Below are 144179 nucleotides of genomic sequence, written 5' to 3'. Positions count from 1 at the left end.
TAGTTAAAGAAATAGGAATGGACTCACTCAAGTAAAGCTACACACGCATAATTTGAACATTGTAGAACAGTAATATGAGCATTAAAATCCTGGACTCACCTTTAATTTTTCAGATTCTGGGTTTTTCCACAGCACTGTCATACGCTCCATGCTAATCCTACGGGAGAAGAAGAAACACTGCCTCAGGCGGTCTTCGACCAATAGGAAAATGATGCCGCGTTGTCGCAACTCTGAAAACTACGTTTTCATATAGGGACTCTAGTTTGGACTAACTATCATTTTTTGCGGGAGGAACACTAACACATATCCTACACGTAGTGCTTTATTGAAACGTTTGCTAGTAAAGAGTTGTCATTCGAACTCTCCAGTTTTCCTGGCTTAGATTCGAGGATATTTTCAACTTTAGCGCTTTTGTTATTATTAAATATGGATTCTGGAGATGATGGCTGCGATGGCGGTGACCGTGCTGGTGCTCAGAAACGACGTAGTGGAACTCTGATTTCGTACTTTGCAAAAAACCACGAAACAATGCTAAGGAAAAGGAATTTGTTACATGCTCAGATGCTACGACATCAAATGTTGCTACCAGCCGGCAACAGGCAACAACTGATGGTTGCAGTTTTTCGTCAACTACTGGAACTGGGGTACAAGCAACTACATCTTTATGTAACAATGCTGGTATTGACGGTAACTGTACAGATATTGGCTTAATCAACGAAAGTACACTCAACGATTTTCAAAAACATGAACTGTTGACTAACCATTGGAAACCTCCTATCAAATTTCAGTTTCCATATTCAGAGCACAAAAAGAATGGTCGGGTAGAGAAGAGGTATGCAAGTGCAAAGTATCTCGAACAATACGACTGGCTGGTATTTTCTCCTTCACAAAAGGGCTATTTTTGTAAGGCCTGTGCCCTCTTTGCTGTTTGTGGAGGATTTAAGAAAACTGTTCCGTTATCTAAACTCGTGAAGAAACCTCTGAAGAGTTTCTCAAAATTGACAGGAAAGGATGGAGACCTCACAGTCCATGCCTGCAATATCTACCATAAGGAAGCGTTGGAGGTCGCTGCTAATTTTTTACAGACATATGAGAACCCTGCATCTGAGACAGTGAATCAACTGCTGACGCACAGACAGGAGCAAATGGACCAGAACAAGAAAGCTTTGGTATTAATAGCGGAAACAGTTCTTTTGTGCGGCCGCCAGAATATAGCTTTTCGTGGTCATCGTGACGACGGGGTGCTAGTGCAAGAGCCTGTGACAGAAAATGAAGGAAATTTTAGGGCGTTACTCCGGTTCCGAGTTTCGACAGGCGATGAAAATTTGGAGCGACACTTGCGCACATCTTCTTCCCGCAATTCCTACATCAGTAAAACTACCCAAAATGAACTGATCGAATGTTGTGGCAAAGAAATTCAGAGGACAATTCTTGAACGAGTGAAGAAATCAATATACTACAGTATCATTTTTGACGAAACAACGGATGTTAGTCATTCATCCCAGTTGTCCCTTGTGCTCCGGTACACATTCAAAGAAACTGACAACGTGGAGGTGCGGGAGGACTTTTTTTCCTTTGTGAATTTATATGAGTCAATGGAAAAAAGTGATGAACAGAGCGAACTTCGACTGACCGGAGAGGAATTGGGAAAGCAGGTGGTGAAGCTGCTGAAGGAGAATGGCCTTCCACTAGAAAACTGCATTGGTATATCAACAGACACCTGTAGCGTTATGGTATCCGAACAACGCGGTGCAGTAAAACAAAGTCAGAAGACAGCATCAACCGCTGTTCACAGCCCATGTTACAATCACAAACTAAACCTTTCTTTTTCTAAATCAAGTTCCGTTGCTTCAATTAGGAACGCGATTGGTGTAATTAAACAAGTTGCGTCATTTTTTAACGGCTCAGCGAAGCGGACCGAAGTCATTCGGCGGAAATTAGGGAGCCAGCTCATGTCACTCGTAGAAACAAGATGGGCTGAGCGGCACGACAGTGTCATGAAGTTTCGCGAGGACTTTGCTGAAATTGTAGATGCGTTGGAAGAAATATCAAATTGGCAGGACTTAAGTACTTCCACAAAAGCGAAAACGCTAACCCTGTCGCTGTGCAACACAGAATTCATTGTTTCTTTGCTCAGCTTATCAAAAGTATTAAGCTTAACCGTTGCGCTAAGCCGGTACCTCCAGCAAGAAGATTTAGACATAGCAACTGCTACTGGAGCCGTGGAGGATGTTATGGAGGTGTTGACCAAGCTCCGGGAAAATGCTGATGAAGAGTTTAGCAGTATTTTTCAAAAGGTAATAGAAATTTGTGAGACTATAGGTCTAGAAGTAAAAATACCGCGCATTACAGTCAAGCAAACGCAGCGGGGGAATGTTCCGGCTGAGAACGCAGAGATGTATTATCGGCGAAACGTATTCCTGACTTTACTTGACTGTATTTGTCAAGACATACAGTCTCGCTTCAGTGCCGCAAATTTGGAAGCCTTGGAGCTGAAATATCTTCTCCCAAAGCACCTAATAAGGAAGGATGTTAAATCAAGTACCATTAATAATCTGAGTAGTCGATACTGGAAGTTGGCTAAAGCCAGCAGTGAGCACGAGATGAGAAGAGTTCTGGCTGCCGAAGTCACTCTCTGGCAAGCTAAGTTGCGAAGGATGGCCAGAAATGAAAGCAGAACACCAACAGTAGCTGAAGCTTTTGATGAGTGCGACAACAGTGTTTTTCCGATGATTAAATTCCTGTATCAACTTCTGTTGACACTACCAATAAGTGTCGCAAGTGCTGAGCGTAGTTTTTCGGCCCTGAAACGCCTTAAGACTTGGCTAAGAAATTCTATGTCTCAAGAAAGATTAGTGGGCTTGGCACTTCTCCATGTTCACCAGGACATTGAGCTGAAGGCTGTAAATGTCGCGGAAAGATTTATGAAAACGAAGAATCGTAGACTGCAAATAGGAGAATAGAGACAGTTTATTTTCCCACCTCAAGAGCAGCATCCAATCCCTGCCTTCCACACAATTTTCATATTTCTCCAAATTGTTGGAAATTATGTCTTTAGCTATTAAGAGTATTTATTTTACAAACCAGTTTTAAAAAGTAATTCTGATATTGTATTTAAAATTTCTTTTATTTGCCGTTTTTAAACATTTAATGCCTCTCATTCTGAAAAAGGCAATTTCTTTGCATCCGATATGGGAATAGGATTTTTCTGTCTTGTTTACTGCATTTTATAAAGAGACATATTTTTTTTATTATTAAAACTAATTTAAACATTTTAAAATGAAGCTGCGTGCCTTTTGAGAGTGTCAAATGTCATTAAATGCTGAAATGCTGACTTAATTTTATTTTTGAATCAATTGTTTTAAATTTTGTAGTTTATATACATAACATTTCCAGCTAATATCTTACTTCTGCATAAATAAGTAAATGAAATATTAAACTAAGTGAAAACTAAAAATTAGTTGTGAGCGTTTTGATTTTACCTTAAAAAATAAATCCATTACTGCTGCAAAGTGTAAATGAAGTATGTATCTTTTGTATATTAATTTTAAATTTTTTATTTATTCATTTACTGTGTTTTTTATTTTGATGGTTTTATTTTTAAAACTGAAATATCTTCGAATGCGCTATGCAATCGAACTTTTCTCAGCTTTCAATTTCGTATGTTATAAAAGGTAAACAAAAGCAAACATTATTTTTATTTTTGTTTAAATCATGAATTGAAATATTTTGAACGAAATTCTAGGCTCAAATGATAGAAGTTAAATGCTGTATTACTATTTTAATTTTTTTTCAAAACTGTTTTAATTTTTGAAATATATACGTATTATTTTTACTTTTCAAGTCTGTGTTTATAAATACGTGAAATCTCAGAATCAACTCATATTGTATAGATTAAGAAATTTGCATTTTCTAACATTTAAATTATTTTCTATATTCAGTCATAAAGTGAATTTTCATTAATTTCAAAATATTTCCTTTTCGACAGAAAACTCTCTTTGCAGAATTTGATATTTGAAATTAAAGTAAATATTTTTTTCAATCTTTAAAACATAAAAATTTTTGAATAAATATTGAATAAAACAAATTCTATTAGTAAACTTTGGTTTGTTTTCATTTTTTCTGCAATCATTAGACATTATTTTTATTCAAAAATGTATTACCGAGGAGATTCATAGAAATGCCTCATAAATCCATGTCATATCGATCTCTGAAAATCCCACGTTACATTAGAATGGTATTTTTTTTCATTCCATAATAGGATGAGAGAAAATATATAAAAAATGGCGATATAAGGGAATGTATTTCCTTTATTTGTAAGACTCAATTTAAAAGCTCATGAATGATCTTCGCAACGAAATAGCTTTTGTGCGTCCGATACTTTTGAGCGCATGTGAGAACGGATGGGATGGAATCATAGGCGGCTCGTGGGGGCAACTGCCCCTCCTTTTCAAAAACAAAGGGGCACTGCCCCTCAGTTTTTCTAACTTCAAAGTTATAGATCGACTGTAAAATGCTGGTGCTGATCGATTCACGTGTTTAAAGAAAGAAGAATTGACTTAATAAGGGTACTTTAAATATTTGTCACGTTTTTTGATGAAGATTAAATTGGAGCTTTGAATCGAAAGAAGGAAGTCTACTGCTGATATTTGTCTCGAGATTTCAGGTCGTGTCCCTAGTTTTTTTTTTTTTTTTTTGAGACGATCATTTAACCAACAACAAAAATACCATAGCCCAATTTTATAAAATTTAAAATAAAATAATAAATAAGTAAATAAAGGCGCTGCCTACATCCCCCTCCCGTGACTTCTCTGCCCCCCCCCCCAATTTTTTGTGGACCAATCGCCCATGGATAAAATCGCCCCCCCCCCCCCAAAACAGGCTTCTGGATCCGCCACTGGTGATACCCCTCCCCCCCCCCCAAGAACGAAACCAAAATACCTGAAAAGAAAATTTTAATGGCAGCGCAGTTCTGTCCCATGAACCCCCCCCCCCCCCAACACATACAACCATGCTCGCCCTTTTCCCCTGGATTTTTGAAATGTTTCTGAAATTGGGCATTTTTGTACAAATTTGGTGGGTTCTTTTTTTTTAATTAAATGCATTGCGCACAATCTGACTGATTCGAGCACTTATAATGTAAGTTTCTAGAATGGAGGGGGGGGGGACATTATCCCCCTCCCTCCATTCCAGAATATTTGAAATGGCGGGCCTTTGGGACAAAAGACATGAGACACACTGCTACAAACTTACATAATAAAGTGCTCGAATCAGTCAGTGCATGCATAAATCAAGGGCGGATCCAACCTCTGCTTTTAGAGGGGGTTATTCAGAAAAGGGGGGGGGGTCGTGTCACATATTGCTCTTCTTGAGCTCAAATGGGGGGCACCCGTCCCCACCTGGAGCCGTTCCTTAATAAAATTTGCAATGGATAGCAAATTTGCGCATTCTATACTTTGTTTAATATAAATTTCTCATTTCAGTACAAAGATAAATTTTTTGTTTTAATCAGATCAGTTTTTTTTTTTTTTTTTTTGGTGCATTTATTTCTTTGTTTTTTCGCAGCCCAATGCAAATGAAATGCTAGAAAAAATTTTCGTCAGTAAACTCCTAAAAGTCCATAGTTAAAAAAAAGAAAAAAAAATCGCAAAACAAAATTTTGAACAGCATCTCGTTTACAGGACCAATCTATGAGCTCAGGGCCAAATTGCAACTGTTATTCCCTCCCCCGCGCCCCTCCTCGACTGCCTGCATACATAGACATTTGTATGTGTAATTTTACGGAGTAACTAAGAAAATATTTCCATTTTAAATTAGTAATAAAAAAGAAAGCTTTATTATGAAAGGGAGTTTAGGCTGGGCAGCTCATTAATTTTAAATATGGTCAAATTTTGCCCAATATTTACTAACGAAAATAATTTCAGGTATATAAATTAGTATCAAAGTCTCAAAAATCATATTCATCATACCAACATAAAGGTAATGTTTGTTGAAAAAATTTCATCATTCTCTTCAAATTTTCTAACTTTCTGGTTTTGTCTCCACTTATTTAACAGATGCTCTTAACATGTGAAATCTACATTTTTAAATTAAAATTTAGCTTTTTTTTTTTTTTTTTTTCATATATTCAAAACTAGGGAATAGAAACGCGGACCATCGTTTTCCGAAAAGTTTCACTTTTGGTTTCGATTCTATCCCATAGCGCAGGTGTTCCCAAACTTTTTCGATTCGCGGCAGCCTTAGAAGAAATATAATTTTTCGAGGCATCCCAGTCTTTATTTATCATATATGTGTACGAATGTTACCGTGGGCACTTCGTGGCATCTTTTCGCGGATTAATCGGTAAAAATCGGCTGAAAAAGAAAAATTGTTAAAGTGGCCGCTGACCGATATGCTAATGCATTGTCGCATCTCTACTCCGCACCAGGAAAAAAAAATGACGTTGACATTCCGTTTAAATTCTTGAGTCACTAGAAAAAAAAATAATAATAAATAAATAAAAACTTATATTTAAAATTTTTTCTCTCCATAAGGGAGAAAATGAATAGAATACACGACATTTAAATCCCCGAAATGGGGGAGGAAATCAATAAAATATTTGTAAACTAATTAGTCTCTTTCATTTCTGTTTAACTATATTATATTTTATCATTTATTGTGCGGCCTCTTGACAGAATGTACTAGGTACTACACCGATCCTTTCCATTTTGGTGGAACTTAGAAATATCAATCATGAATTTTAATCTCTTTTTGATATTTTCAATTTGGCCCAGGTTCCATAGTTGTGGTACCCCCTTTGTTAGCGCAGCCATAAAAATATATTACTTTTTTCAATTTTTCAGAAAATTTGAAGTGATAAACAAATGTTACACAACAGTTCTTACTTTTAATCTATACATTGTCTTTATCAATAAAAGTATTAATTGGAAATTAAACCTTGCCAATGGTTGGAAAATGAACAAGATCTGGAAAACTAAGAAATTACAACAGAGAAAGCGAAAATGAGTGAGTTCTATTTACAATTCGTGGATTGATGTTAAAAAAATAACAGTTTAAAAAACTAAAAAAACACGCTTTCGTAGCAAATGAACTAAAAAGTGAAAAATAATCTTTGGATGATAGTAGTTGACCAATCACTTAATTTTAATGTAATACAAAAAAGCGGGGGGTGCTGTCTATTTACATTTTTGCTTGGACAACAAATGGAAGAAATTCAAGACAACTGATAAGAAGCCCCCCACGCTTTTTTGTATTACATTAAAATTAAGTTGATTGGTCAACTACTATCATCCAGATTATTTTCCACTTTTTAGTTCATTTGCTACGAAAGCGTGTTTTTTTAGTTTTTTAAACTGTTGTTTTATTTTTCTGTTTTTTAGTCTTATGTTAGAGAATTGTCAGGCGACGAAATCATTTATAAAACGAGTGCGAGTTAATATCTTAAAGTTAAGACAAGGGCACCCTGATGGGAAGCTACTGTGAGTCATCGATGTATGTTTGTGGAAATCATATTTATATTATCTTGAAAATTCGAGATGCATTTGAATAAAAGTTTTGTTCAACAATGGTCTGATCAGCAATGAATTTCCAATTGAAGGCTCACCTTAATTTTGGCATGAAATTAGTTAAAAACAATTATATTTCATGTTCTAATTACCTTGGAACATTGAAACAAATTTTGTCTGATGCAGAAAAATGAAAGGTTTTTGTAGATATTTTTAAATAATTTTTGTGAGCATTTTTTAATGTTTTTTTTTAATTTTTCTTTTTTCACATTGTTGGATTTATGCCAAAATGTTGATAAAAATCGGAGGAAACTAACAATTAAAAGAGTTAATTAATTAATTTGATTATAGAATATTGCATTGTCATCGGGTCTGAGGTCACGTGCCAAATTTCAAAAGAATCCGATCGCAGGAAGTGGGCGAAATTTGAGCTGCAAGATTCCGTTACGAGATACATACATACAGGTGAAGCTAATAAAAGCGTGTTAATAAAAAGGAAAAGCACATCCTCTCTAATATATAAATAAGCATGTCCTTGATGAACATTGCCTAACTGAGACAATTTCTCCCACTCATCAATTAGTCAGAAACTAATGCTTAGTTTCTCTAATTACTATTTCATTATACCTTTTATTAGTGTTCATTTCAAAAGAGAAACATATCCTCTGTAATATATAAGTATACAAACAATTGATGAACTGTATGTCTGAGACAATTTCTTCTACTCATATTTAATCAAACATAACTGAACTAATGCTTATCTGCTACATTAGCAACCAGATTTCCTGATTAAAATGCCCCCTCCCCTTTCTGGCTTCTTCCTTATGGCAAAAATCAAGTTTATAAATTGATGTAACTTTATCACACTTGTAAGATATCACACAGAAGTAGCAAATTTGAGGGTTTGCAAAAATATAACTATTTAGTAGAAAAAACTAAAAAATATACAGACACATAGACTTGGATATAAGAATTTTATTTATAGCTACAAAAAATATAGGCGCTATTTCAAAATATGTAATCTTTACTTTGTGATTAATGAAACAGAAATGTGATACATGGTTATAAACAAAACTCTTTTAATAAAGTTGATTTAATCTTGCTAAGCAGGTGGTGCAGTTGATGCCATTATTTTTTTCAAAAGCATCTTTACTTTTAACATGAAGCCTTAGGATAATCATATAGCAATACAAAAATCTTCGGTTTTCCCTTTGGCCCAGATCAGGGATTATGTGGGTTAATGACATCAGCTTTGATTACTAGACTACATGGAATGCAGCTGAGTCCCTGACCCTAGAGGCACCCTTGGGTAAGATATCTGGACATGTAAAAAATAGCAATGAGGTATCAAGGAAAAGTGATTACTTGTGACGATGACTCACTGAGCAAAGCATGGGATGTTTAAAGAAGCTCCCACACCTGGAGTAAAATTGCTTTATACATTTCTATATAGGTTGTGTAAAGTGAGAGAGAGAGGTTTTTAAAGAAGTGATATGAGAAAAAAAAAACCCTTATTTATATATATAAAAAAAAAAAAACCACACAAGTTTAGTTGTGCCAGTCATTGGAAATTACGGGGTTCAATGACACTAATTCCCCACACTTTTGGTTACACTTCATTATGTTTAGTCAAAATATATAATACATTCAAATCTCTGACTGGTTCAAACTTCAAGTTATGGGAAGTTACAACAGCCCCTCAAGGAATATTCGAGATATTAAGAGTTGATTGTATAACACAAATAAAAAAAAAATGTGTTCCGGGATTTATTCCAGACGATTGAAGACCTCAGTGATCGTTAGTGGTGACCAGGGCTTGTTAAATATATCCATGGTTAAAGTACAAGTTCCCATGCCAAACTGATACTTTTGGGACTGCTGGATCAGGGGTTGCTTGGCTCCTGGTCTGAATCAAAAAACCTGAACTGTCTTCAAGGCCTCATCCAACTGGTTAATCTCCATGTTGTAGTAAGTATGGGGACCCTGGAATGTTGAGAGAGAGAGAGAATCCCAGTCTTCAGTTGATTCAGTAGCTACTCTTCAGGCTCGGAAAAAACCGAAAAGCACAAGCAGAGTTAATGGCAGCAAATGAAGCCAATTCCCTCTACAATGTGCCATTCAGTCGGGAATTTCCAGCCTCTGCAACTGGACACCTGAAATAGTTCTTGGACTCTGGGAAGAAAAAACAATTTAATTTAAAAGCAACAATATTATACAATGCCAATGGACACAATACTGTTTTTCATCCTGTTCAGAAAAATAATATATTTTATTTCTCAACATGTTTGTAATTAAAATATTTTGTCAATAGGTACAATAGTAAAATAGCTGTTATCAATAGCTTATTTGCTATTACTTTTTTTGTCATCTGTTACACCAAGGTGTAACCATATATTATATAAAAAATTTACTTAGCTATGATTGCTTCATAATAGAGATTATATCAAGAATAGAAGCAAGACACATTCATACGAAAGATTATTCAAGAATTAAATGCATTGCCTGTGTATTACAAGAAAATTCTCTAAATATAGTATGGCACAAAACCAATTCAAGTTGAGAATCAAGTTTTATAACAGTCTGGGAGTAACCCAAGTTTCCAATTACACAGATTAACAATAGAGAATAGCATCCATAAGAAAGTAACAATTTTAAAGATCAAACATACCCACACTTCCGTTGATTCAGTAATTACTCTTCAAGCTCGGAAAAAACCGAAAAGCATAAGCAGAGGAAACGGCAGCAAATGAAACCAATTCCCTCTACTATGTGCCATTCAGTCAGGAATTTTCAGCCTCTGCAACTGGACACCAGAAACAGTTTTTAGACTCTGGGGAGGAAAAACTTAATTTAAAATTTGAATGCAACACTATAACAATGCTAATGGAATGGCATACAATAGTTCTAAATAGGTATCCATCCTATTCAGAAAATAATTAGTATATTTTGCTTCTCAACATGTTATTAATTAAAATATTCTTCAACAGGTACAATAGTAAACTAGCTGTTATCAATAGCTTATTCTCTTTAACTCTTTTTTTTATTGTCTATTACACTAAGGTGTGACCATCTATTATAAAAAAAAAGGAACAAATCTGATATACCCCCCTCTTGGCGACTTTTTCCTGTTGGCGCCAAAAAAGCGTCGCCAAGAAAACTATGTATGACGTCATATGTCATACATCGTTCTTAGCGATGCTTTTTTAGCGCCAACAGGAAAAATTCAAATTATGTCATTAATTATTTAATGAAATTAATGCATTAATTTTTTTCCGTTGTTTCTCCGGGATACGAGCCCTCGGTCTCATAGTACTTTCGTAATGAGACCTCGGCTCGCCGGCCCTGCCTCGGTCTCATTACGAAAGTACTATGAGACCTCGGGCTCGCCAGGACCTCGCTGCCGCTCGGTCCGTTATCCCTCCGACTTTTAATATACATCACAGTCGGATATAAGTCACAGATCTCCTCCGTTCAGTATACAATAAAGTCACAGATTTTATGTGAAATTAACACCATTTTTGTGCTACAAAAATGCCAACCAGACCAAAATACAAACTACCAGAAACACACTAAAAACACAATAATTCAAAATATGTTCACTTACCTTTTTTACTTTTCTTTTACTTCCTCACGTGAGGCAGTGCACATATGTTCCGCTCTTAGGGAAATTATCCCATTTTTTATTATCATTACTTTACAAAAATATTTAAATTATGTTTGTTTTGACAAAAAAAATTCCAAAAAAAACAACCTTATTTTACTTGTATTTTGTACTCCACCCAATTAATTTCGCGAATTATTTCCAAAAACTTTACAAACATATCCTCATTTTTGTATTCACAATTTTTTTTTTGTATAAATAATAAGCTAAATAAAATTTAAAATCCCCTAATCTATTATATGTTGGTAGAGTACTTTTAACGTGTCTCCATGTGGATTCAAACATGACATTTCATTCTTAAGTAAACCAATTTCCCTTAAAAATTCTAAAAAAACCTCTTTATTTTCAATTAGTTTAAATATAAAAAATCTATTTAGGACTCCGGTACGTCCAAACGTTGGACGACCTGACGAAAAAGAAAAAGAAGATTCATTCAAAAATTTCAATTGATACATTTGGACAACATCACAAACCGAACTCATAATTAAAATAGAAAATTCAACTAAATTAACATTAAAAAACAACAAGAAAAAGAATACTCTAAAATAAAGTTTGAATTGAAACTTTATTTTAGAGTATTCAACTTAAAATCTCCCTAAGAGCGGAACATATGAGCACCTACCTCCTACCACACAGACACGTGCTAAAAGACGGACTTCGAGAAATTACTTTCCAGCGTTCAAGTTGCAAAACCAGGGTTGCCAAGTTATCGCCTTATTGGCGATTTTCGTATCGAGTGAAAAATTAAAATCTCGCCAAGCGGGGGGCATATCAGAGGAGAGCCAAAAAAAATACTTCAGCTATGATTGCTTCATAATATTACATCAAGAATAGAAGTAAGACAAATTCATAAAAAGTATTATTCGAGAATTGAATTCACGACCTGCTTATTACAGGAAAATTCTCAAATTATAGTATGATACAAAACCAATTCAAGTTGAGGATCAAGTTTCATAACAGCCTAGGAATAATTGCACAGATAAACAATATAGAATAGTTTCAAAAAGTAGAACTGTAATAAATTAAAATAGATTGGACATCTTTCTGCGAATGGAGAAAAAATCTCAAGAATAAAAACAAATACCAAGCAGTAAAAATCCTCAACATATAAGCACTTTAACCTGGAGCGTTTGTTGCTGCTCACAGCTACTGCACCCCACATGATACTTTGATTTAAATACTTCAGTATTTATCCTTAAGCATGTGACAATATCTGGAACTGGCAAGAAAATCAAATCTGCATGTTATTTTTCTGAAAGTCATGAAGCAATTCAGCAATAAAAGCATGATTGACAGATCTTTTAAAGGATGATGAGTGAATTATTTAATTTGAGATTTCCGATACACAGAATTCTATTAAATAGCAGAAGCTAGAAGGAAAAAAATGATTGTTTGATAACTGTTTTATAATTCAAAAAGGTAAGAATCTGCATCAGATGAATATACTCCTGTTTAAAAACATAATTTGGTCAATAGGTACCTGCATTTTGAAAAAGAAAAATGCATAAATTATTTTTCTTCTCGAAAATACCTTATTTTGCTCCTGTCTGTAACTTTGCAATTTTACTCAAATGAAATAGATACACTATATAGGAAGCTAAATATAATAACTATTGCAGAAATAGTTATTAGTCAACACAGAAATCACATTTCGTCTAACGAGCAAAGTATTAAGTCCATAGCAAGAAATTATTGAAATCAAATCCTTATTTACTTCATATCCATAATAACGACGTTCATCATTGAGCGAAACCGTTTTGTAAGATACTATTAAGATGCATTTCTTTAGAAATTAGTTGATTTAATATGAAATCTACACTGAATTACAAGCCGTTATCTAAGTTTACTTATGCTTCAAATTAAAATATGAATAAAATTGTACCATTGTTTGTTTCCTTTATGAATCAAAGCAAAATCCTCTTTGTTCTCATGTTCACGAGCGTCAAACCATTACGAGATCACTTTGAAGAAAGAGAAATACATAAATTAATCATTTCATCTCAATAGCTCAATATTAAATACATTGTAACCTGTTATTGACATCAAATCACATTTATGACATGTAAGATCGAGCGAAACCATTTTGCAAGACATTAGGCAGTTTTTGAATAAATATTCGTTGAAATAACAAATGAAACTTGGAACATTACTAATTTCAAGAGTTAATTTGTGTTTTTGTGAAACATAAATTCAAATTAATCATTAAAACGTACCTCACAATCACCTAAATCCTCAGGCCCCCTCGTGTATCTACCGTTTGTTCGCGCGCCAAACCATTGCGTCGCCAAATGTCAAGGTTGCCCGGTTGCCGTAAATTTCCCTGTAAAAATCGCCAGGATTTTGCTGTAATTAATGTCCACCGACTGACCGTGGTTATATTTCGTATCTTATGAAAATACAAATCATAAGCATAGGCCATAGTAAATGAATTAATCAGTTCCTTATTTTGCTGTTAAAATGCTTTTTAGATTCTACGTAACATTTGATTTTGCAGTATTTTTGTGAGCACCAAACAGAAGGCAACAAGGTAACGATTGCATTTTTTGGCAGAATTGCCTCTGTTGCATTTATATTATTTATGAAATAGGTATGTTTTAAGTGGAATGTGTACTATCATTCAAAAAGTTGCTCCTATATAATATTCAAATTAAAATGAAAATCTTTTTCCACAAAATTTGCAATTAGTGTTATTCAAGCATTCAGAGAGTCGTTACGTGAATTAATATCGTAAGTAAAACTCAATTTATGCTCAAGATGAGCACGTTTTGTGCAATTACTGCATCATTTTTATGCATATAGATTATAGATGCAATCATGCCAAGTTTTTTAAAGCTTGGCATGATTGCATCGTCTCTTTCGAGTGACAGATGAGAAGCGTGATATAGTGGAGTCTGGAGTGAGGCATATAACAAGGGGTGATCTAAGAAGGTGTTATTTTATCAAAAAATAAATAAAATCTTTGTCAAATAACTTTTAAAAATTACACTGATTTCTAAATTTTGATTATGGAATATTGAAATATAGCAGATAACATAGAAGAAATTTAGATTTAAAATACGAGCATTATAAACTGGACAAAAATACTCCATTTCCTTACCACACATAGGTTGTCTTTTTATTCTTGGGATATACAGTATGCAACTTATTTGCATTTGTAAAAATATAGTGAATATTTCTCCTGTTTTTTGCAAACTATGCTTTTTTAATTTTCTGGAACCAAGAAATGATGGCATCAATAGCTCATCACATGGATTCAAAAGCAAGTAAAGCCAAGCAGACTGTTCCTAATAAAGAAGTTGCTCTTTTGCCAGCTTTACAAACAAAATACTTCAATTCCATAGAATCTTATGCATTTAAAACCGGGGTAAAAATTCCACAAGCTGCAGTTTACTGTGTGGTGAGTTTATTCATGATGCAGAGTGAAACTTTATGATTAACAAACATGGTTGGTTTAACTAGACATTTTTGCATGAATATGCATTTTGTTTACCAGTTGTTATGCCTGATTATTTTCTTCTAACATAATGCATTATAGAAAAATTCTACACATGTTGTTGTTTCTAACTCTTATTAGCTAAATTTAGCTATTATAACCCCAGCATAATTTTAATGCATGATAAGATGAATATTGTGAAGTTTTATTTTGTAAAATTTGCTGCCTCTCAGCTTGAGAAATGATGTTCTGTAAACATGTCTGTTCTCTTTATGAAGTCATTTTTGTACACTAAAAGTATAATAATTCATAAGAGGAAGTTTTTATCTTTTCCGCTTAATCAGCTTCCTTTCCCCCCCCCCCCCAAAAAAAAAGAAAAAAAGATTTAAGACTCATAAATGATGTCAATTTTTTGAGCAATCACGATTGCTTATTGTTCTCATTTGACTGTTTTGATGTCCTATCTTTTTATTTTCCCACCGCCACCCTCCACAGCATCACGGTCGACCGGGTCCTCACGATGCTGCTCCTATAGTGAAAGTCGTCTCCAGGTTGCATCATGTCCTACACACACGCGCATCCATACACAACTATGCACGCACGCACACACACACACATACACACAACTGCCTACACATTCATGCCTGCACACAGACACAAACACATATGCCTACACACACATACACATACCCCTACACACAAACACACATACCCCCCACACACAAACACACACTTGTGATTGCGAAAAACATAATTTGAATTCAAGATGTCAAAATTCAAATTAATTTTTTATTTTTATTTCTTTCCTTTCTTTACCTACAAAGTTTGTAAGTAAAGAATGTTGTAAGATGAGTTTGTAATACAAACTCATCTTTCGCCATATCCTCTACCCCCATTCTCACAAGTCACTAAAATTCCATAAATATTCTTGCAGTTCATAAACAAAGCACAATGTTGTACATCATGTTTCAAATTATATATATATATGTACGTAGAGAGAGTTCAATTTATAAAATGTTATTAAGTAATTTTTAATGACATATTTGCTGCTCCCAACAATATCAATTTCTGTCTCCACATTTGTGTGCATGCTTCTGATCACATCAAACCAGGAATGAGAGAAAGTTAGAGATTAAGTATTTTGTTTCAGTAGTATTACCTTATTGCTTTTATCTTCTTTTTTAAGATTGTTCAAATTCGTTTGATAATGATCTGTGTTATTTTATCTGACAGGTGTGAATAACCTAAATTTCCTTTTAAATTAAAATTTCAAACTATTTAAACTTTAATCTTGCTTTTCCTTGCAAAATGTAAGAATAAGAAGCAAATGCTCCAAAAGTAAAAAACATTTTTATCTTTTAAAAAATTTATGCAAGATGAAAAAAGAAAAAGATAAATAATGTTTTACTTCAACTGAAATCAGTCATGTCACACTTTTTGTTATTTCCTCCCTCCTCTTGTCACAAAACTGTTACGATTTCACAATCCTCATCCCCCCACCCCCAAAGCGGTACGTCATTTAAGGACTAATTTCTGTTATATTCCGTTGCATTCATGTTTCAAGGATTCAATTTGTCTTTTCTTCTTTAACTGTTTACAGAGTCAAATGTGATTTTACAATATATTTTAAACAAGTCTATGAATTATATGCATATTATCTTGCTTTAAAGTTAAATTTAATGAATCAAAATTTATAATTTTACAGGATGTGGATTCTAGGGACAACACATTGCATTCTGATGAAAGAAAACTTCAAGATAGGTATATATGCTTTTGTTTGAACACGTGTTCCTAATTTATGATGTTTTGTTTATCTTTGCACTAGTAACCTTTTCTTCTATTTGAACTTTCTGCACATTACTTTAGGTTGAAAAATGATGCTTCTAAGAAAAGTTCCATTCATATTAATGCTGTTTTGAAAACAACTGCTCAAAATAATTCTTTGCTGAAATCATCAATTCCAAGTATGAGTCAAAATTTGCCTAGCAGAGTAAGAAGATATTTTCCCCCCTTCTTCTTCTTGTTACTGAAATCAATCATCAATATTTCTAGGACGAGCAAAAATTAAAGTGATAACTAAGTAGTAATTATAAAAATAAATAATTTAATTTAAAAATATTCTAATTTTAAAACATATTAAAAATCTGTTGGCATTTTACATGATCTTTTTGTGTTTTCTTTGCTTTTTCAAGAAATATTGCTGCAATGATAATTATCAGCTTTTATTTTCAGGTTTAAGTTAAATATTGAAAAAAAAAAAAAAAAAAATCAAGCAATTTTTTCTCTTTGTAACTAATTGTATTGTTCAAACTACATTTCAAAGAGAGTAGAGCTTTAAATATTCGTTCTGATATCTTTTGTATAATCTTTGTGATCTTTGGTGAGAAAGAAGAAAATTAGGTTTTATTTACTTTTTATTTGTAGCTTGTTTAAAATGAGAATGCTTAAAGCTTGCACACCCAATGTTTCCTAAATCCAACAATATTTTGTTGGCTATTTGTATCTAATCAATTTTGAAGTAAAGAAAAAGTTTTATATTGTGACAACCAGCAACATGCTGTAAGTCAGTGCTAGTTGCTTGGCTGCTCTTACAAGGTGACCTTACGATCTCAGAAATGCAGATCGCAATGAAATTCAGCAGATTAGTAGTACCCCTTGAGAGTATCCACACAGTAAAGTAATAAGACGCACTAGCCAGAATATTCCGAAAAAGAAGTTTTACGCTCGCGCTCATATACTAGTAGAGATTTTTCGCCAGCAACAGCTCGTTGGCTGTGTGGTCAGCATGCTGCATTCCTGTGCTGTCAGTCCGGATTCAATACCTCTCAAAGATTTTTTTTATATAAATTTATAAAGCAACTGTTACAGCTTATTGAAATTTGAATTGAAGGTAATACTTTATTTTTAAATATGTAATGTGTTTTTAATAGAGAAAATAAAGATAAATTCAATCAATTATAAATTATCATTTAAGATGTCATGGCATCAAATTTAGGGTAGGACTTGTTAATTTACATATTAAATTTAACAATATAGTTTTATTTATCAATTATTTATATACATACACTAGAATGTTGATAATTATCATAAAAATATGGAGAACAAAAACTGTTTTGACATCTTGCACAATATATAAAGGAAGATTGTTTACAGGAGCAACCTTTCTGCAAAAGATTCGTGGGGAAACATACTTCATTAACATTCATGAAAATTTCTTTTTTGTCAGAAAGTTTGGAAGCATACCAAGCATATCAGATCATTTTATTGAAAATTGGTAGTGACAGTTAATGATGAACTATTGATTGTATTGCACAACTTTGTATATGCTATATTAGATTCTTTACCTGCCTATAGAAATAGGTGTAGCAAGGTTGAACAAGTGAGGTACATGGATTGCATCGGAATTCAGTAGGCTGACCACTTAGCCACCGAGCTGCTGTTTGTCCAACTAATGTCATTTTAACAAATTTTTGTTTTCTGTGCAAATAAAACCCATAGTCATTGCTCGTACTTATATAAAATCAAATATGACTTGCAACTTTCTTGAGGAAAGAGAAATTGTTTAATTTCCAGCATCCTGTTCTTACTTTCCTTAAGTCTTCTTAATCTTGAGACAGTGTTTTGTCCTATTTTTAAACTGTATAAACATGCATCACTCTATAAATTGTTAACAGTTTTTGTGAATTGTTAACAAGTTTGAGCAAGCATTATCATTTTTGAAAATCGAGTCTTTTCTTCGTGACATTATTTTAAGATTTCTGAAAAATGTAACTAATACTAGTACTAATAATTGGTCAATACAAATAATTTTATGCTTTCAGATTCCTGTGCTGAAAAAAAAATTAAATCAGAAACATAAACAGAATGATAGCATTCAGACTGATATAATGACAGCTGCTGATAGGTATTTTTTCTCTAAATACAATTTCTTAGTGCTCCAGAATTTAACTTAAGAGTGAATGTTATTCAATAAAACTTTTTTATGCTTTTTAAGAATATACTATGTTGTTCATTATTGAGGCAGTTGATATTCATGTGAAAGCTGAGTATTTCATAACCGAGTAACTCTCTTTTGGTTTTTCCCAATCTTTTATACTAACAAATAGGGTGGTTCTGTTTGTTATGATTTTTGCTATTCTTTCTCATTATTTCAGTTTGCTAAATAATTATTATTCACTGTAGATGGTAAACAAGCAAGCAAAAAACATGGAAATTTCCTGAAACTAAGCAAAACTGAGGTTAAACTGCCGGTATGACACTACAAAAATTTAATTAATGAGAGAAATTATAAAATTGCACAAAAATTGAAAAATTATAAAAGAGCATACAATGCTTACCTTTCAGCTCATTCTTTGTGGATCTTTTGGCTCCTGTGTTGAGTGGTGTAGTCAGAAGAACAAAAAGAAAAAGAGAAGGGATATGGTTAAATTTCAGAGAGGGATATTTTTTGTTTCAGTCCTTTCTATGGTCAAAAAAAGAAAATTTCTATTATGATGGGGGAGGGGGGGGGACCTAAACCATTAAATTCCATCCCCTGGGTATGCTACTGCCTGTGTTCATACCTACCAACCCTTCCGGATTTCCCGGAAGTTTTACGGATTTTTATGTCCTTTTCCGTTTTTCCGGTTATGAGCAAAATCTTCCGGATTTTTCACGTTTTGTAGGAAAAATAATTATCTCGCCAATTTTGGCGCTAACGATACTTTTGTGGAACGCGGCACCGCGTTTTAGGACAAGTAGCCAAGGAAAGGTTGCCGTAAGAGAATAGCACGAGAAGAAGTGGGGCAAGATTATGACGTCACTGAGTGATACAGCGCATGACTTCATCGGGATCCAATCAAAGCAAGCGTCGCGGCGGGCAACTAGGGGCACAATTTCGGCGTCAATTATCTTCTCATTCTCTCAATTCGAGCTGTTTTTGCTTCGTTCTTTTTTTAAGATGAGTAACAAATGTTATTTCCAAACTTTTAAAGAAAGCAATAAAAGTAATATTTACTAAACGAAAGTAATTTCAATTGATATGAAATTCATAACTAATATATTGTTAAATGTAAAGAGGGTAGGTGTCCTGTTTGATTTTATTTTGCGTTAAAATCTTGTGGATAAAAATAAAAAAATCTTCCGGATTTTTTTTCTCGGAGGTTGGCAGGTATGCTGTGTTTCTCTTAATTAGATTTTCCTTTAAAAGTGTCAACTACTAGTGCAGTGCCAACTACTGGTGGTTTTACCTTATTTAATTTTAGTTCTCTAATAGCAACAATCTATAAGTTGTATTGAAAAATCAGCAGGGAAAATTCTAATGCTTTTTTCCTTACACTAGATTGAAACTATACTTTTTGAAAATATTTTCCTGTTTATTAGATATGTTTTGCTTGCTCCAGAATGCAACATGTATCACTCTCTTTTAAATGCTGGATTTATCTTTATAAAAAAGAGCTAACTGCAGTCTATGGTATTGCAGTGATGATGATCTGTGTACTACTTTAGCAGAAACAAACCCGACATTTCAAATTTTTCCAGGGAGAGGGGAAGGCAAAGGGTACATATTCAATATAGATTAAATCAAAAAAAGCAAAAACCATGCCTGTCTACATGTAAATACATAAATTTTTCACGGGCGGGGGGTTGGGGGTTCCCCTCACCCCTAACCACCTAAATGATGGGTTGACCAAACACATTTCTTAGCTCAAGTTAGTGAGGCACAAATCATTTTTTCTTATTCATCACTTTTTTTTTTGCAGCTTGTCACTCATTTTGACTAGTCAAGTTGTCATTTGAAGCTTTAGCTTTCTTTCAAGCTCTACTGACATTAGTTATGCTTTTTTTCTCATATAAAAGTTGTATAATTGGTATAATATCTTTTTATAATTGAATTCTATTCATATATTTCAGTACTTTAAGAATTCTACTACACGTAAAAAAATTATATGTTTATGAAAATATCTTATGAAAATGCATTATGAATTACAAATTGACCAAAATTGTTCACAAGTTAGGCTAAGCATCACGGTATTAAAATGCTGATGTATAAGTAATAATCATTTAAAAGAATGCATGAATTCTATAATAGGATTCCTTGTTTTGCACTTCTTTTTCCAGAGCAAAATGTAATGCCTGCCAAAAAGTGGCCAGTGCCCATCCTCAAATGTGGTGATGTATCAAAGGGGGGTGATGTATCATCAATGTGATGTTTATCAATATCAAAGCCATCAATGTTTCAAAACATTGATGGCTTTGATACATCAAAAGAAAAAAATAAAATAAAAAAAATCATGTTTTGAAACAACAAACTTTTCAATATATATACCTGATACCTGTAAAACTTTCTGTTTTGAGAAAAGTGAATTCAATTGGCAGCCTATGTATTTATTGATTTATAACCATGCTCAATCCATTTGGTCTTGAGTGTCATTCTTGCACATACATCTGCATGTTATTCTGGGATTTTTGAGCTTTGGGTTTTAATTTCTATATATTTGAATATGACAGACTTGGTAGTTGTCATGATATTCTTGATTTAAAAAAAAAAAAAAAAAAAACTTATTATATTGGATTTTTTCCATGCAGTTGTGCCAAATCTGTGCCAAAAATAATTTATTTTGCCAAATAGAGGATTCTCACTGAGCTTGTAAAGAATGAATGAATGCTTCACCGAAAATTGCAATGCTGTGTTTGAGATTTCGATTCTTTAGATTCTCCAAATGTTTCAAGTATTTTGGAAATTGGAAGTTATTTTAACATATGCTTTCCTATATCACCTTATTTTATTTGTTATTTTAATATGTTATTCATATTGTTTACAAATTTGAGCAATTTTCAAACTATTGATAATTAATAGCTTTGTATGCTAAACTTTAAAGGAATGAGCATTTAATTGTTTATTTTTTCATTTATTTTTAATATAAAATATTATTGTAAAGGTTTTATTTTCACCATATTCTTACATAATTTTGATGTGTACTAAAGTTTGCGCTGCAGTAATATATGGTACAAAACTGAAGGGGGAGGGGCACCTATATGCTTGTGAATTCCAACAGGATTTTTTTTTTATTTTAAAGAAATACATAACCTGGTTGCAGTTGTGTATCACATCTTCTTTTTATATGTGTGTATTGGGAAGGGGGACACAATTATACATGTAAATTTGTAAATTGATTCAGCAATGAATGAAATGCAAATTTTGACTCAAAAGAAACACATAATTTTGTCTCAGTTGCATATTAATTTTTTTTACCTCTTTTTTTTTTTTTTTTTTTTTTGCATTTTGCAAATTGAGTCATTGTATTGATAATATTGCTCTGTGGATTAAAAACTACCAATCTTGGGTATTTAGCAAAGTGTATTGGTGCCTTTCTCAAGTTAATGCAATTTTTTGCTTTCAAAAAAGAAAAAAAAATATGAAGCAGTAAACTTGATTACAGTGGTGTATTTTCTAAGTGTTATGTAGTTTTAGTTGCTTTTCCTCAAAAGAGTGTAATAGAACTATAAAACATTTTCAGTGTATGTGAGTAAGTCTTGTAGAGATGTTACAACTTTTTAAAATGACTTTCAAACTTTTTTAAATGAACAAAGATGTTCAAATGAAGTTCTTTGATGAACAGATCATTAAAAAAAAGGGCATTGCTTATTTCTACAAATTATCAACATGTGAGTAAGATTTTTTTTTTTTTAAATATTCAAAGTTAAAATGCTACTATTTTGTTCTCATTTTTAACTCCACCTGCTCATTCTTTGATACTTAATTTTTTTTTACAATAACTTGTAGGATCTTTTAAATTAGAAGCTGCCCTGTAATTCTATATACATATGCTAAGTGTGTAGATACAATATTTAGCATATTTCTGTGTGAAGGGGGGGGGGGGAGTGTTGCTTAATCTTATTCAACTACTGGATAAATTTGACAGTAAGCCACCAAATCAATTCCAATCATTTTAAACTTAGAATTAATGTGTTGCACCTTTATTAAGTTTTTCTGTAAATTAGTATAATTTTTCCTGCCAACAAATATATGCTGTCAGAGATGCATAAATTCAAAATACATTCATACATAAACAAGCATGGTTAACTTCACACCTAAGCATGAAATTATGAAGTTTATAATTTCAAGTACTTATAAGTGTGATACAATTTGTTCTTCTTTATTGATTATGATTCTGAATAAAAATGTAAAAATATCTTTCTGTATTTATGTTAAACGACTACTTTTTTTATGTCTGAAGCATTCAATAAATATATGAATTTATGCAATAGAAATTCCTATTTTTAATCTATTACAAAATTTTGGTATGCTACTGTACTTGAATGATGACATTTTATTATTATTTTCAAAGCTATAGTATGTATTATTGCAGGAGGCAAAAATTTCATCAGAGTCGTCTTGGTGTTGCTCCTGAAAATGTTTATTCCACTTCCACTTATCATTCCCCAGGAAAGCAAAATGTGCCATTCACAAATATGATGCCATATTATGCAGTAAACTATAATGCTCAAATTCAGAGACCTTGTCCAGTTGTATTCAACATTTCGCCTAAAACTCTACTCCCATATATTAAGGGGACAGCAACTACCAACATAACATCTGCCAGTGTTCATCATATGAAAAGAAAGTGTATGTACATAGTTATTCATTCCCTGTTTTAGTGCTTTCCCTCTAATTAATAGTATGTTTTCTCTCTAAACTGCAGGAGATGTGACAATTAAATAACCTGACTTGTCTTGGAAATAGCTTTGTTAAAAGTATTATGCTTATACCTTTTAATCCCCTAAAACATATTCACTTCCATGTCAATACATCACTGCATAAGAGCTTTTTCCTATTAAAAGGAATGGTGTAGGTCATTTGGTGTTACCTTCTTCAGTAAGCGTCTGCCATTTTTGTCTTCATCTCTTCAACAGACTGAAAATGTGTTCCCTGCAATGCACTTTTCAGTTTTGGGAACAGGTAAAAGTTGCATGGTGGGAGACGTGGTGAGTAAAAATTGATGCTCAAGAATTGTATTGCCTTTTTCCACCTAGAGCTGTTTCAGAAAGAGCTCAATGTACACTAATAATGGCAATTTTTTTAGTAGTAATTGTGTGCAAAATTTCTCTTTATGCGAATCTTGGATCAATTTTTTTCTTACTGTCTCTCTATTAATGTTTATGATATCTGACATCATCTGAACACTCTAACCTTTCTCTTTATGTGTGATTGCACTATTTTTCAAAAAGGTTTTAATCAGTTGTTGTCCCAGGTCAGCCGAAAACTCATCATCTTCAACAACCTCTCTACATTCCAAAAATTGTTTGTACTTTTCAAAAATTAGACTATGTGATATACCATAGACCTCTTAAGAATTTAAAATGTTCAGGTGGAGATTTAGTTTAAAGAGGTATTTCAAATTTATGCTCATCTTGATTTTTAAGCTTTTCATGATTGCAGCACTTCAACACAAAGTCTTATTCAAGCAAGGCTGAAAGACAAAGTAAACAAGATAGAGGGATGGAATACATGCCCACTCAAAGTGTCAACAGTGACTGCATTCCATTTTCACTCCTCTACACCAAGCCTAATGGCTAGGTCATGCACAATCCCTTTATTTTGTTGTCACAACTCTTATACAGTGAAACCTCTCTGAGCAGCCACCCCTCCGTTCATAAAATTTGGGCCGTTCAGAGGGGGTGGCCGCTTTAAAGGGTTTTCATTACTGTGGCAATATAATTGATACGTAATACATAATACAAGCAAGTAAAGCACATAAAACAAAGTTTGAGATTTTTCTAAATAAGAAATTCAATTTATTATACATATTTTAAACAAAAAGTACAATTTGTGACTTAAGTTATTACTCTTCTTTGCAACAATCGTTTTCAAATTTGTTTTTCAGTTCAAAATGTAAATCTCTAATGAATTTATTTATGATTGCATCCGAATTTCCGATAACTTTATCTATTATCCCCAATACCACTTCAGTTGAAAATTTAGCTTCCTGACGATAACAAAACGTATTAGAAAATTGATAGTCAAAATCCGAATTAGCACCTGAAAGGCACAAAAAGTTATTTATTCTAAAAACGTTTATGATGCAGACAGCAATCTTAATAGTCAATTAAAATCAATCACAAAAAAATTTTAGATTTAATTAAAAAACCCTAATTTTTGGCAGACTGCTTAACCAGAAGACATTTCTCTGAGTCGGCACTGTAAATATCAAGGCACTCCATTGCTGTTCCATGCATGGAAAAGAACTCGAAATTGTGCTCTATTATCGCCAGGTATCTGCGATTGTATTGCTCAGAACTTCAACATGTTGCTCGAGTTTTATAAAAGTATTCTTCAATATTGCTGTTTGTAACCCAGATCAATCACGCATACACAGACTGACTAACTAATACTATAAGGGTGAGTGACATGTTTACTCCAAACTTATCGGAATTAGTTAACAGCCAATAACACTTCCCCTCCTTGAACTGAAAGGCTGTATATTAGAAACAGGAAGTGAATACATTTTTCTGAAAAATGGAATAGGCGCACTCACTCGACAGACGTTAAGAAGGGTCGGGTGGCCATTGCTGGGGTGTTTTTAACATTAAGTCTATGGGCCAAAAAATCTGTGCAGCAAAAAATTGGCCGTTAAGAGGGGTGGTCGCTTAAGAGAGGTGGCCACTCGAAGAGGTTGCACTCTAGTATGAGTGCAGATTTTTAAAAGTTTATTTTCAGTTGATATTAAAATTTTAGTATTTGCTAATGAAATTATTAGCAATTCACAAATGTTTATTTTTTAAAATAAATTATGAGAATTTCTGAAAAATACAGAAGCTTAGTTTCCCCCCAAAAGTTTTACTACAGTTAGGTGATTCTTAGGACAATTTGGACTAATTTTTTTTGTAATTTCATACATGTATACAAATTAATAAGGGCTGAAAGATAAAGTTTGGTAACCTAGGGAAAGAAGTTGACTCCTGTGATTTGTTAAGTCAAACTTTTTTTTTTGGAAAATCTGTTCAATAAATTAGTTTAAAAAAAAAAGAAATGCATTACTTTCGGAATGAACCCTGTCTATCAAAACTGTGTAGTATTAAATTCAATCAGTGTTATAATAATCACAAATTTTTGCACTGTATAATTAGAGCTTCCAACCCCACTCCAAATTCAGTTCCGCGGGATCCCGCAATCGATTTTATTCTTCTAAAAATTTAATTTTAATGTTAAATGGAATAAGTTGTTCTTTTCAGAAAAGACTACTTTTGTTACTTGAATTTTAGTTTTTTCAAATTCTGTACTAGAATTGTAGAACACAACAAAGTTAGATATCAATCAGCAATTATTGTTTGGTTCGCAAAAGTGTACCCTAAAAAAATCCAACTTGTCTTTACAAAGTATTACTGGTATGAGATGAGAAAGGATTATTTGCTCCAAAAACAATGAGCTTGATGAAAACACGTGCTGTGGGTCCAGTGCAGTTGCTTTTACTAAGATTAAATAACTGGACATTCAGCAAGAGATCCCCACTAACTTCATCACCTTCTGAAATAGATTTTTCTTATGCTTGGCTTTTGCTCCAGAACTGCAAACTTCAGACAAAAATGATGTCTATTGGAAATGTGTTTTACTGTATCCAATTTAACTCACATTGAAAATCAGTACAAGTTTTTGGATAACTTCATTAATTTTACCTCTCACTTTAAAGAGACAAAAACTAGAGCAGCTAACTTACTGTACTGTCATGCGAGTCATCCTGTGTTTCATCCAAGTCTCTGTCGCTCACTTATACTTCTGGCCGGATATATAAATAATGTCCGATTTTTCATTGCTTTCTTCTTTGGAGAAAAATACTGTGCATTTTTAGCAAGTTAAAGGTTTTAAGTACATTACTTAAGCTTACAAAAGTGCTCCAACATTGCGTTCAGGCTACTCTAGTGGCTTTTGCTTGCAATCAGAAATACTTTCCCAATTTTTTCTAAAGCGTGTTAAGTGATGGTTTTAAAAAAAATTTTTAAATCATACACATTTTCTCAGTTGCTGAATGTATAAAAACTGAAACCTCGAATGATAGTACCAATTAATTCTCAGAAAAATATACTTGATTTTTACTATGTTTTTAAAGGGTAAATCCACAGTTCATTACATAAGACAGAGATTTTCTTGCCCATCTTGCAGATTTACAAGGAAGCTAATTCAAACTTAAGTTGATGCTTGTGAAACCAGTCGTTTTCTGAACGGCAAAAGTTGGAAATGGTTTGCATGGAGAAAATTTGTGGGATTGGGAATCCTGCTAAATATCATGCGGGATCTTGTGGAATTCGGTATTGGACACAATACATGTAATATCAAAATCGTGTTGTACAAGTACCCTGTTATACGAGGGATGCTTGTGTATATATCCATCAACAGTAATTGCAACATTTCATTTTACGGTTTTAATGTGTTCAGTTTGAAATGCAGTAAATTAAATACTAACTTTTAAAAATCACAAGATTTGTAAGCGTGTTGTGTTGAAAGTTCACTTTTGCAGTTGATTGAAATGAGCTCATTTTTATTTTTGCTTTTCTCATTTAAAAGGAAATTTAATTCATGTATCCTTTTATAATTTCCTTTCTTTTTTTTTCTGTTGTTGTCGTTTTCATAAAAAAGGAAAATTATGTTGTGTTTAATTTTATGGATATTAATTGAACTTGTATAAAGCATCATATGAAAAAACCTTTGTGTATTTTTTTACATGCAACAGTTTAATTATTTACAATTTTATTTAAAATATTATTTTTCAGGTTTGTTAGGAGAAATTACCCATTTTCCTGCTTTGTGCAATGGTTTAGGACCTAAAACACAGCCTAAAGTGTTTATCAGTAGTGTTCCACATTTACCTCCTATACCTACAGTTCAAGAGCCAGTTGTACCTCCTCCAAGCTTATCAACGTCAGTGGAAAATGAAGGACACAAAGTAAATAGTTTTCTTTTTGTTGTGATTGTGATGGATTTACTTTCTTTTAAATAAACTTACTTAGTAGGAATTTATTAACTGAGATGGAGGCAGATGCTTAAGGGTGGTAACTTACTGTTTAATCATGCAAAATTGTTGTTGAATAGTAAAATTTCTACTTTATGGAGATTTTTGGGTATTGAAAGAAAACCATTAAAAAAGCAGAGTGGCTAGCAATATTGCCATTGAAAGGAAAGACTCATGTTGAAGATTTATTCAAGACTTTTGATGTCTTCATGTCCAAATTTAACACTAGTTATATTAAAATGGTGTTTCTTTCAACTGACAGTGCCTCAGTGATAATTGGCAAAGAAAAAGGATATAGAGGTTTCAAGGGATGAAGAAAAAAAAAGGGTAAAAATGCTTTTACCCTTTCTTCTCTTTTACCTTTTTCTTCTCATTTCTTTCCCTTATTCGACTTTTTATTGGATTCCTCTTACTTTGTTTTTTCTTAATATATCAACCACTAATTTCGGGATTTTTTTTTTCATTAACCATTGTAAAATATTTTTTGAAAAAAGTCAGATGTTTGAAAATAGAGGCCAATTTAATATCAAGAAATTAATTACATTAATTGTCAAGCAGTAAGCAATTTTTATTATTAGTGGGAATCAAATATCAAGCTCTCTTTATTAAAATACGGCCAAAATTTTAATTATCCATTTAGTCAACTTAAAATTTGTGTTAAAAAATATTATAATATCAATATGTTGCCAAATTAATAAATTTGAGAATATATTGATAATTTATAATTTTGGTAGACTGCCTAAAATTGATATATTTCACCTCTATCATTTTATCTCACCTCCAAAATAATGACATTGACACGGGCTTTCACGGAGGTGAGGATTTTCTTATTAATACAGCAAATTACTGGTTATCCGTGGAATAGGGTGGCATGGTAACCATGGATAAGCGTATTCGAGTATAATCCACAAATTAGATAAAACCAATGCTGGTGTATGCAACAATATTGATAAAAATCACAATTTTTAACAATAAAAAAAATCAGATTTTTTTTATTTCAAACAAATTTTTTTGATTTAAATAGAATTTTGGAAATTTAAATGTATTTAACTAACATTTGATGTTGACAAATTTAACTGTTCAAGTTAGATATCTCAATCAGATAATTAATTTTTTATATATAATGAAAAATTCAAGTTGGTCAGATCATAATTTTAGCCACATCTGGCAACCATAAACTGCAGGTGCATATCTGAGTTTGATAAAAATTTTCTACAATATAAAGTCCCATATCCAGGTGGGTTGGTTTTTAACTATCAAATTAATCAACATTAACTGCGAAAATAAAGAATAAAAGTTACATAGAGCATTGAATTATTTTCCTCAAGTAATGTTTTTTTTGTTGAAAAAACCCAAAAATAAAATGTATGATTAAAAAAGAAAAAACATTTGCTTCTTGACTTTTAAATCTTTAATGAAAACCATCAAAAACTGAAAAGCAGGCATTATTTCTTTCTTTCTTTTTTTTTTAAAAAAAAAGAATTCTTGTCTTACTATTAAGATGCATATTTCATTTCACTGTTTTGATTTAATGGGACTCAAAAAGGATTGTATGATAACTTCATTTTTTTGTAATGAATAATTAAGTAGCTTAACTCCTGACATATAAAATATCCAACCTAATTTATGTATGATAAGTTCATTTTTTTAATGAATAATTAAATAGCTTAACTCCACATATATAAATATCCAATCCAATTTATTATGCTTAATTTCATTGAAAAGTAACATTCTTTGTTTTTTAATTTTATCGCTAAATGTTTTTTTTAATTTTCTTCAGTTTTATTTTACTTCATATGACGACAATATGAATCATTCTTTTTCTTTTCATAATATTTATTTGTTTATTATTTTTCTAATAAAAATACTCAAAACTCATGCCCATCAAATTCATCTGAACTTTTAAAATTTTAATCTGAAAAATCATGATTTATGTCAATGAATTTTTTAAAAAATCAACTGATTTAAATCCCTTAATCCTAGTGCGCATTAGCTTAAGAGGTCGATAACATTTGAATATATTTTTTAATTATAGCTAAACCATAAAAGTGTATGTAAAAAATGCATGCAAAAGCTAAAAAAGAATCACTCATTATTGCAAACTGATTATACACATATGTGAACAAATTGTGCAAGCATAATAACTGTAACAAATCAAGCCAGGTTACACCAAAAATACTTAGGGGGAGAGGGACATTTTCATGACTGCTCTGGTCACTCATTTAGTCACGTAAGTAGTGTATATCCAAAATTCAGAGAGTAGCGTGGTTCTAAATACAAATGTTAAAAAATAAATTTACACTTGTGGGCATTTACCTACATTCAGTTAAGCATTGCCGATTTTTTTTTTTTTTTTTTGAAAGTGTGAATGACAGGGATAATCGGGAGTTTACTGTGTGGACATAATAAATGCATTTTTTCAGGAAAGAAAATTTTCCTTGTTGCTACTTTCTGCACATGTTAAGCTTACAAAAAGATTTAATCTTCTTTTTTTACATTAATTTACATACCTGGACTTCAAGTTCATAGAGGTGATAATTCCAAATAACTACACTTGGTTTTTAAAAGAAAATCTGTCCTCTTATTTCTGAATGAAAATTTCAGAACTTCTTTGAGCATGAAAATTAACAAGGTGGCTAATTGTGTCATGGGAAATGAAATGTGATGACATTATTGCCATCTGTCATTGAGAAATGCCATTTTGTGTTTGGGTAATGGAGGTGCGAATTTATTGTGTGATGTAATTCAATATTCTTCTAAAACAATCTAAATCTCAAGGCAAAAAAATTTAAATATACTTTAACATCTAGTATTTGAAACACTTGTGGAGTAGATAATAAATATATAAATGTACGCTTTTAGTTAAGCAAGTTATTAAGCAATATTAACAGTCACACGTGTGACATGCCATGGAGGTGAGAATTCACATGCTGTGAAGAAAAAATGTAACAAAGTAAAAACTATTATAAAAAGTTGTTGGTTAAAAAAAATACTGTTAAATGAATTACTCCTTAAAGTTCTTACTGTAAAAGACATCTGATAGCATTGTTACACTTTTTTGTAGAATGACCCATATTATCAAATCCACATAAAACAAATCTGTAAAATTAGGGTCTACTGTATTAGCACAAACAACACCCCTATCATAATATGACAAGAATTAGTTTAGTACAGTAAAACCCCTCCTAATGGACACCCCTCTTATATGGAGATTTTTTTATTCTCTGATTCTAATGCGAACAACATTATTTAACCCCTGTCCTGCGGACACCTCTCTATTGTGGACAAAAAACTTTGTCCCGTTAGTGTCCGCATTAGAGGGGTTTTACCGTATAATGAAGGTGAAAAATTTATGTTTTTTAAATAAAAAAACACACTACCAGTTGTTGACACCAAACAAAAAGTAGGAACATCTAGTCATGGACACTCTTTATATTGTGTAGTTAACACATGATTCAAAATGAGAAAAGGCTTAATACATGAATTTGCCTACTCAGTAAGATTAGAGGAGTGTGATGAACATTTCAGAAAAAGTTAAATGCTAACGTAATAGGTACTATAGCTATGCTAAGATTTGAGACTGCTAATTGTTACCATAACTCCCTAAAAATTCAATGATGGGGAGTTAGTAAAAAATTCTTGTCGCACTCAACTTGAACTGCTCATTGATAGTGCAATAAAGCTTCCCATTTGAAATCGAATTTATCCAGTTTTTTCTGGCCACTTCAGAATCTTTCAGATTTTTGCATTACTAAGATAGTAGCAGCCGTTTCAAAAACAGCTGTTATAACGCTTTGAAATATACACTGCTATTTTTCTGTCTTCTATTTTTTAAGGTTGTTATGTTCTTTGCTCTCATTTTTAGATTCACCTTTGCTGTTGAATGACCAACTTGTTTCTAAACTATTCTTGACACAGCTGTTTTGAGACAGTGGCCTTTTTTTTTCTATGTGTGCCTCTTTTTTTTCAATTCGTCCTAGTCTTTCTGATAGAAGAAGTGTCTTTTAAAGGGCCTGGATACTGAAGAAAGTCCAGCTTAACAATGTCACTATACAGTCAATTCGCGATAACTTGAATCTAAGGGGACCGACGAAAAACTTTGATTTATTGGAAGTTCGACTTACCGCTAATTTTGGTTTTCGGCATTTTAATATTAAAAAACATCAAATATTTCAATTAATAGGCACTATAATGGTCAAAATTACAGAACTTAAAAGTTTTTTCGCACAATATGTAGATTCTCTGAGGAGCTCTGAAGGCAAAGTTGTGTCTTGTCTTGAACTTCTCCAGCCATCCAGCACTTGTGTGGAATTTTTTTATGTTCAGTAATACAGCAAAATTCGTTGCTTTCTCACGCAGCAAAAACCTCCTTTTGTAATGGCAAAGTCTTTATTTTGATACTGCTGGAACCACTTGAATAGAGCTTATTCTACTTCAAGAAAGGTGTGCATATTCATTTGTTCCAAATTTGGATTCATGGATTCATGCCGCTTTTGAAGAATCTTTCTTTTTGACTGTTGGATCTCTCTCTCTTGGTATCTTATCAGTAAATGATCGAAGTAAAGAATGAAGGGGAACACATCTAAGGTCAGCCTTTTAATAGAGGTGCAATCAGTGAAATTGACAACTTGACAGACAGCTTAGAAGCAGATTCGTAGTCCAGCAACATGCCTAAGTGTAAAAAGTACAGTACAGCAAAAGGAAACAAGCTACTCATTTCCACACGTGTAACTCTTTTATCACCCATTGGCTGAACAGGTGTTCTCCTTGCTTTAAAAGTCTATAATATGTAGGAATTGCAAGTGAAGGTGAATTAATTTTTCTCTCATATAGTCACTTGTTTAGTTCTTTCTTTTTTTCTTTTCCATTCTTCCGAAATAAATTTCAAATCATCTTTGAAAAAAAGTTAAAGGAAGTTAACTTCAAGATATATTGAGAATAATTAGCATGGAATTAAAGACAAAGGGATCAGGACTTGATTAAAACTTCGAGTTATAGTAATATTCAAGTTATCAGACTTCGAGTTATTGCAAATTGACTGTATTCGCCCTCTGTAGCATGCACGTTGTTAGAAAGAGCAATATTTGTTTCAGGTGGAGTGTTCGTTCAGATTATAATCATCAATGGTATGATTTGTAGACTTTTGCTGATATGAACAGGAATAAGCATTAGAGGTAACATATTCCCATTCTCACTGATTTCAGTGGAAAGCTCATCTATAGAACTAGGTGCATCAAGCAAAATACTTTCCAATTCTAGTTTTGTTTTCTGCGACAGTTGAAAGTGGTCATATCTTTTGCATCCAACTCCCTATTTCTATTGTTGTTACGAAATGTATTGAGCTTTCTTTCAAAAATACTCTGATTGAGACCTGTCAGTTAGGTGTTTTCCTTCAACCATGTACTTCATACTGATCTTTGGAACATTAATTTTTCTTTTAGTTTTATGTGACGTTTTATGAAAGCATTCATCTTGTACAGACACATACGTAGCCTCTTATGTATGATGTTTAAAACTTCACCAAAAAACTTGTTGAAAGAAAAGGACTAAGTGCCTTTCTAATTAAAATTTTAAAATGGTATTTGAGTTTGCAATCAGCTTTTCAGCAGACCTTTCAGCTTATTTTTAGCAAACCTCTCAATTTGCTCAAGTTCAATGTAATTTCTGCATAGATTAAATGATTGAAGAACATACCCTGTTTTCATCAAACAATCAGGGTGATCTTGGTGCAATACTTGTGGCATGATAACTTGCATTTCTGTCATTAGAGAGCTATGCTACACAGAGAAACAAATTTTGATTTTTTGATGTCTGTAGTTCTCTTGTTAATTAATGTTCTTTTTATAAGTGTACTACTAGTGGTGTGTCAACTACTGTTTTTTTTAAACCTTATTTCAATATATTAGTCCATGTTAAAAAGCTCAGACCTAATGTATGTTGTTTTGAAAAATGAACTGCCTTTATAGAAATATATGATGTAGTGATTCCAACAAATTTAGAAATCTATGTTGATTGTTACATTTTAACAGAGACCATAACATAAGGGCACAAACTGTACAATTTTTTTTATGTGTTTTGTCCAACCAATGAACAATAATCCAATTTCGACTGTGTATTAACTGCAGTCAAACACTATTGCCCTATCAAGTAAGTTTCCTCAAGCTCAATGATGTAAAATGCCCCGGTATTTATTTTTGAGGGTAAATTCTCAGGGTACAAACCCCAGGATTCAAAGTTCTCCTATATTTCCAATAAATTGTTATATTTTTCAAAAAAGGTCAAAAACCTTCCTATATTTCCTATAAATCCTATATTTCCAAAAAAAAAAAAATCTATATTTTTGGTACCTTAGAGGAATTCTACACCTTATGCATAACGAGTTACGTGACCTTTCATTGAAAGTTATGCCTTACTTCATCAAAAAAGAAACTCTTAAAGGGGAAACTGGTGAAAATTTACTTGAGTTAGATCCAATAAAAGATTTGAAATTTCATGTTGATAAAAAGTTGTCCCAATAGCCCCAAATGTACCACAAAAACATTTATTCAAGTTAAAAAATATTATAGTATCCTGCACTTGGACTAAAATTTATAATTTTCTTCAAAAAACTAATATTTTTCTATATATCTTTTAAAAACATAAGGTAAATTTTCAGAAATTATAAAGCTGAAAAATATAAACAATAAAGTAGGTAATTAGCAGGTAAGTCTCCGACATAGCACTCAGAAAAGGTGGTTTTTTTCATATTTCAGTTAAATTTTTCATTTTAATACATTATTTTTTTATTATTCATTTGCAAATGTTGATTTTAATATGTGTTTGCTAATAATTTTGAAAATTCATTTTTAATATAAATTTATGCATAATTTAAAAAAAATAAATAGAAAAAATCAATTTTTTGATAAAAGGCCTCCTGCTGTATACCTTAATATTTTTTAATTTGGATAAATGTTTTTGTAGTACATATGGGGCTATAGGGGTAACATTTTATCAACATGAAATTTCGAATTTCTAAAAAAAAAAAATTCCTGGATTCAGCCTAGTACATAAGAGCTGACTCACAATTTCACACGCAAGTCGGCACAGGTTGGCATTGTTAAAATTATATGAAAATTTTTACAGTTGTTTTGACATAAAAGGAAAAATATAAGAGGGTGTGCGACTTGAAAAGACAATTTTCCTTTTTTTTGTATACACCCTAATGTACATCAATTACGAAGATATTCCTGAGAATGTAGCAAGATAACCCCGTCAGTAAGTATTGGAATTTCATCTTTAACTTGAAGAATGAAATGCTGCACTACTCTACCAAACATGAGTTTAGACACAATTGTTGCTCTCAGAGTGATAAAAGATTGAAAAACAGCGTGGAAAATGTTGATGTAAAAAAAAAAAAATCCAGTTCTGCAAAGCAGCACACTTGAAATATAAGGAACAGAAAGAAAAAAAATCTGGAAGAAATAAGAAGAAAAAATAAAAACCTAAATATGTATATCAAATGATGTAATAAAAGTTTTCTTGAGATAAACTAAAACGATTTAAGGAAAGCATTAATTCAGCTCAGACAATGATAGATGAGGGGAATATGAAGTAAAAAATTAGAACTCAAATGTAAATGCATGATTGACATTGAGGCTGGGCAAGCCATAATAGATTCTGCTAATAACAAAATTAAAAACTGCTCAGAAAGAGTCAAGCAGTTCTATGTAATTTGTTGCTAAACCATTTTGATTTTTAATTGAAATAAATTGTTATTTTGCATAATAATATCGTTTTTATTTACTTTTTTTTTGTGTTTAAATTTTTATATTCTGTCAGTAAAGAATAAATAAGGTATGTCTAACAATTTTTGTATACATATTTTTTCATCAGTGGCATAAAAGGTAACTTTTTTATGATGAGCATGCAAAATGTAATAATTTTTTTGGTGTCCTATATTTTTTCAAAATGTGTCCTGTATTTTTTTCAAAGAATGTCCTATATTTTGTCAATTGGTCACTTTGATCCTTGATACCCAGATAAATACCTAAAATGGGTATTTATTTGGATATTTATTTTTCAGTGAACTATTTTGCACAAAATACCAACATTTGTAAAAATGATATTGCAATATGTATATAGTGTATTAAAGTTAAACATTTAAACCCTTTTTACAGAATTTTAATTTTATTGACCTAAAATAATAAATCAGGAAACACCAGTTTTATACATCATCATCCATTTTTAATGCAATACTTGACTTAAATATCTACTCTCTTATAGTGCTACTAATATAATTGCTAACTTTAAAAATAAGAACAGTTGTGCTCAATTCAAAGTGAAAGAATGTTAAGTTTTGCTTTTAAATGGAGAAGGAAGAGAATTGATAGTGGAAACCAGAATCAATAGCATCAATTTGTTATTTATTTACTTTTTACTTTTTGTTCCAAAGTACCCAGTTTTTGGATACTTACTCAGGCCTGGGGTAAATACCCAGGTAAATACCCAAAAAAATTTACAGACCCACTGGGCATTTACCCCATCCACATCTCTGCTCAAACATATTGTCACCTCAGAGCAACGATTGGATATCTTATTGTTATTTCTGGGATTAGATATCTTACTGTTGCTCTGAGCTGATGATATGTAACTTTCAATTTAGGCAGAAGTCGACTCGCTGTATTGATAAATGCTAATAAATAACCTGAAGTTTTTAAATAATTTTCTTTGAAGGCTGTCTGGTTAAATTATTTGTTAAATACTGTAAAAGTGAAATGTTTTATAAAAGAGAGGTCATGTTTAAGATGGCTGGTAATTGTTAAATTGGTGAGCAAATTTTTCTTGCCTAATTTTGGTATGTATAATGCTTTTGTTTTAGTCATTCACTTATATATTCATTAAATCCTTTTGTGCATAAGTAATCTAAATGTATTTCAATAATATTATTTTACAGGGTACAGTGAAAATCTGAATGGAGTTGATTGTACAAAAAAGCAATTTCTTTCAAAGGATTGAATATAAATGTTATAACTAAAGGTTGTTGCTGTGCAGATTTCAGTTTTTTGTGTGCTTACAGTAATTTCCGGGTAAAAAGTCTTTATAGTTGTTCAATTCTTTACCTGCTAAAGCCATTTTGAATATATTTTATCTAACGATTGAATTGTGTTTTAATGAAAAACTTTTTTTTTTGTTTGTTTCCAACTCTCAAATGAAGATATCATTTTATTGCAATTCCTTCATCCCCACTACTACTCCATCTTTACTATTGAAATCTGTGTGTGCCTGTCTTTAACCCTATTCCTTCCAGACTGGCAATCTCTACCAGCTCAATATTGGTACTGTTACATACATACATGACATCTAGGGGAAGCCATTTCACCCTGTCTCCCCCTTTAAACCAATCTGCCGGGCATCCAGTCCTGAGGAGATCCTCCTCACCCCATATGTATAACCTCTAGGACATTCAGGGGTAAATGCATTAAAATCATCAATTGTCATCCTCCACAATTGGGGAACAAGAGTTTTCATGCAGGTATAGAGCCCCCTAGTATCTTATTTTTGAACTCTGGTTTATTGGCATTATGCTTCCAAAACTTACTATGTGCATTGGTAAATTAATCTGGAAGAAGGAAAACATAATGTATTTAATTTGCTTTGACAATTATTTGCGCAATATTTGCACTTTTTTTTCACCCATTTATTTTCACATACTGGGTTTAGAGGTGCAGGTTTGTTCATAAACATTTAGTGGATTTTGAAAGTTTTTGTAATAGAATCAGTGTACATGCATCAGGCTCTCAAAACCAATCCACTATGTAAAATTGCTCCTGAATCAATATAAAAGTGAAAAATAAGATCTAGGTACTGTGCATACTGGGTTTTAGAGCTGAAACTACAATATAAACTGATCTTTATTCAAATGAGTTGTACTGCTTTTGTTTTTACATGCTAATTATTTTACCATTTCTGATTTCCCATAAAAATCTGTTTTTCTTTTTCCAAAATATCATGTGGTTTGAAATTACCTTGGCAGAATGCAAATTAATGATTTTGATAAATTCATATGGGTTGTTCTCCAGAAAACGTAATTTTTGAAAGCAAATATTTTTCAATTTCGAATTTTTTTTTTTTTCAAATTCTTACATGAAAGTGCTACCTACTAGAAGTCACCATAAACAATGGCCCAGCTAAATTCCAATTATTTTACTCATAAATAAAAATAGTAAAAAAATTCCTTGTTCACAGAAATAAAACAAAAAGAAAAAAAACTTTTAGTATTTAAAAATCGAGATCAATTTAATATTAAAGTAGTAATTTTGTTAATTGTGCAAACAATCAGCTATTTTAATGATTAGTGGGAATATAATATTAAGCTCTCTTAATTAAAGTACGGCTTAGTTGGTGTTTTCAAACGTATGTTAAAAAAATAGTATTTAGTAAATTTGAGGATAAACTGACAATTTATATTTTTGGCAGAAAGCCTATTATTGATGTATTTCCCCTCCATCACTTATTTTAACCTCAGAAATAATGACATTGAAAAGGTCTGTCACGGAGGTGAGGAATTTTCCATTAACATAGGCCTAATAAACACATTTTTCAGGGAATTTTTTTTTTCTTCATTGCTACAATCTGCACATTTTAAGCATATGAAAACATGTTCACTTCTTTTTTTACATTTATTTACATTCCTGAAATTCAAGTTCATGGAGATGAGAATCAGAATAACTAGACTAAGTTTTTAAAGCAAAATCTATCTCCTTGTTTTTTGACAAAAATCTCACAGCCTCAACTATGACTGAAAATAAACAAGGGGGCTCCCTTGTATCATGGAAAATAAAATTTGATGTCATTACTGCCATGTGTTAATGAGGAATGGCATTTTGTGTTTAGGTAACGGAGGTGAGAATTTACTGTGTGACATGACTCCTTGTCCTACTAAAACACAATATTAAAAAATTAAATATACTTAAACAGTTAGTATTTGAGACACTTGTGAAAGGAGTAATAAATAAGTAAGTATATACTTTTAATAAAACAAGATATTAAGCAATATAAACAGTCACACCAGGTGTGTGACATGCCAAAGAGGTGAGAATTCACATATTGTGAGCCAAAAATATACTAAAATAAAGCAGTTATAAATACATATTTTTGATGAAATTAAAAATCATTGTTGAAGGAATTGTTCCTTAAAGTTTTTACTATAAAAAGCGTGTGACAAAAAAGTTAATTTTTGAAGAATGATCCATATGTGATAATTACAAACTGAAAATTAATTATTTTTGTCACATTTTTTATTACTGTTGAAATTTAAGAAAGGGTGAAGTCGAGTCAAATTATACTATTTTAAAACATTTAAAGTTCAAATTAAAATGACTTTTCTGAAACTTAATAGCAGAATAACGCTCTAAACTTCAACTTTCAAAAACATTTAAGAACTTAATGTGTTCATTATTTAGTGCATAAAAACTGAGAAGTTACAATGTGAAACTATTCAACTAGCGATCTTTTTTGTCCCTGGTGGGAACAGGCATATGGTAGGCTTATGTTTTGTCAAATGACCGATCGTAAGAATCACTGGGTGTATGTACAACTGTATCTCTTTCGCCATCTCCCATACTTTACGTTATACTCTTTGGTTCTAATGGTGGCCATGACAGAATATTCTCTGCATTATATATGCGTTTCATCATGGAATACCTATTCATACTTGATTGATATTATTGACAATGTGTAATTCATTCTTTTTCATTTCTTACTTATTTTTAGTTATTGAATGAATTATTATGCAATGCATATTTTGAAAGTTTTGTTAATGTTACACATATGAATAAGAGGATATAACTGCTGTGATAAATTTATTTAAATGTGCAGTTGTGTTTCATGGTTGGATTTTATCATATTTGTTAATATAAAAAACTTTAAAATAAATTGCACCGTTTAAACAGTTTGATACATATTGGTATTGCTATTATTATTATCTAAGAAACTGTGTTATGTTTTTTTTTTTAAAAATCTGAATGTGATTGAAAAAAGTTCATGTAAAAAGCCATAAATAACATTGAATTCCATTAAATATTCAGCTAGCTGTCATTAAAAGCTTTAATGGATTAGAATTTTTATGTATTTTTTATTAATTTTTCTGTTTTTGGATCATGATTCTTACTCTGCCAAATTTACCAATGTTCATGCTTTGTGTAAGTGTGTCCAGATTCTTTTGGTACATATATCCATACAGACATTCAGAATTATTTGTTTGAATAATTCGGTTTTATTATTTAAATAGTTTTGAATTTGATATTTATGAGTTACCAAAAATCACATAATTTTATTTCTAGTGTATATGTTGAATATTAGGGTAGGTTTGTCGTTTTCTGTTTTGTAAAATGAAACTTTTTTTCTCAAAACATCTAATAAACAAACATGACCAAGGTATGAGGGAAAAATGATTAAACATTTTGTGCTAAAGTATGATTCAAATTAAAAAAACAATGTAAATAAAGCTTAAGTTGTCAAGAAAATGCTACAATGAAGCCCCATCATCAGCACTAAAGTGCTCAACACAGAACTAGAAAGCCGTTTGTGTACACACATCAACCAAACGACACATTATTCATAGCAAAAAATCCAACTCATGTGGTACCCGGATTTTTAGTTGATGTGTGTTCGCTCATGACTCCTTGTGTGTTGATTTCGTTTAGCACTGATGAAGAGGCTCTATTTTAGCCTTGAAAGATCTTTTTACAGCATTTTTTTTATTTGGACAGTTAGGCCTTCTTTTACATTGTAAATACATTATTATCATGAACAAATTGATCTAGAGTAAAATTTTAAAATTGAATACTACTTATACAGAATGTCTAAATCAATAAATTTGCAACTTAATACATGGAATGTGAAATGTTTTGCCATTTTTAATGACATTGCTGATTAGTTTGAGATTTTTGTAAATTGACTTTTGCTATAAATTGATTTTGACTGTAATTACTTTTTTAGACATGCAATATTTGTAATAAATAGACTTATTTCTTACAAAGCTGTTGTACTTCGCAGGAAAAATGGAATCATTTAAATTTTTGCTTTAAATTTTAGTTTCAGCAGTGGCGGATCACCGCATAGGCGCATGAGGCGATAGCTGGGGCCTCCAGCAAAGCAGGAGGCCTCCGAGCCGCAAAGTGTTACACACTCAAAACCAAAATGTTTTCCTTTAGAATTTGCAATGGAAAGTCATAATTTTGAGCACAAAATGCTCAAAATGCATGGAAATTGACAGTCATGGATTTTAGGCATGGGGTGATTGCTCCCAATAGGGCCAGGTCTAAGGGGGCCCCGGGCTTCAAGTGCCTTTGTTTGGATTTTTCCAGGGGAAAAAATTGTTCGTTTTGAGGATTGGCAATAGAAAGTCATAATTTTGAGTGGAAAATGCTCAAAACATGGAATAGACTGTAAGGCATGGATTTAAGGCGCGGGTTTGTTGCTCCCAATAGAGCCCCTTGTGTCTAAAGGGGCCCCAGGCTTCAAGTTGTTTGTTTAGAAAATTTGCAATAGAATTAAAGTCATAATTTTGAGTGGAAAATGCTCAAAACTCATGGATTTCAAGCACTGGCTGTCTGCTCCAGATAGGGCCCCATGCGTCTGAGGGGGCCCCAGGCGCCGTTTTTTGGATTTTTTTCAGGTGAGAAAATTGGGACATTAAAAAAAAAGGATGTTTTTTCGTATGAACAAGGTGCAAAGTTTCAAAATATATATTGGTTTCTTTCCTCCGTAATGCTTCATCAAAACAAGCAGCATATTTCGTGTAGTTCCACTGCAGCCATCACTTTTTCTGAGATTGGAGAATTCCTGCTTCTTTCTTCAAGGTCGTGTGTCCCCTAAAGAAAGTGGGATGTTAGTAGGCATTATATGGCTCAAGTTCCACATTAGCGCCGTTCACATGACGCTTTTCGACCCAGGAAAAACCCTGCTTTCGACCGCAAGCCGGTTATTTGCTGGGGAAATGCTGGAATTTTTTTCCTCCTGCTTGGGGGTAGGAGAAAAGCCGGGTTGTTACCCAGAATGCACTGCGCCAACTGTGACGGTTTACTTCCTCCATTCAGGATTTGCGCAAAGGATGCTGGGTAAATCCGCTCTCTGGGATAAACCAGCTTTTCACATGTGAATAAGGAATTTTTCGATCCGGGTTTTTGCAGAGCCGGAGCGAGAAAATGCGAGGTAGAAAAACGTCATGTGAACGGCCCTATTGGGAACAAGAACAGGGGGGTTGATCTTGTGAAAATGACCGCGAGCACCGTTCTTCTTCCCTGTACATTTCAATCCAATTCAGTAGTGCAGTGTTATCTTGTCTTGCAACAGTGGTCAGATTTTTGCTAGTTTAATGAAAGAAAAAAGCCTTCTTCCTAATAAAACAGCCCTGGAAGTTAGGTGAGCAATCAAACTTTTTTTCTCTAGTGCCTGAACTTACTTTTTAGTAGTAAGTTTAAAAACCAAACTGTTTCAAAGAGTCGGCAAAGTAGTGAAATGTGGGGCAAAGTGAAAAATGGTTAAGATCACTTACTTTTTTCAACATGAACAAATTGGATTTTTGTTCTAAAATTTACGGCTTATAAACTAGAAACAATATATTTTATAATAAAACTTGCACTGAAACATTATTTTTAATTTTTGGCTATAACTTTGCATATTCAAAAAAAGGTCGACATTTTTTACTTTTTTTTTCTATGGGACAAAGTGAAAATTGAAATTTTTTCGAATGAAGTTTTTTTTTAATTATTATTCAAGATATCTTTGATCAAATGAATAAGCAAATAAAAGAATGAATGAAAAAAAAGAAAAGGAAAAAATAAGCAAATAAGAAGTTAATTAGTTAACATACGAGAAAAATTAAATGAGTGAATAAAAAAAAATAATTTGAATTCTGAAATTTTGAATTCAAATTATGTGTTTCGCGCTATCACGAGTTGCGACACGACCTTACTCATTGGAGTTATTATTTCTAGAAACAGCTCCTGTCCCCTCGCCCCCAAGGCCCTAAACCTGCCCCTCCACCTGGGAGGTTACATGTGTATACTTGTGTGCGTGTGTAAACCTGTGTGTATGCACGTAGGCGTGTGTAGGACATGGACGCCATTGACCAGAAGAAGCAGATTCCTGGGGAAAGTGCTCAGGAACAGAGGAGCTGTACCTGCAGAGGACGGTGGGCGGTATGCTGCGGAGGAAGGCCTGGGGGGGGGGGGGAATAAAATCAGAGTAACGTCAAGGACAGTCAAATGAGAACAATAAGCAACCGTGATTGCTCAATAGTGAATTAATAAGAAAATGAATGAATGAATACATATGGTAACTATTAAATGAAAGAATGTAAATGAAATTATTAATAAATAAGTACGCAAGTGACTTTTCATTATCATATTCATATTCTTTGATTTTCAGGGGTAACTTTATCTGTACTGAAATAGACTACATGTGTTACTTCTATACAGTTAAAATATTACCAGATAGGTGGCGCTAAGAGCGGAGTAAATATTTCACCACTTCACTTTGCCCCACATTCCCCTACTTCTTTTTGACGCAATGCTCGTACACATCTTTTTTTTTTTTTTGCGCACCAAAGTAAATTTTTGTAGTTTGCTTTCAACTGTCGCGTCTCGCGTAGGGGGCTCAAGTATTTATATCATATTAAACCAAGATTTGTGTTCCTTAAATAGAAGGCACGAGTTTTCCTAACAGAAGTTTCTTATATTCGCGAATGTTTTTCCCCGTTTCTGAGTTAACGTAATGGGGTTGTTTTGGTCAAGTTGATACATCGTGCGCAGTTCAAGTTGATACCGAGTAATACTTAGACTCAAAAATTTTAAGGGTTATTTCCTTTTATAAGAAATGCTTAGAAATGAGCCCCCCCCCCAAAAAAAAAGAGCATCTATCAGTCACATTTGAATTTCGACGTCTTGAATTCAAATTATGTTTTAGCAATCAGCAATTGCGATAAGACCCTACTTGTTGGGTTTCTTGTTTTTACAAATAAAATAGAATGGTGCAGAAATTTGCACCCATCACACTATGACTGGTGATTTTCTAGAATTGGTAATACAAGGCATATCCACAAAAAAGAAATGGTGATTAGGATGCGGTAATACAAATGAAGAATTTATAGCCGATATCTACTAGTAAGTATACTTATTATAAAGATTATTTGCAGCGTATAACGTTAATATAAATCAATTTCTTATCAGTCTTAAATGATGGGATAGGTAGACAGAGTACTAAGTATGTGCCGAGTACCCGATACCACACTAATTACTTCTATTCTTTGACCACTATTCTAGAGAAATTTATATAATTATTGTACATTACTAATTCTCGTAGGCATGTTCTACGTAATTAGTGATGTAAAATACCCGGGTATTTATTTTTAGGGGTAAATACCCAGGGTATATACCCGGGTAAATACCTAAAACGGGTATTTGCCCGGGTATTTATTTGAAAAGTTTATATTCAACTAAAATACTTTTCTATATGTATTCCAGTATGTATATATACAGGGTCTATTGCAAAAGTAATGCAATTTTTTTTAAAGTAATTTATTAAACAGATTTGCACAAACACTTAAAATTCTTCAAAGTAATTTCCTTGGGCTTCTGCACATTTCTTCCATCATCTCTGCCATGACTGGTAAGTGCCCTGAAAGGCGTTTTTTGGGACCTCCCCTAGAGTCTTCGTCATGGCTGACTGGATCTCTTCTAGGGATGAAGAATAGGTTCATTTCAGGCCTGCCTTAATCCGAGGGAACAAAAAGAAGTCTGTCTGGGCGACGTCAGGACTATAAGGGGCTGGGACAGCGTTTTCACCTCGTGTTTAGCCAGAAACTCGGGAATTCGCATCCCGTTATAGCAAGGTGCTTCAGCACGAACTTGCCTCACACTTTTCTCAGAACTAAATAAATCTTGAGTAATGCGAAATACAGCAGTAGACGACATGTTCAGTTCATTTGTAACCATCTTGATTGTCAATCGAAGGTCTAATTCCAACAACTGAGGAACACAAGCCACATTGTTGTCGGTTTTGCTGGTTGACGACCGCACAGAGCATTATTCATCTTGAACCTCTTCCTAGCCCTTTTTAGAGGTCTTTAACTACCTCAAAACTTGTGAATAGGACAGAGAAGAGTCCCTGTAAGCCTCATGAATCATTTTGTTAGTCTCTTCAAGAGATTTTGTTGGTTAAGCAACAAAACTTAATCGCATACCGTTTTTCCCATGACACGGTCGATTCACAGAGGTTAACATTAACTTATGTCCGGCCATTTCCACAGCTCGGAGAACCTCGAGACTGGTTTTCCGAAAAAACTTAGGGTACCACTCACCTAAACCAAGTCGTTCGATTATACTCCGACCAATAAAAGCGGCCTGGAAAAAACCATTACATTACTTTCAGAATACACCTTGTATATAATCAACCCTATACAAAACAATAAATTTTTTCCCAAAATTGTATTTTGATCACATATTTAAAAAATTATTGTGTGAAACAATTTAGCAATCTAATATGATATTCACAATTAATGTGTTAGATATGCCTAAACAATGTTGAAAGCCAAATTTCAGATATAAAAAGCCATTCTACAAAAAGTAAAATGCTTAACTGGTTACAAAAAAAAAGCAAAGATTCTTTGGTTCACGATATGTTTCTTTCATAATTTCATCAATAAAAAATTCAATAAAAAATATTATAAACTGCTTACTATATATGTATCAGTTTTACCAATTATTTCAAATTTAGATTTAAAAAAAAAGAGTCCCATTCACTTTTTGCATTTTTTTAAAATACCCAGTTTTTGGGTATTTACCCATCAGGCCTTGGGTAAATACCCAAAAAATATTTACCTACCCACTGGGTATTTACCCAATCCACATCACTATACGTAATACATTGTTTTAATCAGCTCCCCCCCTCCCCAAGGCCGTAGTCAGAGGAGGGGAGGTCAGGGTGTCAGAACCCCCCCCCCCCCTTCCCTCGAAATTTTCAAAATCTTGCATGCTATAAAAAAGCTGTCAAAAAATTTTCGCACTTCAACTCGAAAAAAATTAAAGATGTCTCCCCCCCCCCCCAATTATACCAAAGATCGTCTAAATTTCCGTTTTAAAGGCTTCAATTTCAAAAAAAATCTCCGCTGAAGCGCCCCTGAAAATTAGCGAAGAAGGGCCCACAAACCCCTCACTATCATTACCGAAGATGTTCTAAAACATGCGTTTTAAAACTAACTTCAAAATTTTTTGCAGGAATATCTCACTGCCCCCCTTCTTGTCTCACCAAAATCATTAAACATTGTCTTTAATTTAGTTTTTATGGCTTAAATTTCGAAAATTTTCCGGAGGAGAGCTTCCGAAAACTCCTCCCCCTTACAGCATTGAAAGTCAACCAAAATTACGTTTTCGGAGCTTCAATTGGGAAAGATTGCCAGTCCCCTTAACGTTACCAAAGATGATCTTACAATTGTATTCTGAAGATTTCAGTTTCAAAAAAATTCCCGGAGATTGACATCAAATCTCTCTCTTTCCTAACGTTACCAAAGATCGTTTAAAACTTCGTTTTTGCAACTATAATTTCGGAAATTTTCGGGGGAGAGTCGCCGAAACCCCTTTTTTGTAGCATAATAGATGATAATTGACAGTTGCATTTTAAAGGATACAATTTCAAAAAGGACCGGGGGAGCGCCCCTAAACCTCTATTTACATTATCAAAAGTTGTCTAAAATGCATTTCATAAACTACAAATAAAGAAAATTTTCGTGGTCGGGCCCTGGAATCTCTCTTCCCCATCACATCACCAAATATCTTCTAAAACTGTTTTTTTAGAGCTATAATTAAAAGAAAAATTCGGTTGTTGAGCTCCCGAACCGCCTTTTTATTAACATAATTTAGAGATATAACAATATATATTGCGGTTTTACAATCATCTTCATACCTCTTATGCTTCTAATATTACCAAAGATCGTCAAAAACGCATTTTCAAGACTACAAATCCTTAAACTTTCTGGGGCAGAAGCCGCTGTATTAAAAACACTTATGATATAAAAAAAGATGCCTTCAATTTCATACACCTCCTATTTATTTTTTGACTTCGGAATCGCCCTGAGAGTCGGATCATGCCACGGCAGCAACTTCTAACACTTACCACTGGTTCAAAGGAGGATTTTAATCATTTTGACAAGAGCAAAGCTAGTCGAAAATTAGGTTTTTACGATCTTAATTTTGGAAAATTTTCGAATCAGAGTCCCCACAAAATCCCTGCTATCCTCCCAAAAATCACTTAAAAGTGCATTTTCAGAATTTTGATTTCGAAAATTTGCGGGAGGACAGCAGCTGCTTACCCACTCCTTATGCCGTTACCAAAGAGAACTTTAGAATATGTTTTAAGAAGGGAAAACTTCTAAATTTTCATCTCCTTACCGTAAACGGATCCAAAGAAGATTTGTAATGCGATTTTAGTCTTATTGTCAATAACTTGAAATCCCCTCGAACCTCTTCTCTTCTACAACAGCATCATCAATCGTAGACCTTATAACTTCAAAAAATTTCCGAGTTAGAGCAACCACATCTTCCTCTAACCATCTATGCCCCTAACATTTCAACATGCATCCCAAAATTGCGTTTTTAAAACTTCAATAACAAAATTTCCTGGGGTCAGCCCCAAATGCGTTTTTAGGGCTCAAAAATTTCCAGGGGAGCGTCCACAAACCAAACCCTTTTCCTTGTGTTTCTACGAAATATAGCCTGAAATTGCGTTTAAAAAAATGTCTTTTGAAATAGCGTCTAAAATGAGATATCAAACCCAATGTCAGTTTTACAAAATATCAAAAATACTTCTGGGTCTGCTCCTCTCTTATAAACAATAATTTAGGTGCTCCTAACCTTCAAAGCTCATGAAAAGTGATTGATGGTTCATATTAATATTTCATGTTCTAATTTGAGGGCCAATTGAAGTCCTCATGCCATTGGTATCTCTTTCACGATTGCGACATTTAAGACACCACACATCATTTTCTGTACCAACAAAACTTGTACATTATTGAATTTTGATTAAATGATATAATAATAATAAATTATTTGGAAAGTAAGAAAAAAAAATCATAAAAAAAAGGCTTCAAGACAGTCGAGAAGATAACCAGCAGTAGCAGTGCATTTTTTTAAATAGTATAAAATATTTAATACAGTTTGGAAATTTTTGAATAATGACTGATAATCATTACTAAGGATCGCATTAAAATTTTATATTTGCTATCCTGAAGGTATAATAATAAATTAATAAATAAATTAAGGTTCTCCCTCCCGTTGAAAAAAAAAAAAATCAGGACTGTAATTGCTAAGGGGACACCTAGGCATATCAAAATGACCGTTACATAACGTTTTAGTATTTATCAAATTCGTACTCCAGTTACATTTCGTTCTCCAGCTGAGCTTTAATTTAGACTATGATGTGCGCAAAATTAGAAACGCTTGTATCTGTCTAATATTAACTGAGTAAATTGTAACAAACTTCTTTTTCTACAGAAGAAAAGCTCTTTTCGACGACGTAAAATATTGAGGAGAGCGTATGTCAATTTTAAAATACCAATTTTTGATATTTATACGTAAGAACACTAGTGGCGCAATCAGAGGAGGAAGGGAGATCATATTTTTAATTCATATTTTTTTAAAACTATTCTTTATTATTGAAGCGAAGAAAAGAACACGTCTTGGGAAAACACAGTGATTGTTAAAAGAAAAGAATAATGATGGGAAAAAAAATCTAAATTTCTCTTTGAAAGAAATCTTTGAATAAAAAAAATTCAACAGTATAGCTTACTGTTCTTATCTTTCCCTCTTAAGTTTTAAAATTGCAGCTTCTCTGAAGCCCCCCCCCCTCCTCACACACACACACACACACACCGAAAGTATTATGGAGAGAAGAGCGAGCATCTGAGAAATTCCATTTTTGAAAATCTTCAATTTCACAAAAATTCCAGGGGAAAGCCCCTAACAACATTTCAAATCGCTTAAAACTGCGTTTTTGGAATTTTAATTTCGAAAAATTACTGGCCCTAATGTTGCAAAATATGGTCTTAACAATCGCGTTTTTAAGACTTGAATTTCAGAAAATATTCGAGCAATGGTACCTGAACCGCCTTCTTCCAATATGATAAAAAAATAAGTTTTTAAAATTACACTTAGAAACAGTTTACGTGGTATATCCCCTAAATATACATGATTAAGTTTTTAGGACCATAACTTTGAAACAAATTTCCAGGGGGAGAGGCTCCAGAACCTCTTTTCTGTAAAATTATTCAGCTCGTAACGTTTGTCTACGATTGCGTTTTTGAAACTTCAGTTAAGAAAATTGGGAAGGAGGGAGGAGTATTTGATCTATTAAAAAAAAATCGATGGAAGGCAGTACTTGAGCTCCATTCTTTACCCTAACGTCAATATATATGGGCTATAATTGCGTTTTTAAGGCGTCTATTTCAACCATAGACATGGAAACCGGTTCGCTCGCGCTCTCTTAACTAGATGGATCATCCTGTGGTAGAAAAGTGATTCCTTTTCAACCAACGATCGTCTGCCATTGGTAGGGCAAGAACTTTACACCGCGCATCACATAAGCTTACTATCGGTTCGTTTTCCGCAATTTTCTGTGATTTTTCTGTTTTAAAATAGTACTTTCAGTGAAGGTTTTTTTTTTTTTTTCAATTTGGAAAAAAAAATCCTCAAAATAATTTTTCTGTTCGAAATTAACTACTGGAGGTAATTTCAAAACAGAAAATAGATTTCGCATCTTCTTAATTTGTAACTCATTCGGAATTATGCGAAACATTAAAGTATACTTTTGTCTTTAACGAAAAATTAATTTTTGGGTAACGGATAAGTCAGTTTTAATCACTACAGGATTTTTTAGCCTGCATCTCGTATTTTGTGTGAATTCTCGCATATTTTCAAATAAAGGGATTTTAAATTAACTCGGATATATCTGTGAAGTTTACTGCATAAAATTTGCAATTCATGGGTAAATTTATATGTACTTTTGGTTGGTAATAAATTATAAATTTAAGAAGTCAAAATTGATATTGAATGGCTTTTAAAGTCATGATAACATGTTTAATTACTCGTAATCAGAATATGTACTTTAAATTGCAAGAAGTAAAATTTACAAAATATTTTTATTGAACAAAAATGGCATAAGGTACATAGATTTGTAAATCTCACATCCACTTTCGGATCAGAATCAATAACAAATATTATGAAATAAAATAATATGTAACACTTGCAACTAAATTGTTGATAAAACACGAAAATTTGCTATTAATTCTCTATTACGTGCAGTTTTTAATGGTGACAACTTTTCAACGCTCTTTTTTGATTGATCTAAAAGTTTTATGTCCTTAAAAATACAAAAGACTTTAGTTTTCGAGCGGTATCTGCCTGCATGCGAGTGAAAAATGTTATCCATTTCTCACTGAAACTTGCTAACTTTAAACTTTTCTTAAAATTACGAGAGAACTACAAACTTTATATTTCGGTTACGGGGACACGAAGGCAAAAAATTTACGAATCTAGACACATGATGTACTTAGCTCTTTCCATTGCTACTAAATCATCAATATTTTTTCGTTATTACACTATCGTATGGTTTCCTAGTATCTTTGAAACTTAAAGTTGAAGCATTAGTTATCGTTATATTGTTCTAAAAGCTAGTAAATTGCATAAAACTATACGTAATCAGCTTATATGTTAACTTAGTAATTGTTCATGTTTTTCTTCAAGCAAAATTAAAATAAAATGCTGTTTGGTATAAGTTTATTTATGCTATTTTACACTTAACGCATAATTTAATCGTTATTAAAGAGTTTTTGTTAATTTTTGTCTGATTCTACTACGCTTACAATTGAGATTCTTAGAAATTTGGTGACATCTAGTTTTAACATATTGGTTTGCAAGTAATTTTATTAGTTGAGGTGTATGCTCCCTATCTTTATCATCATTGCCATGATTGATCTCTTTAAATAATGAAATGCAAGTAAAATTGGCTACCACTAAATTGACAATTTTGGTTCTTATTTTGACCACACACATTTTTGGTAAACCTTTGTTAATATACTTACGGATACACTTTTCTGTTTCTGAGCAAATTTTAACACTATCCTTAGTCGGTTTCGTCAGCCCTCCTTTATTTTTCCTATCAAATAGTAGTATGAGTTACAATATTTTTACTCCTGTTGATTATTTAACATTATAGTAGCTCAAACTAAATTCTACTCTTCTAAATACAAACTCACTCTTATCTGTAGAAAGATACATTGCTTCCTTTCTTTGCTCTATTCGTACACTTAAATGCTGAACACGAAGTCGGCATGATTGAGTTTCATCCACCTGAAAAAAGCTGAGAAATAAAGCAAATGGTGTTCAACCACCAATATACAGTAGTACCTCCTGTAAGGGACACCTCCAAATAAGGGACACCTCTATTTAAGGGACATTTTTTCTGGTCCCAGTCCCTTTGAATTGGGAGCTCCATGTATTTGCCTCTGAATAAGGGACACTCTATTTAAGGGACAGTTACAGAGAAAACATACAAAAATTAATGCATAAATGCATACAAAGTATTGAATTTACTGGAATTTGAGTCTTTAACTCAACTGGAGAAAAGTTGACATGAACGTATACTGACGTATTCTAAAAGTCTTGCTAAAATTTATATGCCTGTTCATTTTCTCTCTGAGCACTTTATTCAAGAAGGCTAACAGCCGATGGATAGTCAACGGCCCACGAATAGCTTTGTGAAAAAAAACTTGAGATGTGAACACTGATTGAAATTAATACTGTATTGAATTTTAAATTGCATGAAATCAAATAAATTCATGTAAGAAATTACTTCAAAATAGTTCATGTATCTTCCAAAACTTTAGGATAATCAAATTTTTGATTAAATTTTAATTATTTAAAGAATAAATTTTGAAATTTGAATGGTTTTGAATTTATTCAGTATACATAAATCATTTTAGCATTTTATCTTAAATGTTAATAGTTCATGTTTATTACGAAATTATTCTGAATTAATATCTAATCAGTTCATATACCTCCGAAGAAGGGACACCTCTATTTAAGGGTGAAAATTTTCGGTCCCCTTAGTATCCCTTATTGAGAGGTTCTACTGTATTTGCCCTCACAATGTCTGCCGCGTCTACTCCTAGGGAGAATCATTTTCCCCTCCGAACTTCGGTAGGCTGATCCATCTAGTTAAGTGAGCGAGAGCGAACCGGTTCCCATGTCTATGATTTCAACACTTTCCGCTGAGACCCCTGCACGTTTTGCCCCCTATCATCAGCAAAGTCTAAAATTGCGTTTTTAAAACTACAAGTTCCAAAATTTTTCCGGGGGGTAGCTCCCGGACCCCCCTTCTTTATCTTTCCTGTCGGATCAAAAGTTCTCCCCCCCTCTCTCTCTCTTTTTGCCAATCAACCCCCCCCCCCCCCCGCCAAAAAAAAAACTTTTCTCTGGTTGCGCCACTGAATTACGCGCATTGGAAAACTGCGTAATGCTGGGATTTTGCTAGAAGATGCCAGAAATCGGGGTCGAATCTCACCCCCTGCACTAACTAAATTACGAAAAAATACAGAAGACAAAATTTTTCGCTGTAAAGTTTTTTTTTTTGACGGAAATGTCGTTTTCCTCATTTTAAATAAGGATGTACCCCCCCCCCCCACCCCAAGCTTGTTGATTAAAAAATTAAAAAAGTTATGATTTTCTACATTGTTAATATTAGTAAACTGTATCACTTTTGTCGTGTCAATTAGAGGGCCTCCGGATCAAGTTGCGCCTGGGGCCTCAAAATCGCATGATCCGACACTGAGTTTCAGGTTTTAATTTTGTTTTGTAAATATGTTATAAGCTGGGTTAAGAAAGATCAATAAACTGAAAAACTTTCATTTGTCATGTTTTCTTCATACTAGATAACTAAATGTGTTTCATTTTAATTATTATTCATATTGAGACTATCATTCACTGGTTATTTCCTCATTAATTAGTTTAAAAACTATTTGTTCAATTAACAACATTACAGGGAGCAGCGCAAGTCACTACTATCACTTTTGGTCATTATTTACTCAATATTCTGTGGCTTGGCATTCCTTGGTGTGCTGAATCCAATCTTGAGTGATTTGATCTACATCTTTAACCCCAATTGCATAATGTTTTTCAGCAGTCTGCATTACAAATAAACAAATTCAAAAATAGTCTGCAAGGTAAATCAGCATTAGATTATTTATGACTTATTATAAAGCATCAACATTTAATTCCTGAAATTAAAATGTTAAATTTGAAAAATATGTGTAAAACCTAGGTTATAAAGTTTCAAAATAAAATTGAAAGCAGAGATATGGGTTTAGTGCCTTGTTATTTAACCCAAAATGAAAAATTTCAAAATAAAGAAATGTTAATAGTTATTGTAACAGCTTATTACATTATAGATTTTTAGTATATAACAGGTATTTGAAATGCATATTTAAAATATCTGTAACATGAAATGATGTATTTTTTGACCTAAATTTCTTTGAAAAAATTGGGAATGTTTTTGTAGCCTAGAGGATTATTATATACTCTTTTTAAGTTGGTGTCGCAACTCACACATTTGGTGTCTTTATGTGCAAGCATGCAGTGTCGCATGCCATATGGCAAAGAGAAAAATTTCATCATTGAAACTGAAATTGTTGTTTCTCATGTGTCCCTTTTATTTCCATGATTATTTTTGTCTTTCTGAACATTGCTTAGAAATGGTACACTAATTGATCAGTTTTCCCAATTTTTGTAGTTGTGTTTTTTCCACTTTCATTCAGAATTGAAATTACCTTGATGGTTCTATTATTTTGTTGTTTTCAAAATATTTTGAGTGAATTTATTAATTACTAGCTGACCCAGCCACACGTTGCTGTGGCTCAGAAGGCATCGTTTTGTGGCAGTCTAATGTTTTAAATAACGCTGAAAATAGGTTAGCCAGAGCATTTCTAGTGTTTGATAACTATAAGTGTACATGAAATACTCTGCCAGCTCAGTCAATTCCAGCCGAAGACTGTAGCTTCGTGCTTATTAGCACTCATAGGAGTGACTGAGCTGGAGATGGAAAACCTCTTAAGGAAGCCAAGAATGCCAAACAAACTGGTAGGTAATACAGAATTAGCATTGATTAGACGAGTGACCAAAGCAATGGTTCGGTTCAACTCGAATATTGAAGACAAGGCAAGTAGGGGAGACCGGGGCAAGATGACGAATGCCTTAAATTTTCCGTTTTAAACCAGATAACTGCATCAACTGCATGCTACTGGCTCTCCTATCCGCTGTTCGTTCAACAATAGTATAGAGACGCTTAAATCGCCATATTTATATTAGTTCTGAAGCTCTGATTGTTTACCGTTGCCACGGTATAACTTTTATGCATGTGTAAATAAGCTCTGCTACATATACATATAGGATATATCGTGTCTCTTGAGTATTTATGAGTAACTTAGTTTAAATACTACCTATTGCCATGAATAAATGTCAATTAATCGCCTTTTTTTAGGCAATAGAAAAGAATCCGTTCAAACAGGCAATCTGGGGCAAGATGACGGGCAGCAACGCGGGGCAAGATGACTAGCTTGCCTATTGCCCGTGTTTCGGAATTTATTAACACTCCGTCGGGCGCAATATGTTGTAGAACATGATCGGGCGCATTGAGCCTGGGAAGCACACTTTGATCTACTGATCTTTTCTACGCATGTTCACATTTTCTTACGAAAAAAATGTCAACTACAAACACCAAAGAAGAGAAATAAAAGTTTTTCATGATTTTCGAATGTACAAGTTTATTTGAGAAAATGAATATACATTTTTCCATAAGCTATTGAGGGCGCGTGGCTAACTAACGTATTCGAGGTGTGCCTAATAGATCAGTTGCGCCCGACGGAGTGTTAAACTAACTATGTTGTCCACTTTATTAAATTTCCGTTAACTCTGTGTGATTGTCCTAGCGACCTTGCGCTTCTCCTCTGGGGCTAAAGGACGCATTGAATCAAGGGAGGTACCGTTCGAAAGCGGGTGACCAGGAGCTATTTATAAACTAGTTGACCAAATGACTAGTTGTATGAATTAAACCAAGCAAAGAATCTCCTGCTCTGGTGATTATTGACAATCATAAATCTCACATAGCTTTGCAGGCTATCTTATATTGCAGTGACAAAACATTATGATAGTTCGGTTGCCATTTCACACATCGCATCGTCTCTAGCTCCTGATGCGTCATTTTTCTGCCCATTAAAATCCTACTATAGCCAAGCATGTGACAACTTTATGGTCATTCATCAAGGACAAACTATCACAGAAAAAAAAATATTGGTGAGCTTTTGAGCACCGCTTACTTCAAAGCAGCTACAGTTAGAAATGCCGATAAAGGGTTTGAAGAATGAGGTATTGAGTCTCATAATTTTCTTGTTTTAGCGGACCTTGTTGGCTCTGAAACTGAGAATAATAGTGCTAATCCTCAGACCTTGGGAGTAGAAAACCAACATATAAACCCTCCAGACGAAGCAGAAATTATGGCAAATGCTGATTCCGATACACCAAAGAAGCATGTTAGTGTTTTTGGTTTCAATGCATTGCCTGAAGCAACACAATGCGAGAAAACAAAAACTGAAGCTCAAACATTCTTACAAGCACACCCATCAAAGAAAAGTTAGAACAAGGAGCAAAGCGGAAGAAAAAAAAAAGGAATTATTTAAAACGAAGCAGGGAAAATAAGTATTTGAGCAACTGTATTTGAGCACAAGTTTCATCGACAAACGTTTTCGGGTAACATTCTCGCTTTGCTTTTTGTACATATTTATAACAAGGATAAACATCTTTGTTAGCCTGCTGTATGACTTCATACTGACTCCTAGACAAATTAGCTTCAACAAATATTGCTAAAGCCTCTTCCGGCGAGTGTTTTTTGATAGTAATGCAGCCAGCAGTGACTGCTTTTCGAAACTTTGTTGCTCTGGTTGGAGATTTATTTATGTCTTGGATAACTTCTGCCACGTCTGTGTTGCCTATGGCACGATGACTCATTTGAGCAGCATACTTTAATTCATCAACAGCAACATTTTTTTCTTAGTTCCGATGTTTTTCGGCGCTTCGTTCTTTCACTCGATTCTCCGAAATCCTTACTGGGTCTTCCTAATGGTAAAAGACCCGGAACTGAGTAGGTAGGTAACATAACCCCTTCTTTTAACCAATTTTGGTTGTTTTCTAGAAGTCGGCTTTCCATTCTATTACATGCCATCCATTTTCGCATGTAAACAATTTTAAAACTGTTAATGGTGTTTTTCACTTCCGACAATTTTTCGCAAGGGCAGTTAGTAATTTTAGCTAGATTTTTAATTAGTTCTTTAAACTCTCCATCAAAGGACCTTTCTGTACTGCCAATTAACATCTTATGCAGTTGTATTCGACTCATAGATGTAACAGAAGCCTGTGAACCTAAAAACAACCGAAAAAAGAGAAATAAATAAAAATCACAACTGCTCAATTGATCGCGTTATTATTTTTTCGGGCAAATTCGGGCAAACTTTTAGTTTAGATTATCAAAATAGAGATTCTGAAGTATCACGGGGTATAATTTTCAATGAGTACAAATGAGTACAACATGTTTAAAAACCTTCACTTTTTTAGGAATTGCAAAAAAAAAAAAAAAAAAACATATAATTTTTGTGAAGTTTGACGAACCGTACTAATGTAAAAATGGTAGTTTAAAATAAATAAAAACTGATGAATAATAGTGCACAAACCTTGCTCAACCCCGTCCATAGTAAATTACTTCACTAGAGTTACTTCTGACGTGAAAATAGTACAATGAAGTAACTTCGAGAAACTGTAATGACTCAAACGAAGACAGCCGTATTTCGAAAGCGCTAAGTTCTGACTGCTGGTAAATTCGACTGGTTAGTCTCAGTGCAGAGGGAACACTTCCACGTGATGCCAAATTTATCTACCTTTTCTGAAATTTAAGGTCAAAACTACTCATTGAAGTTTGCATTTTCGACTTTTGGCCAGCTTTTTGGCTCAAATGCCCCTCTGTGCGATGTGCAAAGTTTTATTCCAATCGGTGATTCACACTTGGGCAGGGTTACTTGTGAGCTGCCTTCTAATTTCTATGTATCAGGAGAATGTTTCTAAACCAGAACCAAAATCAATCATCAGGTGCAATGTTCTCATGGTAGATTGTCAACTGATTTGGACACATTTTGAATATTTGCTTCGTTCCGTTTTTTCCTTCAAAATAAAGATATTTCCTAGTCAGAAATACTGCAGACTTCTCCAAAAACCTGCGGTAGGCGTCGCGCTGTTTCTTCTACCGGGCAAGTAACGTAGTCGAAAGATGCAAATTGGAAATACATACAAAGTAAGATGGAAGAAGACAAAGAGATAGCTTGTGCATGCTTCAAATTTGAAACATTGGAAAGTGTCCATCCTCAACATAGCACCTCTTTTTGCAGTGGAATCCCAGAAGCAGATTTTTTTTAGCAGTTTGCACCCCAAATAAAACACCCAAATATAATCGGCAAGCTAAACATACAATGTATTAGTCATATAACTTAAATCAGCCCCAATAATGCAAAATAAATGAATAAATAAATTAGTTAATAAAAATGTACTGAAGTTAAAAATTACAAGTAAAACATAATATAACATGCTTCAAAATGAAATAGAGAACTAATTTTTACCTGAAGCTAAAATCAGCAAAATTTGTGCAAATTTGATATTTCTATATATTTCTCAAATTTTTAATATAACCAATTATTTTTTACTTTTCAGTTCCTGTGTGTTTTTTTAATATTTTTTAATTGGAAATAATTTCTGGTTGATGAGTTTTTTATGTAAGAAGTTTGGCAACTGACAATGATTAGACATATCAAACACATCTATGCTACATAATGTATGGGATTACTAATTTCTCCCACATAATGTTTTAAACATGACACAAATGCAATTTTGGGTAAAATTGTTTTGGGGGAATTTTCTACACCCATGCTTTTTCCTGAATTCGCCTGATGCGAACCCAATATCTCAAGAGTTATTTCATTTGGACAAAACACACGATCACAGACAAAAATTTTAAATTGGCAAAAGGAAGTCGATGTCCCAAATGTTTCCTCTCATCGTCCTTGCAATGATTTTGATATAAATTTGATTCTGCAAAATTTTTTATGATGGGCTACAAGATATATCAATCTTCAGAATCAAGATAATTTTATTACAACCTAAATGACTTTAAAACTGTGGTACAGTCGCCTCAGAGCAACAGAAAGATATCTTGGTATTAATTGTGGGATTAGATATCTTACTGTTGCTTTGAGACGAGTATATGGTCTTTAGTCTTCTTATTTGTGGCTTTGTATGTGTGTGCACCTACGTGACTTGATGTTGTTTATAAACATTTCACAGTAGCTAAGTGCGTCTATAAAGCTCATTGACTAGTAGGCAATTTTTTAAATTAAATATTTTTTTTTACTAAAACATGTTATACATACATTTATTTAGAGTATTTATTTCACACAATTTTCTCTTTTACTCTTCGGAGTAAATGTCTCGCGTGAATAGAAAGTCTACAAAAATGTCCCCCATTCCAACCGTCGTCATGGTGGTGCTGGGTAATGGTGAGGTCCTCCATAATCGTGATGGCGTTGTTGGAAATTGGGTAGAGCGTAATGTAGCGGACCGGCACTGGAAGCGCCGCTGCAGTAAGTTGGCGATACTTTCCATGGCAAAAGGGTTGTCGGGCGAGCCACAATAGGTTGCTCTACTGTCGGCAACGGTGGGCGAAGCTGGTTGCGTTGAGCTAGGATAGTGCGCTCGTTCCGACGAAACTTGGCCCTCCGGTTCTGAAACCAGACCTATACAACAGAAAGAGAAAGCAGACAAATAAAAAATCTTGCTCAAGTAACACGGTTTCAGAACCTCGTAAAAAAACTTTTCTTACAAAAGAGCAATTTTCACTTTTAAAGTACTGAAGCCAAAAAGCTAATAAATTAGTAATTTATTAGCTTTTAATTTACTTAATTAAAGCTTAAATTTACTATATAACTTCAAACATAACTTCATTTAGAAAGTTTTAACACCTACATTTGACTACTTAACGTTACTTAGAGTGCATAGCAGATTGAATAAGCATCAAGGAAAATTGCATCTGGGGTGGGAGTCGAACCCGTCACCTCATTGCCGTGCTCGGGCATGTGCCGGAGCAAGGAAAAACCTTCCCAATCCCTAAGACTCCAACATACTCGCTGTGAGGAAAATCATCTGAAATCATATGAAATTTTCAAATGTTTCCTCTCCAAATGTATCATCCTTGCAATGATTTTGATATAAATTTGATTCTGTGGAATTTTTTATGATGGCCCACAAGATAATCAATCTTCAGAATCAATATAATTTTATTATAATCTAAACAATTTTTAAACTGTGGTTCAGTAGCTAAAGAGGTAACGGGTAAGAAAGACCTGTTAGAGCACGGATAATTTGAAAATCAGACGTATGCAGGATCAACGGTACACACACAGACACATACTATATCGCCGCCTCAGAACAACAGTAGGTTATCTTATTATTATTTCTGGACTTAAATGTCTTACTCTTGCTTTGAGGTAACAATTAGGACTCGACCGATGCATCGGCGCAGATGGTTCAACAATTTAAACATCGGCATCGGTGGCCGATGCTAACTTGGAGGAAACATCGGCCTTAAAAAACATTAAAAAGCCGATGGAATTGGCAAATGTTTTCGAAAAAAAAAAAAAAAAAAGGACCTTTGCTGTTTTACTTCTTGATACAAAGTAAAGGGAGTAAGGCATATAAAATGTTTTACTTAAATTTCAGTATGAATTTCTATTTTAGTCACCCCTGAATGTACGTATGTATCTCTTCATAGTATAAAATGAAGTCTCCAAAAAGCGTCTGTTTGTAAAAACGCGCAAAACACGAGAACTACCCGGCCGATTTCGCTGAAATTTTCACAGTATTTTTCTTTTAGCACCGGAAAGGTTTGCAGACCAGTTCGAAAAAATTAGTTTTTTTTTTTTAATTCCAATTTAGGCCCAATTTTCACATAAATTTTCGAGTATGGGGGTGAAAAAATACTTACACAGATAAATATTACGTAACGTTGGAAAGGGTCGAGTTTTCCGCGTTCTACGCAGTTTGTTTCAATGCTCTAACTTAATTACGGCGGGAGTTATTTGCGTTTATAGAGCTCGAATTTTTTTAAGCTTAACTGAAATTTAGGCACTGCTTTCTTCATTTTATATATCAATAAAAAGTGAAGGACACAGTTTTCTTTTTGACATCATTGGAAAAAGCAACCTTTTTAAAATTATATATCTTTTTGATTAGCATTTACTTGAGCAGAGGAAAAAATCATTTTGCTTTGAGAAGTAAATTTGCTAATTTATTAAAATATTTATGGATTACTTGCATGTTGTAACGCAATTTCAGGTTTAAGAATATTTCAATAAACAGTAACACAAATGAAAGTAACACCTTATTTGCAGTTAAATGTGTAGGAAATTTCATTATACCACATTATTTGAAAAAATTAAAATTAAAATTAATTCTTAAACCAATATTATAATTTAGACACGTGAAATTTTCTCTATTGCCATTATTATTCTTTTCCCCCTCTTAACTTGCATAATTGTATGATGACAAACTTTTCGATCCTTTTAAGTCTTCTACCAAATCTTGGAAGGGGAATGTGGGGCAAAGTGAAGTAGTTATGGTAACTTATCTTTTTCAAAATGAACAAATCCGAAAATTACAGCACGCAAAGAAAGAAAATTTATTTTATAATAAAACTTTCCAATGAAGCGTTTTTTTTTTTTTTTTTTCTATTTCTTTTCCCCTTTTTTTTGTTTTTGGCAATAAATTTGTACCTTAAGAAAACGTGGATTTTTTTTTTCTATGGGGCAAAGTGAAAAATGAAATATTTTGCTAATGAAATATTCTCTATTTGATTGTTTAAAATATTTCTGATCAAAAAAATGAGTAAAAAAGAGAATACATGAATATACAGGTGTTCCTCGTACACTGTTATAACCAGAGGTTCCAGACGAGTGAATATATTCCCCCTAAGGTGAAAGCATGGTGCCCAAGGGTGCCATACTAGCCAGGAAGTAGAGCAGGGGTGCGAAAACAGCAGACAGGGGTGCCAAAACAGCAAGCAATCGCAAAATGACTTGCTGGCGCATGTGCTTGCCGGCATACATTCACCATTCAGCCACTTCAATATGGCGGACGAATGATAGATTGCATCTATGCGTGTCTTCTATGTCTTTCACATTGAATGAAGTACACTACTGGATTAAATCTCAACGTTTCTAGGATAATTCTTTAAAATAACAAGTAAGTACAACTTTTGATCACTTTGTAGCTTTTAGGGCTTTCAAACATAGTTAAAAGTATGTTGAATGCTTTTCAGTTACCGTTAGTCCGTTACGATACCGTAGTACCGTTAGTGTCGTTAAATTTCCATCATTCAAAACGCTACTAAATATATATATCATTATTTTCTTGAGTACTCGATAAGCAACATTTAATCACCAAAATAATAACCGGAATAAGATTATCCATAATCAACAAGTGAGAACTTAAATAAAAATGATTCTTTTGCTTCGTAGATTACTACACAACAGCGAGCGCAAAAAATAAAAAAGAAATCTCTCTAGCTTTTTCGGTCAAGTGTTTGAGTCATTTCCTGTTAACGGTTAATATTTCGATAGCGTTAGGAATTTCTTTAAATTTTTAAACTGTCGAAAAATTTCATGCGCATTTTATTTTATTGTGATTTTGATTGAAATTTTGAACGTTTGAGAAACGAATTTGTTTTTCCGTAACTTTAATATCCCAGAATATTTTTGGCTTTTCATGTAAATAATTCATAAGTACCTCTACACTTTACTTTCGGTGCGGTTATTTCTCACAAATGATCATTAACTTAACTATGATTATTCAAATAATTACTCGTCTTTAACTTTAAATATATTTGTGACAGCTCTTTGATACCAAATAAAGTCTGTAGATATTTATTGTTTTATTCATTTTTAATATTACTTTGTAAAAAAAAACTCATCAGTACGCAGAATTTTTTCACAAGTTTTTTTACCGCCCCGAGAGTTATTGTAATTATTATTATTTATTTTATTTATTTTAAAGAAAAGAATAACATTTTCAGAGGTCCGCAATGTTTTTCATTTGCTTTTACCGACCCGTGGGTCAAAAGAGGTTGAGAAACACTGATGTAGAGAACGATCAGATGAATTAAAGCAATGAGCACCTCTTAACTATGTTGAAAACTCTGAAATATGATCAAATGCTGTAATTACAAGTTTTAATCATTTCCAGTACTGAATTCATGCAATGTGAAACGTGTGCAAAACGTAGACTATCATGAATCAAAACAAAACTATTAAAAAAAAAATACCCAACTGTATTCATAAACGCACACAATACGGGGGAGGGGGGGAGGAGGATCTACAGTAAGGGTGCCATTTCTCTCCGAAGGTTCATTCCTTTCACCCCGGCTGGCTATTTTTTTAAAAGGTGCCTGTTTTTCACCCTAGTTAGAGGTGCAATTTCGGCTCCGTATTAGGTGCCGCTGGTGACTAAGCGTTTCACCCCTGAAAGGTGCCGAATGCAACCTGTAGTTTTAACAGTGTATAACACTATTAATTCGTACCGTGTAGTATCGAAACCGTGTTACACGAGACTTTGAAATAATGCAAATCAAGCAATGTGTACCGTGTTATATCGAAACCATGTCTTAAGGTACAAATTTTAAAATCGCTAAACTTTTGGTTCATTAAAACATGCAGACGAAAACTGGGATCCCAAACATACAAAGGTTCTTAAAATTGGAATAGAAAAAGAACAAAATCGAATTTTCGAAAAATCGCTTTGATGTGCTCATTCCTATGCTACGAACTCGTTTTGGGCCAAATTTCATGAAAATCGGCCGAACAGTATAATAGGCGATATGCGTGTAAGATACAGAGATCCAGAGACAGACTTTCAGCTTTATTATTAGTAAAGATTTTGTTTCGGCTACATATTTTTAAATATCGTTCACCAAATTTAGCTTATGTTCAATCCTAATGTTACGAGGGCCATCCGGAAAGTGGTACCGGTTTCCGCCGCATGAGGCGCTGACGACGCGAGTAGCCGCCGGTCAAGGTCAGACCGCTTCAGTGGCTTGTCTGCCTTCTCTGTTGCAAGTTCCGTGACGATAGCATTGCCTGTGGTGTTTCTGAGAACGTTCATAATGTTTAAAAAAAAACTGAGAACGCCGCCAGTTGTGAAGTGAGAGCTGTGATAAAATTTCTCAACGCAAGAAACGTTCGACCTTGTCTATTGTCTGATGGCTTCATTCTCCTCCATGACAATGCCAGGTCTCATGCAGCGAGGATAACACAAGAACTTCTGTAGCAATTCAGTTAGAAAATATTCGACCATCCACCGTATAGCCCGGACCTGGCCCCTTCAGATTTTCATCTCTTTACAAAACTTAGAGTTTTTGGCGGGAAAAAGATTTGACAGTGATGAAGAACTTAAAGAAGGCGTGACTACGTATTTCAATCAGCTGGCGTTGAAGGAATATGACGCTTATACAAAAACCCGTCACACGTTATGACAAATGCTTAAATTTGCTTGGAGATTATGTGGAGAAGTAGTTTAAGGTATGCTCTTTTCAATAAAAATGTTTACATTTGTTAATATTGTCTGTGTCTTTATTTCACAAACGGGTACTACTTTCCGGATGGCCCTCGTATTTTCTTACAATGTATTGGACTCAAAATAATTTTCCTCTTTTTGCTTTTACAACCATGATGAGAAAAATAAAATTTTAAAACGGTTATACGAGTAAGTTAGTGTTATACGGGCAAACTAGACTTTCGAGCTAGAGAGAAACACGTATCAGTTTCATAAAAACGAAGTAAAAATCTTTTTACAATTGATATCATCCATTTTTTAACACAGTATAGAACAAAAATAAAATTCAATCTTTTAAAGTTTGTTTTATATCAAAACCGTGTAATATTATATTCAAGTTTTGTACCGTGTAATATTGAATCCCTATAATAATAGTCGCAAATTTCGTGCCGTGTGATATCGAAACTGTGTTGTACAAGTGCCGTGTTATACGAGAGACGCCTATGTAATGAAACAATAAACGAATAAATAAATAATTGAATAAATTTATGTGTGAGAAAAACAAAAAAAAAAAAAAAAAAACAGTAAATAAAATGAAAGAATAAGAAAATATAAGATAATTATTAAATGCAGGAATGCGAATGAATTAATAAATGAATGCGCAAGTGATTTAATAAATGATTGAATAAGTAAACGAAAAAACTATTTCACTTTGCTCCGCGTACACTCAGAACATTTAAGCTCAACACTAAATAAGTAAATACTGCACCGAATATTAGTAGGTTTCAATCAGGATTTAAAATGTTTACAAAAAGAACTTTATCATTTTATAATAACGAAAAAAAAAAAAAAAAAGTTTTGACTTCTTTACTAATAATAAAGCTGAAAGTCTCTCTGTCTGGATCTAGATGTCTGTCTGTCTGGATCTCTGTGACGCGTATAGAGCCTAGAGCAGTGGTTCCCAACCTTTTTTGGCCCATCGCCCCTTTCGGAAGTTAAATTACACCTATCGCGCTACACGTTCTTCCCTTAAAAACAAATTAGATGGCGCTGATTTTAGTGAAAATTAATGTTACTGAACGTCTAATTTTAGTTTAAAGCTTAAAAAAGTGCATGATAAAGCAATAATTAGCTTTAAAACTGAATTTTTTATTCTTAACCCCTTCCCCCCTCCCCAAAAAAGAAAGGAAAAACAATTTGAAGTGCTTTAATTAACCAACATCATTTACATACTTAGCAAAAATAAGAATACTACATTTTTCAGTAACATGCTTTTTTTTAAAATTGAAATCCGGAAAAAGTTAAAAATTTTAACTGTTAAGATTTGTTGTTTTTTTTTTTTTTTTTTTTTTTACCTTTATAATGGTTGCCTTGTGCTTGATGGAACTCCGTTAAAGCTTTGATGTCTGACTTTATATTAGTGAGATTTAATCTGAGGTCCCCTTTGAGGCAGATGTCCAATCTATTTCTTTGCTTCGTGAGAAGCTGCACTACAGAGCTAAATCCTCTTTCAACTAAATATGTTGAAGGGACTGAGATGAGAAGCTGTTCTTTTCCAAAGTTGTGGATAAGTACCCATAAGCTTCACCTAGGCAAGTTCGTAACCGTATTGCTTGAAAGTAATTTTTGATTCACAATCGAATTTCAAATCCATAAACTCTGTCTGCAAAGAGTTTTCTAGTTCATCTACATCTTCAAAACTAAATGGGTCTAAAATCCAGTCAGGAATTTGTAAGTTGATCAAATCTGCAAACCTTGATTCCATGTTCTTTTTTAACTGATCAAGGTGATCAATAAAAATTAAAATTTTTTCTTCAGGAAGTTCATCATCCACGATTAAACTTTTTTTTAGAGTCGGAAACAGGATAAATTCTTTACGGCCAATATTTGCCTTGTGGATTTCGAATTTGGCAATGAATGCTGAAATTATGCTTTTGACCTTGATGAGGTTCATCTTGTTTCCTTGAAGCTTAATGTTGACTTCGTTCATTTTTTCAAAAATATCTGTGAGATAAGCAAGTTCCAATTTGCGCTGTTTCAAATTCTCACTTGAAGCAGGATCATGCAAGTCGAGAAACTCAGCTACAGAGTTGAATAATTCAAAGAAACGGCGCAAACAGTTTCCTTTGGAAAGCCATCCCACAGACGTATGTAAAAGCAAGCGTTCGAATTTTTCATCATTTTCATGGCAAAGCTTTCGAAACAGGCGATCATTGAGAGAATTAGCTTTGATCTTGTTAATACCAGTAATGACTAATTGTAAGGTTTCATGTAAAAAACCACTCAATTTTTTTTGCAGCCAAGTGTTGACGATGAATGACACAATGGATGGTAATCACTTCTGGCACTTCTTTTTTAAGATGTGCAAGAAACCCAATATGACGAACCCGCCATGGCAGGGGCACCATCTGCTGCGCAAGCACTTACATTTGTCAATGGAATTTCTTTTTCTTCAAAATAATCCTTCACTGCTTTAAAAATCAACGATCCCTTTGTTGAGCTTTTAATCTTTAATCATAGGAGGGGGGAGGATGAGTATTTTTTTGAAAAAATAAATACATATGAAACTTAATCGGAAAACGATACCACAAAATTGTACTAAAATAAAAATTCGAAGTATGGTCACATCGCTTTATTGCTGAAAAACCTTTATAAGACATTTAAAATAAGTTTTAAAAAACTTTTTTGCTTATACTACGTCATAATATCCTTTGTTTGAAATAAATTTGTGTGCTGGATCAGAGGGTTAAAATTTCCCAGTGGAGTCGTATGGTATGATGTTTTAGATGCTAAAAATTAGAGGAGGAATCGTTCAAACGAAAGCAATAAGTGCGAAATTTTGGTACAAATCCCCCGACAGTCACATATCTCCTCACCTGATTCGGCTAACTTTTTTCAGACTTTTTTTAAATCATATATTTATGATGATGCAAGATTTGGTTCATGAATTTTTCTCTTTTTTATTGGAAAGAGGGCTTAAAATCCCAGACTTTTTTTTTTCAGTATCAGTAATCAAAGTTCCGGCGAACAACATTTCCTCAGTTATCTCTTTCAGCTCATTAATACACCTCACGTAAGCTAATAAAATAGCTCTGTTATCTGTCATAGTTGATTCATCAATCTGAAGTGCAAATTTACTTTGTGTCAAAACATTTATGAGTTTGCACTCAACGTCAATAGCCATTTCATCTATTCTCCTGGAAACTGTGTTGTTACTCAGGGGGAGAGATTGACTTATCTTTTTACTGGAGCCCTCACCAAGCAAAATTTCAACTATTTTTTCGGCAACCGGTAGAATAAGAGATTCGCCAATGGTATGAGGTTTACCACATTCTGCTATCAAAAGAGACACTTCGTAAGAAGCAAGAAGCCCTTTGTCAAGATCTGTTGCTTGTCTTCTAAGTAATTCACCCACCTTTGGCCGTTTGCGCCAACGGTCAGTCAGTGCTTACAAGATTTTTTTTTCTTCCTCGTGAAAACGGCAATAAAATAAAAGATATTATTTTTCGCTTTTGGGATTTTTTTTATCCGAACAGATTTGATTGACCTGTAAGTCATACATGCCTTATTTTCTGGGAACGACTTTTTTTGATTTGACGTGCCATATGTTTGGTTCGGTATTACACAATATAGTATTCTGAAAGATTTCTGAATTGTGTACCGATTTGTTTTAAATAAATATAGTTTTTGAAAGGTCAAGAATTTCCCATTACCAGGTATCCTAATACCGGTCGCCCCCCCCCTATCGCCCCCCAGAAAACTATCGCCCCCTAAAGGAGTTCGATCGCCCCCAGGTTGGGAATCACTGGCCTAGAGCGTTCGGCCAATTTTCATGAAATTTGGCACAAAGTTAGTTCGTAGCATGGGGGGGTGCACCTCGAAGCGATTTTTCAAAAATTCGAATTTGTTCTTTTTTTATTCCAGTTTTAAGAACATTTTCCAGAGCAAAATTATCATAAGATGGACGAGTAAATTACCAAGTTAACATAACGTGGAACCAAAACATGGGCAAGCCTACTAGCGAGAAATTCACCATACATTATTTTTAAATATACAGGTGAACCAAAAGACCTTTTAATTTTCTACTACGGGCAAAGCCGTGCGGATACCACTAGTAACAAAACATTACAATATGAGTGTATACAAATTGGCTTGTATTATCACAAGCTTTGATCTTTAGAGGTAACTTTTTCCTGACTGGAATCGACTCCATGTGCTACTACATAGTTAAAATGTTACCAGATAGGTGGCACTAAAAACGGCGTAAATATTTTAACATTTTACTTTGCCCCCTATTCTCTCCTAGTTAATTTTATAAGGCACTAGCTGTACCCGACGCGCGTTGCTACGCCAGCAAAAAAATACATCATTATACTAATTTTCATGACAATCGGTTGAACGGGGCAGAAGTTGCTACTCTGCAGTGCCACCTGGTGGCGAGTGGCTTCAATGAGCATATTATGCACCTTCTCCGTGGAAAAATACATATATATAGCAATTTTCATAATAATCGGTCCAGGTATCAAGTGAAGCCTTGACTATACTCAAATTTTGTACTCACCCAGTTTGCAAGATCAATCAATCGCTAAAAATATCAAATAGAAAAAGTTTGAAATCCCCCCGTTGCATGAAAAGTCATAAAACAATAAAGAAAGAATTTATTTGTTCTAACTCAAGAAAAATGGCAACAGCTAACTTCTTATCAATGAGATCTTTCACGCGAATTAATTTCTGCAGCCGATAATTTTATTCGTATTTATCCAATGGATTGTGACTTAAATTGGAATAAAAAAGGAACTATCGATCGGATTTTTTTCGAACTGGTCTATAAACATTCCCAGTACCAAAAATAACAAACGGTGAAAGTTTCAGCCAAATCTGCGGGGTAGTTTTTGAGTTCGTGGATGACATACAGACAAACATTCATTTTTAACCGACTTCAAAAGGAGGCGGTTATCAGTTCATACCGTACGTATGGTTTTTTTTTTTTTTTTTTTTGTCCACTCACAGCGTCTCACCTAGTGAACCGATTTTGATGATTCTTTTTTTAATGGATAGGGGATGGCTCAACTTAGGTCCCATTACTTTGCTTGACCATATTTGTCCTTTAGAAAAAAAGTTATGGGCAAAAAACAACAAATTTCATGCAATTTCCCTATTAAATGATTAAATATGAAACCCATTGTTATGAAAATTTGGTGCCATACGACAGTAACATTAATAGTAATTGTAGTGATAATTTTGAATGAAGGCTTTTCTGAAGCAAGCATCAAATTTCTTCAGGGGGATATTTCGATAATCGGAAATCTGGCGCTGTCGTCTCATTTTTGGCATAAATAATTTGATTTTGGTAATCCTGCTGAATGTGAATTATCGAAATCTTCCCTTCTTCAGTGCTATTGCGCCATAGTGGGGGTAAACCTAACCTGGAAGCGAGCTGATGCAGTGATTAGGATCTGCTTAGCCTTCACAATGCTACCATTTGTTTTGCTTCAACTACACAGTAGTACTTTTATCGTTATCATCTACGCCAATAACAGATTATCAGGGATAAGTAAGAAAATACAGGATTGCATAACAAGCAACTTGTATGCTGTGAAATGTAAACTAGTTAGGGAAAACGTAATACTTAAATGGTTATAATTAAATTAACTACTCATGAATTCCACAGAGGAACAAAGATAAGTTTTTAGTGCCAATCGCCTAAAGTTTAATGCGTGTTTATAGTTTTTTTTTTTTTAGTATGGTGCATTTTTATGAAAAAAAATAAGGCGAAGTTTCGTGATGGTAACTTCTTACTATTTCTGAAATACCTACATTTACACTAAAAAGAATGAAATAAAAAAATTTTGAAAAAAAAAAAAAAAAAAAATAGAACCGACTTCAAAATTGCTCTAAAAAGTGAAAAATAATTTTATTCTTTAAACACCATCGATAATGCTTTTAAACATAATTTTTGAAGTTGGAGCAAAAACGATAGATAAAATCATTCACAGCCGTAACTCAACTATAATTATAAATTTAACCACGCCCAGTTTCTTCACTATCACATACATTATGCATTGATGACAGCATATTTGAATAACAATATAAATCTTTCATTCGTAACTTTGGATGCTTTTCGGAAAAAAATATGAACGAAGCATGGTTACACTGAATTTTACGTTTTGTTTTTGCGCCAACTTCAAAAATTATGTTTAAAAGCATTATCGATGGTGTTTAAAGAATAAAATTATTTTTCACTTTTTAGAGCAATTTTGAGGTCGGTTCTATTTTTTTTTTCAAATTTTTTTTTATATATATAGATTATAAATTGAGAGAAGGCTTAACGGATTGCCAATATTGAGAAAGCACAGTGAATGTTATTGAAATAGGTCATCACTACTATTGAAACAGTATTAATATGGAGCAAAGCAACATTAATGTCTCTGAAGGGACTGGAAAAAAAATAATAAACTGTCCAAGTGAAATAGGGGGAAAAATGCGCATGAAAATATTTTTGGTAACTAATAATAATGCTCATCATAATGCTTGTCCAATACTCGTCATAATAACAGGATTGGACTCTTATTAACTAACGCAAGGGAGATTTTAGAAATGTTTTATGGTTGAACCAGAGCAAAATATTTTATTAAAATATCTGTCTATAACTGTTCAAGAAATTTTTCTCATTAAATAAAATACTTTGCATCCAAAAACTTCAAGTTTCCCGATTTTTTTTTCCTTCAATAAGTAATCGTTTTCAAAATTGACGAATAAAATCGTTTTAATCATCGCAAATTCGTACTTATTGTTCGCTGACTATGCGTGTTGAAAAACGAAAATTTTCTGGTTGTGGACAATGCACTTATGTGAACTATCTGCTAGGACACATAATAGTTTTAAGTTTCTCAAGGTCGACTGCAGCTGCCGTTCTAAAGCAACCATTCGGCGAGATATTCATCCACACAATTTATTTTGTATTTTAAACTGGGATAAATAAGCTTTGCAGATAAATTCAATGCAACTGTGGACGACACGCACGTGAACACTCGTACTCCATAAAAAGTAGTGGCAGTTTAAATGAGAGTATTTAATTGCATGTGAGCATATTTACTGGTTGACAGTTCTGCAGTGTACTTTGGATTACATACGACAGTGCAGACTATATGATTATTAATTTAAAATTTGCTTAGAGGCGCAGTCGCTGACTATATGTTTCTGCGTAATATACATGCAAAATTGCGGTGAGTTTTTCTTTTAATTTTCATTAACTTTCTCTCTTAGAAACCTTTTCTTTTTGTGTAACATTCTCAAAGCATGCTTCAACTCTAACGTGTTTTAATAGAAAACCATTTTGGCGCATTGATGTTTAATATTAAATCGACGTGGTAACCAAATTCAGTAAAAGTAAAATAATAATAATAATCGAAGAACTTTATGAAGGGCTACAATCGCGAGGTAAAAATGAAATTACATTATTTTAAAATAGGGATTAATGAATGTTTAAAAAAAGGGAGTATACTGAAATAAATATGTTTTAAAAGTAATCGTAGAAAGGTTTCGTATTTGCTATCGCGTCTTTTTAGATTAAGTTTCGTGGCAGCGATTAAGATTTTGCTAACTGTTGCCTTTATTGTGAATCAATGCCCATAAAATTTTGCTTTTTAATTTATTGCTACCTTATTTTATGTATTCTTTTAAGCAAGTACTAATTTCAAGGCGATCAACAAAACGGAAAATTTGGGCATCCAGTTTGGCGTTTCTCGCCTAATGATATATACGAGTTAGTTCAGTTTTTTTTTTTTTTTTTGCAGTTTAAGTCCATAATTAAGAGTCAGACAATATAAAACTACATCAAAAGGTGTCAGTATTGATTTATTTATTGTTTAGATAAAAGAATTAAGCTGAAATCGGGGAAGTGTACGGATTTTCAAATATCGTTTGGAATTTTTTTCCGAAGTTTCTGTATCGCAACCTTCCAAATTTGAACCTTCTTTGTTGCACTAAATTGCTCAACTATTCGCGAGTGTATGAAGTGCAATTATTTCCATGAAAATGCATAATTCTTAAAACGCTTATTAGGGCGATCGTTTGATAAATATCCACTATGTTGAACTTTTCGGTAGCGATCCGAAATTCGGCATATTACGAAACTTGAACTGCACTGAGCCCATTGTTGCTCAAATAAGCGTCCAATACCGTACTTTACTTAAATCATGAAATTTGAAAAAGCTAGGGTTTAAAACTCTTCAGTCTTTTTTCCCTTCTAGCAAAAACATTGGCAATTTAGATGTTTTTTTCAGGCAGATATGTCGATTTTTCCTCCATCAGCCACCGATGACAGTGCCTTAAAAAAAAAAAAACGTTGCTGATGCATCGGCATTTTGCATTTTTTCCCGGAAAAAAAATTGCTGGTCACCAGTTTGAGCGACTGACCGACATTTTCTGGTCGTCAAATAACAAACTTTAGTCGATACTGGCGAGTGGTGACTACTAAGTGCGTCGACCTTTCACGTGCTACAATTTTGAATTTGTATTACAAAAATAGCTAAATTTTACCTTACAAAAATTGCACTTCATATTTGTTATTGATAAGTTGATCATTAAAAAAGTCAGGCAAATGCACCTAACAATAAAGTTATGAAAAATCATCAAAGCTTAACTATGACCACCTTGGACCCACTTGCCTTAAATATATACAGGGTGTTCCGTTTTAACCTGCAAGACCTTTATTTTCACAACCGTTAGTCCTAAATGTATACTTCCAATTGCAAAAATGTTCAAAATCAGGTGCAAAATTAAGATAATGAAAGTTGAAAGTAAAAATAAAAATGAGTCAAAAAATATAAAATTTAACTTTTTATACGGGCTCCAGGTCTCTTAACTTAAATTCAGGGAAATAATCTCCATAGAAAAATAATTCCAACACAAAATGTTTTAAATTAGTACGACCAATATTCACCGGGATATGAAACGCAGCGTTTTGTGACTTACACCACTTTTCACTCGCCGTCAATAACACCTTTTGGGGGAAAATATAGCGGATAACAAGTGTTTAAAAATGTATGTGTGCTTTTTCAAGTAGTGTGGTTTTTCAAATTGTTAGAGATTTTGATGTGTATTTTTGCGTATCACGGCATAACTTTTGCATTTATTTTAGAATAGCAGTGAAAAATATAAATACCTTGTTTTTCTTACTTTGGTAACCTGTCATTCTTCTGAAAGGGCGTTGTGTTCCAATCGAATCTTCTGTATGGTCTCTTAAAACTTTGAATTCGAATATCTCCTTGAGCTTTGGTCGCACAAATGTCAAGTTTTTTGTGTCAGTAATAGTTTTCAATAAAGATTATTTCTCTAAATATTAGTTAGGGGACCTAGGGTCCATATAAAAAGTTAATTTTTTTATTTTTTGACTCATTTTTATTTTTGCTTCAAACTTTCAATATCTTAACTCTGCATCTGATTTTGAACATTTTTGCAACTGAAAGTTTACATTTAGGACTAACGGTTGCGAAAAAAAAGTGTTGTAGTTCAAGGCAAGTTCAAAATTTTATGTTGATAAAACGTTGTCCCTATAGCCCTTAAATGTACCATAAAAATATTTATTCAAATCAAAAAATATTTAGGTGTCCGGCAGAAGGCCTAAAATTTGTAATTCTCTTCAAAAAATGGATTTTTTTCTATATATATTGTTAAAAATGTAAGGTAAATTTTATGAAGTTATCAAGCTGAAAAATATAAGCAGTAAAGTCGATAATTAGCGTTAAATAGAAATTTTTGCTCTCTTGCAATATTTAAGTCTCCCACACAGTACTCAAAGTATGGATTTTTTTCAATTTTAAGTTATATTTTTTAGTTTAAATAGGTTTTTCTTTTATTATTAATTTGCAAATTTTGATTAGAAAATGTGTTCGCTAATAGTTTATGTACTTAACATTTTGTTTAAATGTGTATGTATAAATATTTTTTAATTTGGATAAATATTTTTGTGGTACATGTGGGGCTATGGGGCAACTATGTGTATGTGTACGGGGAAATATTTGGTTTCGGTAGATATTATTCTAATGAGCGGGATATTTGTTTATCGGTTACCCGATTACGCGGTGCTGACTGTATTTTTTTCGCGAGAGCTGAATTTACAAGTTTCTTCATTAAAGCTGCCACATCTCGCATATTTTCATTACCTTTTACAATCAATTCCACTGCTTGTTGTCGGCTATAACATCCCAATAGTTCTTAACTGAATTAGCTGCTTAAAAGCTTTAACCCTTTGAGGATTATAAGCTTTGTGTAGATTGTGAAAAAATTTATACACAGAACTATTAAATTGTGTCTTAATAAAAAATGTGCGTTAAAATTTTTGATAATTGACTAAGCAGATAATCTGTTGATTGATGGGAGATATGTGTTTATGTGATCCGTAAGAGATGTAAAACTATACCTATTTTCCAAAACTCGCCTACTTTATGATTCAATTTAGAAATATTTGAATGTTTAATCACATTAACTACATTTAATCTTCAATTAAAAAGTAATCTTGAATTGAAGTAGAAGCATTTATATGAAGATGTAGTGTTTCATTTGCGATATTTTCAAAAGAAATTATAGTATAATTTTCAAATCACAATTTAGTATTTGCTTTTATCAATATTAAGACCGTAATGTCTCAAAAAAAAACATAATTTTAAATAATTTTTATAAATAATTTGTATTTGAAAATTAATGAAATAAATTTTGAACTTAGAGATATATGTATATGTTCCTTGGTTCTATAAAGGGTAAATAATTTTTTTTCTCAACCTGAAAATTAAGTTACTATATTTATTTTTAAAAAGAAATTGTCACAAGTCTCTTTAGTCATATCTTTTTACACGGAATAAATTGCCTTGAAATAAGCCATTACTAAATGCAATTATAGCGCTTTGTAATAAATGCGCACTCTCTAAGTTAGCCATGATTACATCCTGAAATAAGGAAACAAAAAAAGAAAAAAAAGAAAAAAATCACACACATAAAACTCTCGAGTGGCGCACGCGTAATATTTCTTTCCAAGCACGAAAATTGGGGGGAGAGGGGATGAAAGAGAAAATATTTTTTCTCCGCTCGGGTAACTTTTTTTCAACTCGTATTCTATTCCTTAAAGCTCGTAAGTGCTAATATAAGTAGTCTTTTGCACCGACCTTATCCTCGAAATCTGATTTAAAGGGATAATTAGGGGCTAGGAGTCACTCGGGCGCCAGTGGGGCCTATCGGGCCATCTGGGGTGCTCTACTAATGAACGGACACCCACAACCGGAAGCCGGGCGAAGAACTCAACTCCGCAGGACTCTATCATTTGTGTCATCTCTCGTTTCGGCTTCGCTTTTTACCACAGTTTCCACTTTTTAATTGCATGTATTCCTCTTATCTCTTCGATTTCCTATTGAGAGTTTTTGCTATGCTATCAAACAAACAAAAAACGAGAAACCTTCATCTTAATTTTTTCCCCAACGAACGTGTGAAGCAATTTTGAATTTATTAGAGAACTTTGAAAATAACATTGCATTTACTTCCTTCGTATCTGTATTCCGAATTTAACGTCAGAGGAAAATGAACTCTGATTAGTACTTATTGTAAAGTCAGTCCGGAAATAATTTAAAACTTCACATGATTTGATTTTTCTTCCCTCCAGTCTCAGAAAGTTCAAATGAATTTAACCTACAACGAATGCTAGTAGAGTGTAAAATGATTTTTGTTGCTTCCAGGAAAACTTTGAAATGGAAATGGATTGATTCTTTACTGAGGAAGAACTGGCAATGAAGTCATTGAAGTTAATTATAATCCATAGTTTATCGATTTTTATCTGGCACATTTGAATTTTATTAGTTTTTCAGCACCTATTGACAAAAAAAAAAAAAAGGAGGGAAAAAAAAAACATAAGGAAGAAAACGGAGCATATTGATGATTATTCAAAATTAAGAAATAAAAACTATAGGAACTCTTCAAAACTATTTATTAAGCAGATTTTAACTTGTCCAGCTGGAGTATTTTTGACACACGTGAAAAATATGATGTATAATAAATTGTTTAAATAAAAATGGTGCATCTTTGAACCAGAAAAAAAAGTTTTTCAGAAAAAAGTTTAATAGCTCCCCATTTATATTTTATTGCATCACAAGATTTCTATAATGTTATAACATTTGCAGAACATTAAAATGCAGAACGAAAGGTTTAAACGAATTCAAGTCGACATTTCTGTACCTCTGGGCCAGACTAACTGGGACAGACTAAGTCCAAACAAGGCGATTATCAGGATATTACTGCATTGCATGTAGAATCCCGTTCCGTATCGAGATACAAGAAAGTAAATCTAAAACAAAAAATCCTTCGCAATTATTTACCAGTGTTAAAAAAGCGCGAGTCTCAACATTCGTATGCAACAGAAAAACGTTTTTGCGCTCTCCTGCAGTGTAGAGGTAAAGTGACTAACGTTAGTCTGGTTATGAAGTACAGATTTAAAAGGAGCTTTCAGACATTGACTTTAAAGTTGTTGGAATATAGAATGAGCTATGTGCAGCACATATTTTGTAAAAAAAAAAAAAGGATGATATCTTCCAATCGCGCAAAAAGTCAGAAAATTACAAAAAAAAAAAAAAAAAAAAGTTTGGTTTTAAAGTTTCCTTCAGAATTCGGTGGGTAATCAATAAGGTTAGGTAGTCTTTATAGAAGGCACCGACTTCAAATGGGAATTAAAAATTAATAAGTCGTACACAGGTATTGAAATAGTTTATCACATAGCAATTAAAATCAGTGTTTATTATTTAATTGAGCGGTTAGTTGACTTTTGTGCTGGAGTTTTAAAATAAATTTGATTTATAGATTTCGGCAGGAAACCATATGTAAATGTGACCCTTTTTTTATTTTATTTATTTATTTATTTTATTTATTTATTTATTTATTTTTTTTTTTTTTGCTTTTCAGCTCCTGTGTTTGTTTTTTTTTTTTGAGGGAGGTTTTTTTAAAACTTTAAAATAATTTCTTGCTTTATTTTTTTAAAAGAAACCAATGATATACTAGTCATGCTTTGCAGCTGTTAGGTGATAGTAAGCCTTTGCTAATGGAAAAAACATGAACGTAAATTAAAAAGTGTGCTTTTGAAGTAGACGATTTCAAAACATTTCTAACCGTCTGAAACAGTTGTACAAGAATTTTTTCTTCTTACACTTCTGTGAAAGTTATTTGATTGGATATAGTTCCTCCAATTTCTACCAGTTTCTGATGTAAAAGAAACAAAAAACAAAATTAAGTACAAAGGTTGCGAGACACTTTTTCTCCAAATGCAAAGGAATAGATGAAAACTTCTATAATTTAAAAAACTGACTTTCTACTGCTTCAAAACAAGTTGTTATTAATTACTGTATAAATTGAGGTTAACTGTTACTTCAATAATGTCTTTTCTTGTCTCTAGCACCTTGTGAAACAAAAATGTTTACAGGCAAGTGTAGTTAGTGCTGATTTAAGCTATGGTAACTGCATATCTTCAAGAAGAGTATGAAATACGACTTAAGTAAAAAGGTTTGTTATTCTTTTATGACTGGAAAAAAAAAAAAAAAACTCTGCTGTTATTTAAAAAGCAATCTAAGAAAGAACTTTAACTGGAAACATCATGACACTTCCTTCTGACAAATTATCTGCTGGATGACGGATGCACGGATGCGGGTGAAGTACAAAGCGGGAAAGTTGATTAAAACTTTTGTCTGTGAAACATTTTTCTAATAGAAAAAGACCTTCTCAAGGAGTGGGAGAAAGCTTTAAATTACTCTTAGAAGCATTCATGGGCTACCGTTTATGGTGTAACTAAAAGATGGATTCATTAGAGTCAAATTAGATTTAAAAAAAAAAAAAAAAAACTAATGGCACTTGGACCAAATAGTCGGTAGCCAAGCTACTGGTCAAGTCAACTCACCCGTCAAATTGTATTCTCTTGTTTGCCCTGCGGCTACAATGTGAGTGTGCCAAAATAAGAGGCTTTATTGGTAATATCTTTATTAGTTTTGATGTGTGGGCAGTTTGCAAGCTCGATTCTTAGTTTTATATTTTTATACTTTTTTCCTATCATAAGCTAATTTCGCATTTTGCCACGAAGTTCATACGCGAAGTGGAGGAGCAAGTTATCGTTTACATTGTAAGAAATGCTTTTACAAGTTAATTTTTTACGTTATAAGGATTAATTTTTGCTGAAGTTGACATTTTCGCTGTAATAACTTCTAATATTTTTCCTAAAAGTACGGCGGTAAATTTTAAAGCTCAAGTGAAACATTTAAATATGATTTGCTTTTTGAATGCTTGTTTATGGTATGTGATCTATATCAAAAATTATGCACTATTACATTAAATTTATCTTTTTTTTTAATGAAATGATCATAATTTCTCCCGTTTTGATGCAAAATTGATCAACTTCAAAGCGTGAAAGGACCCCCAAGATATTATTTGTTTTTAAATTTTTTTACATGAGCAAATATCTGTGATCGGAAACCTTTGTGCGCTATTCTTTAGCCTTTATCATATTCTCATTTATTTCGCTCCACCATATTGTGTTTGAGTACCAATATGATTTGGACCGAGAGATGACCTTATTTGCACCATAAAGCATGCAAAAGAAATCTGCAATTTTTTGCTGAGTTAAAGAACTATCTTAAGCTGAAACATAGGGCGATTAGAGAAAGCGAACATAACACGATTATTTTCTAGAATTTTTGCATGAAAGACACGTAATGGGGCTAGATTAGGTCGAGTAAGTGAACAGTGCTTTAGATATTTGAACAAAAATCGGAAGTATTAATCAGAACATTTTGAATATTTTCACTTTAAAAGGTCTAATTCATATGTACAAAATACTTGACACCTACATCACATTCATCATCATTCTAGTGTACTATTGGCATATTGCGAGTAAAGCTTCACTTTGTTGCGAAAGTTGGCTTGAAGGGTGAAGAATTAATTTGATTGGGTTGTTCATTCACTCACAATTTACCTCCCTTACGTCTGATTCTGAATTTCGTTTGATTCTAATATTTTCATTGATTCTTTTACTGTTCTTGTGATCAATACTTTGTCCGAGTACATCAAGTTTATGTTTTGAAATCTATTATCACAAGTCTTGTCAAAGACCTTCAAAAACGATTTTGGAGAGAAAATCTGAAATTCAGAAACAGAGAGGGAGTTCAATTTGATGGTGGGAATTTTACAAACAGTCAACCCATACTCAAACTATAATTTCTCATCTCATCTGCGCATTAAGCCTAAGGCTTTTAAGAAATGCCACTTACACAGTTGAGCCCAATAATTTGTATCAAGCAATTGCATAACCACTGAAAGGAGAGGGTTTCACAGGGGCTTTAACAATCGATTAAGTATATAAAGTACATAGGTTAAGCTTCAAGCTGTAAATTATCTGTATGGCTTGAAATTTTACTTTTGTAGCTATTCCGTTATTTAAATGCCTTTTTCAGATTTTTTTCAATTACTTATTGCGATATAAAATGGTTTTTATACTAGATATACAAATTAAAACCGTACTAATGAAGTTAATTTTGAAATTTGTTTTGTTTTACATGTATGCATTATACGTATTATTTTATTTAATACACTATAAAATCTGTAGCAATAAATCGATAATATTTTTTCACTTATTTTGTTATTTAAGTACGTTTTACTACGCATTGTTTTATACAGTAATCTGCAAAACTTGTAGTAAATGTAATGTATAGTATATGTCATTCTAAAACAGAATTCCATTCATATTCAAATTAACCTGAAAAAATACTAACAAGAAGTATTTGGCTCTCAAGCAAATTTAATAAAAATTACATTTTTAGATGAACCCTTCCACTGTAAACAGGACAACAAAGCAAGAAATTTTTGATAACTTTTTAAAAATAAAATAAACTAACCAGTTAATTTATTAAAGTTCAAACAATGTATATATAATAATATTTGTCCTATATTGTCTTTTTGAGTGGCAACAAGACTTTAAAAATGGCTACCATCAACCGATTTCCGCTCAGTTAAGACCGGTTAATTTCAAAGTAAACTTACTTTTCCTGCTGACTCAGATGCTTCTGCTGTTTGAATTTTAGAAAAGAAAAGTATCTTTTTCATTTTATACATTAACTTTATGATTTTACAACAATGCAAGCTATTACATTACAAATTAAAGTTATCATAAGGATGTCGCACTCGTGACAGAATAAAAATAAGTTTTCAAGTTGATACGAAACTAAGAATTAAAATTTGAAATGATGATGGTTGATAAAAGACCATAATGCGTGAAAATATCTGAAAATGATTTTCAATTAGTAATTAGTTGTAAGATAATGTTTTAAATCGCACGAGTCGCCTCGTCAGGACATTTTGAACGAAATTATCTCTCCGAATAAAGATACACGACTGTAAATATTTTATTTCGTAAGTATAGGTATTTTATTGTTACGAAAATATAAGTACCTTTAAACGGAAATATATATATATTTTTTTGCTTATTAAATAGCCTAAATGATGGTGATAACGATTTTTTCAACATTTAGTATTTAATGTCAGATTTTGTTGAAATACTTTCCTCGTTTTTGCACCTAAACCTGATTCTAGAAATTAATTATATCATCAACAAGTTCTAGTAGAATAAAAAAATGAGAGAAAGTTGAAAAAATAAAACACAGGCTTTCAAAAAAAAAAAAAAAAAGGGGGCAGTAAAAGAATATCTGAATTAAAGAAAAAAAGGTAGCAGATGACACAGAAAATTCTGATAAATCTTTAAAAATATGGGAGAGACAGTAAAAAAAAATGCGCTTGTAGAGGCGTTAAAATTATCTCTGAGGATTTAAGGGAAAAGAAAAGTGGTACATTAACTCGGTAAAGGAATACGTTTAATCAATGGACTAGCCTCAAAATTTCTATTCTTTTCCCGTTTGAATAGCGTTGAAGGAAGTTGCGTTTACCAGTTCAGCTGAGAAAAAGTTTCAAAAATCTTATTTTTTAAACAACTCTTCAGTCATTGATCGGTCACCCTATATGAGGTAGTGGGGAGCAAAGGGGTGTAAGTGGACATTTTCAAGTTTTGAGCAAAACGCGTTTAAAGATAAGGTCCTAGGTAGGCTTTCATTGATCATGCTGTTTTGCATCACCTACCAGGGCTACTAGTATTATCTCTCGTCCCAAGATAGAAGATTCACCTACCATTTGTACTGGTTATCTCGAAATTTTTAATTTTGCTACTTACATTATTTTGCTTCTCACTGCCTCATATGGCTTTTTTTGTTGTTTATTCACAACTTCTCTCTGGTTTAACGTAAAAAAAAGCAACAACCGATTCAGTTTAAGTCTCGTACCTACGTGTCTCCTTGAACTTTCAATGGTATCAGTATTTTAAACAAAAGGAGACGCCTCGTCGTATGAAACATTTTTACGATCTTGAGTTATTACTTTTTCTCCATTAATTTTTCTGCCAAAGGTAATCATTTAACTTTCATAATTGTACAGTTCGAAGAATCTCCTGCAAGCGAAACATTACTCTAAGAACTATTTCCTTTCACTTTAAGAAACTATCTGCAAAGTGAGACTAATCCTAAACAACAAGCTGAATGAAAAAAACTATTTCTGTCTTGATATTTTGACCCTAACTTCGCGTGAAGTTACTTCCGATGCTACCGTAGTTTAGGCAGAAGTGCCGAACAACTCGGTTAATGGAGGGCTGCATGGTAAATTAACCGTTGCCTAGTTGGAAGAAGGCGTGAAGAATCGGGCAACACGTGTGGGGAGAAGCTGCTGAGAGGAGACGTTACCGTATCTGATGGGCGATGAAAGGAATCCATGAGATAACGGATTAGGCTGGATTTCAGCACTGGCAAGTTGAACATTAAGCGAATCCGATAGCATCTTGATGACGTACCCTAGGTTTTGCCACATAGAAGTCGTTTGAAGCAATTAGTGGCTGCTATCCAAACCCTGAAAATTTCTTCACACTTTGCCATTTTGAACAAAAGGAAATTTGATAATTGCAGGAAAAAGTTTTCTGTATTGCATTGGGTATCACAGGACATGCATTCGAGTTGTATTTCAAAACATCATTAAACTACGGTTTTTTGTTCATTAAAAAACATATCCATGCAACTCAATTTAATTACTGCTCTTCAAAAATTGAAATTGAATATGTACAGCACATTTTTCTAAGTAAGTTTGAATTTTAAAATTAAAGTTTTTTTTTTCTACTTGCTGTATCTGTAGGATGATGCCCGTGCTAAGAATTTTAAAGAACTTCCTTGAACAAATGAAAATCCTCATTCCTCTGACGTAAAATAATTATTTTCTGAAACATGTTCTGTCATTCCAATTTCATTGGACATTTATTGTCACTTTCGCCGTACCCAGTTTCACTGGCGTGGTTTTTTTTCTTTTTTTTTGTTTTGACTCTTTTCTCGTTTGGACTTGATTTCCTAGACACATGCTGCACGAAGGACAGTCAGAGTGGGGTGCACCCCTAGTAAATCAGTAATTGAAATTCCCATTATTTTCTGTTTTAACACAGTATTTTTCTACCACACACTTATAGGAAACATATCTAGAACAAATTTGTAATCAGAAGAAAAATAAGTTTACACAAACTAGGTGTTGGCCAAATTTACCAACTTCGATAGCTCTAAGTCAAAAAAGCACTTAACACCTTGTGCAAAAAAACACCTTTATTAGCGACACTCTGGCGCTGCAACACAAACACATTACACTCTCAAAAAACAGAACAGAACTTAACAGACTGAATTAGCCAACAGTTATAAACTTGGGCCGCGTAGCGGCGGTTACAGCATTTTATGCTAATTTGCATAAACATACCGCCGGCCTTGATAAATTTTACAAAATTTTCAAAAAGTTAATCATTCATATTAAAGAAAACTCATAGAAATCAATGAAAAGAAAAAAACCAAAGAGTCCATCACAAAATACACAATAATATAGCACTAATACAAAAATAACACTAAGCACAAATAAATTTTCAATTGGTAAAAAAGCAATCTTGTTTACCGATCTTTTAAGTTCACCTGTTGCAGTTCGAATCTTCACAACTCTAACTTTATCATCGGAACCCTTACGCAGTTGTACAATCCTACCAATTAACCACTTGCAACATGGCAAACTGTCTTCCTTTATCAAAACTAAAGAGCCCAATTTAACATTATCCTTTGCAAACATCCATTTTGAGCGTTGTTGAAGTGTGCTTAAATAGTCCGTTTTCCATTTTCTCCAAATAGTTTGGACTACCTTAGTGGTTCTTTGCCAGCGGCTTAACCTATTATCATTTATATCAATTAGTTGAGGCTCTGCTATTGCAGAAATTAGCCTACCAACTAAAAAGTGAACTGGGGTTAAACATTGAAAATCATCATCATTTGACAAGATGTCGACATGAGGTCGCGAATTTAAAACCCCTTCAATTTGAATAATAACAGTTTCAAATTCCTCATAAGTGAGTCTTAAATTTGACATTACCCGTTTCAAATGGTGTTTAACAGATTTTACACCAGCCTCCCAAAGTCCACCAAAAATGGGGAGATTTAGGAGGGATGTACGACCAATCAATACCTTCAGAATTAAAGAAAGAAGCTAATTTTTCATCTGGAAAATTTATCATACTATACCACTTTAACTGAGCATTGGCTCCAACGAAATTGGTCGCATTATCTGTAAATATTTTGGAACACTTTCCGCGTCTAGCAAAAAATCTTTTAAGAGTTGCTATTAAGGCATCTGTAGTTAAATCTGAGAGCAATTCAAGATGAATTGCTCGGGTTACAAAACATACATACACAAATGTAAACTTTATTCAGAACACCCTTTCGTTGATTTTTAATCTTAACGTAGAAATGACCGCATAGATCCAAACCCGTGTAGTTAAAGACATAAGAAATATTTACGCTTTCACTAGGTAAGTTACTCATAATTTGAGATGTTAAAATAGGTTTACACTTAAAACAAGTAACACAGGAATGAACACATTTTCTAGCTAAATTTCTACCTCCTAAAGGCCAAAATTTTGTACGAACAACATTTAATAAAGCTTGCGGACCTGCATGCAATAATTTTAAATGATAAGTGTAAAATATAATTTCACTTAACTTAGAGTTTTTTGGCAAAAGAATAGGACATTTATGATTGAAAGGCAAAGATGCTTTTTCAAGCCGACCACCTACTCTATGGACACCATTTTCATCAATAAATGGATTTAAATTACATAAATTACCTGCCCTTTTTGTTTTACACTCATTTAAAGATAATTGTGCTGCTTTAATAACTAAAATTTCAGCATCACATATTTCTTTTGAAGTGATAACTCCAGTTACTTTATTATCTTTACTTTTCAAATTATGAATAAACCTACGAACATAACAAAGTATGCGAAGAATTTTGTCATAATTATTACTTAATTTTAAAAATTCATTTACAAAAGAAAAATCACAGTCATTTTTTAACTCTACAGTAGGTTGGTTTTCAACAGTCAAACATTTAATCTCTTTTAGATAAGATTCATCACCAAGTTCCACATTTTCATGATCGAAAGGAAAGTTAGGAGTGTCCTGCTTTAGAAAAGGTGGACCGTTAAACCAAAAGTCATTATTTATCAATTGTTCAGGGTCCAAACCACGCGATACCAAATCAGCCGCATTCTCCTCCGATTTTACGTGAAACCAACGATTGATATCTGTCAATCGTTGAATGGTAGCTACTCGTGAGGCAACAAAAGTTTTTAACTCACATGGTGATCTTTGAAGCCACGCTAGCACTATAGTACTGTCAGAGTAAAAGTAAATCAAATTATCCATTAAGTTGAGAACTCTTAGCACTTTTGTCACCAACTTCGCTAATAGCACTGCAGCACACAATTCCAGCCGTGGAACTGTAATGTTTTAATTGGAGCAACTCTGCTTTTGCTGCAGAGTAATTTGGAGCAGGATGAGTTTCTTGCATTGGACGAAACCATATACACGCACGCTCCATATGCACTTTCTGAAGCATCGGAAAAGCCAACAATTGTCTTGACAACTGGAGTTTCAGTCAGAACATATCTGTCGACGTAAACGTTACTAATTTTCTTCAGAGCATGAATAAACCGAAGCCATTCTTCAGTTTCTTTTTTAGGTAGAGATTCATCCCAGTCTACTTTTAACTTCCATAAGCGCTGAATAATAATTTTAGCTTTTGTTACTATGAGGCCAAGTAACCCCAATGGATCGAATATCCTCGCAATTTTAGATAGGACAGTTCTTTTCGTAACTTTAGGTTGATCTTCACAGGATAAATTAAAAGCAAAAACATCGTTCTGTGATTTCCATAACAGTCCTAAAGTTTTCGTGTCACTCAGCTTATCAAAATCGTAGCAATCTGCATCTGATGATGTATCAATCAACTCTGGATGATTGCCGCACCACTTGTGAAGATTCATTCCACAACTTCCTAACAGTTCTATAATTTCCCCTTTAAGATCCTTCGCAGTCTCTAAATCCGCCGCTCCGGTCAGAACATCGTCCATATAGAAGTCTGACTTCACAATGATTGAAGCTTTTGGATACTGCTGTTCCCCATCTACACTTAACTGCTTGAGACATCTCATGGCGAGGTATGGTGCGTTTGTTGTACCATATGTTACCGTACATAACCTATAAGTCTTGACATCTTCACTTTTAGAATTTTTCCATACAATCCTTTGCAAGTCACGTTGACTTTCATCCACATTAATCATTCTGTACATCATTCGGACATCTGCAGTAAATGCATAACGATAAGTTCTGAACCTTAAAATTATAGAAAACAAATCTTCTTGGATAACTCCGCCATTCATTTGCAAGGAATTTAACGATTCCCCTGTAGAAGTTATCTGCGAGCCATTAAACACTACTCTAAGTTTTGTTGAGTTTTTCTCAGGCCTATAGACACCGTGATGAGGTAAATAATAACAAGGAGTAGGGTCTTTAGTCTCCATTACTCTTTCCATGTGACCTAAACGTTCGTACTCAGTCATACATTTACAATACAAATCTGCGAGCATTGGATTTTTGTTCAATCGATTCCATAAAGAATTTAACCTTTTTATGGCGATTTGTTTCGAATCTCCTAGTAACCGCGGATCCTGTTTAAAAGGCATTTGAACTACAAACCTTCCCGATTGATCTCGTTTGTGAGTTAAGAAATGCTCATTGCACTCAATTTCTTCGGAACTTTTAAATTGATCTGTTTCGTCAATATTTTCAATTTCCCAGAATTTTTTAATTTCCCTAGTTAATTCGGCCTCATTAATTAACCCGCAATGCAAGTCTTTTGGCTGGGAATTATCTTTAGTACTACCACCCACTATAAAGCCAAACACTGTATTTTGCAATACTAAATTAGAATTAGGTACATGCAATTGACCAAATCGTAATAATTCTAAGAACACTTCTGCTCCTAATAGCAATTCAATTTTCCCTGGCTTATTAAACTCAGAATCAGCCAAGTTAACATTCTCAAATATTCCCATCTCCGAAATAGTTACATGACTAACAGGAGTAATTCGAGTTATTTTCGGAACAATTAAAAAATCCAATACCCGAGAATAACCTCCACCCTTGTTACGAATCACAGCTGAAGTTTTAAATTTAACATTCATTGACACCCCAGTCAAACAAGATACGGAAACATTTGCTTTTTCTTTTCTCAGTTCTAATTTGTCCGCTAATTCGCGACTCATAAATTGGCTCTGCGAGTCACAATCTAACAAGCACTTAGCAGGAAAGAAATTTCCAACCCTACTTTTGATATAAACAATCGCTGTACTTAATAAAACTCTCTTCGATTGAAACGATTCGTTGTAATACCCTGCAAAACTTTGCTTGCCATTAATTGGTTCAAACGGACTCGCATCTACGTTCAAATGATTTATGTTTGATTCTAGTACGACCCCCTGGGAAATCTCGTTAGTATTTACTTCCACTGCGTTCAACTGACCTCGCGAACCAGTAAGCAAATTAGATTTTTTCCCGGTATCAAAACATAAAAGAGTATTATGCTTTTTATTGCAAGTATTACACAGAGATTTTGAAACGCAATTTCTTGACGCATGATTTCTATCAAAACACAGAAAACATAAATTGTTCTTCTTAAGAGCTTTTACTCTATCTCTTACGCTTAACTTAAGAAATTGATAGCTAGAGGAAATGTTATGATTTCCTTTACCACAAATTATGCACTTTTGCAAAACTTTATCTACTACACCGGAAACCATTGCGGCCGTTTTTGCCTGGTTTTGCTTAACATTTACATTTGTTTTTGAAGCATTTAAAGTACGCGCATGATCTTTCAAAAAGTCTAATAATTCAGATACCTTCGGCAAATTATCTTTTTTCAGATCCCTTTCCCACCATAGCTTAGTGTTTGCATCTAACTTCCGACTTAAAATAAAAGTTAGAATTACAGACGAAAACCCATATACCTTTTGATCTAACATTTCTAAAGACCTCACACACTCAGTGCTTATATCTATTAAATTTAAGATTGCTGTGGCAGATTCATTTTGAATTGCAGGAATTCTAAAAAAGCGCTTTAGATGAGCATAAACTTGTTCCCGGGAATTTGAATAACGTTCCTCTAGCAGAGACCAAGCTACTGCATAATTACTATCTACAATCGAAATCGATTGAACAATCCGAAAAGCATCGCCTTTTAACGATGATTTTAAATACTGTAATTTCATTGCATCAGATAAATTTTTGTTCTGATGAATGCTTGCTAGAAATATGTCTTTAAAGGAAAGCCACTCGTGCAAATTTCCTGAAAACAGCGGTAAGTTCATTTTAGGCAACTTAACATTTGTCTCGGCATTAGAGTTCGATTCAACCCTCGAATTTACCTTCAAGTCACTTTTCGCTTTTGAATGCTTTCGATGTAGTTCGTATGCCAATTCATCTAAAACATCGTTAATTTCTTCTTGCTCTTTTTCAAAAGACTCAGTAGCATCTTCATTACATGCAACATAAATAGATTTAAAACAAGCCTTTAATTCCAATTCTAAATCTTTATGCTTAAATTCTAATAGTTCAAAGTCACTAATTTCAAACTCAGTTACAGATACCTTTTGTTTGAACTTCGTAAGTTGTATTTTGAGAACTCGCTTTCTCGATAATAGTTCTTTAAGAGTTTCAGACATGGTACAATCGTATAAGCGTTCACTTACCTTATAACAATATACGCGTAATACTTTCACAACTAAATGCACTGTATCACTGGAATTTCACTGATTCTTAGGAGCGTATATCCACACAGCTCCTGTGAGACGGACCATATTTGTTGGCCAAATTTACAAACTTCGATAGCTCTAAGCCAAAAAAGCACTTAACACCTTGTGCAAAAATAACACCTTTATTAGCGACACTCTGGCGCTGCAACACAAACACATTACACTCTCAAAAAACAGAACAGAACTTAACAGACTGAATTAGCCAACAGTTATAAACTTGGGCCGCGTAGCGGCGGTTACAGCATTTTATGCTAATTTGCATAAACACTAGGTAAGTTTTAGTTCCCTTTTAAAGTTTTCTTAACGATACGAGCAATTTTATGTGTTAATGTGTTTTCCCATTCAAAAATTAAGATCAGACAGCAACGAAAAAGAAATTCTGCACATTTCGTGTGTTTGAGGATGAGAAAAATTGAATATTAATTATTAATTTATTTTTGGTCTTTATATTTTTGGGATGATTCATTTCAGATTCATTTTATATTTTGATTAATAATCTTATTTAAACTTTTAGTTTATTTTGAACAATAATATATTACTTATGTCCCCAGTAGCTTACAACTTTTGAACTGTAATCCGTTTTGTTTTTGGACATTTGTGTCTTATTTTTAGCTAGGCTTGACAGACGTCCCGGTTTGCAGGGAAAATCCCGGTGTCCCGGCCGGTTTACTTCAGGTCCCGGAGAAAGATAAATTTGATTAGATGACCAAAAACGTCTAAAAAAAAATTAACTGTGAAGGATTATTTTGGATAATTACTTTATCTTTTGAAACATAGACTTATAAAATTAATATCGAATCAGCTTGTGAGAATTTTTGCATTAACATTAAAACCAAAAAAAGTCCTAGCGAATGAAAAATACATGTAAATATTGTTCAAGTTTTTATTCCTCATTCAAAGTATTTCTTCTTACTAAAGTAACTAATAAATTTTAACATGTAAAAAATAAAATGTTCAAATTTATCTGCTTGTGTCATTTATTATTACCCCTGGTTTAGGCTCATAATAAGTATTTATTCATAGCATTGAGAATGAACTACCCTCTAAAATACGCTAAGAACCAGCCAGGGGTGTGTTCCTTCCCTTAAGGGGTGTTTGTGATCCGAAATTTCCAAATATTTGGGCAGAAAACACATTTTAAAGCTGAAAAATTGTTGAAAACAAGAAAACTTTTAAAATGTTTCTTTTTAATAATTTCTGTTTGCATGTTGCAAAATCTTTTACGGGGGGAGGGGGGTCGAGTTCCTCATAGTTTCTGAAAATTTCAGTCTTCAGAAAACTTTACTTTTGTCCACTATCGACTCCTGGTTCCTTTTTGAATTTCGGGGGGGGGGGGATATTCCGGTGTCCCAGTTGGCCATTTCAGAAATCTGGCAAGCCTATTTTTAGCTCAAGATAACATTAAGAAACTTCTCTCTTCTTTCTGAGAAACAAACTAGATTTTTTACGGATGTTTTTCCACCCAATATTTAAACATGACCATGAAAAATATTAAATGCCCAAAAAGAATTTGTGTTTGAAGGTAAAATAAGTGAATAAATAAAATTTGAAGTTGATGCAACGAAATTACTTTTCGCTGTATCAAAATTTTATAAAGCGAAGAATGAAATTGAAAATTACTCGAATATTTTACTGTGATCAGTTTATGAAATTGCAAGTTCGGCTATATTAACACATGTAATTTAAAAGTAATTATTTGAAATTCGTACTTTTAAATCTTACTGAATTGTGAGTCTATGGTCCCAAGAGGAGAGCCGTTAGTCATTTTTAACTGAAGAAAAAAAATCTTTCTTCGATGTTGTTCCGTTTTTCAAGTAAAGCATATTTGTATTTGCTTCATTGGAATACATTTTCTGATTATTATTTACCGCCTTTGTACTGAAGAATTATTTAGTAAGCATCTATGCATCCATCATTAGTAAAATGCGAAGGTAGCATTAAACGTAACAAAAACTGACATGTGCATTTAACTATAATTTACCAGGTGAAAATTACTGCTATATTTACTTCTTTACAAGCAAATAATTTTAAAAAGGTGAATGCGAGGTAAATTTTCTTGTGTTTTTCACTTCCATATTAGTTTTTTTTTTAACTCTTAATTTCTTCAAGTTAAAATTACTTGATATGTCTTGCACTAGAATATATTTTATTAACATCACATAAAAGAGCGAAAAAAAGTCAATACCTACGTTATAAAATATGATATGCTTTCGAGAATACAGGATGATTACAAAATTGCTCCAAGAATGGAAGTTATACCAATTTGAAAATGAAAGATTCAGAAGCGTTATTATTGTTACCTTAATTTTGGAAGATTAATTTGAATCATTACTGGATTTTTAACCACAATTACTCTAAGAGCTTTTACAAAAGATTGTCTTTAGACTTCGGAACATAAGATGACTGAGGAGCAAAAAAATTGCAAACTAAGGCTATAAGAAACCAATAAGTTTTGTTTCCAGAAATTGGCTAGCTTTATGCATACATATTGTTGAAAATGTATCTAATTTGATGCTGCTGTATTATCGCAACCGTTACGAAGACTACCTTAATGATCAAAATTTGACGTTTGACTCCAAATTATGAAATTTTCGCAAGTCTAACACTTGCTTATTGCTAATAAAGACAGTAAAGTAACCAGGTTATAATCAAATATTGCCAGCATAATTCGTAGCAGAGCATATTGCCATTTTCCCTGTAGTTGTTTACAATTATTTTTTTAATTTGAAAAAGACTTGATTTGTACAGAAGTTGTTTTGTATCAGCAGAATAAACAGAACTCGTGTTTGATGGTGAGATAGGTGGGTGCTCTTGATCTTTTAAATGAAGCATCAAATTGAAAACATCAGAGGAAAATTGCTAATAATGTTCAAATCATTCATGACCTTATAAAAAAACATTTATAAAAAGCAATCATTTACATTTTCTCCAAAATGTTGTTAAAATAAAAATACATTGATGCTTAATTTCATTCATTTTACATTCCATTACTTGCCAGGTAAAAGATCTCTCAGGTATTCGTTTGGCTTGACAAAATTAAACCCCTGGTGCAGTTTCGCATCGCAGAGAGCTCAAGTCTCTCCATCTGGTAAAAACTCGGTGCCAAATTTTCCTGTGCCAGTCACATCCGCGCTTTAGTGGTTGCATATGAAAGACTAGATGTCATATCGGTGGTTCGCACTAGGTCCGAAAAGGCTAAAGCCTCTAACGAAGCCCCATTAGAAAGAAAAAAAATACCATAACGAATCCTAGGATAGCTTATTTTACCAATTCGTTGCAAAAAAATAATAACAATAAATAAAAAAAGGCAATACGTCTTTTTAAAAAAAATGATTGCAGCAAACGAAGTCTCCGTCCGTCAAAAAGTTAACAGTTTGTTCAAGCTTTTAAATGATGGTTAGAAATGATAATTAAAAAACGGATAAAATTAAAAATGCCATTCAATTTCGTATTATCAAGAGAATGTTATAAACGTAAATAAATAAAGAACTAAGGTAAATGCACCAGTAGTGGCCACTGCTTCAGTAGTTGCCAATTTAAGGTTTATATTTTAAAAATAAGGATTCTAGGGGTCCCAGTGGATTCAAAATTGCAGGAGGCAGACTTCAGGCTATAGTGTAGAGGGCAGTTCAAGGAGGAGTAGGTAGAGCATCATGGAAAATTGTTATCAACTATTTAATACGGTCGCCTGGATTGTCGATGTTTTTTCAGCTGTCCTCTAATGCTTCTCCGTAACGAGGTATATAAACATTGTGTTGTGTTATGAATAGAATAATGCTGAAAAATAGTATTTTTAGAGCTGTAACCATGTTATGAAATGTGAAAGATCATGTGTGGAACGTTTTCAACTGGAAATAGTTGCTTTTTAGCTGACAGTTTACTTGGCCACTACTGGTACCAAAAAAGATGGGAAATTCAAAAGTGGACACCGAGTGGCCACTACTGGATCAGGATGGTTTTTCATAAATCAATTCAATTTTCCTTTTAATAGGCTGTAATCTCCTTTACATAAGAACCTGCCTCATTTCGGACATAATATTATTGCGTGATCTAGTAGTGGCCACCCGGTGGCCACTTCTAAACAGCAATATGCCCACTACTGACTCATGTACATTATATAATGGCCACTGATGGATCAAATTTGAGGTTTGAAAAAATCACACACAGTAAAATTAGAAAAAGCCATGATATATAAAATTCCCAGTTATAACACTTGTTTATGGAACAATTTTTCTCTTTGGTAGTCTAAATCATGTCAGTAAGTATGTGTTTTATAATTTATAATCTATTGATTCATATTTATTTATGACTGCTAATAGTCAGGGAAGCCCAAAATTCTAATTTTTGGGAAGGAGGGAAATTATCAGTTTACCGGATAAAACTTCAAAGCTTACCGAATAAAAAATAGGAGCATGGACATACTAGTAGTTTTCTAAATTATCTGTGACTAGCAATAATTTAGTAGTTACTAAAATTATGTTTACAATAAATAGCATAAATAATCAGAAAAAAATAAAATATTAAAGTACTTAAAAAATAATTTACCAGACAATACCAAACATTTACCGCCAAAGTTTTATAATAGGTTACAAATGTTGTAAAATTTCCGAATTTGTGAAATATGTAACATTTACGGACTTTTTAAAAATTTTACCTTTGAAAATTCCCTGATTTCTATATTTTATTGATGTACAAAACGTCCGTAATTAATTCTTCAGACCAGTTTTATTTTCTAAAATCTTCATTAACTTAAGACATAGCTGAGAATTAATGATAATTTCCTCTTGAATCTCTTAAATCAACACGGATGACTTAAAATTTTGGCATCGAATGTGATCGGCAAAATTAGAAGCCTAAAAATCCTCAACTACACAATAAGACATATAAGGAAGGTTAAAAATAATGCTAAATACATAATTATAAATGTCCAAAACTTAAAATCACAAGGAAAAGAAAAATGAGCGAGTATTAAAGAAGCGGATGCAATCGGATTTAGAAATGTGAAAAATTGGGATTAACACGTAATAGCGTAAAAAATGGCCAAGATGCGTAAGTTTAAGTTAATGTGTAGAATTCGATAAATATGCATGTTTTTGAACTCAAAATCCATGATCAATTGTCAATTTCCATGATTTTTGAGCACTTTTTGCCGAAAATCACGACTTTCCATGACCATTTTTGACCATTGCCGAAATCCATGACTTTCTAGACGCATGGATACCCTGCCTTTAGTAGTATTAAAAAATTATGCTACCAATTTCCTATATCCATTGATATACCTTGGTAAGTTGTAGGAAACAAATTGTCCTAGAACTACATTGAATTGTGTACTTACTATTTTCTTATGAACTAGTGGTACCCGCATGGCTTTGCCCGTAGTAGAAAAATTAAAAGGTGTTTTGGTTCGCCTATGTATTTACACATAATGTATGGTGACTTTCTCACCAATTGGCTTGCCCATGTTACGGTTCCACGTTATAATAACTTGGTAATTTACTCGTCCATCTTATAATTTTGCTCGGGAAAATGTTCTTCGAATTGATATAGAAAACCAACAAAATCTAATTTTCGAAAAATCGCTTCGAGGTGCACACCCAATGCTACAAACTAACTTTGTGCCAAATTTCATGAAAATCGGCCGAACGGTCTAGGCACTATGCGCGTCACAGACATCCAGACAGACAGAGATCCAGATACACAGGCAGACTTTCAGCTTTTTTATTAATAACTAGTGTTACCCGCATGGCTTTGCCCGTAATAGAAAAATTAAAAGGTATTTTGGTTCGCCTGAGTGGCGAATTTTCTCTCCAATTGACTTGTACCCATGTTACGGTTCCACGTTATGATAATTTCGTATCTCGCCAATCGACTTGTGCCCATTTTACGGTTCCACGTAATGATAATTTCGTAATTTACTAGTCCATCTTATGATAACTTTGTTCTTAAAATTGGAATAGAAAAAGAACTACATCGAATTTTCGAAAAATCGCTTCGAGGTGCACACCCCCATGCTACAGACTAATTTTTTGCCAAATTTCATGAAAATCGGAGGAGCGGTCTGGGCGCTATGCGCGTCACAGAGATCCAGACAGAGAGATTTTCAACTTTATTATTAGTAAAGATAAAGATAAAGAAAACAAATTCTTCCTCATATTATCAAATTTATATGAAAAATAGGCTTAGAATTGGAATAGAAAAAGAACAAAATCGAATTTTCGAAAAATCGCTTCGAGGTGCACACCCCATGCTATAAACTAATTCTGTGCCAAATTTCATGAAAATCGGCAGAACGGTCTAGGCGCTATGCGCATCACAGAGATACTGATAGACAGACTGAAATCTGGACAGAGAGAGATCCAGACAGAGAAACTTCTAGGTTTATTATTAGTAAAGTTAAAGAAGAAGAAAGATAAACACATTCTTCCCCGTATTATCAAATTTATATGAAAAATGGACTTAAAATTGGAGTAGAAAAAGAACCTCATCGAATTTTTGAAAAATCGCTTCGCGATGCACACCCCCATGCTACAAACTAACTTTGTGCCAAATTTCTTGAAAATCGGCCGAACGGTCTAGGCGCTATGCGCGTCACAGGGATCTTGACAGACAGAGGGACTTTCAGCTTCATTATTAGTAAAGAAGATGATTTCGTAGTGATAATAATTATTCAGTTCATACTTACCAAAGTTCATATGTAGAATACTTATATAAGTACATTCATTTTCTTTTACTTTATTTTTTACATTAGCGTACAAAAAATACAAATACAAATTTTCTACTAAAAACTATTTATTTTATCCTAAGTACGTATGTACTTCGAAGAAAGAAATGTACAATAAAAATTTGATTAATATATTGGTACTTAATGTAACTATCATACTGAATCAATTTTATCCATCAGTTATTTGAATTTAAAGTGAGTAATGTGAATTCTAAGAAAAGGATGTCAGATGGCCACTACTGACTCATGCATGTGGTCACTACTGAAAATCTCAGATTTTGGGGTGGCCACTATTGGATCAAATTTGAAGTTTGGGAAAAAATGGATACAAAAATTAAAAAATTGAAATTCTGGCATTTTTAGAAAATGGGACGATTCAGGAATAGTGGGGCTATAATACGTTCATTGAGCTAAAAAATTGGAATTAATATTGTAGACCCACAGTTTACAAAATACATAAAATATGCTTAACTGTGGCCACTACTAGTGCATTACCTTAATTCAAGTTTTTCAAATGAAACCTTGCAAATATTTTCGTCGAGAGGGTGGTTGAATTTTGCCAGAAATCTTGTTCAAATCGAACAGGGTGGCGGAATTACGTTATATAGCATTCATACAGTTATACATTCGACTCCATAGATATAGATTTCTTTATTTTTTTTCAAATAAAATGACTTGTACATATTTTGTCGAAATATATTACAAAGCTTTAATATTTTATTAAATTATCATCTGCATTTCCAAGTAATCCCTAGAACAGTTTTCGTTTTCCGATTTCCGTTTATTGTGAACTTTTTATTAATAGGAATTATATCACTCATTTTCAAAGCATCAGAACAGAGGAAGCTTATGTGATGGAATTTTCCTATCCATGTTTGGAAACTTAGTATGGGGAACTTTTAGTTTAATGTTAATTTTATAAACTGACAATAATTTCTTTGCCACTTAATATAAAATTTTTGTTAACTAGTTCTAACTATTTGCTCTATCAATTTCAGTTATTTAATTAATTTTAGTTAATTATCATATTTTCATAATTAGTTTTAATTGGATTTATTTTTTTAACGTAAATATGAGCTACTAATTCTGCTTTAGCATGCCTCCTCTTTTGAAGTTCGTGCAACCTTGCACCCCCCCCTTAACAAAGTTCTAGCTACGTGCCTGACCTCAGTGAATCAAATTAGCTGTATCCAAACGCTACCGAATCAAGTTGAGCCTTGAACGTTAGCTAAATTAGAAACGCTTATATCTCCTGTTCTAATTATTTGAGAGAAATGGAACAAACAGTGCAGAAAAAAAAAAATCTCTTTCTAACGACAGATAATATAAAGGGGTGGGAGAGGATGTTTTTTCGTCCCTGATTAGAAGAAATATGTGAAATGTTAGCTTAAAACATTAATTAAAGAACTAACTCAAAATTTAGAAAAAGGACTTCTCGTTTCAACCCCCGGGGTGCGTCTGAGTCTTGTACCATATTTCAAGGCTTTAAGTGCTATGGGGCCTTTTGGGCATCGGACACAAACAAACGAATAAACAAACGTCGTCTCCTTTATATGCATGTATATACTATATTTGTAGATGTTTGAATGTCTATGTTTTTTTTAATTTCAGATTAAATTTTAATTTTTTTATAGAATAGTAAAGAATTCTACACACAAAATAGCAACTATTGAAAACACGGATATGATTATATTCCAAAAATTGAAGTAACACATCCAGATAGTATCGATTACACAGGGCCGCAGAGAGCAAAGACGGACCTCTTGTCAGCGTGGTTGCCAGACGCCTCCACCTCAAAACTTAATTTATACTACTCCATTTTGAAGCCTTGCCCCCCTCAAGGGCCGAACCTAGTTTCTGGCTAGGCTGTCATGACCTCTCGTCGGCCCTGGATTTACATAAAAAGCCAACATCAAAACAAACTTTTTGTGTAGATTCTATTTTAAACAAAGGAAAAACTGCGAAAAGTAGATCCGCGGATACGGATACGGATCATTAGTGTCAAGATCCGCGGATACGGATACGGATCTCAAATATTTTTTTAACCCAATTTAACTATCCAAGTGTAAAATTTGTTACGGAAGGTATTCCCGTCAGAATAATGGCAGTTTCTTCAAAAAATGTCAACTGCGGCAAAAATACAATCAAGACTATGATTTACTCTTTAAAGAAATCTCCGTTAAAATTGGGGGAGAGTTGGAAGGAATGGGCCAGCGCTGCATTAATGCTTAGATGGAATGTGAAAAATTATTTCTAGCGTGCTCGGTAGATGTAGGATACAGGAACAAGTGCGTAAAGCTGCTACTGTACAGGCTAGAGATAATTTTTTGCATTTTATTTCAGCATAAATGCAGCGCTGACCCATTCCACCGAACTTACTTCGACCGACGAAATCAGAACCAGGAACACCTTTACAAACAGTAAATACAATAGAGAATTTAGTCTCTCTTTTTGGAAGGATGTTGAGAAAAACAAAAATGAAAAATAACAGAAACCTCAAATCAATTACAAAAACTAATATTAAATTAAAAATTTAAAAACCAAAACATGTCCCAGAGAGCCAACCACATATTAAGATGAATTTCGCAGGTCAGATTACACATTTGTTAACAAATATGAACTGACAACAGGTAAAAATTTTAAATCATTGAGTTTTTTATCCTTATCTTCCGACTATGAAATCGCTACTAATCACGCGTATAAAGGATTAGAATTGCATTTAAAATTTACTTAACAAGATTATAGCTCCTACTGTTTATCAATTGGAAGTTTCAAATAAATATCAAACGCAAAAAACTTCATTCTTTCAATTAGGGCCAACATCTTTAACGTACGGGTAAATTTTTACTACAATAATTGTGAAAAACGTTAAGTCGGTTTTTAATTAATAACACCGGTAATTAAAGTTCTACAAAAACGAGGCCAAGCTAAGTAAGAACACTTTCGATCAAATCACCTTTTGAACGAAAAATGAACTATCAAAATCGGTTTATCTGTTTAGGAGCTATGATGCCACAAAAAGACACACTGATACACACTTTTAAAACTTATTTCCCCTTCCTTTTTGCTACGGGGGGGGGATACAAATTGGCTTCTGAAATGATACCTTAAAATTTAAATAGGGAATAAAAAATAATTTAAACGGAATTTAAGTCTTTTATTCAAATATTTAAAAAATTTTAGAATAGAAATGATCCGTCAAAAAAGTAACGGATACGGATACAGATCTTTATTTTCCCTCGGATATCCACGGATACGGATACGGATATCCGGAACATCACTAGTTGAAATACACATAACCTAATATTTCTTAAATCATTTTCAGAAATATGGTAAAAAGATCGGCATAAGGGCATATATTTGGCAAAGTTATTTCATCCGCTACTTATTTTAAGGTAGTTATGCAGTTCAAAGTCCACTATACCTGAGTAATGTATCAGTCAGCGAAATTTGTAATTTTTCTGCAATATTTACCAAAAAACCTCATTACCTGTTGTATTTTGAGGGGTGTGATACTTGATACTGTTCCTAACTATACTAAATTGCTACTTAACTTAAATTTAAATATAACTGCAGATTTAATTTATTTGAATAACAGCAATAAAATCAAACTAATAACAACAAAAAAAAGTAATACATGGGAAATTTCGTATTGAGTTGGAAAATGTTTTACGTTTTTATACATTTTATTTTGTTTAGTTCGAGGGAGACTTCAATTTGCAAAAAAAACACGTAACGTGAGTTTTTTCGTACCGAAAAGATATGATAATAATTTGAAAATGTCTTCAAACTTCAAGTATCCTATCCTACTCATTTGGATTAAAAAACCAGCCTGTAAGCATACTTTACATTTTTGCGTGTAATGATATATTTGAAAATAAATCAGTTAAAAATAGCATTGCATAAAACTTTGATTTTCTCCAACACATTTTTTTTTATTAATGTGCTACTATTGCTGACGGTGAGTGATATATTGGGAAAGACCATCGCATTCTTCAAATCTCTCTTGATAAAATAATTTTGCTCCTTTTATTTTCTATTTGAAGGAATAAAAATTATCGTTTTGGTTCCTATACTGTTCTTACATTAAATATTCATAATAAAAATGTAAAATCCATTTTAAAAGATTCAATGTCACTGCATTGCTAAAAGAATAGTTTCTTCTATGCAGAAAAAAATGTTGAGACAATTTAAGTATTTTAAGTAACTCACTTGAACCCTTGCTTCGCTGAGATTGACCTTCCTCGCTAATTCCTCCCGAACAAATGCGTCAGGGTAGTGTGTTCTTTCAAATATTTTTTCTAGGGCATTTAACTGTTGCGTTGTAAATGTAGTTCGATTCCTTCTTGGCTTTTTTCTGTGGTTTTCACCTTCAGCTGTTTCATCTGAAAGAAGATAGGTAAATTGTCTTTTTTGCTGTACATTAAAAATAATATGTGTATAAACATATTTAGGTATCTGGCAGCATGATAAATCGCTTGATTTGACACCACAGCAGAAAAATCATAAATCGCTTGATGTGACTTGATTCAACAGTAGAAAAATCATAAATAGCTTGTTGTTACTTAAAACAATCGTAGACAAATCGTAATGCGATGTGACTTATAGGTATTTCATACATTCTAAACTAACAATTTACACAATAATAAGCGTTTGTTGTGTTGTCGTTTTTATACTTATAAAAATCATTGCAAGTTTATGAAAATAAGAAGAAAAGTCATGTATCGTCAAAATAAAGGGGCATAAAATCCATTTCACATTAAATTCATAATTGTAGTTGTTGTTCTTGCAAATTTTATGGATCATAGAACATAAATATAATTTAGTCATTAAAAATAAAAAAAGAAAAAAAGTATCGAATCAGTGAAGTCAAATATAGTTCTGGTAGATTTTCCCGTATTAAGGAAATAACTTTTTGGGAGAAAAACATAAACTGATGAACTTATTATTTTTTTTAATTGGTCGGAAAGTGTCAAAAACTACTTTCGTGCAAAAACATAAAAGACAGGATGATCAGAAAATACCGGGCCAAATTTTGAAGGGGGCTAGAAAAGACAATTATAAAAGCATTTACTGTACTTCCCGTGAAGGTAATAGAGAGCAGAGCGCTATGAAAGGTTAGTGAATGCTAACGTAGGCCATTCCGTGCGGCGCTCATGAGAAGCTTTCATCGAGGGATTCTTTTAATGTCCACAACTTCATTCATTGAAATTCGGAAATATGTCACAAAAGTTTTGTTAAGCGTGCATTCATATTTCGTATTTCAAATAAAAATTTAACATTGCCGAAAACGGGAATAAAAAGAGGAAAAAATTGAAAAATTTAAAAATGTTACATTTCAATATATTTTTTTTCAAGTTCAGAATCGATCGCTCTCAACCTTAAAAATCAAAATAGTACGGATCTTTTCTTTAAATGACAGCTTTCATTTCATCCTGAAAAAGTTGCTGCTTTCAAAAAAAAAAAAAAAAATATGGAGTTCATCACTATTGTGGTTTTTACTGTTTTTCTAAATTTCACTTTTACGAAATGAGTTTCACTAATCTGAAAAATGTTAAGGAGAATTTTCACCCGAGTACACTGTTAAAACTACAGGTTGCGTTTGGCACCTTTCAGGGGTGAAACGCTTTTTCACCAGCGACACCCAATACGGAGCCGGAATGGCACCTCTTACTAGGGCGAAAAATGGGCACCTTTTAAAAGACAGGCAGCGCGGGGGAAAAGAAGGAACCTTCGGAGAGAAAAATGGCACTCTCACTGATTTCTACAGTAGATCCTCTTCCCTCTCCCCCTATTGTGTGCGTTTTTGAATATTATTGTGTTCTATTTATTGTTTGGGTTTATGGCAAAGTCTTGGTACTTTTTTCACATTGAATTCATTTTGGATTAAAACTTGTCATTTAAGGCATTTGATCACATTTCAAACTTTCCAACATAATATAGAAGTGTTCATGACTTCAATTCCTCTATCTGAGTTCTAACTCTCATAAAAACCCTTGGATTGCTCAGTAGTTTTAAATGATACTGACATTTACTACAGCATGATACTAAAAAGTAAGAGTGTAGGCATTTATGGATAATTTACAAGCACAGCCAAAAATATTCAGTTATATTACAATCACGGAAAATCAAATCGTTTCATAAAATGCAGGCGTTCAAAATATTTTAATCAAGAGTAACATATTGATACGTATTATATAGTTCGACATTTGAATATCCTATTTGAACACAAGTAATCTAAAAAAGCACTTTTTTCCTTTGTTAAATAGAAACTTTTTTGACATTAAAAATCAAAACAAATTTTTAGCATCCTACATAATGAAAAGCATTGGAAACAGAAATTAGAGAGAGAGAAAAAAAAAATAAACGCGTCTAGACACTGCATTCGGTTTTTGAAATAACAAGAACGAAATATTTTCACGTAATGAGTCATGGCATGAAACACACAGAGAGATTTCTTTTCAAAGCTTTTTTTTTTCTTTGCTACGTCTACGCAGATATTTTATTGAGAAGATTAAGACATTTAGTGTATCTGTGCTGTAGCCGTTAGTTACATCATTGAATTTTCATCCCGGTTACTTATTAATTATTTCGTATTGCTAACAATAAACAATTTTGGGGAAAATCCGTGAGACCGCAGACGTGACAAGCAATGAACACTATATATTAGTACGCGTGATAAAAATAGCCATACATTACTATGTTAAAACGGTTAACTATAAACAATAAGCAGTACTCAGTTTACTTTGTTGAAACATAACTCTGAAAACACTAAAAGCCTGTTGGAAAGCCTTAAATGTTATACCATGATTAAATGCCTGTACTTACGCAAGGTTTTGAAGGTTTGTCCCAGAAATGTGGAATTTTATTCCAGTATAATTGTCTATTCAAATGTGAAAATTTAATGTACCAACAACTACGTTGCAGCATCGTCGTCCGCCATTAAAGTGGCTGAATTGAACTTATGCCGGAGTGCACAGCGCATGTGTGAGCGAGGCACCTTTGCGGAGGAAAAGAGTCGCTGTTGGCTACTGCGTGAGCTGATGCCCTTCATTACCTTCTTTCATCCACTGAGGTGCTAAAAGATATCGGAACAATATTTCCTAGCCTCTGTGGCACACTGTGGCTCCGTCTTTGCACCCTACGGCAGAAAATCGCACCCAGCTGGCACCTCTGGTTATAACAGTGTAGGCAAAAACATAGCTTGTATAGCTGCTCTGCATACTATATAAAAACATAGCGGCGGATTCCCGCATTGTATCCCGTTCCCCCCCCCCCCCCCGTCCCTTAACGCCCTCTTCCGCTTTAAACCTGGATATGTATTATAATGAAAATGTCTTTATATATGCATTCCCTCTATTCTCTTCAAAACTTGCCTGGACATTTTCCGATCACCCTGTATATAAGTGATTCCACAAAAGTGATTCGTGCTCCATATATTGATAGTTTCATTTTATTTTATTTCTTAAAGAAGCTTTTTCGGAAATATCTTATACTACTTTAACAATGTATTTTTAACATTTAACTCAGCCAAAATTTATGCTTTTGTTAAATTAAATATAGCATTTTTCAGTGAACTTCAATGGAAATTGTCAGACTGTTGTTACATCCTTGACTCTCATCTACTCGATTAAGGAATTTCAAATAGACAGAGCAAAATATTTTCTCTAATTTATTTTATTTTATATTCGATGATTTTTTTTGATTAAAAAACCTCGATTGAAATAAAATTGAATTGAAATTAATTTTTCCATACTTGCTCAATCCATTTGCACGAGTTTGGCACTTTTACGCCAATATTTGCCCTTTATTCCAGGAATTTTCATATATTCAAACATAAGGAACCATTTTGTATCATAATATAAAGTCTCAACTTCCTAAAAAGTAGTCTAATATTTAAGAAATAAAGATTTATTAATGTTGCGGGCGTGACCGTACGATCACTCCCGCTGCCCGTACTAATGGTTATTTTTCAGGTACAAAACCTTGTTTTAGAATGTTAGTACAGTCTTATGTTAGTTGACCTCTTGCGGTGCATTATATGATATAGATCTAATTGCTTGCCTGAAAATAGCGACCAACTTAGGCAGGTGGTCAACTTACAAGGGTGGTCAACTTTACAGGTTTTACTGTACCTGACAAAAGCGGTCAACTTAGACAGGTGGTCAACTTACAAAGGGGCTACTGTACTTACTGTATATTTACTGTATATATTATATTATGATACTCAATGACTCGTTACATTCGAATATACTGATAAGAGATTTCAACTCCATTTTTTACAGCTGAATTCAGTCAACTCTCGATAACTCGAAGCCCCAAGGGACCGACTAAAACCTTTGAATTATCGGTAGTTCGAGCTATCGGATGTTCCTTTCCCAGCCTTCTCAAGAAAATTTTTTATTTTCTTTTTCATAGTGCATAATACATATCCTATAACACTTATTGTTCGGAAAAAAATTAATTAGTACTACAAAGAATATTTTTACAGAGAATACATTTTGTAAAGAGTTCAATAAAAGGAGTTATTTTTATCTGCTGTACATAGTAATGACATTTTAGGTCGTCAGCCAAGACAAAAAGGAGCCCAATCGGCTACTATTCACGCAATCTCGCAACACTGTGCGCAATAAGGAGCACTATTGTAAATGAATTATCCCCTTCTTAGAAGTTGATAAGCAGAGGAATGTGTTAAGTGAAAGAAAAAAACTTTTCTTCTTATATTTAGGCGGCATTTTTATGCATAAAACGAAAACGAAACATTCGTTAAAACTTCGACTTAGAAGGAGTACATTCGAGATACCAAGACAACTCCGTATTGAAATCACTGAACTATTTTGAGGCTGAATGAAAACTTCAAGATAATGTAACATTCGACTTATAAGGCTTCGAGTTATCGGAGTGGACTGTATCTACAGGGAGAACTTAACTAGACTTGACGGCTGCGTCCCTGCTAATGGTACCGGAATATGGAAGGTGCGTTGCCGCACGCGCGTTAAAAAATGAAGTCAACTCTAGTTTGAACCTCCTTGTATTTCTCAGGAACATTTATCGTAAGAAATCAAATCGACGACAAAACATCATCTCAAAAATTAAGTGTAAACATTATTTTGAGGAAGATCAATCATCCACATGACTGAAGGTAAAATAGTTTTTCCTTCAGATTATATTATTAGAATATTCATATTCTTTAGACTATATTTTTTCCTGGGACTTATTTTTGATAAATTGTACATTTACTTGTATTCAGGGCTTCACTTCTCATGAAAGAAGTGCGGGACCCCTATAGTCTTCCAAAGTTATTTTCATACGTTAATATTCTGTCCAATATGTGAAAACTCTCAGAAAATCGAAAAGAATTGTTGGAACTGCGCTCCCTCTAGCTCCCATGCAAATTAAGCTCTGCCTGTATTGTAAATAAAAGTTTTGTTTGATACTAAGTACCTGTTTCTATTGCCCTATCGTTATTACTTCCTTTTAGTAGCTACATTAATGGCTAAATCGGAGCAAGTAAAGATTTTAATCCGATTCACCCCATTTTGCGGGGTGAATCGAAAAACCTCTATAATTTTATACATAATAGAAACTTCAAAATGTTTTGTTATCTCTTGAAATTGCAAGAAAAAAAAACCGAAGTTTTGAGCCGAAAAATACAAGTTTGAAAAATCTTTAATTATTATTATTTTTGTTAATGTTCAAAGTTGAAAAGTGCTCCGGTCCACCCCATTTTACGGTATGAGGAAACTTTATTTGTAGTAATAAGCAATAGCCTTATTATTTTTTTTAAATATTTTGTAACCTAAGTGGGCATTTGGAGCTTAATTGTTGTTATTTCTAGAAAATAGCTCAATGTATTTATCAGACAGAAATTTCATTGAAAAAAATATAACAAAATTTATGTATGATCTGAAAATTTATCCAAACTTTTGCCATATACACAAAAAAAGGTTTTTTTTAAGGCGTTCAAGTACTCGTTAACAGTTTTTAGAGGAATTAAATGCATTTTGGAGGAGTAAAATTTACGAAAACAGTTAAGACCATAGTTGTGGTATAATCTACATATGAAAAAAAAAAAGCAAACTTTCTACGGATGAAATTTATAAATGCAGGGAAAAAGGTATTATGTTGTAATAATGCGTGACTTATTTTACCTCACCTGACCCTATCATCATTTTTTGAAGTAGTTCAGCTTTTCAAGAAATCACATTTGTATCAGTTTAAACAGTTATTTCTTTAAGTTGTTGTACTAAACTATAACTTACAAAATAACTAAATGAATAAATAATTAAATAATTAAAGAAAAGAATTACGATAAAGAGGACAGTTATCAAATAGTTGCTGCGAGTCACATGAAACAATGAGAACAGCTTTTTAAACAAGTGAGTTTTAGGCTCTTTTTTACGATATTCTTACGGTAATTGTATATTTAAAAGAAGAAAATTTAATGAATGTTGATTGAAAGAAGTCCATGTCTTTGTAATTTTTTTAAAATTAAAAACCAATAGTTTTCAACCGATTATTCTATATTTGTTTCGTATAAAATATGTAGAAGTAAAAGTAATGTAGCATCACCAACCCATCTTGTTTTTCTTTTTTTCCACTATCGATCTCGAAAAATTTTAATTAAATTTTTTATTATTCTAAAAACGTTTTTCAACTTACGTCGAAGTGCCTATTTTTAATCTGTATTAGCTACTTTTTAAATTAATATATACATTGGTATTTCAAAGAAGATTATGTATTTATTGTATATTTTTCATGAACTATAACTATTTTTGTTCTACCAATTTTTACAAACTTCGTTTTATTTAAAAAATATTTAATAAAGAATAAACATTACAATAGACTCAAAATGGGGACATAGGCTCACTGTCCCTCTCATGCTGACATATGGATGCTTCACTTGCCAAATCGATTAACTCCATAAAACAAAAAGTCGAGAAAATTGATAAAGAAGATAGTGTTATCCACATAGAAGTGAATGGGCCCTCGTGTTACATTTTCTTTCATCGCAGGATCAGAAATGTACTGAACTAAAAGTTTAACATAAAATCACATTCTAAGCATTGATTAAGCACAATTGAAGCAGAAATGAGGTTTTTTTTTTTTTTTTTTTTAAAGTGGAGTTAATCGATTTGGCAATTGAGGCATCCATACATCTTATCCTTCTTATAATATTAACTCGAGACATAATAAGATAGTATTGTAACTTAGATCTCGCTCCAGATACTACACTGAAAAAAATGTGTGTAACCTTACTCCATAAAATCGGTGGCAGCTTGGCTGCCTCCACTGCTCTGGAGTAACTTAACTAATATAACTGGTGTAAAGTTACACATCTCTTGTAGAAGGTTACCCCATGGTAGTGCAACTATAGCGTAACGTCTCACTAACTTCTGCGTAAGGTTACACCAGAATTTTTTGTATGCTTAGAGAAATTGCTTGAAAGGTTACTCATTAGCAAAAATTTAGCTTTCATCTGACTTTCTTGAACGAATTGTAAGTAGTCTCACACTTCAAGTTGACTATCAATGGTTTGAATTATCCAGACATATTAAATTAAATCATCAAGTAATAATTTCTTTCTATGCATTTTGAATTGGAAGTACAAAAATAAATTAGTAGATTACAATACTTGAAATTTCGTTATAACAGCATAACAAAAAAAAAAAAAAAATCATCCTGGAAACAACTTCTTTACAGCTCTTTATTTTAATTATATATCGTTTATTCAATATTTATCAAGTTCATGCTTTTTCGCAACCACCACCAATTATTATTTTGCAACAATTATTTATTTATTTTGTTATACAAACAAGACATTTTTATTGCACTAAGAGAGGAAATAACCTGAGTGGTATCCGAATCCACAACGCGAATCTCACAGACGGATCGTAAAGCAAGAGCTTTTACCGCTTGACCACAAAGACCGGTTTTCGTTTCTCTAATAACATTTTACCTGCTCTGCGCTGATTCTGATCTTTACGCATGCGCTTTGAATTCTACTGAAACCATAGTGCAAGATTCCTCCAACAGTTTGAGTTTTTAGAACAATGACACTACACACTTCAGAATTCGCGTAACGTTATACCCATTAATACTGGTAACCTTACACATTTGTTTTGCAGTGTAAGCTTCATCCCTTTAGTTTCCCTAATGGTCTCGCGATAACGCGCCTACAACTGACCAACTTAGATATTATTTTTCAGAGAACATAATCTAAAATGTCCCCCTTAAAAATGCGGAGAAAACAAGATTTTTCAAAAATGTGGACACATTTTGTCTCAGTAAAAACGCTTACACTTCTACATAAATGCAGAAGTATGGTATCCCTATTTATGAGACTGTAAGAGGAAATAAAATTATTTGAGATGAAATAACTCAATTAATGCTTTTTAGAATTTCATTGAAAAATATAGACGTGGTTTTTTGAAGCTTTTGTGAATTTGAGTTTAAACGGCACTAACTTAAAAAAAGAATTTTGGATTAAATGAAAAGATTGATGAAAAAAAAGTTAGCATTACGGAGAAATTTATAATGTTAAATGCATAAAAGTGCAAATTAAAATGTTTATTTACCGCTCAAAATATTTTTCTTTTACTCATTAGCTCTAAATAGGAAAAACGCTCTGAAAATCAATGGTTGTTCGTGATTTAGATAAAAAAAAAAAAAGCCGTGTTGAGGAATTTATTGTTGATGTTTTTTATTTTTGATTAACGTGAAGTTTAAAAGTTATGCTCATTTTCTTTGGAAGCAGTAGAGTTTTAAAAGAAGAGAACAAACAGTACACAGACTTATAATATGTTACATTTTATAAAATTTAACATATAAGTCTACGCATGTTGAGTATATGCATGTTAACTTTATGTATTTTAAGTGCAGAAAAACATATTTAAGTGCATAACTTTCTGCTTATTTTTTTTTAACCTTATGAGGAATTGTGTGCGAATAAAGGACAAAATTTCAAAATGTCGTAAATTTCTCATTTTTTTTTCCTAATTCTGAAACATGTAATTATTTTGAAAATTCACAATATTCTTGCAGATAAAAATTTGATTTGGTTAGTACACTGCAGTTTGAACTCCAAAGTTTTTTTTAAGCCACACTTGTTAATTAAAATATATATATAGTATATATATTATTAGGAAAAATAGTATATATATATATATATATATATATATATATTGTTACAAATCCTGTAAATAGTAATTATTGTAGTAACGTAACCTGTAAATAGTTTCCCGTAATGAATATACAACCCCTTTTTCATTCGGCTAAAGTATACGACCCCTATTTTCTTTCTTTTCATTGATAACGGTCTACTACTTTACAGAAGCGTGTGGAATATTTGAGAAATTTCTTTTCGGTGTATTTAAGCCGTTAGCGATGGATAAACAGTTAGTTTGGATTGATATTTCGAGCTGAGGGCATTTTGCTCTGTTTATAGTGAGGCATTTCGCTGTGTTGTTTTCGTATTTGGAAGTAAATACGTGTGTAAACGTTGAGTTTACGGTGTTGTGTGATAATTGCTTAATTGCTGATGAATAATTTAGCAGTGGTTGAAGATCTTTCCTGTACATAGTGTAAATAAATTTCCTGTGTTTTTATCAAGAACTGTGTCTTCATTTCAAGAAAGTGGAAGTCGCACCGAATCCGTTACAATTTGGCGCCCAACGTGGGGCTTCTTCTGGACTTTCTTGGAGTAAGTGTGACTTTGGACATTTTTTCATAAAGACTGTTTGAATTTATAGACTTTGTTTTTATGGTGATTACTCGCGCAATGGATGACCAATTAAAACAACTTCTGGAAGCAATTAATGCTGCGAAAAGTGACTTGGCTGAAAGTTTGGCGGCTAATCAAGAGCAATTAAAAAATGATATGGCGGCTAATCAAGAACAATTAAAAAATGATATGGCGGCTAATCAAGAACAATTAAAAAATGATATGGCGGCTAATCAAGAACGATTAAAAAATGATATGGCGGCTAATCAAGAACAATTAAAAAGTGATTTGACTGCAAGTTTTACTGCAAATCAAGAACAATTAAAAAATGACATTGCGGCTAATCAAGAACAATTGAAAAGTGATTTAATGGTACTGAAAAATGATTTAGCTTCTAACCAAGAGGAAATTAAAAACGACCTTACTTCGGTAAAGACTGTGATGGAAAACAAATTTAATGAGATAGAGCATCGAGTTGATGCTTTTGATGAAAAGTTTGAAACAGTAGAAAACCGTATCGCAACAGTTGAAAATCATGTGGATGAGAAAATTAAAAACATGGAAAGGAGATTGGCGATCGCGGAAAGCAGCTCTGTACAGTTTGGCGCTCCCACATCGGTTGCTCGACCGTCCATTAAACTTGCCACATTTGATGGGAAAACTTCGTGGCAGGTTTACAAAACTCAATTCATGATAGTGGCGGAAGCGAACGGATGGGACTCTGCTACCAAGGCCTGTCATCTTGCAGCATCCCTGAGAAGTGACGCAGCGGACATTCTTCGGACCCTTCCGGACAGCCAGCGCCTGGATTTCGCCGCCCTCACATCTGCGTTGGAGCTTCGCTTCGGTGAGAAGTGCCAGAAAGACTTCAGCCGACTCCAGTTGAAGTCCCGTTTCCAGAAAACTGGGGAAACCCTGCAAGAGCTTGCGGCGGACATCGAGAGACTGTCTCATCTTGCTTTTTACGACTGCCCTGCGGATGTTCGAGACAACCTGGCACTCAACTACTACATCGACGGGGTTCGAGATCCGGAAATCCAGAAAGCTCTACGGATGGCGGATGTCAAAGACCTGAATTCTGCCGTTGTGTATGCGATGAGATACGAGGCCGCCCAAGAAGCAACCCGTGTGGATCGCCATCTAATCCGGACTCAGGAAGCTGATGAGTCTGATTCCAGGTCGTCCCACCTCGCTGAACTTGAGAGACAACTCGGTGACTTGACAAGACATTTGAGCAGCATAACAGCTCAAAAGAAACAAGAGCAGAAGTGCTGGAAATGCGGTAGTGAAGGACACCTGCGAAGGAGTTGTCCGGCTCGCCAAGCTACGCGAGGGAAGGAAATCACCACCACCAGAGCTCTGCAGATTTCCTCTTCTAGTAGTGGCAGTGATGGACTTTTCATTTACGCACATGTAAATGGGAACCCCTGCAGACTGATTGTTGACACTGGAGCCAATGTGACAATCATTAGGAGAGATGTGGCTCGTGAATTTGGATTGAAACTGCTGTGGACATCGCCACGCGTAAGTCTCCAGACTGTGACAGGTGACAAAATTGAGATTGACGGTAAAGTGGACTTGGAAATAGTGTTTGGGAATGCCACCTACCATCATACGGCATTCGTCGCTAATATCACGGACCCCTTCATTCTCGGATTGGACTTTTTGAAGAAATATGACTTCACTCTCGACTTCAAGACTAATGAGCTGCACTCGATGAGAGAAGACATAGCCGTTTTCCCCGCAGAAAGTGATGTAAAATCCGCTCATCAAATAATAGCCCAAACAGATTTATCGATTCCCTCAAGGTCAGAATCATTAATACCTGGCTCCCTTGAAGAAAGCAATAGTTTTCGATTTGGACTCATTGAATACCCTAACCTAAGCAATAGCCTAAAAGGAGTGCTGGTAGCATCTACGCTTGTGGACCTTTCTAAGGATGTAATTCCTGTGCGAGTCGTCAACGTGAGTGAAAGGCCAAGGAATATCCGGAAAGGTGAAGTGTTGGCAACTTGTACTCCAGTAAACTGCATCATTAGAAGAATCAATTCCCCCGAGACTGTGTCTTCTGAGTCCTTGAAATCGAAGTTAATTGGGAGTGCGCCATTGTCGAAAGATCAAAGAACTGCTGCGGAACAATTGGCGGACGATTTCAAGCATCTGTTTTCATCTACATCGGAGGATGTTGGCCGTACGAATTTAACGCAGCATAGGATCTACACTGAAGAACACCCCCCTATTAAACAGCATCCAAGACGACTACCGTTCGCCAAGAAGGAAGAGGTTGAGACCCTCCTGAAAGAGATGCAGGAGAATGATGTCATCGAACCCTCGTTCAGTCCTTGGGCCTCACCCATCGTCTTGGTCCGAAAGAAAGATGGCTCCACCAGATTTTGTGTCGATTACCGGCGGCTGAATGAAATCACCAAGAAAGATAGTTACCCTCTTCCACGGATAGACGACACCTTGGACACGCTTTCCGGACACAAGTGGTTTTCTACTCTGGACTTGAAGAGCGGCTACTGGCAGGTTGAGATACACCCTGATGACCGAGAGAAGACAGCGTTTACAACTGGACAAGGCTTATGGCAGTTTAAAGTGATGCCCTTCGGCCTCTGCAATGCACCAGCTACGTTCGAGCGTCTTATGGAGACAGTGTTAAGAGGACTTTCCTACGAATCCTGTCTGGTCTACTTAGACGATATCATCATCGTGGGACGCAGTTTCGAAGAACATCTGGCAAATCTTAGGAAGGTGCTGCAAAAGCTTAAGGAAGCCAATCTGAAGTTAAGCCCGTCCAAATGTAATTTGTTCCGCCGGGAAGTGAACTACCTTGGTCACATCATCTCTTCGGAGGGTGTACAAACCGATCCAGAAAAGGTATCCGCGGTCGAGAGTTGGAGTCGTCCCGAAAACATCCATCAGCTGCGAAGTTTCCTGGGGCTCTGCACGTACTACAGGAAGTTTGTAAAGGGTTTTTCCAACATTGCACGACTTTTGCATCAGCTGACGGAGAGCAAGCAAAAGTTTGAATGGTCCAAAGATTGCGAAGATGCATTTCTACGACTGAAGGAGGCTTTAACATCAACGCCTATCCTCGCCTATCCTCAGCCTGAAAAATCCTTCATCCTGGACACTGATGCGAGCAACGAGGGCATCGGAGCTGTTTTATCCCAAGAAATTGACGGAAATGAACATGTCATCGCTTACTGGAGCAAATGCTTATCAAAGTCGGAGCGAAATTACTGCGTCACCAGAAAGGAGTTACTGGCCATAGTGAAAGCTGTAGAACACTTCCATCATTACCTCTACGGCCGAAAATTTCTGCTTCGGACAGATCATGCCTCGTTAACTTGGCTTTTGAACTTCAAGAATCCAGAAGGCCAGATAGCCAGATGGATACAGCGGCTCCAGGAATATGACATGGAGATCAAGCATCGAAAAGGGTTATCTCACGGTAATGCTGACGCTTTATCAAGGAGACCCTGTCCTGAGAACTGCCACTATTGTTCCCGAATCGAGAAACAGTATGGAACGACTAGCCCTACTGCCTATCAGGTGACAGTGACTCCAACATCATCAGAACCTGATCCATGGAGTGACGGCCAAGTTCGAAAAGATCAACTTGAAGACCCCGACATAAAACCAATTTTGGAGTTCATGGAAAGTGACAGTCGGCGACCTAGCTGGCAGGACGTTTCCATCTTCAGTCCTGCAACAAAAAGATACTGGGCTCTATGGAACTCGCTCCATTTACGGAACGGCGTGCTACACCGAAAATGGGAATCTGACGACGGCAAAACATCTAGGTGGCAGTTACTACTTCCCCGATCAAGGATTTCAGATGTTCTGAAAGAAATACATAGTAGTGCGACTGGAGGACATTTTGGTGTCTTGAAAACCCTCAATAAAGTTCGGGATCGCTTCTTCTGGAGCAAGGCGAAGGATGACGTGGAGAAGTGGTGCCATTCTTGTGACGCCTGTGCTGCTCGTAAAGGACCGAAGAAGAGAAGCAGAGGGAAGCTACATCTGTACAACGTTGGAGCTCCTTTCGAACGAATTGGGATCGACATCCTGGGTCCTCTACCAAGAACTGCTGATGGGAACAAATACATTCTTGTTTCCATCGACTATTTCACCAAATGGCCCGAAGCGTATCCCATTCCAGATCAAGAAGCTACCACCGTAGCAGAGACTCTAGTTCAACATTGGATCTCGAGATATGGAACACCTTTGCAGATTCATTCCGATCAAGGGAGGAATTTCATCTCTGCTGTGTTTAAGGGCCTATGTCAAATTCTCGGAATTGAGAAAACTAGGACAACACCACTACACCCACAATCGGACGGCATGGTGGAGAGATTTAACCGCACAATCCTGAATAATCTCTCGCTTATGGTCTCCAGAAATCAACAGGATTGGGACAAGAAGCTACCTTTGTTCCTGCTGGCCTACCGCAGTGCTGTCCACGAGACTACCGGATATGCCCCATCTCAGATGCTCTTCGGACGAGAGCTTCGGTTACCTTGTGATCTCGTCTTCGGTCGTCCTCCGGATGCGCCTGCATCGCCTGAGGAGTACATCCAGGATCTCCAGGCCCGGTTGGAAGACGTTCATAACTTCGCACGAGAGCGAATCAACATCGCGGCGGAGAAGATGAAGACCCGATACGACACAAGGTCTACTGGACATGAATTCAACGAAGGCGACAAGGTTTGGTTATGGAATCCCATCCGACGGAAAGGTCTTTCACCCAAATTGCAGTCGCATTGGGATGGACCCTACAAAGTCGTTAACCGACTGAATGACGTCGTAGTGAGGATCCAAAAATCACCTAATGCAAAACCTAGGGTTGTACATTATGATCGGTTAGCCCCATACTATGGCCATAGTTCATGAGTATTACGTAAGCAACCATGGTTGATCACATAAAAGTTGTAGATAATTTTTGCTTTTAATGTTTAGTAATATTTCTTGTTATTATTGTGTTTTCTGTATCTGTTAGTTATTAATTAATGTGTATATTTGTAAACTTGTGATAGAAGTTTGGCACCCTTTCTGGGGATTGTACTGCCCGGGACGTGCAGTCCTTAGGAAGGGGGCAATGTTACAAATCCTGTAAATAGTAATTATTGTAGTAACGTAACCTGTAAATAGTTTCCCGTAATGAATATACAACCCCTTTTTCATTCGGCTAAAGTATACGACCCCTATTTTCTTTCTTTTCATTGATAACGGTCTACTACTTTACAGAAGCGTGTGGAATATTTGAGAAATTTCTTTTCGGTGTATTTAAGCCGTTAGCGATGGATAAACAGTTAGTTTGGATTGATATTTCGAGCTGAGGGCATTTTGCTCTGTTTATAGCGAGGCATTTCGCTGTGTTGTTTTCGTATTTGGAAGTAAATACGTGTGTAAACGTTGAGTTTACGGTGTTGTGTGATAATTGCTTAATTGCTGATGAATAATTTAGCAGTGGTTGAAGATCTTTCCTGTACATAGTGTAAATAAATTTCCTGTGTTTTTATCAAGAACTGTGTCTTCATTTCAAGAAAGTGGAAGTCGCACCGAATCCGTTACAATATATATATAGTATATATATTATTTCGTTCATGTTGAGTTCTATTGCTAATTGCTGAAATTATTACTTGCCAGAAAACAAATAGATCATTCAAATTTAGGAAATATGGCTAAAATAACACTAATGATACTATTCTATTTTGAAAATTCTGCTGCAAATAAATCAAATGAAATGTAATATATAATAAGATTTATGTGTAATCGTACAAATATATTTCTTAAGATGTCTTAAAATTTGGAATTCTTTATGAGAATCTAATCTAAAATTCAACTTTGATTTTTAGAGCTTCTTTATTTATTTATGGTGATTTTGCTTATAGAATTAAAAACCTTTGATTGTTTTCATGCACTTTTTCTTGTATATTCTTCAAAATAAAGAAAAGTTAAAGCTTTGTCATTCAAAGTATAGTTCATTGATGAATTATGCATTAGCTTGGGGTAATTTTATAAAATCTTGTACATTTTAGTTGACTTTTTAAAATTTTAAATTTAATTTAAAATTTATATGGATACCTTATTCTTCAAAATAATTTGTTTCGTACAAATGAGTCGATTTTTTTTAACAAACATTGATTCCACTATGCTATGTTCTCTCAGATGAATGTATCACTTTGAGTTCTGCGAACCTTGAAAATGTAAGAGATATAAATTATAAAAACTTAAGGATTAAAAGTTATTATTTTTTAATTTTGTGAAACGTTAAAAATTTCAAACTCAATAACGTTTGTCATTTTTACATCAACATTAATAATATGTCTTTATGGTAGTTACGAGAGAGAAGGTGAGATGGACCAGTGAAATATTTCGATAATATAACATCCACTTGTTCCAAATATATGGTAATCAGATACAGAAATACATTACATATGGCACGCAACATTTTTTGCTTCTCAAAAACAACATGTTTTCAGCTAAAAAGTATTGTTGCTTTTATTCAAATTTATTTTCTAATATGTTAGGGCAATAAAATTCATTAAAGGTTATCCATGATTTATCTAATTTTGATAATGTAGTGTGGAGCAACAGTTAGACTTCCAAATTACCTACAATGGCAAAGTAATATCCACAGTTTAGTCAGGATTTGTTGCACTTCTCGCATAGACAATCGGGAGAAATTTACTGCTGTTCTTCCAATTCACTCAGAAAATCTGATAAATCAATAATTCTAAACTTCATTAACTAATTCCAAAACGTATTTAAACAAAGGAAGATATTTTATTGAATATAACATAATACAGTTCTCCGCCGACGTAGGGCGAGAAAAAATATCCAACTACCACGTTGTTATTCACAAACTCTCACCTGTTCCGTTAAAACTCTTCGCTGTTGCCATACATGAAAAGAAATATAAACCGCAGACGATAAACAGAAAAACTATTAAGCAGAACATTGTACGTAAAAGCCGTAACATACTCCCACCCAAGAAACTATTCTTTTTGTGTTGGAATTTTGCACAATTTTACAATTGGCCGTTTAAAACTACCTTTTGCAGTTTTTAAAGTAACAACTCTTACCACACCATCCTTACCTGAATGGGTAGCAATTATTTTACCCAAAGGCCAAATAGAATTAGGAACGTTATCCTCTCTTATGAGGACTATATCCCCTACAACAAAATTAATGCCCTTAGTTTTCCATTTTTTTTTATTTTGGAGTGAACTCAAATAGTCCACACGCCATCTTTTCCAAAATCCAAGTTTCATTTTTTGAACAATATCCCATCTAGAGCGTAGTGACAACTTACTTTCCTGTACATACTCAGGAGGAGAAGAAATTACTTCACCTATCAAGAAATGGGAGGGTGTTAACATGCTCAACTGGCTCAAATCACTATCATCAAGTGTAATGAGAGGACGAGAATTAAGTAAAGCCTCGATTTGAGTCAGGGGCAGTTCTCAAAAGGTGGGAGCAATCACAGATCTCAACTTTGAAGCTTCAACACCAAATAACTTTCATTTTAATTAACTCAAAATTTTTTTAGTTAAATTATAATACTGTATAGAGACAAGAATTGACATAAATTATGGAAAAATTGCTCTTCAAATGCCCTTAAAAAAATATTTTCTTTGCTAAAAGGCACAATTTTGGACATACCAAAACGTTAACTGAGCAAATGTACCATTAAAAAAAATTTTTTTTTCTAATTATTTCCATACGTTTCAAAAAAAAAAAAAAAAAAATTAAAGGTATGAATCTTACACTGAATAATTTTTTGTTAATATTTTACACAAATAACAAAAGTAAAAACAGATTATTTACTTTGTAAACGATTTTAGAAAAAAGTAAGTTTGAAATTTGATGTATGTCCAAAAGTTACGATCTTTACAATGCTATTATTTAAGAACTAAGTATATGATGTTTTCGTTTTAAAGGCATTTATCGATCCTGAGAATCAATTTTTAATTGTTTAAAAATGTTTTCATAAGCTTTTATGCAGTATCTTAGAAGAAAAATAATTTTTCTTAAACATACATGTGAGATGTCCAAATGACGTTACGATCCTGACGCCGATAATTCTGTCCGTTTATTCATAATTTTTGATCATCCACTGTCTTCTAACCTCAATAAAAAAGGTTATTATAATGTTATCTTCTTTAATCCATTGATATTTTGCATAATTAATACGTTACACATTGAACAATACATAAATTACAGTAGAAACATGGCTGGTTATGATCGAACGAAAGCCATTTTGCGCTAAAATCGCCAAGCAAACTCAGTTGGCGACAACACAGTGTACGATAAGCTAAAGGTTACCAGAGGGGAAATCCAGTTTGACAAATGTAGTTTTGCGTCGGCTGCCCCAGTTTTGGCGACTTTATCACCTGCGCTACAATCGCCCCCCCCCCCCCCCGCTTTTATTATTTTAGAATTTTTTTTTCTCTTTCTTTTCGAAACATAATTTAACGATCTCCAAATAGAAATACGAATTTCTTTTTTCAATAATTCTTTTTAGACATCGTTTTAATTTTTATGACATTAACAAAAATATTCATTTATAAAACTGATGTCACTTTTTACATTTGTATTATTTTTAATTTGAAGCTTTTTTTTACCTTTCATCAACTTTTTCAAAATCCTTCCAAAACTTTATTATATGTAAAGAGCAGTATGTATAGCCATTCAAGTACTTGATTAATATCTTCTTTATTATTAAATTGCAAAATTCAAAAAGTAGTAAATAAAATTTTCATAGGAAAATTTAAAAATCAGATTAACAATTGTCAAAAATGGTGAAACTTACATTAAGATGATGTCCAAAATCCGTTACCTACAGGACAACAATGTCCAAAATCTGTTACCTACAGACTGCTGATTTAATTTGCTAATTAACAATTTTTACAAATACCTGCTGTCTTTTCATGTTCATATATTGTGTTCTAGGTATGCATACTATAGAATAAAAGCAAAATTGATGTCAAATTTGAAAATTTTTGAAATTGCTCAAAGTTAACTTTTTTGTTCCCACCTTTTGAGAACTGCCCTCAGAAGAGTGGTTAGTTCTTCAAACGTTAAATTTGTATTCCCGATAACCCGTTTTATATGAAATTTTACTGATTTAACGCCTGCCTCCCATAATCCACCAAAGTGAATACTTAGTGGCGGTATCATATGCCATTCAATATTCATTTGGGACAAGAAATAACTTATTTTTTCATCTTTATTAATAGAGGACACAAAGTTATATATAGTTGACAACTGTTTTTTAGCCCCGACAAAGGTAGTACCATTATCAGAATGGATGTGCTTTGGAGCTCCTCTTTGGGAACAAAATCTGCGCAAAGCAGCAATAAAAGTTTCAGATGTCATATCACTAACTAACTCTAAATGTAGAGCCTTGGTGGCAAAACAAACAAATAGCGCTATGTAACCTTTAGTAGTTTTGGCACCCCTACCTTTATGCTTCAAAATACTAACTAGGCCAGCATAATCTACCCCACACACTGAAAACGGTTTAGTAAGAGTAACTCTATCTACAGGAAGATTACCCATTATTTGTTTTGAAACAGAAAATCTATATCTACAACAAATAACGCAGTTATAAATACATTTTTTGATAATTTTTCTAGCACCTATAATCCAATACTGTTGGCGCAAAATACCTAGTAATAAAGTAGTACTAGCATGAAAATGTAACATATGAAAATGTTTAACTAATAATGAGCTAATTTTATGCTGAGCTGGTAAAATAACTGGGTGTTTAGCACTAAAAGGCAGCTGCGAATTTTGCAACCTTCCTCCCACCCTAATCAAGCCATCTTTATCAATAAATGGGCATAAACTTAGCAATGAACTTTTACATGGTAGAGACTTGTCATTCTTGATGCAATTAATTTCATCGCTAAAGTACGCAGATTGAATATAAGAAATTACCACTTTACCTGCCTGCTTTCTTTCAGATGTAGTCAGTGGCAATGGCTTATCATTGCTCAAAATACCTGGTTTTCGCTTACGATTTCTCACTCTACAATTTGAGATAAACCTAAAACAAAATGCTAATATATCAATAATTTTAGAAAATGAAGAAAATTTCTGAAATAAGTTATCAATGATACTACAATTAACAGAAGTATTGAAACTAAATTTAAAGTTCTTTTTCTCCTTCAAGACAGTTTCTGAATTTTCAGCTCTATGTAGTTGTTTAGGCCAGCTTTCTTCAGTTAATTTTAGCCACGAAGGTCCTTTCCACCAAATTGTGCAATCCGGAAGATATTTAGGAGCTAATCCTCTGGACGCAATGTCTGCCGGATTTTCCTTCGTTGGGACGAATGACCAACTTTTAACTGGTACTAAGTCTAAAATTTCAGAAGTTCTGTTACAAACATAAGGTTTCCAATTACGAGGAGGAGACGACAGCCAGGTTAAAACGACTTGAGAATCTGTCCATGCATGGAATGAGATATCACAGTCTGAAAATATGCTCTTTGTCGAGGAATACAATCTTGCTAGAAACAGAGCACCATTTAATTCAAGTCTGGGAATTGAAACAGACTTCAGTGGAGCAAGCTTGCTTTTAGATGTCAAAATAATTACTTCTGACTCCTCATCAGAACGAGGCTGCACTGCATAGATGACAGCAGTATAAGCACGTTCTGAGGCGTCACAAAAACCATGAAGAATAATGTTCTTATTAGTTGTTTGAATCCATCTCGGAATGCGAATGTAGCACACTTGCTCAAAGTTCCTTTGAAAAGCTTCCCATTTGGTAGCAAGTTCTTGAGGCAGAGGACTATCCCAGTCAAATTTCAAAAGCCATAACTGCTGATAAAATATTTTGATAGAAATAGTGCATGGTGATAAAAACCCAAGAGGATCAAATAACTTAGCTGATTGCGATAAAAATGTTCGTTTTGTAATATTACCTTCAAATTTGAAATTAACTTTAAAAACAAAGCAGTCGTTTAAGGAGTTCCACGTGAGACCTAAAGCTTTAGAGTACTCATCTGGATGAATCTCTAAATTTTGAACTTCTTTGGGTGAAGTAGGCAAAGAATCAGACAGTACTTGTGGAGAATTAGAACGCCATTTTCTCAAATGAAATCCTCTAGCTTCCAAAACTTCAGAAAGTGTTTTGATTGTTGCAATAGCTTCTTCGTTCGAATTTGAACCTGACATTAAGTCATCAATGTAGAAAGAATTCTTAATTATAGATGATACAGTAGGATCTTCGTTTTCAATGTCTAAACCAATTTGATGCAACACTCGCGTCGCTAAAAATGGTGCTGCCGAAGTACCATAGGTAAGAGTACATAATCGAAATTCACTAATTGGAGAACTCTCCGACTCCCTCCAAACAATTCTCTGTAGATCTTGATTCGCAAAATCAACAAGAATTTGCCGATACATCTGTTGAATATCTGCTGAAAATGCTATTCTATTCATACGAAACCTCATGAGAATAGCAAATAAATCTGGTTGCACTGTTTGACCAACAGCCAAGATAGAATTCAAGGAATGTGAATCAGGTGGCTTACATGAACCATCGAAAACAACTCTGAGTTTTGTAGAAACACTATCATTCTTGATAACAGCATGGGGGATGAGGAAGAAAGTATGTATCAGAGTTTAGAAAGTCAGGGCTTGTTTCAGCACGTGTCATGTGTCCCAATTTTTCATAATCAATCATAAAACTTTTATATTCATCTTCAAACTCTTTATCAGTTTTGAATTTTCTTTCCATTGCAAATAATCTCGATACAGCTAGTTTCTTAGAGTTTCTTAACAATGATTTATCTTTGTAAATTGGCAACTTGACTACAAATCGACCCTGATCATTAATTTTAAAGGTAGTCTGAAAATGAGTTTCACAAAATTCCTCTTCTTCGGATAGCAGTCTCTTTTTCACGGGTAATTCTTCAGTTTGCCAAAATTTCTGAAGAATTGCATCTATATTTGTGTTTTCTTCGATATTAATAAAATGCGAATGAGCAATGGGAGACGAAATGTCACTACGAAGAATTCTTCCAGCAATAACCCATCCAAACATCGTATTTTGGGCAATGAGTTCATTCTTCGAACCAACAATTTTACCATTTCGCATTATCGTGAAAAAACAGTCGGAACCCAAAATAATGTCAATTGGTTGCGGACGCATGAATTCTTTGTCCGCAAGATTACTGATAGCTTTAATATAACCTAAGTCCTTTAAATCCAAAAATTCAGATGGTAACTGAGCAGTTAATTTATTCAAAATATATGCTTTAACTTCGATGCGCTCATTAGAAAATTTCGACCCAATGTCAAGCATTACGGAGCCTCGAGTTTGACCTGCGGACACTTCAGCTATCCCAGTCAAAGAAATTCGATCATTTTTTCTTCTTAATCGTAACACATTCATTAAATTCTCACTGATGAATGAGCACTCAGATCCTGAATCCAGCAAAGCCCTGAAAGTGTAAGATTTTCCAGAACTATCTTGAATTACAACTTGAGCAGTAGGAAGAAAAGAAACAATTCTACACTGCAAAAAATAATTGTTGTTTTTACAGTAATATACTGTTTTTTTCCTACAGTTTAATACTGCTCTGCTAAATAACAGAGAAAAACTGTAAAAATGTTTTAGATTGCGCAAAAGGTGTTTATTTCATACGGGAAGAGAAACTAATGAATTCAAGGTATTGGCAGCCATGTTTTTTGATAATTCGAGTGTGCTGAGGTAGGACTGTTTAGCTGTAATCCAATTTTAAGGTAAGTGATAGTTATATTATTCATATCCTTTTCCTCAAAATGTAGTTTTCTTTATCATCGAGAATGTATGTAAAATAACAGTGTTTATTTTGAAATCGCAATTCGTATTCCAATATTCGTTGATGTTGACTTTGCAATTTCTTATTGTTGCTAAGTTGTAGCGATTGCTTTATAGCAAAAATCCGAGTAGTTGTTGTGATTCTGAATATTTTACTGCCCGTATGATAGTTTTTAAACATTTTCTGAAACTCAAATTTTATTTAAAAATAAATCAATTCCTTTTTTGATCGTATTTAAAGTTATTAGAACATTAAACTTTGTGTACGATTATATTTTGTGTAATATACTATGTCAGTACTTAAAATTTAAGTTTTTATGTTCTCCATGAAATTTTTAGCATATCGCGATTGACTTCTTTTTTCTGTTTTTTTTTTCTTTCTTATGTTCAGTTTTGAATTCTTTAACATTTTGCATTTAACGATTTTATTGAAAAATTTTACATTATAGCGTCAGTAACTTTTATATTCTGTACATAATTCGATGAATAAAATGTAAATAAATAAAAAAAACAACGTGCCAGAGAGACATGCAATCAGTATCAAATTTACTGATATTTTTTGTTGAAGAATTTGACACTGTGGAAATACAATACTCTGATGTCTAAATGACTCAAAATTCTCTGAAATCTGGAGCCAGCTTTCATACTTATCGATCGAAACTAAAATAATAATTAAAAAATCATCAATGAAGCACTCAAAAAAAAAAAAAAAAAAAACTTCAAATATAAGCATCTTAAGATACAAACACAAAACCCTTGTGTTTTAAAAGTTTTATATTTGCGTCAGCAGGAAATTAAAGTTTTACTTCAGGAAAATTGCACTAGTACCATTGAAACTTGTGAACATAGAAATAATTTTAGAAACTGTATTCAGAGGCACTCGATTGGAGGTCACGGGAAGTCTTTATGACCTCCCCAAAAATGCCATATTGGGAAAATTTTGTCTGGCTATTCGGCAAATTTGGGGACATAATTGTAATGTTGCAATTTTTTAATTCTCGAATGTCCAAACTTCATTAGATATTTTACTTAATTGTGCGTACTTAATGTGTGCATTCACCAGTATTTTATTAATCGCCAAATATGTAAGTTCCATTTGGCAAATTAAGATTATACGCCTTCCCAACATATTTAACTTCAGGCGGTGCCTGGCTATATTTTAAAATTTTCAGCTTTTCATTTCTGATCTGGCAGTGTTTCGTTCTCGTCAAAATTACAGCTTTTTAGTTTAAAGTAGAATATTTACATTATTATGCATTGTTTGTCATATTTTATTCGCTTTGAAGGACATGCTCATTTAGAAAAGTAGATGCTCGAGAATTACAGTAGAACTTGAAACTCTTGTAACCTTGAAACTCATCAGTTTCCTTACATTTTAACTTTTAGAACACTTTGAGTCTTAAAGTTTGGCATCAACATGTTCATGATGAAGAGAAAAAGTATATTATAAATATTGAAAAGTGTGATTCTGTACTTCACTGTCTTTCACTGCATATCAAAAGTAAAATATGTCAGGTTGTTATCCGTGTAAAATGAAAAAATCGAAGAATTTCGTTTAAACCTGTAACGGAGATTCAAGCCAACGCCGGGTAAGATCTATTGCATTTAAATACGATGGATTCCTTAGCAGTTGAGTTCTTTAAGGGAGGGGGGGGGGATTATTTTCAGAATAATAGACGATTTTTCAAGAAACTCTCCGGTTTATTTCTTAAAGAAGAAAAGTAAGGTTTGAGAACATTTCGTCAGGTTTCAAAAGATAACAGAGACTTTCGGCAAAGCTCCGATAACGGAAAGGAATTTCTGATCCCCTGGTTTCAAATTTACCTTAGCGACCAAAGCATAAGAATCGAAAAAACCAACAAATCCTCTAGTTAACTAAGTAGCGTCATAGAACACTATAAGTCAACATTAATGAATGGAAACTTTTAAATGAATCGGCCTCAGCAGTTTTGAACCGAAGCAGCTATGTACTTCCACTACTTACGGACTAGAGCGGCTTTAAAAGGAAAAACCAAAACCTTTCTTTAGCTATTTGGGGGAAGAAAGCCATCTATTAAACACTCCCGTGTTTTTTTTTTTTTTTTTTTTTTTGGCTGCATTTCGTATATTGGACTTTCAAAGCAGAAAATAAACAAGCTCAACAAGGAGTCATGGTAGGATATGCGTTTTATATGAAAGGTTACATAATTTGGGATCTCAAAAATCGCGAAGTGACAGAAACGCTGAATGTTAAATTCGATGAAAATAAATTCTGGGCGAACCCCCCCCCCCCCCCAGGAACGGGAAACAGAGGGACACAGTTTTATTTCACTACTGAGTAAATCTGAAGTACAAGAAGAATATCCTGAAAATCATAAAAGAGCATGTTGGGAATTAAATGGGTTAAAGAAATACCAAGGCAAAGTAAAGAAAGCAGGGATATGTATTATTCTATTAACACGACGGTTCTAAAGTCCGAATCGTGAAGCCGATGTTAATTGTTCTGAAAATAACATTGAATATGACCCAAAATATTTTAATTTTACTTGTGATGATAATTCAAGAAAAGTATCAGATTCTTATGAAGATAAGGTGGATAATTCAAGTAAACTAGAAGCTAATATTTCCGAGATTTAAGATTCGCAAAACGCAATGGCTCAAGAAATTCAGGTGATATGAGAAAGAAATGTTTACGAATTGGTTCCACTGAATGAAGGTTTTAGAAAGAAAAAAGGGTGCAGATGTTTTTTTTTATTTAAAAACGAATGAGCAGAATGAAATAATGCGCTTCAAGGGCAGACTGGTAATTTTAAATACCCACCAGGTGGGGGGGGGGGTTACTTTTCGCAAGTGTTCTCTCCAGTAATTTGCTTTCCTTTGATTCAGGTTTTCTTTTCAATTTTTGTGTATAAGGTACATTGACTCCATTTCCATGTAGATGTTTTCAATGCGTATTTAAATGCGGATGTAAAAGAGGAGATTTGTGAGACAACCGGAAAGGTTTGTCCATCCCTAAAATCTAAATTTTGTCTGCAAATTGAATAAATCATTGTCATTCTGATACAGATTATGCCTCGAATCACGACGACCGGATTTCAATGGGGGCGGGGGGGGACTTGTAGTGTTTTTGGATAGTGTACGAATAATATGGTGGTACATTCAAACAAAAATACGTAGAAATATCAACGATTGGAAGCGGAGTATATTTCAATTAGTGAATAATCTAAGGATGTGGATCAAAGGAATTTTAAATGAATTGGACACGAAAAGAGTTCAGAATTTTAGATTGATTAATAGTACTCTGTACTGTGACAATCTAGTTGCAATCGATTTTTCTAGTTCTGCAATAGAAAATTGCAGAACTAAGCAGATTGATGTGGGGTACCATTTCCTAAGGAATTTGATTGATAAAAATGAATTTGGAATAAAATTTGTTGAAACTAAAAATAATGTAGCTGATTGTTTTACAAAACCTTTCTCTAGGGAAAATTTACATAAAGCTTGAATTGCAATGACATATTTTTCTAGAGTTTTTTTTTTTTTTTTTTTTTTTGAAATGTTTCAATTATTCCATTATGTTTAAGATACAATTTGTGCACACAACCGGATGGCCTGTAATACATTTCTATTTTTTATTCATGTCTTAAAATATTTCATTCTAACCGCCTGAATTTCCTTTATTTAAATTTATTCACTAATGCAATATTATTTCTATGAGTTTAGTGGTATGCAAATGTAAAGAACTACGTAACTTGTGACCAGAATTGAATGGGTGCTCTCATTTTATCAAGATGGCAGTTCGTGGTTGTGTTGCGCTTGGAATTTCAAAGAAGCCTCTAGTCTGAACGATGTTGCGATGATTCCCTTAGTGACATGAATGCCGGCAATGGAAGTTTATAAGTACCTTTTTCATTTGTATTTTTATGTTTTCGGATGTAATTTGTAATCACAAATGCTTTTGAGTTTTAGAGCGTTCTTAGCCACTAAAGCCTATCCTACGATCTGTGTGCCATATTGGGCCCCTGAAGCTGAGTTTTGTGTGCCCGTTGTCAGGTTTTATGTTACAATCAAGAACCATGTATTGGAACAAGATAAACTAAATTTTTTTTGATTGAAATGTGATGGGTCATACAATTCATTTACGTCTGGATTTTTTAAACTTGTAATTCAATATTGGTTTTTATGGGTAGTTGAATATTATCATTTCAAGAATCACCGGAATATAGAAATTTCTGTTGCTAGAGCTAAATTAAACGTACATTTCTTTCATTATTTATTTATTTTTAATTTTCCAGTAAATTTTGGAGCACTGATTCTTTGTTTTTACATGTTATTAAAATCGAAGGAACCAAAACAGAATGTTAAGTACTTTATTATGTATTGTACGTATTTTTGTAAAAATTAAAGGAACAAAATTTAAAGCCAACTTCATAATGAGAACAACAATAAAGGTTAGAATTTAAAGTACGATGTATTACAGCGTATGAAACTTTCTTCGTATATTCAGACTTATGACCTTTATCAAACAAAATTATAGATTATTTTTATTGTAATGTAAATAAAAAGCAGTTATTTTGCAAATGTGAGCATATTTAAATTTACAGTTAAAAGAGGTGCGGTCTTCTGGCAGGCATTTTCAAGAAGGGTAGCATTGTTTACAACAAGGACGGCGGGCCAAATGTGGACTTACAATTTCTTAATGAATAGAACTGGCACTACCAGATTTAATCTATTTCTTGACATGTTTGTCGATTTATTCTTTAGTTAAAAACTTTCAACTTTTCTGACCGATTTTCACTTTTTACTGAATTGACTTTAACTAAGCCATCTTGATTTTGGGAATATAGAATTGTTTCTTCCAGGTTTCTATTAAACTCTGAAAAACTTAAAGATGAATTGTCTAAATCCTATCAAAAGAAGTAGCACTTAAAAAAAAAAAAGTCGCTGGTGGATTAAATGGGGACATCGATAGCTGTTCAAGACGGGAAGGGGGCGTCTCCATTTTGAAAGACACAGAATATAAATGAAACATCTTATATTTGCTTAAATATTAAGACATAAGATAGAATGCTCTTACGGTATTATTTTATTTCAACTCAAATGACTCTTTTATCCGATTCCTTAGTGCTTAAAAAAAGCTCCAAAAAATTATATTTAAACAATATAATAACACAATTGTGGAATAAAATATATGAAAAAAATATTTTAAAAAATAAGTAAAATATTTCATACTAAGCACAGAGTTCTAAATAATGATTTTACGTCACACTTTGTTTCATATTCAGATTTCTAATAATGGGCAGCTGTCAAAGAAGAAGAAGATGAACCTGGTAGCAGTTGAACATAGCTCAAGCTGTTAACAAGTGTTAGAAAGGAATATGAATTACAAAAAAAAAAAAAAAAAAAGTAGGGGGGGGGGAAGAAAGAAAGAAAAGAAAAAACATCTACGGTTTTAAGTGCTACTATAGAAACTCGGGGGGGGGGGGAGGTTAAAAGAGGCTAGATACAATATTCATTGTTTTAAATGAATACCCCAATATTTCCCTATTGGTTGTCCTAAACGTCGACCTTGCTCCATTTTCTAAAAAAATAATACTCTACCTCATACTAATTATTGTTTTGAAGTAAACATCTTGCAATCTGATAATCTGGAGCCTATTATAAGAAGAAACTAGTTTCAAGTTTTATCATCCTTAAAACATTTTTACTTTTTCTTTAGGCCAAGATGTTATTTTTCCCATTATGGGCAACTTTCCGCTTTTTTTTTCTTTTTTTGGAATTCTTAACTTATAGAAGGAATTTCTTCTCGCGATTACCGATCACTTCAGTTATCCGATCGAAAAAAAATAAATATTATTCTTAATCAACCGTCTCATATGTATTACAAAATCCTTCAAAAATACCGAATGTTACAAGGATTTTTTTTAATTGTATTTCAGAAACCAGTATAAGTGCACTTCTTGACATGGAAAATAAAATGTAAGATATTATTTTCTTTCTTTTTTCTTTTTTGAGTTCTTATGTAAAGTATTCAGATTAGGTCTACTTTAATTAGACATTAATAACGACCGTTTCAATTGCTTAGTTTGCAAATTGCTGCACAGCAGTTTTTTTTTCTCTTTCAAACAACATATTTAGCGCTTAACTGGTTCCTGAAATAAACGCTTCAATTACAATTTAGGTATATGTTAAGCGGTTTCGAAATAAAAGCAACTTCCAAGGCAACCCTTATTTCAGATCATTCAAAGTCATAATTTTAATCATTTTATGGCGTATTTTTATACCTACGTAATTTGATTTTTCCATGAATATTTTTTTTAGTGTCCACAAGTTTTATGAGATTCTAACAATTTTTATTTTGACAGATGCTTTCATGATATAAGGCCTAATGATGGCACCTAAGTCGGCAAAGATGTCACAAAGAAGAATCAAGTTTGTAATGTAAAAATGTTGACCTTGGAAAAATTAGCATTCGGTTTTAAATGAATTTCTGCAATTTCACTGTAAAACTACTAATCGATATTTATAGGATAATGTATACGAAATCAAATAATTTGGCAATTTTTAATGGTGTGAATGTTTCATTTTTTCTCATGAAAACAGTATAACAGAATATAAAGTTCTATAATTTTTGGAGTAGTAAAACCAATTGATACTAGTACTCATGAACCTAACAGATTTTATTATACCGAGTGAAAATTGTTTCTGTTTAGTAATTCTGGAATTTTAAACCGTCACATATTTATTGTTTTCATCTATGTAAACTTTAAAAGGATAATAGGATAAAGTATTATCTAATCTATAATAATCAGTTTACAATAAAAACCATTCTGTGCAGTCTAAATGCTGTATACTGCACATATGGTGTGAAATATAGTTTGTTACTAGTATTTCTCAAATAAAGTAGGTCCAAATGCAACTTATAACATTAAAAAAAGAAGAAAACCATGAAAATATTCTGTTTTACCAGAAAAGAAAAATAAATGCACAGAATTGCATGTATGAAGTTAAAATAAATTTAAAGGTTTAATGGATTGCATACTGCAAAACATTTCCCACGTTATGCTGCACATTTTAGCAACTCAATAATGCTGGAAGGTAAAAAAGTACTTTAGTGAAGATACGATATATTATTTTCAATTATATATAAAAAAAACTCATTTTTACTACCTTCATGGATCAAAAAGTTTTGTTTTATGAAAAGGCTATAACTGTTCTTAAAATAAAGCTTCAGACCATATTTTGCAATTTCCTTCTATTTGTAAATTTTTAAGTCTGCAATAGAGCTAAAAGTTTTTGGTAGAAATGAAAATGCGCCACTTTTTCTTCTTTAACAGGTGTTTATAAAACATAGAGATGGGGGGGGGCATTGATTTATTTTGTGTACAAGGAAATTAATATCAATAAAACATATATTTAGAAGCAGTTAATTATTTTTATGTAAAAGGCTTTTATATTACTTTACTTGTTGCTTTTCATAGCCTAAAACATTATTTTTGTTGTTGGAAAAACTTCAGAAAAGGAACCGATTTCATATGTAGGCTGATTTCTACAACGTACATACAAAATCAATTGCTTTACTTTTCTATATTGTTCTTCAGCTGTAAATGCAGTGATTTAGGCTATGAAAAGAGACAGCGATAGGGTGAAAAAACCCCTTCTGCATAAAAATTGATAACTATTTATTTTATGGTTTACTGCTGTTAATTTTACTGTACAAATCATGTTTTAAATTGTATACTACTGCTGCTCTTAAGGCGCAATTCAGCTGATTCCGCAGCATAATACTGCTAACTTTACAGTTTGATACTGTTAATTTTGCAGGGCAATTCCGTTAAAAAACAGTATATTATTGTTAATTTTACATATTATGTCTGTTAAATTTACAGGTCAAGTCATTCCTAAAACAGTATATTACTGCTAATTTTACAGTTTGATACTGTAAGTATTACAGGGCAGTTCCATTAAAAAACAGTATATTACTGCTAATTTTACAGTTAATCATTGTTAATTTCACAGGGTAATTACATTAAAAGACAGTATATTACTGCAAATTTTACAGTTTAGAACTGTTATTTTTACAGTTTTTCTTTGGAATGCGAGCTGCCAGTATTATACTGTAAAAACAGCAGTTTTTTTTTGCAGTGTGGTATTGTTTACAGAAGTACTGGAAATAACACCCCGATTTACGTTGTTAGAGTCAAATTCACAATCAGGTGAAAAACTCTCTCATTGATTGTCATTTTCTTCTACGGTAGTTTGAAATCTTTTTTTCTCAACTAAATATTCAGAAACACTAGCAGTATTCCCCTTAATATTTTCATGCAATAATGTATTGTGCTTTGCTTGACACAGCAAACACTTTAAATGTGAATTCGGACAGTCTTTTACCCTGTGCAAATTTAAGCACAAATAACACAATTGGTTTCGTTTTACAAAATTCTTTCTCCCACTAAAATCCATGCTTTTAAATTTCGCGCATTTAAACAAGGGATGCACTCCATGGCACTTAATGCAATTTTTAGTAATTCTGACAGCTGAGCGATTTTTTTATACCAACATTATTTTTCATTGGTTCTACTTTTTTAACTCGTTGTTCATTATTAACTCAAGAGACGAACACCTTGTTTTCAAGAAATCAAAAAATGATTTCAAAGAAGGAAAGTCTACGTTAGCAGTCTCAGAAGACCAAAGCCTTCTACTTTCTGTATCAAGTTTTTGAAGTATTAAATAAATTAACCAAGGATCTCTACTTGATGCTTCCTCACCAGGAGCTTTCAATCCTCTAATAATTTCATCACTTGTATCCATAAAGTTCTTTAAATTTGTATCATTCGCCTGTGAGATACCTTTCTGTTCTAAAAATGTTCCTATCAAAGACTGTACAATTTTCTTCTTTTTATCATACCTATCCAATAGCTTTTCCCATGCTTCCAAATATGAAGCGTTAGATAAGGGAATATGCTTAATTAAAGACGCTGGCTCATCGGTGAGCAACCCTTTCAAATATTGAAACTTTTGTACATTAGATAATGAATCTTGATTATGAACTGTTACAAGATAAAGATCTTTAAAATTTATCCAATCTTTAAAATTTATCCAATCATTAAAATTTCCAAAGAAAGGCGTAATATTTAGCTTTGGCAATCGGAAATTACTTAAATTTGTCTCCGCATTTTGCATTACAGTAGAACCACCACCATGAATTTGTACTTCTCTTATCTGAGACGGAACATGAAAGCTTTCGAATTTATTTTGATACTGAGCTTTTAATCTAAAATATTTTTCCTCAAATTCTGCTATTTCAGAATCTTTATCATCTAATAATACATCAAGTTTTTCAAATTCCGTAAATAAAGTATCTAACCTTTGAATACGTATCAAAACTTCATTTTTCGTATTTATATCATTAAATGTATTCTCAAGTCTTGTTACAGAAGCTTTAATTCTTCCTCTAGAAGCTATTATTTGAGTTCTATCTGCCCCTTCCATAATACTAAATCGAAAGTAATCGAATTAAAGTCCAAATTCTTAATTCAAATAAATTTATACATCTCGCATAAACCAATATCAAATCAGCATCAGTTCCAAAAAAATTAAGTGTAATCCTCAATAAGAACTCATCAAAATATTAACCGTAAAATATTCTACAAATCAAATTAATACTTCAAATAATAATATTTTCATGAAACATTGGAAAATGATCTTATGCAATAAATACAAGTAAATAAAATATCAGCTGTAAATCTTCTCAAGACGTCCAATTATCTTCTTAACAGATTGTATAAATAGAATAAAGAATTTTAGAATAAAGCACTTATCTTAGTATAAAGCACTTATCTCACCGGGTGCCTCCAATATTTTATGTTCTTCCAATTCACTCAGAAAATCTCATAAATCAATAATTCTAAACTTCATTAACTCATTCCAAAACGTATTTAAACAAAGGAAGATATTTTATTGAATATAACATAATACAGTTCTCCGCCGACGTAGGGCGAGAAAAAATATCCAACTACCACGTTGTTATTCACAAACTCTCACCTGTTCCGTTACAACTCTTCGCTGTTGCCATACATAAAAAGAAATATAAACCGCAGACGATAAACAGAAAAACTATTAAGCAGAACATTGTACGTAAAAGGAAGAAGCCGTAACAAAACCACAGAAATAGACCAGGTTTATTAAAGTCAGGAGGTACAATGACATTAATAGACCATGGAGGCGGACCATAAAACCTCAAACTTAGCTTTTAAAGAGTTAAATTTAAGAGCATTAAAATTAATATAAAATGGGACTGAGAACATAACTAAACTAAAGCAAACTAGCAAAAGGGAAGTAAAAAAAAAATTCAATGTTTATTCTCTACGTAGTCTGTCCTGTACGAAAATCTTCAAGAAGTAGTATGTGATGATGAGGATGACTAGAATATTTGAGCATAGGATGTGGCAAAAATTGCATTAAGACGAATACAAAGTAAAATAAATACTGCCGTGTGCAGGTAAAAGGCAGTATCTGCAGAAATGAGTTTTCGAGATATTTGAAAAAACGCGTTTTGGATTCAATACTAACAATAGGGAAATTTTGGAATTATACGTCCTTTTTGCGCCTTTTTTTTTCAGCGGAAACCAAATAAACGAGCTTGTACAATGAAGATAACGTACAATAGATGACAAGAATGCAAAAAAGTAATGAAAAATAAAATCTTTGCAGTTACTGTCCTTCACCTGCACACGGCAGAATAGTGTTTCATAGTAGTTTGCATTGACCTCGCGAAGGATCAAGTAACTTTCGGTGGGAAAAAAGGTTAGTAAGAAAGAAGTTACTTCAAAACCATCTTAAATCACAATGTATAAAACATTTTTCTGAAATACTGCTTTGAAATATTCATTTATGAAACCTTTTTTACATACACGGGAAAAGGATCACGCAATAATTCGTAAATTCGTTAACATCAAGTAATTTGATTCTAAGATAATTTACTTTTCATGCAAAGCAAAAAATGATTTATGTACTTAATAGTATATGTGTAATTATTTCGTTATTTTACAATGGTACGCATTTCGCAGCCCAAGTGAGATGAACCACATAGTAAACATTTTTTTTAATGTTTAAAAAAAAAAAAAAAAAAAATCTTCAAATATATGAACTTTTAACTTAACATTTTTAGACAAAAAATCTTAACATTGATTTATATGCCTGGGAAAGTAAAATTCATGGTTCATCTCTATAATTTGCCCCATTTCCGGGATAACAAAAGATTACTGAAAGAGTTAAAACAATAAAATTTCGAATGACAAGAGCAAATATGAAAGTTCGAAATTCATTTCACTCACATATTTGCTCTTGTTGAACGTATCATGTAATTGATTATGCTACTAATTACACCATATTTTCAAAATGTAAAGTTACGAAACTAATCAGACAGTAGAATCGCTTATTAACTTATATTACAAGAGGCTAACTTCCGCGCCTCAAATAATTAAAGACTAGTCGACCCGTGCGGAACTCCGCACTGTGCTTCGAATCGTTTCATAAGGCATTTCGCTCTTTAAGAATTTCAAAGGAAGAACAATATGAAGAAGAACCGAAAAAAAAGTAAGCGCAGAAGAGAAGGTATGTAATTTAAACCCATCAGTAACAAAACCTCGTTAACTACAACGTTGTGATAATTTGATCATCGCTCACCTTTTGGTCGTACATATTTTCAATTCAAACATAAATATCATTAAAAGTGTGGCTGAGTAGTGACTCGTGAAAAAGCAATAATTGTGCATGTAAAAAAACAGGTTGTGGCAAACAGAGTCCTGCCCATGTGAGCATCTGACGGGAAAAAAAGAAATATTAAAGAGATATTTATTGGCACGGATTCGGATTGGCGCCATTCTGAGTAAGAGCCCGGCACCCCAACAAACCTAGCAATTACGCCTTCCTTTTCGAAAGCTATTCATTGAAAGAATGCGTAATAAAAAAAAGCAAAAAAGCTTTTTGCCCAAAAAATAATAATAATAATAATAATAAGATCATGCTTCTATGTTTTGTCATTAACCAGCATGATACGATTTAAAATTATTCGAAAAGCATGGAATTTGATTAAAGAATGACGAAGATCTCACGTAGCGATTGAAACGAACATTCCAGAGAAGTAATAGATTGAAAATAAGTGTTTTTATCTTTGAATATTGAACTATTTCACATAGAAGGTTGCTTTAACAGTTAGGCTTAAATGCCCGCACATGTTTCTCTTTTAATCGAACACTTAAAATTCAAAACCAAAACCAGTTGAACTTAGTCTGTTTTTTAAGTGTAATTTTTCGAACGTAGACAAAATGTATTTTTTTTTCAGCAGAAAGCAGAGGAGTAGAAAATGATTTCTTGCTAATGAAGTTGATAATAATTTTAATGCTTTCTATCGTATTCGCGCGAATAAAAAATTAAACGTTTACTGGGAGAAGCTCGTAGTTTTAATTTGGCGTAGTATTTTTTCATTTGTACAAAAAATCGAACACTGCTATTAGAAACATCTACATTTCAGCATACAATGAAAATGTTTTTCTGCACAAAAAGGATTTCCTTTTGGTAAATCTAATACTTTTTCATGCTTACATTATGCTGAGTGGTCTGGATGTAGTCAAAGCTTAAAAAAAGGAAGAACACTCTTCGATTAACAGTCAACTTATCCGAATGATAACTGTAGTCTGCATAAAGGAGTCGAAACACCAAGTAGCAATCCCACTGCATTTATTTTATTACGTTTGTATGTTATGAGTACATGTAATGCGTAATACTAATATAAATTTGATATTCTTTCGGACAGCCCAAACTTGCCCGAAGTTCGAATAGTTTATAGCCGAACGCTCTACCGAAAAAAACTTATCAATTTAACCGAACAACTAAGTTCAGTGCTTTTAAGCTTTATTAAAATATAAACACACACACAGCCTTTTTTTTTTTGCTGAAAGCGACGTAAAAAATGGAAAACTGCATTAGAACTTTGCTTTTTAAAAATGCATAAGAACTACAGGCAGCATCAAGGTTTTGAAACAGCAAGGGGCGTTTTCGAAAACTTGATTTTTCGACCGTAAGTCTATTTTTCTTCATTAGTCAGCCTGATAAATTTTAAAATGAGAAGGGAATAATATATAAGATAAGATATTGACGAAAAATTTTTTTATTCTTGAAAATTTTTACAATTTGTTACCGCAGGCTGCTTGAACCGTTATGACTTAGATGGCAGCACGTGTTCATCATTTAACAGAACGGTTAAAATACAAAATAAATTGAAATATGCTCTTTTTTTAAGCGTAGCTTTTCGAATGTAGTAAAAATGTGATAAGCTATTTGTTTTTTTGCAAAAAGAAGAAAAAATATATATTTTACCCTTCAAATTGAGGTAGTATTTTTTTTATTTGTACAAAGAGTCAAAAACTCATTAGAGGAATATAAATTTTAATATACGATTTATTATTTTTTTCTGAACAAAAAACAATTCTATTGTAGTCTGAAATCTTAAACCTGTTACTTATATTTTCGCTTACATTATGCTTTAATTTTCTTACCAGAGCCAAAGCTTAAAAAGAAAAAAAAAAACGTATAATTCCGAAGTAATTTAGCACAAAGTCACTTCAAGTTTCCATATCAGCAAGGAGCGTTTCCTTCTCATTTATTCTATTCCTTCATAGTCGTTATTCACTTAATTAAGCGCTCATGTAATGCGCGATATTTCTCTTAATTTTTTGTTGCAGATTGTCCGGACGTGGGCCCGAACACGGATTCTCCTGGTTACGAAGAGAACGCTCTGCCGATCAAGCTATTCAGCTCTGTCGGTAATAGCGCAAATTAAAGTTATAAGTTTAACCGAAAACCTTTTCTGGTTCTTTAAAACAGGTTTTTCGGCTGAAAAAAACAATTTTTAGACCGTGGGTCTATTTTTCGTCAATAGCCAGCACCATAAGCTTAACAATAAGGCGTAAATCAAAGAAATCGATCAAGAATTGAGGAAAATCTGGCGTAGAAACCAAAAACAGGCTACAGAAATAATGTATAAGGATAAGCTTTTTAAATTATTTTGGTGACAGTAGTTAACCGTTTGGCTCTAAATACTTTGCTCATAAGTTAATGAATGGGAAATATATTTATATCCTTTGAAGAATTTTATTCCTCTATGAGTAAATGGAAGTTGTAGGGAGAGTCAAGGCATGTTAGTCCACTTTTCTGCTTTTTATTTTTTATCTTATAAAAAAATTTAATGAACAGATGGATGAGTTCCATTAAATTTTTCTCATTATCCCAGATTTTTTGAAACTTTTCAACCGTTAACTTTTTTTGTATTGATTTTTCAACAGAACATTGTGAAGTGGACCAACGTGCCCCGGGCTCGGTGTGCATTGTCCGCATTACGAAAACAACTTCTATAACAATTTTAATGATAAACATTATCCAAAATTTTTGAAACTAACTTATGTTCATTTGTGTTTAACATAAAAAAACATGAATTTTAAACATCTATAGAGCACATTAAAATAATTAACCGACATAAATTTATCAACTCCTAATTTTACGCTTTTTATGTCATAACCATTTTTATTTTCTCAATAATCAGCTCAACTTAGGTCTTTACCAATTTTACTGTCAACTTCTGTTGCAATTACTAGAAGTTTGTGTTCCCAATACTTTTAAAAGATTTAATTTTTTTGTGGGTTTTCTAGAAGTGGATCCACGTAACCCGGGTTCTTGGTCTAAAAACATGCTGGTATAATTAAAAAAAAAATGCTGTCTTTTTTTTTTTTTTTTTGCAGCAAAAAATAAAGAAATTACAAATAATTATGGACTGAAAGAATTTACTTTAGGAGAAGATTTCAGTTTAGTACACCATTATAAATGAAAACCATCGAAAAAAGAATAAAATTGCAGAGTTATAAAAATTACTCAGCACTGAAAAAATAGAAATAATATTTTTTCTGAAATAAAATGTATTCAAAATAACTGTACTATGTTATTTCGTAACAGGATTTATAGGACTATAGGTGAAGTTTGTTAGTCATAAATTAAAATAAAAAAATATTAATAGTATTAAAATTATTGAGATCGGTTCACCATGTCCCGTGGTCCAACGAGTCGCGATTTCCCTTTCGATTAGTTTCACTATTTATGAGAGCATTAAGTGTATCCTTAAGTTTTACTTTCCAACTTTGCAGTATTTTACTTCGTATGAAAGCAATATCAACGTTTCAATATTTATAAGAAAGTGAAACTAATAAATTTTGGATGCATCAGCAAATTTTCTAAAAACGGGCTAAAAATAATTTGGAAACATGTTTTTTTGTTATCACGTCAACGTCAACATTTCAAAGATGTTAAAATGAGTGCCAAGTATCCCTCTACGTGTCTTGAAAATTAGAGGAGCTAAAATCTTGACGAAATCCTCTTTCTAACTAAAAACAATATTACTAATATTTGAATGTGAACTACTTTCTGTATTTATATACTATTTCGAAAAATTTAAACGCTTTGTTAAACGGAAAAACACTGCTACGGGTAAGTTTTAAAATTCGCAGCCATTTGAAAATTCAAGTGGAATAAAAGTGACAGAAAGCTTAATTTGCAAGGGAGTTCATGGGAGCTGAGCTCCTGTACTTCTTTTGGCCATTTTATGTGAATTTTTGAATATCAGATGGAATTTAGTCTATTTGATTATTAAAATATCTTTTTTAAGATGGTAAAGCTTCTGCACTTTTGTTAAAAAGCAAGCCTTGTATGAAACTTCTGTCAGGATAGTTGCATTTTGTTACAAAAAATCTTTTATATTTCTGAACAGGTTATGAAATCATATTTCACGATTAGAAAACATCTCGAAGTAAAAACTGTTTCTGAAAAGTAATTCTGTACATCATATTTCAGATTTCACAATAGGGACCTGTAGTACAATTTCCTCTCAATTCTTATCTCTCTTTAAAATAATATCTTTTATTTCAATCATTTCTCTACTAGAAACTTTTAAAAGCATTGTGTGAAGACATTTAAAGATTCTTACACCTTTTAGAAAATATCTTGCCCATCGACAGCAAATGGCGAGATATTTTGAAAATGCATTCCACAAAAGTAAATAGTTTTATCGAACCATCGTTTCAAAACAATGCCCAAGATGAGCTTGATTCCATAAGGTGAGCTGCATGTATTTGTTTAATGTATTTCGCTTCGGTTGAAAGACATAAGTTAAAAGAAGTTGTGTAAGAAGTAGTATAAGTTAAGAGAAATGGTTCATTTGTTTATAAAAGTGCTATTTCGTAATATAAATGTCATCAAACATTTTGTCGTCAGTTAAAGGTATCTTGCACTATTATCGGAAATTTTAATCCTTAATTATGAAGAAGCATTTTCAATTTTAGTTCAATATGCTAATTACTATTTCTTTGCAGCCTAGAAAAAAAAATTAAGTTCATACAAAAGTTTTAACCAAACAGTACATTTCTTCAAAATATAAATTTTCATAGCATAAGTTCGAGAAAAGTTTAGACTTTTCTTTCTAAGAATTACGTTGATTATTCTAAACTTAAGTTAATTACTTATACATCTTGAAAGACAGGTAGGGAATGATATTTATAGATTTAGTATTGGTAAAAAATTAACATACCTTCCGTTTTCTCATCATCTTCCAGCTCAATGGATGGGGGATGCACTTGTGGCTGTTCTTGAAGGAAGCAGCAACTGTTCCTAGGTAAGTCTAACAGATGACTAACTGTAAAACGTTTAGTATTATCCCCGTACTGAACTGCACCAAAGTCAACCATTCTGCATTCTCACAAAACGTAAATCACTTTAGAAATAAGCTTTGAATTGTTCCTTTCTTGCAATAATGACTGAAAATTGAGCTACTTAAAGACTCCCTTTCTTTCCAAGCTCGAACTAATCTTTCTTTTAATTTTTATGTCAATCAAAAGTGAAAATTATCTTTGAATTCAAAGTAAGCAAAACTTTTCCCATACTCCATGGCTTCTCTTCAAAACGATTGAGCATGTATCTATCTCGGGGAAAGTGTTGTTGAAAATATTTGTAGCAACTACTGGAAGTGTCGCATCTTTTGACGCCTTATTTGTTGAGCTGTAGTGTCGAAATACTTTTGGTGAGCAGCGATGACAGCTCGTCATCCACTGCACTTGAATGCGACTCATTAAGGTTCTCCGCCAATAGGTTTGAAGAAGGCGGGACTGGGATGTCAACTAATCCCCGCCTATACACAATCTAAAGTTCTATCTTCCGCATCTCTTGACACCCTGAGCAGCAGTCCTCACTGGATGCTACTCGCTTCAGGGGTGCCCACATGGGAGGATTATGGTGCAAGTTGCGCCATCAAAGTTTTGGGGGAGGGGGGATTTTTAATTTATTTATTGATTTATTTTTAATTTCATTAATTTTTTTTTTAATTCTGTTTATATTTCATTTCGTCAGTTTATTTAGTTTGTATGTGTGTCTGTCATTGGCGTAGCACAGAACTTTTCTAATAAAATAATAATAGTCATCTATACATATAATAAAATAAGATGTTTGTGTGTGTGTGTGTGTGTGGCGCGCATCCCGGAAAAACGGTAACCCCCAGAAAGATGAAATTTAATATACAGGTGCAGTTTTTGCTGAAGATGTGCACCTCGGGCTTCGATTTTTGATATTTTGATTAGAAAAAAAGTTATTTAATGTTTTATGTGATTTTTAGCACTTTTTAGTACTTTTTACCTCAACCAAACGCACCACACAAATATTTTTTGTACTGTAGGGTAGGAAATTTAATTTTAAATATGATTAATGAAAAAAATTTGAAGACAGAGCAATTTTTGTATTTTTTACGAATTTTTGAAAAACCTTTAATTTGCAGTTTTTCATGGGTTTTATTTTTTTGTAATATCATCCTGCGAGAAGTATCAAAGCCTTATTTCTAAAATTTAAGTTGGTAATAGTAAAAACATTTCGCTCTCTTCAGAAGAAAAAAGTTCTTAAAAATACGCAATAGTTTTTTTTTTACAATTTTTTTAATGCTGAACACATTATGTCTCCTCACGCATCGGTCGAAAAAAAGCGTTCTTCAATCTCTTATGCTTGTGACGTCACTACTTGGATTTTGATTCGATATTTACGATGGAATCTTAATCGCAAGCAATGTTAATCTTTTTGTTTTTACTATATAGCTTACTTCTACATTTTATGACGTGATGACCACGTGTTTTTCCAGCAGCGCTTGCTTTTTTTTCTTTCCTTTTTTGTTTTATTTAGGGATTGCATTTATTTCTTTTTCCAACCCCCCCCCCCCACAAGCTAGACCTTTTGCTGTATCTATATTACGTTACATTTCATAGTTGTGCGCATTTAATTCAATAAAAACAGCGAAATTTTTTCATCTTTGTCAAACGCTACTTTTTGCACACTACGGGGATTATTTTTTTTTTTGTTCTACTTAAATAAAAAAAAATCGGTTTTTTGAGTGATATTTGTTTTTATTAGGAAATGGCCGGGAGGTTAAATAAGTACAGATGGATAAGAAAATTTAGAGATAGATCGTAAAGGTAGATAGCCGCCGAAGGCGGCAATCTTGGCGTAAAAATGTGAATGGCACAAAAAAAAAGATAGAGATGGATTGATTAATACTGCTGCTTAATTTATTTAAACAGCCGCCGAAGGCGGCAAACTTGAAGTAAAAAGGTAAATGACCAGTTAGCCAAACAGCCGCCGTAGGCGGCTGCTAGCACAGAAATGCGAATGGCGTAAGAAGGTGAACCAGCTGGTCGCCGCAGGCGGCTAGTAATAAAAATAAATAAGTAAAAAATGTTGAAAAAAAAGTAAATAAAATAAAAAAATTAATAACTAGTTGCAAAAAAAAAATAAATAAATAAATAAAAGAGCTAAAAATGAGTGTTGAGAAAATTGGGGGGGGGGGGGGATTTGCGCCACTGAAATTGGGGGGGGGGATGGGCACCCTGAATTGCTTTGCGACCGATATGCCTTTTAGACATAACTTTCTCAAATTAATGCAAATAATTAAAATTCAACCTGTTTTGTGCGGTCTTTTTTTGTACGATTTATTTTTCGTGCGAACTTTTTGGTGTGGTACATGAAAATTTCAATTAGATTGGGACTCGATTGACGAAATTATTGAAAAACGGACGAAGTTACTTATAAAACGAACGATTTTTTTATGCGAGTTTTTATAATGCTATCCCTATCCACCGTACAGAAACAGGTTTGAGTGTAGGGTGGAAATGTGAGAGACGCCATACTTTTTGTAGAAATTAGGTAAAAGATTGAAAATGCAATATAAGTTAACCCTTTATGTTTTATTATAAAGTTACACTATTATTAATTACCATTAAAAAATTACCATTAACAATCTTTAGACTTAAATAAAAAAGAAATAAAAAATGATAAATGTAAGTTGACAGTAGGCCATCTCTCTCGTAACGTGTGGGAGAGACGCCATATAGTGTGGGAGAGATGCCATATGTTATTATTCCTTATTTTTCATCTTTTTGCGGATTATTTCCCGACGACACTGGTGGACAATTGCTAAGGACGGATAGCAATAGCAGCGTTAGCAACCGCAAAATGGAAGGCAAGGAAATATGGAAATTAGCATAATTCAGGACACAGTAAGACATCTTGTGAGTATGCAAATTTAAGACTCACGACGTTGCTGGTCACGTGATAACGCTTATAAGCGATATAAAGGATTGGGCGCGTGATGACCATTGTTGCTCAAAAGCAAAGTTTAACGGGAAAGAATCAATTGACGAACTAGCATTTTTCGTTATGTCTTCCCGACATCCCTTGGATGATTTTATGGGTGACCGTGTGGTTGGCAACATCGAAGAAAGGCAGAAAAATTTAGATGTTGTATGGAGTTCGACGTCAGTCACAGGGTTGACTCTAGAGCTTGGAAATCATTTCAAACAAATGGAATGTGTTGCAAACGTCACGAGAGAGGTCGAGTACGCAATACGACGTCAGCAGGAGATTGGTACGTAGTGCTAGCAACAAAAAGGAACCAGCGCAACACAGCTACTAAGGTAGCAAAGTAGTTTCCTGCTGCTACTAGCAAGCAAATATCCCGAAAAACTGTAACCAGACGTTTGAATGCAATAAGGCTATACGCCTGTCAACTTGTTTTGTTCATCCCATTGTCTACATGTCAGTGTTTTGCTCGTTTGTAATGTCTTCAGCATCGCATTTGGAGAGAAGTCGACTGGGCTAGTGTACTATTCTCAGATGAAAGCAAGTTCAGTCTCTCGTCTAATTGTGGACGACAACTAATCTGGCATGAGAGTGATACAGCATTCAAGCCGGCAAACATAAAAGAAAAGGACTAGTATCATACAAGTTGTGTCATGGTATGGGTAGGATTTTGATCAATCGCCGTACGTCGCTCGTGTGCTTCCAAACAAGACTAGGACGGCTAGTGATGCATTAATGTTGGTCTACAGCTTCATGTTCACGTGGTCTGTGTGTGATAAATTCGTTCTCTTGGATGGAAACGTAACATGTCATGAACAATCGCCGTCCAGGAGTGTTTAGCTCACTCAAAATATTCAACTCTTCAAATGGCCAGCAAGTTCTATAGATCTGAATCATATTGAAAATATTTGGGATGCGTTGGGAAGCTGTATTGCTGGTCGACAACGTCCTCCAATAAGCAAGGACACCCTTATCCGTGACTGACAGAAGAATATGATAAATTACCCCAACAGCTGCTGGATAATGTTGTGTAAAGCATCTCAGAACGTGTGGAAGCTCGCATCGCTCTCCATGTTAGCCTTATCCCATATTGACATCTTAGAACGGAACGGCTGGGAGCAGTAATTACATTTATTCACTTTTATGTATTCAACCCAAAATGACCGTTTCGTCATTTGAATACTTTTCAACGCCTTCTGGATTTTAAAGCACAATAAATTATCGTCATTGCAATGTTCTAGAGTTCTGGCATTAGTTTATTTCACTTGGTATCAAATCACACTTACTTTTGAAAAGGCTACATAGCCCATTGGAATCCGTCCTTAGCAATTGTTCATCAGTGTATTACAATGCAGAGCGTTGTTTTTTTCTCAACTTTTTTTTTTTTTTTGTACATTTTCCAAACATTCCGCGCACACGTTCTTATCTTGGATTGGGATGGATGCTAAGACAGAAGATGAAGACTAAGTCTGCAAACCCTAATTTGTGTTTGTTAGCTGCTCCATTAGTTAGATTGACAATAGAAGTCTTTTATAATCGTTTCCTGTAGAAGTAAAAATGCAAGCAACTTGATTTCGCTTTACTTTCGAGCTTGGTAGTTTTGGAATTGGATAAGACTTCTCAAGAATCTTTGTAGGGTCTTCTTTACTAGTGGATGTTTGTTAAATAGATGAAGGACCAAGTCCACACCTTTTAGTATTACTAATCATGAGACGCCTGCTCAGGGTACGAATCGGTATTCCATCAAGTCTTTCAGCTTCATTTTTCGATATTTCGCCTTATTATACTTTTCAGCAGCCAGATTTAAGTTCTGTTCACTCCACTGCTCCTTAATTACCGTATACTTCCTCACGTATTTTCTCGACATTCTAAAAATAAAAAAAATAATAAAGAAAACGCCTCATCATTTACACCCTTGTAAAACTTGTCATCTCTCCTCATTATGTAGGAGAGTGATACACAGGTATAAAGTACGTAAGTATTAACATACATTGCAAAATGCAGTTGAAATAAGTTAATAACAAATTGCAGCTAAATAAAGCATTAAAACCCCCAGTTCTTACCTTACGATGTCTTTGTTTTACATTTAACACTAATTGAAACCGCAACGACTCAAGATTTTCGTCGAAAAATGATAGCAGTAAAATGATTTTTCTTTATACACACGTCACATTCAAGCGCAGTCGAACAAGAGCTGACACGTTCAAAAGGAAGCGTCTATGAGTAAATAAAAACAATGAGAAAATAGCCATCTCTTTCTTAATCGCAGATTTTCCGACGATATGACGTTTCACCTCATATGGCGTCAGGGGTGCTTACGAGGGGGGGGGGGTTATGGCGCAAGTTGCGCCATCAAAATTTTGGGGAAGATTTTTTTCCAGAAGTTTTTTTTATTTTATTTAGAAAATGAAAATTTTGAATTTTGGAAAGAAAAAATATTTAAACTCATTCAACAAGAAATAGAAGCATTAATAATACTTTTTTCGCGTACTTTTCGGGGCCGTCGCCCCGTAGCAAGACCCCCCCCCCCCCCGTTTTCAGAAGTGTGGCCGCCAATTTCATTTTAGCGATGCAACTAACGAAGAAAAAGGAAAACTGTTCGTTGTTTAAAAAAATTAAAATAGTAATTATAAATGAACAAGTGAAATAATGGTGACAAAAAAAAGTATTTTTTTCTGTCAAATTTGAATAGAAAATGTAATCTTAAAATACAATTTAGGAACATCCATGCTTCTCTTTTATCAAAAGTAAGTAAGGGCCGCAGAAATGTACACTTCAAACATTTTTATTAACACAAAAAAATATTCAGTAAAGAACACTCTTCACTATGCCGCAGTGTGCGTATGTCTCCCAAGTCGGAAACTATGGGCTCGGCTCGAATTAAAAACATTGTGCATAGAATAAAATTTCAGTAATGGGAGGGAGGGCAGGCGACCAAACTAACATGTTGCACGCCTTGTCTCTCGGCGGCCTTGGTTATACAAAGCCATGCTTCATAGTTCTGAAGTTAAAATAAAAATAAAAATAAAAATACATAAATAAATAGGACAGCCCATAGGATAGGGGTCACCGAAACATTCCCATTTGTATATACTTTTTTTTAATGAAAAATTTTGCCCTGAAAATCATTGCTAAGTGGAGAAAAATGCATTGGTCGCCGAAATAAATTTGAAATAGAGAGATAGAGGGGGAAAAAAACAGTTAAATGCAAAAAGAGATTCAAAGTACTATAATGAATACTCACACCAAAAGTTCTAAATGTTTGAATGTAAAAATCGTAAGTAAATCAAAGTTTGATCAAGAGATGCAGGTGGCATATTTAAAATAAAATGAAGTGGAATAGAGACCTAAGGTATCACAGAAAATTACTACATCCGTTCAAAATGTTAAAAGTCCTTTTTCTAAGGACGCAAATGCTTGTATTGCAAGAAAACAAAAATATTGTGCGGGAAATTAAAAACTTTATTATAGAAAATTCAAGCAAATAATCGTGTTTGGCAAAGGAATTGGAAAAAGATATTACCACAATATGTTTATCAATTATTGAAATTTACAATGAAGATAGGAGGGACGTAGCCAAACTGAAAGGGAAGTGGGGGACTCCAAACCCTTCTTTTTACGTCCCCAAAGCT

The 144179-nt window shown here is 33.3% G+C and overlaps 3 protein-coding genes across 3 annotated transcripts; 2 read left to right on the top strand and 1 right to left on the bottom strand.

Moving 5' to 3' along the window:
- The first annotated feature begins 1952 nt into the window (after positions 1–1952).
- On the top strand, positions 1953–2963 carry LOC129218904 (zinc finger MYM-type protein 1-like). Its single transcript, XM_054853224.1, has one exon. The coding sequence runs from the start codon at positions 1953–1955 to the stop codon at positions 2961–2963; it is 1011 nt and encodes a 336-aa protein (XP_054709199.1).
- A 10551-nt stretch (positions 2964–13514) lies between these two features.
- Positions 13515–37498, top strand: LOC129218075 (uncharacterized). The gene is made up of 6 exons (XM_054852265.1): positions 13515–13693; positions 16305–16360; positions 18421–18503; positions 22951–23207; positions 27347–27519; positions 36518–37498. The coding sequence occupies exons 3-6, from the start codon at positions 18487–18489 to the stop codon at positions 36533–36535; spliced, it is 465 nt and encodes a 154-aa protein (XP_054708240.1). The 5' UTR covers positions 13515–13693; positions 16305–16360; positions 18421–18486; the 3' UTR covers positions 36536–37498.
- A 20660-nt stretch (positions 37499–58158) lies between these two features.
- LOC129218241 (paired mesoderm homeobox protein 2-like) lies at positions 58159–137878 on the bottom strand. Its single transcript, XM_054852465.1, has 3 exons — positions 137465–137878; positions 98516–98688; positions 58159–58498 (listed from the first exon to the last, which is right to left on the bottom strand). The coding sequence occupies exons 1-3, from the start codon at positions 137619–137621 to the stop codon at positions 58241–58243; spliced, it is 588 nt and encodes a 195-aa protein (XP_054708440.1). The 5' UTR covers positions 137622–137878; the 3' UTR covers positions 58159–58240.
- Positions 137879–144179: the final 6301 nt, after the last annotated feature.

Source organism: Uloborus diversus, chromosome 3 (genome assembly GCF_026930045.1).
Source record: "Uloborus diversus isolate 005 chromosome 3, Udiv.v.3.1, whole genome shotgun sequence".
Taxonomy (NCBI): domain Eukaryota; kingdom Metazoa; phylum Arthropoda; class Arachnida; order Araneae; family Uloboridae; genus Uloborus; species Uloborus diversus.
Note: the sequence above shows the minus strand (reverse complement) of the source record. Positions and strands in the feature narration are given on the sequence as shown.

What these genes read in the sequence shown, in the direction of transcription:
- LOC129218075 (XM_054852265.1), top strand. An exon ending in TCATCATATGAAAAGAAAGT is followed by an intron (nt 23,208 to 27,346) that starts GTATGTACATAG and finishes ATTATTTTTCAG; the next exon opens with GTTTGTTAGGAGAAATTACC.
- LOC129218904 (XM_054853224.1), top strand. Translation starts at nt 1,953, where the DNA reads ATGTCACTCGTAGAAACAAGATGGGCTGAGCGGCACGACAGTGTCATG.
- LOC129218241 (XM_054852465.1), bottom strand. Translation starts at nt 137,621, where the DNA reads ATGGTTGACTTTGGTGCAGTTCAGTACGGGGATAATACTAAACGTTTT. An exon ending in AGATGATGAGAAAACGGAAG is followed by an intron (nt 98,689 to 137,464) that starts GTATGTTAATTT and finishes ATCTTCTTTCAG; the next exon opens with ATGAAACAGCTGAAGGTGAA. An exon ending in TCAGCGAAGCAAGGGTTCAA is followed by an intron (nt 58,499 to 98,515) that starts GTGAGTTACTTA and finishes TCTGTTGTATAG; the next exon opens with GTCTGGTTTCAGAACCGGAG.